This window comes from Mustela putorius, unplaced genomic scaffold (genome assembly GCF_011764305.1).
Source record: "Mustela putorius furo isolate JIRA1106 unplaced genomic scaffold, ASM1176430v1.1 tig00003896_pilon_pilon_pilon, whole genome shotgun sequence".
Classification (NCBI taxonomy): domain Eukaryota; kingdom Metazoa; phylum Chordata; class Mammalia; order Carnivora; family Mustelidae; genus Mustela; species Mustela putorius.
The window spans coordinates 13,662,185-13,783,163 of record NW_025422045.1 but is presented as its reverse complement, the minus strand read 5'-3'; the positions used below and the strand labels follow the sequence as shown (position 1 = coordinate 13,783,163).

Here is a 120,979-nt window from a genome sequence, read left to right as displayed (position 1 = left end):
CCACCAGGATCAGGACTTGAGTAGACTGCTTAGCTTTGAATCTGATCATCTCCATTTTCTAGCCGAGTAGCCTTGGGAGACTTATTTAGCCACCCCTGCACTACTCCATCATGAAATGTTGTAAGAAGCAAGTGAAATAAGAGTGTAAACATTCAGAAGAATTTCTAGCACTTAGCTGACAAATGATGCAGTAGAGAAAGCTCTGTAAGTTAGGGCACCAGACTCTAGATTTGGCTTGCCATTTCCCTTGGAAAGTGATCCACACATCCAGCTCATTTGTCCTTCAACTGCTTGGCTGTGGAATGAGTCATAGGTAGCTAGGTCATTAGTACATCTATTATATAAAACTACCTTTTTAATGAAGAATTTCCCCAGCAACCTAAGGGTCTATCTGAACTCAGCTTGTCATAAAATGCTTGCCTATCTTAAGCAAGTTATGGCATATTTAAAGGGTAGAATAGGGTTCTAATTGTAATAATTTATTATTATTATTATTAATTATTGTAATAATTCTAACTGTACAGAATCATTCAATCAGATCTATTTATTTAATATCAACATAAGCTAAATATTCTGGGGAATATTAGGATGTTTCCTTTTTTAATTTTTTATTTTTTATTAACATATAATGCATTATTAGCCCCAGGGATACAGGTCTATGAATCGCCAGGTTTACACTTCACAGCACTCATCATAGCACATACCCTCCCCAATGTCCATAACCAGCCACGCTCTCCCTACCCCCTTCACCCCTGTCCCCCGCAACCCTCAGTTTGTTTTGTGAGATTAAGTGTCTCTTATGGTTTGTCTCCCTCCTGATCCCATCTTGTTTCCTGTTTGTTTTTTCTTTTTAAGACTAATTTATTTATTTAGAGAAAGAAAGAGTGCATGCTTGGACAGGAGGAAGGGAAGAGAGAGAGGGAAAGAAGCAGACTCCCCGCTGAGTACAGAGCCAGAATTGGGGCTTGATCTCAAGACCCACAGATCATGACCCCTGAGATTATGACCTGAGCAGAAGACAGGAGTCAAGCACTTAACTGACTGAATCACCCAGATGTCCCTAAAATGAGTTTCTTATGCTCTTTCAGTCCATGGTAGCAATCCAACGCCCTTTCACAAACCTGGGCTCTATTAGATGACTTGCCAGAGACAGAATCAGGAATTCCTAGTAATTACTCATGAAATCAGAAATGAAGTCCAGTTTTGAACATGTCCACTACCAGTTATAAGAATCAAATCAATGATACTCTGAAACTTGACTTTAAAAATGCTTCAGTTATTAGAATACTGATCATCTTTAGTCATGCAAAGCATGAGAATTACCTTAAGGCCTTGGTTCTCAGCCCTGTTCTTTGAAGCACTCCAGAAAACAGTAACCTCTTTACTTACAGTGTCTCAACTGTGGGTCCCACATAAGTAGAAACATTTTGGTACCTTTGTCTAGGATAAAGAAATTCTGTCATCTTTCTCCCTAGGGATTCCATTCAGAGCCTCATCTTCCTCAGCTCCTACAGAAAGGGCTTCACTGTCAATAAAATTATTCAAGTCTTCTTCTGTATTGATTATATATTGGGTGCTAACTATACTTGATGATTCAGAAATAAAGGAGACATTGTCACTACTTCATGTAGCTCACTGCCTGATGAGAATAACATAGAAGGTAATATATGTCACAGACAGAATGACACCAGTAAGAATAGCCCCTAAGGGGGCATGTGGGAAAAGAACCAAACTGAGACTTAGAGAGACAGGAAGTGTTCGGGAGAAAGGTGATGCCTAAAATAAGTGCTAAAAATGACTGTGGATTTGATAGGAGAGAAAAGATGTTTTGTAATGGAAAAGAGTATCATGTGCACATAGTACATTTGGGCTGAAACACAGAACATAAGGTATGGAGTGGAGTAAGATAGAACTAGTCACCTCAAATGGGACTCTTTCTGGCTCTCTGTGAAAATATTTCCACCAAACTGAACCTAACTATATCTTAAGTGAGAGGAAGATACATCCCAACCTTAAATATGGAAGGACTCTTTCCTACCTACCCCTGAAGCTCTTTGATGTCTCTTCCATGAGGGTGAGGATCACCCTGTAAGAATTCTCTTTCCTTTCTTATGACTCAGTGGTCTGCTCCATCCTGATTCTTTTCATGCCTTATAGTGTGAGGCTAACAATAATAGGTTGGGGTTCCTAAGGAAGGCAAAGCACTTGGGAAAACAGGCAGCAACTGGATAATCTGCTTCTTCTCTTGCGCTTTTCTCTCGGGTATAAATCTTTAGATGCTGTTCTTCTGCCTTGTAAACAAAGGGGCTTTCTAAGAGGCAACTACATCCACATGGCCCCTTCTTATGGCCATGTGCATGTCAGCCATCAGGCCTACCTCTCCCTCCCTGTAGAAACAGTGTCTTCTGCAATGTGATCACTGCCTTAGGCTTGAAGAGGCACAATTCAAGTGAAGGACAATGATCTCACCATGCTCCAAGGGATGGAACTCTAAGAATCACATGGGGTTGGAATGCAAATGGTGAATATGGATGGGTTAAACCATTCATCCATGAAAAGACTTATTGCACTTACCTACAGTTCCGTTCATCTCTGACAGTTGAAAAATGTTCCATTTACAAAGCCACGTCTTCACTTTTTTGCTGATGAGTTTATGTCAAACTGTCGGGTTTCCTTCCTGAATCCTGGCATTTGCCTAAGGGCATAGAAGGAAAAGGCTGAAGAAATCATTGGTTTCTAATCAATCCCTCCATTGTAGGATAGGATCTTTCGTATATAACTTCAGTTTTCAATGGAGATTTCCCCAAATGAGGATTGATTAATCTAGACATCAGAAGCCTGGCTAGCCACAGTGCCTGCTAGAGAAGAGAGACCCAAGTATTGAGGTAAAACCAAGAGAGAGAAGGAGAAAACAGTTCCTCAGAGACCCAAGGGAGATTTGCAATTCAATGGAAATTTCCCAGACTCTATTCAAGATAAATCTCCATCCGAGATAAAAGGGTGACCTTTCATTCAACAAAGTGGCTGGGAATGTTTCTGCCTCCATCTGCCAATAACCCCAAGCCCAGCAGCCCCCAAAGTCTGGGGACAATACAGTGGGAATGAGATAAAAGATGGATTTTGACCAACTTCGGAAGGCCATAGGCATCATCCAACTTTCTTCTGCAGGGCACTCAGGGGAAATGTTTATTCCCCAAGTAACACAGACACTGTGTCTTTTCCCTGAGGACTTAAAATGATATTGGAAATCCCTATCCTAGCTTCCGGCAAGCAATAGGAGCTCCCAAGGTATGATAAGATAGGGAAAGATTCCCTGAGCCATCTCTAGCTTTTTCTGGTTCTTCCAGCCTTAAACCTTATCCTCTAGTAGGAGCATATACTGTACCATAAGCCCAAGTATTGTTTAGAATTCTGGACTGTTTTTCACATTTTTCCATTAGTGTCTGCTCTATGCCCCTGACTGACGACTGGATTAATTCGTATTCATACTGAATGTACTCTGGTGCATATCAGTTCTTCTGAGAATCTTCTCCTACCTACCCATCACTCTCCAACTTGAACTGTAGCACGTTTTGCTCACCTCAGTCTCAATACCTAACCCATTTTACTGTAACTCTGCTTTCTCATCTATGTCCCCTCCAGGTTCTGAACTCTTAGGATGAGAATTATGTTTTGATCTTTGTATTTCTGGCACCAAGCACAGTGCCTGGCACACATTAGGTGCTTAATAAATGGTATGTGAGCTAAACTGCTCTGAACCTCAGACTTGAGGAACAGCTGCTTTTGTGAGGTAAATACCAGTTAAATAATGGGAGGAAGAGTACACTCTTGGGACTAAGTGCGGCTGGATTCCATCCTTCTGGACATACTCCTTTTTAGAGAAAACAAAATACCTAAATGGAGGCATGATGAGGCATAAAAAGTGTCATAACTTCATATTTGGAGGAAAGAGTAGGAGTAGGGACTGGTAGAATTGGCTGAACTAAACCAAACAAAACTAAACTAGAAACTGAAGCTTTTATTTGTTGAGCAGTAGAAGGGAGAGGTCTCAGCAAAAAGAGAGACTCATGAAGTCTGAAAACCAGATAACCACACTTAAACTATATACATTTTAAATTCTGATTGGGGGTGCCTGGGTAGCTCAGTCAGTGAAGTGCCTGACTCTTGATTTCAGCTCAGGTCATGAGCTTGGGGCCTTGAGATCAAACCCGGTGTAGAGCTCCTCACTGGGCATGGAGCTTGCTTAGGATTCTCTCCCTCTTTCTGCCCATCCCCCACATCTTTCTCTCTCTCAAATAAATAAATAAATTCTGATTGAACTGTAACGCTTAAAAGTACAGCAGAAAGAGATGAGATCAAAGTCAGGTAATTTTTAAATATTACATAGCTATTGGTCCAACTGACAACAGTTTTGGTATTCAGAAAACTGTACTTTCAAATTGACTTGATCATAGGAATAGCCTAGTTTTTGCATGAGATAGAACATTTGAGAAGAAAATATTTATTTATTATTTATTTTTAAGACATAAAACATGCTTGTATGACTCAAAAATAAAAATATAAAAATATATGGATTAAAAAATTGTGGTCATCTGCCTCCCCATCCACCTTATATCCATTGCCTTATTAATTATTTTCATTATTTTCTTGTGCATCCTTTCAGTGTATTTGTGTATATAAGTGAATATCAGAATGCTTATTTACCTGTGACTTTCTTATGCTGTTCTATACCTTGTTTCTTGTTCTAAGATACCCTGGAGAACTTTTCCTGTCTGTACATAGAGAGACGAAAGAAGATACTTAAACTAAGGAAACTATTAGATTGACAAATGTGTTCAATGAATGGATTGCAACATTTCTGAATTACACTTCTGCTTTAATCATTGTTTGATATCTCTTGACCAATTTTCCTCATCAGTAAAAGTCCTACTGTGGTAGAAATTGTATCAAAAATTTAATTATCATTTTGTAAGAAAAAAATAAGTTATAGCAAACTTCCAGTTATAAAATAATTAGGACATGGGGGATGTGATGTCAGTAAGGCAACTATAATTAATAATACTGTATTGCATATTTGAAAGTTGCTAAAAGAATAGATCGTGAGGGCATTTGGGTGGCTCAGTCAGTTAAGCATCTGCTTTTGGCCCAAGTCATAATCCCAGGGTCCTGGGATAAAGTCCCATATAGGGTTCCCTACTCAGCATGGAGTCTGCTTGTCCCTCTTCCTCTGACCCTCCCCCTACTTGTGCTCTCTTTCAAATAAATACAATCTTTTAAACAAGTAGAATAGACCTTGAAAGTTTGCATCACAAGAAAAAAATTTTGTGACTATATATGGTGACAGATGTTAACTAGATTTATTGTAGTGATTTTTTAGCAATATATACAGATACCAAATCATTATGTTGTACACCCGATCTAATATAATGTTATATGTCAAAAATAATGTTATAGCAAAATAATATATGTGGGATTTTCTTCAAAATAGTGATTGGGGGTATAGGTAAAATTAACTTGACCATTCATTCTTTTTTTCTTATTGAAAATCAAGTGGCTATGTATATGTGGGTCTACTTCTGCACCCCCTATTCTTTTTTAAGATTTATTTATTTACTTTAAAGAGAGAGAGTGCACAAGAGAGCGGACACACAAGTGTGGGGAGAGACAGAGGGAGAGGGAGAGAATCTCAAGCAGACTCCTCGCTGAGCACTGACCATGGACCCTGGGGTGGATCTCGAAACCCAGAGATCATGACCTGAGCCAAGATCAAGAGTCAGATCCTTAACTGACTGAGCCAAACAGGTGCCCCTGCACCTTCTACTCTGTTTCATAGATATTTGTCTACCTTTATGTCACTTAACATTTCCCTCATCTTTGTTCTATGTTCTGGAAATTTGTCTTCAGCCAAATCCCTTTTATAATTGATATATGTTTATATTATGTGAATTTTGATAATTTCATTATTAATTAAAGAACTCTTTGCTTCTTAGAATCTATTTTCTATAACAACTTGTTCTTGATTTATGAAAATTTAAATTGTATTATTAATAGAAATTTGAAAAATTAAAGATTTTTTCTTTTCTACTTTAAGTACCTGTTTCCTCTAAGTTCACTTGTCCTGCTTTATCTTTCTTTTTTCCACTGTGGCTATTATTCAAAGCCAGGTGATATTTGGGTATCAGTTAAAATGTATCAGTTAAGAATTATGGGATAGATATCTTTCTGTTTGTAGTTTAAATTTCCATTGTATTTCTCTGTTCTTTTAAATTCAATTACCCAACTTTTTTTTTTTTTCCCTCCTGGAAGTTCTTTTTATATAAAGATTTGGTGATGGCACTCTGTCTTGTTTTTCTGTGTTGTCAGGCAGTTACTCTTTTAAAAAATGAAAAAGCAATAAAAGGAGGAAGAGAAAATATAATATTTATTTCCTTTTAAGAAATTTGTCATAGCAAAAAAGAAGATTTCTGTGCTCAGTGTATTATTTTAATCCAATGTTCCCATTCTGAACTATGATTCTGTGTGTATGTGTGGGTTTCTATATTGCCTCCTTTACTTTTTTTTTTTAATGTATCTTTTTTTTTTTTAAGATTTTATTTATTTATTTGACAGACCTAGATCACAAGTAGGCAGAGAGGCAGGCAGAGAGAGAGGAGGAAGCAGGCTCCTTGCTGAACGGAAAGCCCGATGTGGGGCTCGGTCCCAGGACCCTGGGATCATGACCTGAGCCGAAGGCAGAGGCCTTAACCCACTGAGCCATCCAGACGCCCCTGCCTCCTTTACTTTTGGATCAGAAAACAGGGTGTTGCTAAGAGAGGAGAGAGTTGAACTCCTCTTGGAGTTGGTAGTTTATTATAGTTCTACATTTTCTGTCTCTGAGTAGCCCACATGATATTTGACATTCCCCAGTGGTTAGTTGGCTAATTCCGTGGAATTAGAGTTGCTATGTTTAGGAAAGTATTTCTGACATTCATTAGTACTTACCTAATTTCTAAAAAGTTAGAATTTTCTTGAAATAGAGACTTGATTGTCATATTTCTGAGGCTTTTTTATTATAAAATATTTCAAACATACTAAAAATAGAATAATACAATGAGTCACAGTGTAACCACTGTGTAACCAGTACACAACATGGGGCTTGAATTCACAACGCTGAGATTGTAAGACCAAGAGTCACACACTCTACCAACTGATCCAGCCAGATGCTCCCAAAAAAAGACTTTTGAGTATCAAACAACACCATCAAGAAACTAATGCCCTTAAAATATGGTAAATTTTCATGGGTTATTTTGGTAATTTCTATGCCTCCACTTTTTCTCTCTCCCTTTTGTTGACTGAAAATATATCTTCCCTTATTGATCCTCAAATGTTCTTATCTTTTCTATCCTATTTTCTATTAGTAATCATTTGCTTTACTTATCCTTACATTATGGTACATATTAAAAATCAATCATATTTTTTAATTCATAAGAGCTCCTTTTTGTTCTGAGTGTATTTGTTTGGTTGGTTTTGCAATACCCCTTTTTGTCTTATGATTGCAACATAATATCATTGAGAACATTAATGACATTTTTAAAAAAATGAAATTATCTGGGTGCCTGGCTGGCTTAGTTGGTAGAACATGTGACTTTCGGTCTTGGGGTTGTAAGTTTGAGCCCCATATTGGGTGTAGAGATTACTTAAAAATAAAAACTTTAGGGGCTCAGTCATTGGGCGTTTGCCTTCAGCTTAGGTCATGATCCCGGGATCCTAGCTCTGCATCCCTCTACCTGCTCAGCAGGAAGTCTGCTTCTCCCTCTCCCACTCCTCCTGCTTGTGTTCTCTCTCTTGCTGTGTCTCTCTCTGCCAAATAGATAAAATCTTTAAAAAATTAAAAACTTTAAAAAATTTTTAAAGTAAAATTATCTTCTCCCAATAATGGTCACTGTTTCCTCCAAGTTACTTCCTCCTGCTTACTTGTTTCAGACAAATAAAATCATATTAGATGATTTTTTTTCAGTAATTGGCTGATCCTTAGTTAAATGTTTATATTTAAGAAAGGGAAACTAAGTAGCTGTTTGGAACCTCTGAGTGCATGTGATGTGGGGAACAAAGGCAAAATAAAAATTTAAATTTCCTTACTGCCTACAGCCCATTGACAAGTCCTTAAAACAGGTAAAGTGACCTTCTTTTGGGACCTCAGTTGCCTTAATGTTGACACTTTGCTAAGGCAAAAGGCAATCCTAGCCTGATCTCCAGGATCTTGCACGTCTTCTTTAAGTCATAAAAATTCCTTTGGAAACTTATTTCTACCCCCCAAGATGCATGTTGGCAATCATCCTCCTAGCATATGGCCCACTGATAGACATCTGAAGGGTCTTGTGACTGAGGGATAACTAGACAGTAATAAATGACCTTTTCCTAACATTAGTAGTCTCAAGGTACTGGAAACTTGTTTCCAAAATACCTGGGGGGCATATGCTGTATATAACCCCTTCCCAACTTGATAGTATGTAATCAGTCACCTCTCAAAACCCCAGGGCAGCTCTTGCTGCCCACAGGTCCTGTCCCCATGCTTTACTAAAACCACCTTTGGGGATGCCTGGGTGGCTCAGTCTACTTTCAGCTCAGGTCATGATCTCAGGGTCCTGGGATTCAGCCCCACATTGAGCCCCACATCAAGCCCCACATCGAGCCCCTCACTGAGCCCTACATAGGGCTCCCTGCTCCACAGGAAGCCTGTTTCTCCTTTTCTCACTCTCCCTGCTTGTGTTCCCTCTCTCGCTGTGTCTCTCTCTGACAAATAAATCAAATAAAAATCTTAAAAAAAAAAAAAAAACCCACACACCTTTTTATGCTGAAGACAAGAAAATTCTTTCTTGGCGATCGGCTCTGAACTGCAACCTTCAAGCATCATATGGATGCTACTTGATGATTCTGGGCCTCATTCTACAGTGATATGGCTGGCTTGTATTTTAAGAAGCACCAACGCTAGTATCTTCATATCTTTCCTTTTGTACTTGTCAGATAATGCAAAGAAAATTCTTCAGTTTCCTGTCTAGCTGCCAAATATGTGGCATCAAAATAGGCATCACAGTAACTAGTATGCATAATTTATTTAATCTCCTAGTTTCAAAGGTAAAAGACCCTATGCTTTACCTGTTCAGAGACAAATCAACTAGACTCTTGCTGAGAGTGGGAGAGGGACAACAATCAGCCTGGGTAATAAAGAAGGTATGGAGAATCAAACTGCTTCTTCAACATCTTTCAACCAATGCTTAATTTAGCCTTCCATTCTCTCTACTTCCAAAAATGTAGAGGGACTCTGGAACAAATTGAACTGATTCTTGTTTTTTCTCACTGCTTGACTAGAATTCATCTTCTTCAGCCAATTTTTCCACGTCATTTATTGCTAAATTATCTGCTTTTCATCTTCTGAAATTCGGTTGCTATTGTTTCCTTTTCATGCTATAGTTTTAGTGGGGCTTCAGGAGGGAGTGAATATACATGTATGTATTCAATCTATCAGATTTATGCCCATTAAATTTTTTTTACCAATTTCTTTGTTGACCTTTCCTTTTTGTATCTCAGTCTCACTTTCCAAGCTTATTTTCATTTTTAAGGTAAATATTTTGGCTGTTCCTTTAATAAAGTTCTGTTGATCACTAATGTTTTTAGTTTTTATTTATCAGAAAATGTCTATCTTATCCTTGTTCTTGATAGTTTTTCTGCATGCGTGATTTTATGTGGCTGTACCAGGTCCTCTTCTCAGATTCTCTCCTCTTCCTCCCACTTCCCAGGTAGTGGCATGCATATTAATTTTGCTATACTGATCTAGTCCTTCCTCTCCATCTCCCTCATCAGTTCTCACTTGGCTTATAGTTGTCTGTGCTTCCAGCCAGACCCCCAAACCCACTCTTTCATGCAGCTGAGAACTAGCAAAAATTTGCATTCAATAGGCTGATTGGATCAGGTCAGGTTCCAGTTCTTTTGTGTGTGTGTGTGTGTGTGTGAATTTTTTTATTTTTATTTTTAAATTTAAACTCAGTTCATTGATATACAGTGTATTATTAGTTTCAGAGGTGGAGTTCAGTGATTCATCAGTCTTATATAATACCCAGTGCTCATTACATCATGTGCTCACCTTAGTATCCATCATCCTCAGGTTCCAGTTCTAATTAAAGGCCCGACTGTAGTGCTCACTTCGGCAGCACATATACTAAAATGGGAATGATACAGAGAAGATTAGCATGGCCCCTGTGCAAGGATGATACGTAAATTTGTGAAGTGTTCCATATTTTTATATACAATGGAGTATTATGCCTTCATCAGAAAGGATATTTTACCCAACCTTTTTATCAACATGGATGGGACTGGAGGAAATTATGTCAGAGAGAGTCAATTATCATATGATTTCACTTACTTGTGGAGCATAAGGAATAAGCTCAAGGAGGACCTTGGGAGAAGAAGAGGAGAAGTGAGGTGGCAGAAATTGGAGCAGGAGATGAACTATGAGAGACTGTGGACTCTCAGAAACAAACTAAGGGTTTCAGAGGGGAGGGGAGTGGGGGTTTGGGTGAGACTGGTGGTGGGTGTTGTGGAGGGTATTTATTGCATGGAGCACTGGGTGTGGTGCCTAAACAATGAATCTTGGAACACTGAAAAAATAAAATTAAAATTTTAAAAAAGAAAATAAATAAATAAATAAAGCCCAACTGTAGGGTAGCTCCATTTGCAAAGGACAAGATTGTAGAAATTTCTTCCAGTGGGAATCAAACCAATTACCTAAGGATCCCTACATAGATCAAACTATAGTCCTCCACTCTACCAGCAAAGGCACATGCTGAGAGTGTTTGGAAAATTCTTTGTTCACCACAGGCAAGAGCCTTGTTTGGAAAGGCTGCCTGGAAAGATTGAAACACACCTTCTAGACTCTATGCTACAGTCATTGGTGCCCTTCCAGTCCCACCAGGCCACCTCTCTCAGTCCCTGGCTTAATGTTATGACCATCAGGTACTCAGAGAGGTGAGGAATGACTCTCTTAGAACAACTCTGGATTTGAAGAGTAGAAGTGGTGAAAAAGGTTTAGGGAGGCCAAAGTCTGTAAGCTCAAGGCTAAAGTCAACTTAACCTAAGATTGTGGCCCCTGGAAGAGTGTTTAATTGCAGTCACCCCTTCTCACCCACCAAGTGCTGCTTCCTTTCTTTCCAGCTAATTGCTCCGACTTGGTGAAAATGGTCAAGAAAAGAAGTCTCTGCTCTAAAGGAGCAGGGGAGCTGTTAGCCAAGGCCAGGCCCTTGTCAGAGCTCCACTGCAGTCCTGCCCCTCCCCTGCAGGCTCCTCAGTCACTCAGTTTCCTCCTGGAGGTGTCTGCTTCTTGCAGCAGATCAAGGTTTAATAGCATGATCGAGACAGCAATTTGGACTTCTAAAGGGAGATGATAATGGTGGCAGGATTTTTTATTTGGTCCAGAAGACTTTTTGCAAAATGTCCTGGGGTTTAACCCTGGATTTTAAAACATTCCAAGCAAGAAGCATAGACAGATCTGCATCCATCTGAAAAAACTGTTGTATTAATTATTTTTAAGAGCTTCTACTGACCCTGCCAGTCATGTCAGGAACCCATGGACCAACAGAAGTTTCCCTAGGACCTCCAGGACTGCCTTCTCCTGGAGGACAATGGTGGGTTCTCTTAGTCCCTCCAAACCTACAAGTCAAAGTCCTCCTAGCTCTGAGGTTCCTTATAAGGGTGTTTTCCAGAGTTGCCTTCTCTTTCTGTTTTCTTTCAGTCTTAAAACTATGCTGACCCAGGATTTGATTTGGGCCCTTTCATATCCAATGCCAGAATTACTAACCATACATAAACCCACAAGAACAGAAATAGGCCAGCTCCTCCTAGGCATCAGATCATCTGCCCATGGGCTTTGTACCTCACCCACCCTTTCTTCCACTTTTTGGTATTGCTTTCACTTTCACTATCATTTATACTTGAATCCACTTGGCTGGTCATTGAGGCCTCAGCTCCTTCTGAAGACCATATCTGACCCGTGTTCTCCACCAATCACAACTGACAGGAGCAAGAGTCCCCCATCTCTTACCAAAGCCTTCATGTCTAGAAGCAATGATGTTTGTGAATACTCCATTGAGAAAGAGTCATCTCTTTCATGAATGTGTGGACTCTCTCTTTGATCCCCAGAGTCCAACATGGTCTCTGTAGTCAAGGTTCAGCTTCCCTGGTTTCCCTCATAGGAACTTCAATTGAAAAGTGAAGACTCCTCTGTATATTTCTCAAGCCAGTACACAGGAATCCAGGTGAGTGTACCCAGCAGGGATTCTAGAGGAAGGTTTGATTGGATCAAGGCAGTCTACCTCAATAAGACCTACAAGGCTGCCACCTTATAGGTCTTGCATTACCAGGGGAAAGAGTAATCTCTGTGGCCTGCTGATTCCTAGTGCCATGTGGGGAGTCTTGCCTGGCAGGTCAGGGTTTCTTTCAGACCTATCTGTCTCTCTGTGCTCTAAATCTGGAGTTGCAATTGCTTACACATGTTGGGCAAGTATTCAAGTTGGGCTTTCGCTACCTAATTTTGTTCTGAAGCTCAATTTAGAATCTCTCCCAAATGGTGCTTGCAAAAGGCTGTATGCTCAGAAGTTAGTGATGGCATTGTAAATCAGGGCTCACAAATTCAAATCTCAAAGGGGCTTTGGGGGCTGAATTGTGCATTAACTGCCAGATAGTTTCTTAGCTCTCTCTGGCTGTATTTGATAGAAAGGAGTAAGCTCCTTCCTTACTGAAAAAGATTTTGCACTTCAGGATTTTGGCTAGAAAAAAATCATTTTGGTGTTTTCTCCTTGCTGTACTGATGTAAGTTGATTTGGGTGGACCACATTCTGGGCCACAGAACACATGTTAACAATTTTAAGAGAATAGAAACTATATAATCCTTTCAGATCACAATGGAATTAAACCAGAAATCAGTAACAGAAAGAAAGTTGGAAAATACCAAAATATTTGGAGATTAAACAATACACTACTAAGTAACTCATGGGTCAAGAAAGAAACATAAAATAGTATTTTTAAATATTTTGACCTAAAAATGAAAACACAGCTTATCAAAATGTGTTGGATGCAACAAAAGCAGGCACTAGGGGAAAATTTATTACATTGAATACATACATTAGGATAGAAGAAAGATCAAAATCAATAATCTAGCCTTTTACCTTAGGAAACTAGAAAAATAAGAGACAATTAGGTCCAAATAAACAAAAGAAAAGAAATAATAATAGAGCAAATATCAATGAAACTAGAAACAGGAAATTAATAGAGAAAATCAGTGAAAACAAAGGATGGTTCTTTGAAAAGATTAGTAACATTTATAAATCTCTAAATAGGCTAATCAAGAAAAAATAGAAAAGACACAAATTACTAATACCAGAAATGAAATAGAGGTATCATTACTGTTTTCATGGACATTAAAAGGATAATATAAACAACTTTATGCCTATAAGTTTGATAACTTAGGTGAAATGAGACAGATCCTTGAAAGACACGTTTTACCAAAACTCACACAAGGAAAAGTAGGTCATGTTAATATGCCTTTATATATTAAAAAAAATTGAATCATGAATTAATAATCTTCAAAAAAACATCACTGTGGCTTCTACTGAGCAGAGAACCTGATGCAGGGCTTGCTCCCAGGACCTTGGGATTATGACCTGAGCAGAAGGCAGAGGCTTTAACCCACTGAGCCACCCAAGTGCCCCTCTACCAGACTTTCAAGAAAGAAATATCAGGGATGCCTGGGTGGCTCAGTGGGTTAAAGCCCCTGCCTTTGGATCAGGTCATGATCTCAGGGTTCTGGGATTGAGCCAATCCAGCATCTGGCTCTCTGCTCAGCAGGGAGTCTGCTTCCCTTCCTCTCTCTCTGCCTGCCTCTCTGCTACTTGTGATCTCTGTCAAATAAATAAATAAAATCTTAAAAAAAAAAAGAAATATTAGTTCTCTACCAAAAATAGAAGCAGAAGGAATACTTCCTATCTCATTCCAGGAGGCCAAAATTACTTTAATATGAAAACCAGACAAAAACATTACAAGAAAGGAAAATTACAGACTAATATCTTTCATGAGCACAGATACAAAAATATTTAATATTCATATTTAATATTAGCAAATCAAATCCAACAATGTATTATATACATCATGACCAAGTAGGATTCATTGTAAATATGAAGTCTCAGTATTCAAAAACTAATTAATTTAATCCATTGTATCAGCAGGCTGAAGAGGAAAAGTCATATAATCATATCAACTGATACAGAAAAAGCATCCGACATATCAAATATTCATTCATGATAAAAACTCTCAGTAAACTATGAATAGAGGGGAATGTTCTTTTAAAAAAATATATATTTTGTTTATTTATTTGGGAGAGAGACAGTGAGAGACAGCATGTTAGAGGAGAAGGTCAGATGGAGAAGCAGACTCCCCATGGAGTTGGGAACCCGATGCAGGACTGGATCCCAGGACTCGGGCATCATGACCTGAGCTGACTGCAGTTGCTTAACCAACAGAGCCACCCAGGTGGCCCAAGGGAAACATTCTTAATTTGATAAAGAATATCTACAAAGCCTACAGCTAACATCATACTTAATTGTGAGGAACTAAATGGTTTTTCCCCTAACATTAGGAACAAAGACCAGGGAGAACCTCTTTTATCACTCCTCTTCAGCATCATACTGGAAGTCCTAACTAATGCAATCAGACAAGAAAAAAAGGTATACAGATAGAGGAGGAAGAAATAAAGCTATCTTTGTTCACAGATGATTGTTTATATAAAAATTCCTGAATGGACAAAAAAAATTTTTTTTCCTGTAACTAATAAGCAATTATAGCAAGGACACAGATTTAATATCTAAAAAGTCAATTGCTTTCCTATATGCCAACTTGTATACAGGAACAGGTGGAATTTGAAATTTAAAATACAGTATCATTTATACTAGCACAACAAAAAAGAGAAATCTTTAGGTACAATTCTAACAAAGTATGTATTAGATCTATATGAGGAAAACTACAAAATGCTGATGAAAGAAATCAAAGAAGAACCAAATAGATTGAGAGATATTCTGTGTACATGAGTAGGAAGACTCAATATTGTTAAGATGTCAGTTCTTCCTAACTTGAGCTATAGATTCAACACAATCCCAATAAAAATCCTAGCAAATTTTGAGATATCAACAAACTGAAATGTTTATATGGAAAGGTGGCAGACCCACAAGTTGGAAGACCAACACTATCCAATTTCAAGACTTACTATACAGCTACAGTAATCAACACACTAATGGTAATGACAAAAGAATAGACAAACAGATCAATGGAAGAAAAACTAGATCAATGGAATAGACTAGAAAACTCAGAAATATACCTACATAAATATAGTGGACTTTGAAAAAGTGGCAAGAACAATTCAATGGAAAAACAGTATAGTCTTTTCAGCAAATGGAGCTGAAGTAAGTAGACATCCACATGCCAAAGGGGGGGGGGGAATCTAGACACAGACCTCACACTTGCACAAAAATTCACTAAAAATAGATCACAAGTCTAAATGTAAAATACAAATAAAATTTCTAGAAGATAACATAGAAGAAGATCTAAATTACCTTGCATTTTGCACTGACTCTTGATGGAACACTGAAAGCAAAATCCATGAAAAAAATATTGCCACATTGGACTTCATTAAAATTGAAAGTTTCATCTCTGTGAAATACACTGTTAAAAGGATGAAAACAGGACACAGACTGGGAGAAAATATTTGCAAAACATGTATGTGGTAAATAACTTGTATTCAAAGTAAAGAACTTGTATCCAAAATATAAAATGAATTCTTAAAACTCAACAATAAAATAACAAGCAGCCTTGTTTAAAAAATGGGTAAAAGATGTGAAGACACATCTCACCAAAGAAGACGCACAGATGGCAAATAAGCATATGAAAAAGCATCATATATCATTAGGAACTGCAAATCAAAACAATGAGATACCACTAAATACTTGTTAGAATGGCTAAAATCCAAAACACTGACAACACCAAATGTTGACCATAATGTACAGTAACAGGAACTCTCATTCATTGCTGGTAGGAATGAAAAAAGGTACAGCCACTTTGGAAGACAGCTTGTCAGTTTCTTAGAAAGCCCAACATAAGACTTACCATATGATCCAGCAATCAGGCTCCTATGTATTTACCCAAATGACTTAAAAACCATGACTACACAAAAATCTGCAAATGAATATTTATGAAAGCTTTATTTATAACAGCCAAAACTTAGAATCAACCAAGACATCTTTCAGTAGGTGAAGGGATAAATAAACTTGTACTTCCAGACAATGAAATACTATTCAGAGCTAAAAAGAAATGAGCTAGAGTGCCTGACTGGCTCAGTTGGTGGACTGTGCAACTCTTGATCTTGGAATTGTGAGTTCAAGCCCCACCCTGCATGTAAAGATTAAAAATAAAATCTTGAAAAAAAAATAAAAGGAAATGAACTATCAAGCCATGAAAAGACATGGAGGGAAAGTTAAATGCTTATTGGTAGGTAAAGGAAGCTAGCCTGAAAAGGATACTGTGTGTTTCCAGCTAGCCTGAAAAGGACATTGTTGTGATTCCACTATATGAGAAAAGGCAAAACTATTGGGAAAATAAAAAGATCACTGGTTGGGTGCTTGGCTGGCTCAGTCAGTGGAACATGCAACTCTTGATCTCAGGCTTGTGAGTTTGAGCCCCGTAGTGTGTGTAGAGATGACCTAAAAATAAAATCTTAAAAAACAAAAAGATTGGAGGTGTGAGAGGGAAGAATGAATAGTGGAGCACAGGGTATTTGGGGGCAGTAAAACTATTCTATATGTCACTATAGCAAAAGATACATGAGATGATGCATTTCTCAAATCTATAAAACTATACCACATGGTGAGTAAACTCTAAACCATAGACTTAATGTATTAATGTAGCAGCATTGGTTCATTAATTATAACAAATGTATTACATGAATGCAACATTTCAATAATAACGGAAACCAGGAAGTAGGTAGACTCCTTGTAATTTCTATGCAATTTTTTTGTAAACCTGAAACTTCACTTTAAAAAAAGTAAGGTCTATTGAATTTTTAAGAGGTTCTTAAAGCTCCAATATCTAACAATGTAAATTAAAGGTGGAGACAAAACTAATTTTCCAGACTTTATTATTATGGTTAGATTTTAAAAGTGATACTTTTTAATTACAATATCATACTTGAATTACATATGAAAGATCAATGACTTCACATAACTTAAAATACTCTGCAATCATGCAATTCTTTCTGACTTTTGACTATCTAGAAACAGTAGCAGTTACGTGTTATTGGCTGTTTGAGCTATCAAAAGTTATAAAGTAGTTCTTTAATATGTGAAATCAGAACACCTTTGGCCCCGTGAGAGTTGAAAAATGTGATTCATCTGATTTAAAGTTTTTAAACAGAAGTAGTTTGAGAGTTTATTAAAGGTAGTGAAATAGTTTGTGTTTCTCTTAGGTAGAAGATGATAAAGAAAAGCCTTTTTGTATGAATATTTATCTATCTTTAAAAGTGATTAATTTTAATATCCTTTGCTTTAGATATTAAAAGTTATTTTCCTGAAGAAGCTCAATATTTCACATAAAAACTCAAAGAAGAATTTTAAGGCTTTAACAATGTTTTATTTAGGGGCACCTGGGTGGCTCAGTGGGTTAAGCCGCTACCTTCGGCTCAGGTCATGATCTCAGGGTCCTGGGATTGAGTCTTGCATCAGGCTCTCTGCTCAGCAGGGAGCCTGCTTCCTCCCCTCTCTCTCTCTCTCTGCCTGCCTCTCTGCCTACTTGTGATCTCTCTCTGTCAAATAAATAATAAATCTTTTAAAAAATGTTTTATTTAAACCTTTGGTACATATAAACATTATTTGCTAAGTTTTAGAAGAACCCATTTTTTTCTAGATGAAATAAAAGCTCATAAAAAATCATTTCAGAAATGACAATGCTTTAAAAACTGATGAAAGAAGAAGCCCTTAGGATAGTTATCATTTGTTTTTCTTATACATTTTTAGGCACTCTTCATATATTTGGGACGTAAATCCTTTGTTGGATATGCAAATACATTCTCTGTGGCAGGGACTTGCATTCAATGGGAATTTTCATTTAATTTTTTCAATGAAATTTTTAAAAAGAGAAGATCTTAACTTTTAATGTAGTACAATTTATCAGTTTTAGCTCTTTATATTTGTTTTCATATGACTAGTTTAAGAAATATTTGCCTCTCTCATTGTCATCAAGAAATTCTCTTACATTTTTAAAAATACCTTTACTGTCTTACATTTCACAGTTAGGTTTATCATTGATCATTTTACATGTGATATGTGCCTTGAATCAAGATTTATTTCCCCCATTGTGTTAGGTGAATGATCCATCACCATTTATTAAAGACAGTTTTCTTCCTTACTGCACTACAGTGTAAGATTTGTCATAAATCAGTAGCCAACCATTCATCTATTTTTAAAAATTTTTTAGGGAGAATGAGGCAAGTGGAGGAGCAGCAGGGGGAGAGGGAGAAAGATAATCTCAAGCAGGCTCCCTGCTCAGGGCAGAGCCCAACATGGGGCTGGCATGACCTGAGTGGAAATCAAGAGTTGGACACTTAACTGACTGAGCCATGCAGGTGCCCCAACTATTCATCTTTTTCTTTTCTCTTTACTGATTTATTTTTATTTATTTGACAGAGAGAGAGAGAGAGAGATCACAAGCAGGCAGAGAGAGATGGGAGGAAGCAGTCTCCCCGCTAAGCAGAGAGCCCGACGTGGGGCTCGATCCCACAACTCTGGGATCATGACCTGAGCCGAAGGCAGAAGCTTAACCCACTGAGCCACCCAGGTGCCCCTATTCAACTATTTCTAAACTGTACTGTTCCATTGGTATATTTGCCTATCCTTTATCACTACTACTCTGACTAAATTGTGTCTTCAAAGTAATACTGATCATTACCTGATACAGCAGGTCTTCTCTGTTCTTCTCCAAGAGTCTATTAACTAGTTTTAACCTGAGCATGCCTATATATACTTTAGAATTGTCAAGTTGCACTGCCCAATTGTGGATTTTTATTGGATTTTAAGATCATAGATTACTTTGAGAAATTTGGCATTTTTATAATATTGAGTTTTCCATTTATATAGCTTTTCTTTTATTCTTCAGTAATATTTTGCATTTCATACCTGGATATTTTTTGCACATTTTAAAAAGATGTGTTTCTATGTATTTCATTGTTTGATGCTATTATATCCACTGGCTCTGTTGTAGCTTGCCCTTTTTGATGCTATTATAAAGGTACTCTTTTAAAATTGTAATATTCTAACCAATTGATGATGTATAGAAGAATGTAAGTAATCTTTGAATATTGACTTTTAGTATTGCTAAGTTTATTAAAATTGCTTATAATTTCTAGTAACAAACCTGGAGGTTTCTTTTTTTCTTTTTTGCCTTTATGCAATGAAGATTTATTTTTTTACTCATATCACAGTCTTGTGGGCTGCAGCAGAAGCTTAGGGATCCAGGCTCCTCAATGTCAAGTCTGCACAGTCACCAAGGATGAAAGAAGAGCACAGGATTGGCACAGTGGACACTTACATCACTTGTGCTCACACATCTCTGGCCAGGACTGCTCACCTGATCAGCTTAACTGCAAGGTGGGAGTGGGAGGAAGATGTATGTGAGCCCTCATACCTCACAACCTCACCAGAGAGTCTAGCAGGAAGAGAGAAGAGAGGAGAAGGTGCTTGAGACTAATTATTGTCATTAAAAGCCATCCGATGCACAAGAGGGAGAAACACCTAGGAGGGAGTTCATTCATCAGTCCATGCATCTTAAATCCCACAACTCGTGTCAACAGTATTGTTAGTTTGTAGATTTCTTAAATTCTCTTTTTACACAATCATTTCTTCATTTTCATTTCTTCTAATGAAAACTTTCAGTATAATATTGAATAGGAGATTAGTGAACATCCTAATCTTGTTTCAGTCTCAGAAATTTAATGCAATTTCACCATTAAATATGTTGTTAGATACAAAATACAATGAGACTTTTTTTTGGTGGGTACACTTCATCAAGCTAAGTAAGTGTGTGTTCTATTCATAGTTTACTTATCATTTTTATCATGACACATATTGACTTTTATTAAACTAATTTTCTGCACCTATTAGAATAGTCATTATTTTTCTCCTTTGCTCTTTTAGTGTAGTGAAGTACATTGATTTTTCTGCTGTTAAATCAGTCTTACTTTTATCTAGTAACTCCAATTCTGTCAGATACAATTTTTATATATAGCTCTGTTTAGTTTGCAATTTTTTGTTTAGAATTTTATATCCATGTTTATGAATGAAATTGGCTCTTATGTTCTTGTCTGCTTTGGATATATAATTCACACTGGCTTCATAATATGAGCTATTTACTTAAATGTGGGAATTTTCTAGTTATTTTCACTCTGGATTTTTACCTCTCTCATATTTTGGCTGAGTAATGCTTCTCATCTTTGTTATTTCTCCAGAGCCATCAAGCAGATGTTTTCATTTGTTTTTTCAACTTTCAGATTTCCTCAGCAGTCGGGTTAATTAGAATAGCTTACTGTGTAATTCTCAGACATTTCCTCACTTGGTTTTCATCACAGAAAACCCTGGGCTCTTTACATGGGATATATGTCATCTCTGGTTGTTACCTTAGAAGAAAGAAACTGTGAGCTTTTTTTGTCTTTCAAGAAAGAAGATCTCTAGTTATTACTCCAAAATGTAATAATTCGCTCAGAACCCTAGTCTTTCTTGAGCTGATGTTAAAATGCCTTAGGCCAGTTAATAATTTCACATTCACTGGTGTCTGTCCTCTGCAAGGCACTGTGCAAGGTGCTGATGATACCAGAAAGAATTAATTGCTCCAGATTTCAAGGAGCTTGCTCCTAAAGAGGACGTGAAAGTATACTACCAGTATATTGTGATAAGTGGAAAGGCAAAAGTAATCTAGGAGGACCAAAGAGGCAAAGAGGAGGAGAACCAAACTGACACTTGGGGAGCTAGGAAAAGATTCTGGTAAAAGATGATCCTGAACTGAGTAAGAGAATAGGAAGGAATTTGATAAAAGACAGAAGGATGAAATCAGAGTGAGAACCTTATCACCACCTGGTGTTTTGTTTTGTTTTTTTTTTTTTTAAAGATTTTATTTATTTATTTGAGAGAGAGAGCACAAGTGGGGAGAGAGGAAGAAGGAGATGCAGACACCCCACTGAGCAAGGAGCCCAACTCAGGGCTTGACCCCAGGACCCTTAGATCACGATCAGAGCTGAAAGCAGATGCTTAACTAACTGAGCCACCCAGGTGTCCCTACCTCATGTTTATAAGCCAGGAAATATGGCATATTTTGACTGAGTCACAGAGTTTGGGTGCAGGTGGGAGTGGAGAGTATTGAATTGACCAAGTTAGTTACTTCAGGGGCACCTGGGTGGCTCAGGCAGTTAAGCGTCTGCCCTCGGCTGAGGTCAGGATCCCAGGGTCCTGGAATGGAGCCCTGAATCAGGCCCCTCCTTCAGGGGGATGCCTGCTTCTCCCTCTCCCTCTGCTCCTCTCCTCAGCTTCTTCACTCTATTTCTCTCTCTCTCTCTCAAGTAAATAAAATCTTTAAAAATAAAGTTAGTTACTTCAGATGTGGCCCTTTTGGGGCCTCCAATATTTTCAGTAAAATATTAAGATGAGAAGAAACACTCACTTGTAAGGTGTCGGCCCATCTTCTGAGGCAGTATCGGCCTGCCCCTCATGCTGCAGGACAGAGGGGCAGGAACTCAGTCCCCCCGACTCAGATTCTTGCCCTATTATCTGACATACTGAGGGAAACCATGAAGCTGCAGGGATGGGAAAAGCACTGGGAAACCAAGCCCTGCTTAGGAAGAAACTGCTTGTTTTTTAGGCTTTCATCTCAGGTGTGACTTCTCAGACAATGTTCTCTTCCGCCTGGTCAAAAAAGAGAGGGGAAAGTGCCTTCTGATCCTGAGTCACCATAATATCTTTCATGGCCACCACGCTCCAGGACCTCACTGCTCCCTATTTTAGAAAGTTTTGTTTATTGGAAAGTGCTCAGTGATTTTAGGTGGAGTAGGCTCTGATTTTATGTGATATCTAACTTTTTTTTTTTTTTTAATAGGCTCCTCGCCAAAGCTGGGGCTTGAACTCACAACCATGAGTTCAAGTCTGACACTCTAGGACATTCTACCAACTGAGCCACTCAGGTGCACCCATCTGATATCTGATACTTAAATAAGAGAACTGTGCCACTAAGTGCCCCAAGATATTTCAGTCTGTGTACAATATGGAACTTAGCAGGCAAAAGTGCACCCGAGAGGAAGATATCCCTCATCCTCCATCATGAACAGATAGAGGCTGACATTCTCCCACTCTCCCCTTAACCATTACTAATTGAAAATATATCCCACTCGAAGCTGGGTCTTGTGTTTTCTCATTTATGGATTTTACATGCCAGTAGCCACTCTTACCAGTCTTGGACTACAGCCTTTTAAAAAATTTTTATTTTTTTGTATGTTTATTTTTTTATTTGACAGGGAGATCACAAGTAGGCAGAGAGGCCCGCACAGAGAGAGAGGGAAGCAGGCTCCCCGCTGAGAAGAGAGCCCGATACGGTGCTCCATTCCAGGACCCTGAGATCACGACCTGAGCCGAAGGCAGAGGCTTTACCCACTGAGCCACCCATGGGCCCCCCCCCCCAAATATATTTTAATGTGTGCTTCATGCCCAATGTGGGGCTTGAACTCCTGACCCCAAGTTCAAGGGTCACCCACCCTATTAGCTGAGCCAGCCAGGCACCCTGGGCCATGTAGTTCTTGATTGCTGGTATTAGCACAACTGCAGAGACAGAAGCAGAGTAACAAAAGCTTTGGTTTCTAATTAATTCCATTATTGAAAGGTAAGCAGTTTTATTTATAACCTGTTTAGAGCCATTTAGCTGCCACTGGGGAGTGTCTGCATTAGAGGATTATATTGATCCAGGCATCAGGAACCCAGTTAGAGACAGTACTTGCTGAGAAAGGCTCCCCAGGGGGTAAAGAGATGGTGAGGTCTGAGGAGAAAAACAGTTTCAAGAGATCTGTGTTGCTCAGTCAGTTAAGCATCTAACTGTTGATCTTTGGGTCCTAAGTTCAAACCCTGTGTCCTACTTACCAAAATATATTATTTTTAAGCAATGTCTACACCCAAACCAACGGAGGCTTGAATTCACAATCCAGAGATCAAGAGCTAGGATCCCCTCTAGGGATCTTGAGTGGAAATTTCCCTGTTCCCTATTCTTGTCAAATCTAAACAGAAGCAAAGCCTTCATTTGACATAAGATTTTTCTCTCTTGGCATCTGCAATATTTCTGCCTTTATCCGTCAGCTGTCTCAAACCAGGCAGCGACAAAAAAAGCATGTGCAGAGAAAATGATAATGAGTGGAGGTGAATACTGAAGTGCATGGACATTATCCATTTTTCTGCTGGCTATTCTGGTAGAATAATATACAGATCAAGTGATAAAGTCATGGTACCTTCTTTATGAAGATTCAAAAGAGATGTTAAGAAATCTTCCCCTTGCTTCTGAGATGAGCAGCAATTAGAACCCTAGGGATATGATGAGAGTGGATAAAATTTCAGGCACAATTGTTGATATCTTCATTTCTTGCTAGTCCTGGGGTTATACATATGCTCTAGTGATATCATACATGGTAACACACAAAATCAACACCCTTCAAGTTTCTGTTTATTTTTCCTAAAACTGTTCTGCATCCACTGAACTCACTTGATCACAGATCTACTCTACTCTTCTAAAACTCAACCGAGTCCAGTACACTGGCACTACCAAGAGACATCCCATGTTTTCTACCCTGACCTCTACCTCAGCCTGAAAGATTGCATGGAATGTTCTATCTACCTCTATTGCAGTTTTCAAGATATTATATTGTAATTATCTGCTCCATCTATCTGATCCCTACAGACACTAAACTGTTTTAGAGCAATACCTTTATTTTAATCTCTATTTCCCTGGTACAGTTGCAGTACCTGAGGCAGATTAGGAGGTTATAAAAAAAAAACAACTGTGAATAAAACATACCTGAACACCAGTCCTAAGGAGTGACAGCTCTTTTGAATCAAATGACATGGATTCTTGAGCTAAGAGGATGCAGGACTTACTATTCCCTTATTGATGAATACCTGTCTCAGTTCATAATTCTCAGAGTACATTTCTTAGCAGACAAGAAAAATAATTCTAAATGTAATGGTGGAAGCATTAGCTCAGTTTAAAAGGGATAGAATTCTAGAATGTCAAAGAGAGGCCAAAGATTCCATCCTTGATTGCATGACTCTGATTTTTGTATATGGTGATATTCAAAACTCAGATCACTTTGTGGAGAAAAAGCTATAAAATCCTCATGTAGATCATCTGTGTGTGCCAAATGGTGTGAACAGAGGAGGACCACTGCTCTTACAACAAGAGCCACAAACCTCCAAGAGGCAAAAAATGCAGTACAAATAAAACCTGTACAAATAAAACCGAGAAGCAACAGTTGAGACATGAGACCAGCCACCTAAATAGGCCATGGACAGTTATAACAGCCCTCTGAAACTGCATGGACAAAACTGCATTTGCATCCTACAAATGTCAGCTAAAGTGAAGTAGAGAATTGGCAATTTGAAAGTTCTCCAACGGCAATTCTGTACAAATACTACACTAAGCAGGAAAATGAGCAGTTTCTGTCTCTCTAGGTTAAAGTATGTACACAGCATCAGAGTCAGGAACGAAAACACAGAGAGACAGAAAGAAGAGAACAGAATACCACTGGAGGAGAGACACGGAGTGGAAGAGTAAAGTCTTCAAGGATGCCATAGTTGACAGTGACCCCCTACGGTGGTCTATATGTTTGTGTGCCTCCAGGGCTTGCCCTGGGCAGCACCTGTTTGGCCACCTCTTTGGGCAAATGGGTGCTGATGGCAGAACACAGGGCACAAGTGGTGGGGGCATAAAACTGCAAAGTGCAGAGGGTGGTGAGGGAAGTGGCTGGTCAGGGCTGCTTCAAAAAGCAGAAGCAAGGTGGACTGCTTTGAGCTGCAGGGCACAGGTCTGGTAACTGCGGAGAGATGGTGCAGGTGTGTTCCCTGGGCGCTGCACACACACAGCTATAGGAGTTCCTCCCGGAAAGTGATTTCCTGGCTTCAGCCTGTGTTGCTCGGCCTCTGGCACTAGCGGGTGGAGACCTTCATGGGGACCGGCAAAAGCATCAGGCACCTCCTTCGAGCCGGAGTCGAACCAGCGACCTAAGGATGTCCACACACGTGTCTAGTCTACAGTCCTCCGCTCTACCAGCTGAGCTATCGAAGGGTGCGCGGGGTCAAGGCTGAGTCACTGCTCTTTCTGGAAATGACGGGACCAAGACACCCGCCCGCCCCCAGGTGCACTTTGCCCCGGATTGGTCGGAAGTTCCCTTTGAAGCGAGCTAAACACGCGCTGCGGCCTGCCGGTAGCCAGGCACCCCTTGGCGGCGATTTTCAAGACACGGTTTTCAAGGGCCCGGGCTCTCACCTGTTGCCTCCTTTCTCCTCTCCGAGTTCCTTTCCTCAGTGGGAAGGGTCGGGGGGAGAGTGGGCCGGGGGCCAGAAACCGGATTAGGGGGGAGGGGAAAGGGGTTGGCAAAAGGGTTGCGTGAGTTCGGGTGGGGCAGGGTTTGCGGAGCAAATGAAAGGCGAACCCACCCCGGTGGGCCCCGGGGACGTGGCCGCGAACCGCAAGACCTCAGGCTCGGGTGGAGGAACGCCCGCTCTCAGGGCCCTCGGCCTCCTCCTCCAACCCAGGGTTCTGACGTGCCCGCTCCATCCCCACCCCACCCACTCACCCATGCACCCGCCCAACACGCACCAAACCCGGCTGCCGCCCAGGATGTCGGCTCACTTTCGGCGCGGGGTCACCCACCGGGAAGTGATGGGAAAGGCTCTGGGGCTAGGCGGGGAGACCACGTCCACCGAGCCCGGGCGTCGCGGCCAGTGTGGCTCCCCTCCTCCCGCAGCTCCTGTCCTGGGCGCCCCTCCTCTGCGCACCGACCCGGATTCCTTTGGCAGGGCCGGCTGCTCGCTGAAGTAGCTCAGGGTTCTGTGGGCTTCCCGGAGGCGCCCGGAAGACAAGAGGGGCAGAGATGCTCGGTGTGATCCCGGGTGGACTCGTTTGCTCTGGGTTACGTCTTTCACAGACATTTCAGATCCCACCTGGTTTGAGCTCGCCTTCCCCTGAACACCTCACCCACCCAGCGAAGGTCCCCCAGAGGCCCGGCAAGCCATCTCCAGTGCCCTTGCCTGGAGCAAGTGTGTGATCACCTCCCGAGTGTGTATCTGCACCTGTGAGGAGTGGGAGAGGGGCAGCAATTTTTGTGAGGTACCATGCAGGAAGGGTCAGCCTGGAAGACAGGGGCTCACCCTCCAGTGTGCTGCTCACCAGAGGCCACTGACCCCCTGACCACACCCTCCGACTAGATATTTCCCCAAAGCTAGGTTCCCAAAGATTCAGCGCCTCCACATGGCATTCAAGGTGCATAACCAAGAAGGCCTACATTTCTACCTGTTCCCTCTCCACTCATCTCTGCAGATGGTGACATTCAATGCTGGTTGTTCTCCGTGGCTGCAGAACTATAGGCTCCTCCTGAAGTCACTTGTGGGGTCATGATGACACTGCCTCCTGGACCAGTACAGACTCTACCAACTCAGGCTCAATGGGAGTTAGCACTGAGACAGTTGAGATTGCAGAGGGGCGGAGAGACGGGGAGCAGCTTGCCAATAAAGGAAGATATGTGGGGATACACAGTCCACAGTTTATGAGTCAGAGACAGAATGGAAAAAGGTACTTGTGGGCTCAGGGGCCAGGGGAGGGCAGGGCTTCAGAGAGCCACATTCCAATCAGGGATCTGCTGCAAGTCCTCTCCGTGATGCACCTCAGCTGTCCATCAAGTCTCTGGACTGTCCTTCCACATGAGAGAAGAGTGCAAGGGCCACTGCCTTGTACTCTTCCCGGCACCCAAACTCCCCATCCCATCGTCCTAGCCTCAAACCCCTGTAACCTGGCTCTGGCCTTTGGCAAAGCCCTGATCTTTTCTATTTTGTGGAAGCTTAACCCATTTCCTCCTGGGTGCTTTCTGACTGTGGCACCTCATCTGCTTCTTGGGGGTGGATAAGGCAGGGGAAAATGCTGCCCATTTAGCCTTAAGTGGTCAGCACCCAATTTAGCAAACTGGTTAGAATCCACAAGTCAATGGCCTGTGTGAGGAGGTAAGTGGATGACCGCTGCTACCTATATTACCAGTCCCAACCCCCACTCCCTCTACACTTCTGCTCCCTGCCTTTGCTGCCTACGGCTTTCATTCTCAGGGCTCTGAGTTTCATCTGTGTCAGTCCTTTTGCTTTCAAACTCCCTTTCTTTCACCCTGTTTCTCTGTCTCTCTCTTTATCTCTATTTCTCTCTCTCTCACTCTCCATCAGAAGTTGCAGGGGAATCTGTGCAAGGTGTGTTTACCACCATGGTAGAGAGGGTGAGCAGTCATTGCTCTTTCAAAGGAACAAAAGCCCACCTGCAGCCAGAAGAACTGGTGTGAAGACATGTGAAATGAAGTTCACCAACGGCCACCGCCCTGTCTTCATACTGACAGCCAACCTGAATGGGCCCCTGAAGTTCTCGTGGTGACCATCAAGGCCCACTGAGAGCCCTGCTCTCTTTTGCTCTTGCCAGTGTCAGCCTCCCTCCGTACAGGAGGAAAGTTGGCATGGGCTTGGAAAAGCTCAGGGTAGAGTTCCCTCCCACAGCTGGGTAAAGCACAGTGGAAAGACAGTTTCCTGTCTCTGTAGGCCTCTGTATTTATAAGCCATTTGAGTGACCAGGAAGGAGACCTACAGTGGGAAAAAAAAACCCTGAAGTACCCGCACACAGACAGGCAGAGAGATAAGAGACAGAGTCCGAGGTTGGGCTAGACAGAAGTGAGACAGTAAGCATCCTAGGAGGAAGCTGAGAAGGGGACTGAGACAGAGATTGCCGTGGTTGTCCAGGACTCCAGTGATGGCCTGTGTGCTTCTCAATCTCCAGTGGCTTGTCCTGGGCAGCTCCTGTTTGCCCACTTCTTTGGCAGTCTGTTTAGCAAACCAGTAGTGGTGGATCATGGAGCTGGAGCACTGGGTGCATAAAGGGGGAAAGGGCATGGAAGGACCGGGCTGCCTGGCTAGGACTGCTTGATAAAGCATGAGTAACAAGCAGGCTGTTTTTGAGCTACAGGGAATGGGTCTGGTAACTGCGGAGAGATGGTGCAGGTGTGTTCCCTGGGCGCTGCACACACACAGCTGTAGGAGTTCCTCCCGGAAAGTGATTTCCTGGCTTCAGCCTGTGTTGCTCGGCCTCTGGCACTAGCGGGTGGAGACCTTCATGGGGACCGGCAAAAGCATCAGGCACCTCCTTCGAGCCGGAGTCGAACCAGCGACCTAAGGATGTCCACACACGTGTCTAGTCTACAGTCCTCCGCTCTACCAGCTGAGCTATCGAAGGGTGCGCGGGGTCAAGGCTGAGTCACTGCTCTTTCTGGAAATGACGGGACCAAGACACCCGCCCGCCCCCAGGTGCACTTTGCCCCGGATTGGTCGGAAGTTCCCTTTGAAGAGAACTAAACACGCGCTGCGACCTGCCGGTAGCCAGGCACCCCTTGGCGGCGATTTTCAAGACACGGTTTTCAAGGGCCCGGGCTCTCACCTGTTGCCTCCTTTCTCCTCTCCGAGTTCCTTTCCTCAGTGGGAAGGGTCGGGGGGAGAGTGGGCCGGGGGCCAGAAACCGGATTAGGGGGGAGGGGAAAGGAGTGTTGGCAAAAGGGTTGCGTGAGTTCGGGTGGGGCAGGGTTTGCGGAGCAAATGAAAGGCGAACCCACCCCGGTGGGCCCCGGGGAGGCGGCCGCGAACCGCAGGACCTCAGGCTCGGGTGGAGGAACGCCCGCTCTCAGGGCCCTCGGCCTCCTCCTCCAACCCAGGGTTCTGACGTGCCCGCTCCATCCCCACCCCACCCACCCATGCACCCGCCCTACACGCACCAAACCCGGCTGCCCCCCAGGATGTCGGCTCACTTTCGGCGCGGGGTCACCCACCGGGAAGTGATGGGAGAAGCTCTGGGGCTAGGCGGGGAGACCACGTCCACCGAGCCCGGGCGTCGCGGCCAGTGTGGCTCCCCTCCTCCCGCAGCTCCTGTCCTGGGCGCCCCTCCTCTGCGCACCGACCCGGATTCCTTTGGCAGGGCCGGCTGCTCGCTGAAGTAGCTCAGGGTTCTGTGGGCTTCCCGGAGGCGCCCGGAAGACAAGAGGGGCAGAGATGCTCGGTGTGATCCTGGATGGACTCGTTTGCTCTGGGTCACGTCTTTCACAGACATTTCAGATCCCACCTGGTGTGAGCTCGCCTTCCCCAGAACACCTCACCCAGCCAGCGAAGGTCCCCCAGAGTGTCGGCATGCCATCTCCAGTGCCCTTGCCTGGAGCGAGTGTGCGGTCGCCGCCTGAGTGGGCGACAGGTATATCTGCGCCTGTGAGGACAGGGATAGGGGCGGCTCCTTGGAGCCCGTGCTGCTCTCTCTGTGCGGTACCAGGCAGGTAGGGTCAGCCGAGCAGGATCTGTAGTTTTGCATGCTCTGGTCATCTCACGCTTTCCTGCAACCCTCTCTTACTTACCCTGTTGGGAACAAGCTTCACTTTTGAGCACAGGTATTTTGCCATAGTGAAATGTGACCATGGATTTTAATTATTAATGAACCGTCAAAATTGTCTCATTGATTGCAGCCAAATATACTGCAGCAGTGCACGTTGTCACTATAGGAGAAAAGAGTGGATGTAAGGCAGTTAGAATATATATGGGAACTTTCTCTATGTAGTCTGTGCTTAATTTAACATAAAACTCCCCAATATAAAGTGTTTTAATTGAAAAAATCAATAAATTCATTTGGTTTGTGGTTATTTATTTACATATATGCTGAACTATTCCCCAAAATATTAAGAATAACAAGGTATAGAATATAAAATGTCGATGTTAAAATAATGAGTGGTCAATCCTGAATGTCTAACCATAATCTTACAGGAGTTTTATTAGGGAAAACTCTGGTAAATGTAGTTAAAATAAAGGTAGTTAATCTGAATTATCGGGAACTAATTCATACAATGATATAGTCCAATCATAGATGAGCAGGATGCTCAACACTGACACATTCTGGATACATATCAGGACACTAAAAATAGAATACTAAATATTAATGGGTTCTAGAGAATGAGAATGTTTTTATCTATGTAAGTAGAAAATTATATTTCACATTAGATTTTTGTAAATACTAAGTATAAAAATGGTACCTTTTCAAAAGTCTAAGGGAATTTCATTTTTATCATCACTTTATCAATTTTCATGTAAAGTAAATGGTGACATACAATAATCATAATCATTATCCAAATTCGGCCATCTCCAGGGCTTTACTGATTTCTTTATTTGTCCCTTTTTCTTCTATTTTCTTTTTAAAAACAGACTCCATACCAGATGCGGGGCTTGAACTCCCGATCCCAAGATCAAGGGTCCCATGATCCCGAGATCAAGAGTCCCATGTTCTATCAACTGAGCCAGACAGGGTCCCCCTTTCTATTTTCTTTTATATGAAGTATGATGAAGCAAATCTAGGTGTCATTTATCATCACTATTACATTTCAGCATGATTCTCTAGTCATATGAACATTTATTGCATATCCACAAATTTATACCTAATAAAGTTAACATTCAGTCTTTTGTACTTTAATATATAGTGCATATTAAAATTTCCCGATTTTCTCAAAATGGCACTTAAATAGGTTTTTAACCTAATCAAGAGTGAAACAAACTTTACACATATATCTGATTGCATTGTCTTTAAGCCTCCTCTCTTTTAGATCAGTCTCTCTCTGTTTCTCTCTCCTTTTTCTTCTCTCTGCCAATGAGATATTAAAGAAATTGAATTAGTTCTTTCAGACAATGTTGTACATTCCTTTTTTGTCTAATGCTTTCTTTCATTATAATTTATTCTGCTCTTTCATTTCTTGAAAGTAGAACATTAACTGTTAATGCTTGATTAAGTTCAGGTCAGAATTTTTACAAAAGTACTTCAGAAGAAATTCAATGTACTTTTCATATTGAGTATCCCTTCCAGGGGCAAATAAACATTCAGTTTTAAATGTTAATGTTGGTCAGTGGGCTCGCATATAGAGAGCTTGACCCTTCCAATGTAAATTCCTTCATCAACTTACTGTTAAACATTAATATCTTCACAGCTAAATCATGATTTCCAATGTTATATTTCTTCCATATTCATTAGCTAGATTTCCTCTTCATAGAACTTTTATTCACCAAGTAGAGCTACTTAGTTATCTTACATAGAATTTACTTATAATAGGTAAAGACAATGCTTGATTCTTATCCAAGAATTGCCAAATTCCTGATCAAATAATTTTCTCCCTAGTTATTCCCACTGGTGATCAATGAGTTGTTTTTCTTACTGCATGTAAAAGAATATTATGTGTTGTTATTTTCAATGTATTGCGGTAAGTATTCCTTTGGTCATCAGTTTGTTCCATCTCTGGTCAACGGAAATTTGTTGGCTCCTGAGAACTTTTGATATGGTCCAGGAGTTTCAGAAATTCTTGCTTTCTTGCCAAGTCTTCATGTATGTCTCTTGTCCCAAATCTGAAATCAGCTACTCATCTAAGAAGCTGTAGTTCTCTTTAATCAGAATGGTTTTTAGAGATCACAATATTTCAGTTATTTCATAGAGCAGCAATTCTCTTTTCTCTGTAAACTATAGAAAAGGCATATATATATATAATTTTCTTTCCCAGTGGGAATCAGTAACATATGCCCAGCGGGATTGTGAGGATGTCCCTCATGAATCAGAATCAGACACCTGCTGTAGATCGCATTTTTTTGTACTGACTTTTTAGTATGTAAGGGAAATTTAAAGGATGGATTTTTTTATTTAAAAAAAAATCAAAGCATTGGCAGTGGTAGAATTTAAACTCACAAATCCAAGAGACTGTAATCTAAACCCTGGGCACTGGACCACTCTGCCACATTATCTCATACTTAACTTCTTCACTTACTTTCACATTTAATAAACTAGATGGAGATGGTGGAGTTGAGTATCACCATTTGTTTGAGAAAATAATTTTTTGCATTCTAGAAAGTGAAATCCCTGAGGACCAGCCTTGCCTCCGAGAGCCAAGCACAATCCTGGGCAAAAAAAAAAAAAAAAAAAAAAAAAAAAAAGGCACTCACTAATTTGTTCAAGAAGCATACATCTTGATCTACGTCACCTCCTAGGAGTGTTGGAGGGGAGGCAGTAGGGAGAAAGGAAATACCCATTCCCACAGGCCACCCATGCACCCATATTTCAGCTCTTTACACCACTCATTAGCATGATACTAAGAGACCTAGAAAGAGCCCTGTGGAGACTCAGAGTGACCGTGGGTATATAAGGTGAGCCTTGTATCTGATCCCCTAATTGGGGCCAGAATGTACTATTTTAATTTGATAATGGGATCATAATAACAGCAAACCAGTAGGCTGTTGGAAATGATCCTACAGAAGAGAGAGGAAACAACTGTTTGAAAGAATATTCTTGGGTAAGCAACTGAGGATGGCATCTAGAGCACAGAAGGCAGAGATGGCTTACCTAGGATCTCGCATAGGTCATCCACAGCAACAAGACGCAAAGAGACACTCAGAAGCAGGTTAATGGGGACCTTAGCGGTTTTCCTATGGCTGCTTCTGTTTTCTCAGTGAAATAGAAAGCAGAGGGTGAGAATGTATAAGGAGGTGGTGGCTGTTTTGAGGACACAGGAGAAGGGATGAAAGAACAGTCTTTAAGAATGTATACTAAATTAAAAAAAAAAAGAAAAAGAATGTATACTAAAAGGCTTATGAAAAACAGTAAGACTGGCATGCTAGAGACCACTGCAATGAATTTAAATTGAGGCCACTCCAGCATCACTGTTTCTCTCCATTTTAGTGCAGCTAGGTGAGTGTAGGGACTGAATACTTTCTTAAGTAAGGATTATGATTTTTTGTTAAGTGGGTATGCTTAAGCAAAAGGGGGACAACCACACTCAAAGTCCTAGATCGAGAAGCCTCCAGAAAACTTGAAGTTTCTCTTCATCATTCTTTTAAGGACTCGAGGCACCTCCATTTCTTCACTTCCTCCTTGAAATGAAGTTTCCCTTTCTGCCCAAAGGCTCTCTCTCCTTCACAGCCTCTCTAAAGAGACACAGAAAGGGGCAACTCTTCCATTGAAATTGGGTTACTGTGGACACCAAATCTCACCCATCCACTCTTCAGGGCTCCCAAACCACACGCACGGATCAGGAAGTTCGTACAGTTCAAGAGATGAAAATGTCTAATAGGAGTTTGGATTTGAGGTGGAAACCTTCTTCAGCTCTTTGAGAGCAAGCATGAGTGAACATTCCAAGTTAGTTGTCAGGGATTCTGGACTTAAATCTGCAAGAATTGAAATACCTCCCTCCTCCTGTGAGTATTGCCTCCTTGTTGACAGTTTCACTCAGACCCTCTCCTTTCTTCTCGCTTCCAGGCACAGAAAGGAGACCTGGAGGTAAGGGGAGACACTGCATCGAGAGACCAGAAATGGGGCTTTGCAGTGGGGAGGCAGAAAAGGGAGCAGGGAGGCTAGAGCTAACATGCCAGTGGGGACCTGGGGACAAAGGAGTCAGCTCTGAAGTTGCTGGTATGCGCCAGTGATAGTACACCCCCACAGGTCTGAGCTCTGCGCTCTGACCAAAAGAGATACTGTGTGATGTTTGCTCCTCAACTGGGTGCAAAGCTTCTTTGCGTTTCCATTTATGAGGGGGAAAATGTAAAACAAAAAAACACTCCCTGTCCCTTCCTAGCCCTTACATCAATCCTCCTATCAATGCATGTGTGACAGCTACTTCTGTGGACACACGCACCCCTGTGAAGTCTTAAATTTTTTTTTTTTCTGGTCTCCTAGCCTCCTGGTGAACTTGGTCTTTGAAAATTTATATAAAAGCTTTGCCAAATGGCAAGACTTTCCAGAGGCTACGTAGCTGCAAAACAGGGACCTTCTGCACTCCGACAGTCTGATCTGAAAGACAACCCTCCATGATCCTCGTGTACTCACCCACTCAACCCACACCCAATCCTGTGCTACCCTATCAAGTTATTGGAATATTTATTCCTCATCTTTTGACCTCAGTTCCTCAACTGGCAAAAATCCTGCTTGGCAGCGGTGGGATTCGAACCCACGCCTCCGAAGAGACTGGAGCCTTAATCCAGCGCCTTAGACCGCTCGGCCACGCTACCACTTGGGGATGGCTGGTCTGCCTTTTTTTTCTGATAGTAACTTTCTTTACATCTCAGCTCTATCACATAGATTTGTGTTCTAAAGTCCTAACCTTAAGAGCAAGTGGGGGGGGGGTGGCGTTGGGAGAACAGCAGGGCTCATCGCAAAAGCTTACTTCCCTTGTAGGCTCTGGATTGTTCATCTCCCACCCAGGGCTAACAAGAGGAATATTTTACTGAGAGAATTCAATTTGAAACACAGAAAACTGTGGGTCTGTTGCAGGTGCCGAGTATGTTTTATTTTTGTTGGCTTCCTCCCCCTCTTGCTGCAGATTTCTAAGGAAGATAAAGGAAGAGTCAAGCTAATTAAGGCCATAAAATCCTACCTTCCTGGGAGCGTGACTTATCAAATGGAGATTTAGGGTATTTGCAAATGCTTGAACACTAATTAGAGCTGGAGTCTGACCAATAAACTAAAGATGCCAGTGGAACGCTACAGTCCTTCCTTTTACCAGATGAGATATCAAACAGTTCACACTTGCGGCTCTGCTAAATTATTTCTTCTGAGAACACAAAGCCCGTATATGGTTTTATACTCTATTCCTAAAATACTGGGAGATGTCTCCTTTCTGTTCTCAGAGAGAAAGGGTAGATGCTCATTCCTTTAGAATTTGACTGTTTGGGGACTTTAGGGGTCTCCCAGATCACCACGTGGACATCTCAGCATTGCAGTACCGACCCTCTGAGACTGCTCCTGCTGCTCCAGAATTTGTGTGGGGAAACGCCCAGGTGAGCAGAGACAGCAGCACTTAAGTTCCCTGCGAACAAATTCTGTCAGTCTCAATGCACCCGTCACAGCCATGCCCGGGCCCCTGGAAGGAGCATCCTCTCCAGACCTTCCTCTAAGCCCAGTGACACCATGTGCTCATTTTCCCCTGAAAGACGTTTTAGTGAGAAGTGACAGGAAAAAGTCCCACAGCTGCACAGACGCCGGACTGGGGCTTCCAATCCCTGCAGCTACCCTCTCCTATCTGGCAGATTTCACAATCTCAGAATATTCTGCCCCTGTTTATAAGTCACCTTCATTTCATAGCTGATGCCTTTTTTCAAAAGCACTCAGGTTTGGTCCGGTTTTTGACCCTGCACATCACGTCCAAAAGGATTCCTATTGTCCCTGGAGCCATAGCTCTTAACTCGATTCATGAGAAGCACGTGTGGAATTCTTAAAATTTCTCACATGGAGGCCGTACTCTAGACCGATGACACCCTGATCTCTAGTGGTGGGATCCAAGCCTCGGTGTTTTATAGTTTCCCAAGTGCAGACAACAGAGAAAACCAGTGCCTGAGGAGATTTCAACAAGCCTTCGTATACCTTTTGAGGACAGCTCACTTGTCCTGCGGGTCTCGTCAGAGTGGCTGAAGACAGAGGCTATTTTCTCGGGACACCTGCTGTGACACAGCCAAGAAAGGTCCTGGGGGGGATCAATGCCTGGGTGGCAGTTGCCAAATGCTGCTTGGCTACCATTACCAGACCACAAGCCACACAGTACGTGGGTTGCAAAGGACCGCAGATTACAATAAGAAGCCACATATAGGAAGGACTCTTCCCGAGTCCTTCTGCTTGTCTTTCAGTCTGGTGTTTTTATGCATATCGAGTTGAACTAAATCGTCTCACTCCCTTATCTCCTCCTGCACACCTGAAAGGAGCTCTGGACTGAACGCCTTAGTTTTAAGAACAAATACATCCCTGAATGACAGCTGAGAATGGGGTTTCCAGTACACGGTAGTGTGGATCTTAAATGGTTCATTTAATCCTCGGACGCTGACTATCAGTATATTCTGAAGTATTGACTTTTCCGTGGCCTTTTACACAGTTTATAGAAGAGGTGGGACAGAGAAACCCCTCCCAAAGCTTCAGCCCAGGAATCTGGGAGACTGTCGGAGACCCAGAGCCTTGTGGGAGATTCTGGAGCCACTCTCAGAGCGATCTGCATCAACACTTTAGAGATTTTCCAGGTTAGGAGAGACTAATGGTTATTGTGCAGGATAAATCCGGGGTTGGGGGAGGGGGGCGTTGCAGCTGCGGCTGCCTCCAAACTCAGACGCGCAGGCTTCATCTTTGCAGATTCTGTTCCTGTCTCGTGGCGGGTGGGGCGGGCGGAGCCCCGGGCTTTGTTTCTGAGTGCAGCGGCCTGGGGGGGATGAGTTGTAATTACTTGAGCCTGGGGGCTAGTATCTGTTACTTCCTTCTGCCGGTTTTGTAGATTGTGGATCAACAAAATGACGGCCTCTCTTAGAATAATACAACAAGAAACTGTAACTCTGGAGTTAGCGAATCTGGCAGTGGCTAAAATGTGAAATCCAGTCCCCTCCCCACCTAGTTGAATAGCTTTAGCAAGTTGGATCCATAATATTTAAAATAACAATATATCTGAATCCAGTGGTATTTATCCCAGAAGAGTAAAGTAGGCTTAATACTCAAAATCAATGTGATTTATTATTTCAACAGACTAAAAAGAAATATCATATGATCTTACTAAAAAAAGCAGACAAAACATTTGACAATGTCCACTTTCATTCCTGACACAAACCCTCAGCAAATTAGGAAAAGAAGGAAACTTCCTCAACCTGATAAAGGGAAGCTATGAAGAACTTCACACTTAATGACACAAGACAGAATGTTTTCCCTGTAAGACTGGGCGCAAAATGTAGGCATCTGCTTTCATCACTTTTGTTCAACATTGTTCTGGGGATTCTTGCCCAATCAATAATGGAAAAAAATTGAAATAGAAGGAATCCGGGTTTAAACAAACAAGTATTTCTTATTCCAAGAAAATGTGAAAGGCTATGTGAAAATCTTACAGAACCTACAGAAAGCTGTAATAAGTGAATTTAGCAAAGTTGTTGGATACAAGGTAAATTTTAAAATTAATTGCATTGCTACTGTTTATACTATATCTACATATGTATAATTATACCTAGCAATGAACAATCAGAAATTGAAAATTTAGAAAGCAATTCAATTTACAACAGAATAATTAAATATGAGATACTTAGGGATAAAGTATGTCCAATAAATAAAGTATGTCCAATAAAGTATGTCTATACACACACACAAATGCTGAGATGGATGGAAGAAAACCTAAATACAAGGAAAATTTTTTCACATTTGTAAATGAGAAGACTCAATATTGTTAAGATATAAATTATTCCTAAATTGATTTACAGATTCAGTGTAACCCTGGGGGTATAGCTCAGTGGTAGAGCATTTGACTGCAGATTCAGTGTAACCCTAATCAAAATAACAGCAAGACTTGGTTTTTATTTATTTTTAAGACAAGTTTTTATTTTAAAGAACACTTATTTTAGTGATCTCTACACCCAGTGTGGGGCTTGAACCCACAACCCCATTATCTAGAGTCACTTGCCTTCCAACTGAGCCAGCCAGGCACCCCTGGTTTTGTTTTGTTTTTAGAAATTGACCAGCTGATTCCAAAAATTCCCATGGAAATTCAAAGATATAGCATGCCAAAAACAACTTTAAAAGAACAATAAAGTTGGAGCAAAGTCACTCTGCCTGGCATCAAGATTAAAAGCTACTATAATCAAGACTATAGTATTGGCATTAAAATATGAAAAGTAGATCTATGGAACAGGAGTACAGAGATAGAACCACAAATAATATTATCAATTAATGGTTGACAAAGTTTCAAAGGCAATTCAGTAGAGAAATGTGACCATTTCAAATTTATTTTTTTATTAAGTTTTTAAAATTTTAATTCCAGCATGGTTAACATACAGCATTATATTAGTTTCAGGTGTACAATATAGTGATTTAACAATTCTATACATTATTGAGTGCTCATGATAAATGTACTGTTTAAGAAGGTAAGCTTTTCAACAAATGTTAAAAAAACAGTTTTGATCCTTACTTCACATAAAAAATGAACTCAAAATGGATCATAAATCTAAACCACAAAATATTTAGAATGAGGGGCACCTGGGTGGCTCAGTGGGTTAAAGCCTCTGCCTTCGGCTCAGGTCATGATCCCAGAGTCATGGGATCGAGCCCCACGTTGGGCTCTCTGCTCAGGAGGGAGCCTGCTTCTCTCTGCCTGCCTCTCTGCCTACTTGTGATCTCTGTCTGTCAAATAAATAAAATTTAAAAAAATATATTTAGAATGAAATCTTTGTCACCTTGCATCAGGGAAAGATTTTTTTTTAGATGCAGCACCACAAGCATGATCCATAAAAGAAAAACATGATTAATTGTACTTCAACAAAATTAGAAAACTTTGCCCTTCAAAAGTCACTGTTGGGGTATTGAGAAGACCAGCCACACAGTGGGACATGACAGTTGTACCCTCAGTCTTTAAGGATGATTTTGCCTCCAATGTCCAAGGGGACATTGATAATGCCTGGAAACATTTTCAGTTTTCATAACTGGGACAATATTACTGATATCCTGTCATAACTGGGACAATACTACTGCTACTAAACATCCTACAATACACATGACCCCCAATCCCCGCAGTAAAGATTTATCCAGTCTAAAATGTCATCATTGTTGAGGTTGACTAGAGTAAGAAGCCAGATGGACAGTCTGAGCTCTTGCCTCCTTTAGGGCACAGGACAGTCAAGTTCCATCACCATTTACTAGAATGAGCCCATTACTCCTTCTTGAAGTCTTGAGGAGGGGACAGTGCCTGAACATAAATCTGTAAGCAGTATGTATTCAAATCTGTATATATGTATCCAAATCATGCCCAATTCATCCTCTGGGTACCAAAGGCTGTACACATACATGGGGCAGGAAAGGCATTGCCCTCAAAGGACAGAAAGTGAGAATGTTTCTTAAAGAGCTATAATTCTGACTTCAAACCCATCCTAGGACTCTTTTCCGGCTAGGTAGGAGTCCGGATGTTTTTCCTTGCCTGGCTAAGACTGGTTATTGAATCACTTCCCTGACCTGGTGAGCAACTGTCTCCTTCAATTATTATCTTCCTGCCTAACACACTTCTTTGCTGTCCTTATGGTGGGCTTGGAGGGAGAGGCAGAAAGCGGGTGGGAGGCAGGGAAAGGGGTGATGTAGTAGCTGTGTGGACACCAGAGGCAAGAGGAAAGGGAAATAAGAAGGAACACCCTATAGGTGACCCATTAAGGGTCTGGGAGGAAAGCACCAGGTACCACTTTGGGTGCTGGGTTTGACTGTCTGAATTTGTTACTTCAGCTCTGAGTAGGATTGCCGAATGTTTTCGAGTTAACTCTTAGGAGCAAACGGTGTGACAAAGGCTCACTTCACTCCCTGATGCCCTCTATGCCCCACCTTAACTTTTACTGCGCTTTCAAGGTTATGTCAAGATTCCAAAACTATCTCCACTCTCTAGAGTGCCCCAGGTTAAATGCCATCTCTTTGGCAAGCAACACCTATTCTCTCCCTTAAACAGAAAGGAGGTCGAGGATCCTGAGGAGTGTGTCTTCTAGAGATCCGCTTGACTTACGAGCTCCACGCCGGTAAACTGAGTCACTCGTTCACTAGAGCCAAGTGTTCAGAAAATTCAGATACTGCGTTTTGAGATTTGGCCAAATGCCGCAGGAATCTACACTTTTATTTGAAGGAAAGATGAAGGCTACGACTATTTAGAAACAAAACCCTGGCAGCGGTGGGATTCGAACCCACGCCCCCGAAGAGACTGGAGCCTAAATCCAGCGCCTTAGACCGCTCGGCCACGCTACCAAACCTACGGAGGAGTTTTGCCTGCACTTCCTAGCTATATCTCTCTGCTGGTTTTTTTCAGTGTTGTCTTCTGAACCCCCAACCTGAGACCGAGAGTGTAGATATTGCCAAAGGACCCTACGGAAGAAATTCTTCCCCTCCTCCTCCGCTCCATTGGACCCAACCTGGATCCGCCCAACCGGAACAGCTCTTCTCACTCCAGAAACTGAAGGGAAAATTCTTTAAAACCATCCGCTCCGGAAGCGAGGCCCTTGGGATCCAGAACGTAAGCGCACTCCGAAGTGAGGGGTCGCGCCAGCTTCCTCCTGGCGCCCAGAAAGCGCTCAACAAGTGTTTACGCCACGGAGGAATGAATTCCTTTTGTCTTCAGATAGCTTTGGGGTGGGGGTAAGGGGGGTAAAAGGTCGTGCTGGGCGAGTAAGGAAGACCAAAGCTGAATTCAGCGCTAAATTTTGAGTTTGATACTTTTCAGTTCCGAAGCCAGAAAAGAAGTCTTGGCCCTCCAGGAGGAAAGTACAGAACGCCAATATGCTGATGTGCCTCTTTTGCTAGCATGTGACAGTAACAGAAAATGTAATTCACAATTAGTACCTAGATTTCAGAGAAAAACAGGTGCCTTTTGAGATCCTGCAACTCTGCTCAGTATTCAGAGAAAACTACCAAATTATAAATACAGTTTTCTATTTCTCCTTAGTTCTGTCAACTTATGCTTCTTATATACCTTATTCTTAAAAAAAGAAAAGATTTTATTTATCTATTTGTCAGACACAGAGAGAGCGCACAAAGAGGGGGATCGGCAGGCAGAGGGAGAGGGCAAAGCAGTCTTCTCGCTGAGCAAGGAACCCTATGCACAGCTCCATTCCAGGACCCTGGGATCTTGACTCAAGCTTTCCCAGAGCCTAAGGCAGATACCTAGCAGACTGACCCACACAGGCATCCCTTATATATATCTTATTCTTACAGTGCTTCTTCTATTTGCTTTTTGTACTATGTTTTTATCTTATAAAACCTGTATCTTTTTATCTTTACATCTTATAACAAGCTGTGTTATTAGATACATAGAAATTCAGGAATATTGTGGGGTTTTAAAAGAGAATTTGTTAGGACAGTTTCAGATTCATAGCAAAATTGAGTAGAAAGTACAAAGAATTCCCATATACCTCCTGCTCCCACATATGCACAGCTTTCTCTGCTATTAACATCCCACACCAGAGTGGTATATTTGTTACAATCGATGAACCAACACTGACACATCATTCTCACCCAAAAGCGTAGTTTACATTAGGGACTTTGGTGGTTTCATGTGATTTTTAGGATTGTTTGTTTCTATCTCTGTAAAGAATGACATTGGAATTTTGATAGGGATTGCCTTGAACCTGTAGATCACTTTGGATTGTTTGGACCCAAAACTATGGGTCCAATAAAAACTGTTAAACAGCTTTAATTCTTCCAATTCATGGACACCAGATGTCTATTTATCTGCATCTTTAGTTTCTTTCATTAATGTTTTATAATTTTCAGTGTATAAATCTTTTACATCTTTACTTAAGTACATGTATACATATGTCTATAAATAACAATTTTCCTGTAACTTAAGAATTGATTCTCTTTTATCACAAAGAATACTTCTGTTTCATCTCTCCTCATGACAGCATATGAAGTATTAGAGCATGGTGATGATGTCCCTCGAGTTTTCTCTTTTGCATATCTAAGATCTTCAGTTCCATTAAACATTCTTCCTCTAATGTGCTAGCCAGCTAGCTAGCCTCTCAGCCCTCTGCATTCCTGGTGGTTCATCTGGGCATATGCCTGAGAACAGTACTTACAAAATCATCCTGATAAAACAGGTGGACAGTCGTGAGCTGTATAAGGAGGAAGAAATCAAAGTCAAAAGGACGATAGTGAAAGGTCTGAACAGAGGTAGCAGGAGAAAGCTTTTACAGACACCAAAGTAATCTTCAGGTGACATTTAAAGGGGCCATGGAAAGCAGAATAAGTCAGCAGGAATTCCTGGTCACCAGGCAAGAGTTTGTAGGGTAGAGCTTCACTTTTCAATTCTTAAAAGATTTCTTTCAGAAGACAAACAGTCAACTTTTGTAGAGCCAGCTGAAACCCTTCCCCAGCCTGTTCATGGAGCCAGTGGCTCAAGGACAGCTGTACAATAAGCACTATTGTCCTCCTCTTGCTGAACTATCTAGGGATCCCACATTTCCCTACTCTGTGTTTAGGATGCTGCAAGGTTTGAATCTCTTAATAGATGGGACAGAACAGTACTACAAGTTTGTTGGGTCCAAAATGGGGGTAAGGGGCACTGATGAAATGCAGAAATGATCTTGAGGAGTCACTATTGTTTTTCGTGTCACAAGGTTGGGTCTTACAAGTTTGAACCTTTGCCCTCCAGTGCCCAAAGTGAGAATCCTTTCATGAGCAGAAGGCCTGAACAGCACATCTTTTGAAGGACATGCATTTTCATTGCAACCCATCCCAGGCAGTTTCTGGGAAGTCTTGTGATGTTCTTTATTATACTTTTATTACTCTGATCCCCCTATTACCCAGTCTTAGTTTCCTCATACTCTGTTAAAAACGTGAAATCTCTTGCTCCAATCCTGCAGTTAAGCTCACCCTATTTGGGATTGAAGGGCATTCCATCTCGGCCTTAGAAAATCAGAGTTTTACAGAAGCTGTGAGTCCAAGAAACCTCCTTTTAGCATCCCAGTAGCCTATCCTACTTGCCAAGACCTGAGAGCATCCAGATGTGGCTCAGACCACACCCAGTGCTGCTCAGTTTAATGAAAAGCCGAAAGATGGGTGGCACTGGTCATCCACTTGGCAGGACAGAGACTTTTCTTCGTGGAAAGTGTGTTTCCATGGGAATCTGAAACCATTTGCTGGCTGGAGAAAGGAGGTTGGACATTTTCTGGAGGAAAACCAGCCCTACAGGGGCTGAATGCACATGACATGTCAAACTGATTCTACCTAGTGTTTATCTGAGGATTTTGCCTTAGAGATTCTCACTCTCAATAGATAACCACAGGTTTATGTTTAGGTAATTCCTCCCCTTTCTGTGGAGATACTCTGTGTACTGGTTTCTGGCACACCATTTAGTGACAACATACACAGGAGACCTGGCACCTGAATTCAGACTGGTTTCGTAGAGTTTACACTTAAACTGGATGAGACCTGGAAGGTCCTTAGAGATTTTCAGTTCTTGTTTACCAAGAACTTCAGGAACTGGAAACTAAAAGATTCTTGGTATTCCAGATTTCTGTGGGTTGAAATATCCTTTTATTCCCCCCTACTCTTGCCTTTGCATTTGTTTGCTCTCCATTTCTAATACTTATTAATGCCCTGATATGTGCTGATCACTTTGTTAGGTATTTGGAGACTAAGAAGTATGAATCATACAACCTTCCCCTCAAGTTGCTGAGGAATAAGCTGAGGACACAACACTAATGCATATGATTCTTTTTTTTTTTTTTTTTTTTTTTTTTTTTTTTTTTTTTTTTTTTTTAAAGATTTTATTTATTTCTTTGACAGAGAGAGATCACAAGTAGGCAGAGAGGCAGGCAGAGAGAGAGAGAGAGGAGGAAGCAGGCTCCCTGCCGAGCAGAGAGCCCGATGCGGGACTCGATCCCAGGACCCTGAGATCATGACCTGAGCCGAAGGCAGCGGCTTAACCCACTGAGCCACCCAGGCGCCCCTGATTCTTAAAACAAAATAAACTTAATAGTCTATAGCTAAGTGCACTAGAATCTCCTACCCTTTTTCTTTGCATTCTTATTTGTTCTTTCTCTGTGGCTTTTGTAGCATTTTCAAAAAGTTGGACATAGGTGGGGTGCCTGGCTGGCTAGGTTGGTGGAACATGTGACTCTTGATCTCAGGGTTGGGAGTTCAAGCCCCACACTATGTGTAGAGATTACTTAAAAATAAAATCTTAAAAAAAAAAAAAAGATGGGCATAGGAATAGATAGGAAACCACAATTTAGAAGTACAATTTCCTCTTCCTTGCAGATGTTTACCACCTTGTCTTCTATTTCTTTAAACACATTAATGATATTCATTTTAATATGTATAACTGATAATACCAATATTATTCTATCTATTGTTCTAGTTGATTCTTACTCATGTCACTGTGTTTCCTTATGTAATTAGTCCTCTAATTAATTGCACATTAGAAGCACAATTTAGAACTCTGGAAAATTAAAAAATAAAATTAAAATGTGTGCTATCTTTTGACACTCTTTTCATATAAGATGAAGAAATATGGGAAGGAGAACAGAACAATTTGACAATTTCATAAACAGTTGAATATATGTTGAAGGGGAATGTCAGTCTGGGTGCTTACGTCTAGGTATCATGGGTCACCTCCATTGTATCTGTCCTGTTCAGTATCTTAAGAGAGGGAGTGAAGAGGAAGGAATGGCAAGGATAAAAAAAAAATGTATCATGGATTTCAGAGGAAAGAAGAGATTAAATCTACTCCATAAACAGTAAAGGCATTGTGAATTATAAGAACATCGAGATGGTTTTCCAGGTAAGTAGTGTTTGACAAGTATGGTGAAATGAGAAATCATTCTAGTTGATGAAGCAAATGATAACAACTGAAAAAGGTGTGAGTTCTATTTGAGGAATTATAAGTGGATCAAGTTAACTAGAACAAAGATCTGTTGGAAGTATACGGCTGTCATTTGGGAAATGTTGATCTAAATATTAGAAGATAAAAGCATTAAGGTAGAGAGGCACATACTGAGAGTACATTAGTGTAGTTAAGAGTCTTTAAGTTGAAAACAATTTTTGCTAAAATAAAAAAGGGGGATTTCTGTGATAATCCAGGAAAATCTCATAGATTCCAAGAGTGGAAAACACTGAGAACTCTGGAATGGGCCATAGCTAGTAGGGACTTAGAAGGTGTCCAGGCTCCCTTTCTTGCTATCACCTCTCCTTGTACTTTGGCATGCTCTTTTCTATGGTGATGTTTTCTCGGCTTCTCAGTTCATCTGGTGGAGTATGCTTGATGTTACAGTCCTACAACTCCAATTTCCTTTCTAGTAATTATGGGCTAATTAATTTGGACCAAACTCCTTGAAGAAAAATGAAAAAATATTGGGTAAGATTTGACCATATCTCCTTAAAAGCATCAAAGTACTAAAATGGTAGCAAGCAACTACTAGGGCAGAATCCAAGCAAAAGATGGAATCTGATAGGTAAGGGAAGCACTGACTTTTGTAGCTCTGAAGACATTTGCTAATTACTGCAAAACTGAGCTATAGTTTTGGCAGACTCTGGATAGGAGAAATAAGAGGAACAGATGTCAAGACCCAGCACCTATCCAAAATGGAAAAGCAAGTAAGATGCTCTCCGCAAATATTAAGTTTAATATTAACATTAATATTAAAGAGCTATTCCCATAAGGCAAGGATGAACAAGAAGTAAACCTACCTCTATCATCCCACTTACAATAACTGTAATGGAGCTCAGCAGAAGTCAGCTAAGCTTAGCAAGGAAAACTGGAAAGAATGAGCTTTCAACTTCTCCTGAGAAGCTTGGGTTTAACTTCATCTTGAAGGCTCAGGAAATGTCCAGCCAATAACTATTTTTAGGATCCTTTTGGGCTGATAGTGCTCCACCTGCCTGGGAGAAACAAAAGGTTTTATATTTATATTTATTTTTATATTTATAATAATATATTATTTTTTCAGGAAGTCGCCTTCATCTTGGCCTCAAAAATTCATTGCATATAATTTTGCCAAGACATTGAGCAGTGCACAAAGAGGACTAATTACACAAGGAAACACAGTGACATGAGTAAGAATCGACTAGAACAATAGATAGAATAATATTGGGATTATCAGTTATACATATTAAAATGAATATCATTAATGTGTTTAAAGAAATAGAAGAAAAGGTGGTAAACATCTGCAAGGAAGAGGAAATTCAACAATTTGACTTACCTGCTGGTAGGATTGTAAATGAGTATAGTTGCTATAGCAAACGGTATGGAGGAGCCTCAAAACAAAAACAAAACAAACAACAGAACCAGAACCACCATATGATCCAGCAATTCCACTTCTTGGAATATAGCCAAAGGAAACAAAAACACTAACTTAAAAAACACACCTGCATCATGGCAGCATTATTTACAATAGCCAAGATATGAAAACAAACTAAGTGTCTACTGACGAATGAATGGATAAAGAAGTTGTGGTATATAACTCTGGAATATACATATATATACATGGAACATACATATATATATGTATATAAGATGGGATATATGTGTGTGTGTATGTATATATATATATATATATAATGGGATATTATTTAGCCATAAAAATGAGAAAATCTTGCCATTTGGGACAACATGGATGGAACTTGAGGACGTTATGCTAAGTGCAATAAGTCAGACAGAGAAAGACAAGTACTGTATGATCTCATGTATATGTGGAATCTAAAAACAAAAACCAAAACCAAAAAAACCTCCCAATTCATAGAAGAACAGATCAGATTTGTGGTTAACAGGCAGGGTTTGGGAAAGGGTTTAGGAGAGATTGTCAATAGGTACAAACTACTTGTTACAAGATAAATAAGAACTTAAGTACAAGGATGTAATGGACAGCATGATGATTACAGTTAATGCTGCTGCATGATATACATGAAAATTTTTCAAAGGTTAAATCCTAAGAGTTCTCATCACAAGGAAAAGCTTTTTTCCTTCTTTCTTTGCTTTCTTTTTTTATTATATCTATATGAAATAGTGGATGCTAACTATAGCAGCAATCATTTCACAATATATGGAAGTCAAACCATTAGGCAGAACACCTTATTTTTTAAAAATATTTTATTTATTCATTTAACAAAGAGAGAGTGAGAGGGTGCTAGCGCACAAGCAGGGGGAGCGGCAGGCAGAGGAAGAAGCAGGCTCCCCGCTGAGCAGGGAGCCTATGTGGGGCTGGATCTCAGGACCCTGGGATCAGGACCCGAGCAGAAGACAGATGCTTAACCAACTGAGCCACCCAGGTGCCCCTAGGCTGTACACCTTAAACTTATACAGTGATGTATGTCAATTATGTCTCAATAAAACTGGAAAAAATATTGGCTTCATAGTTTTGAAAAAGAACCAGAACTTCTAGAATTGAAAATTACAGTTTATAATTACGTTGACTCAGTAGGTGGATTTAACAGCTGATTAAACACAGCTGTAACAAGCATTAGTGGATTAAGAATATGTTATTCAGAATGCAACATGGAGAGAAAAAGAAAATATGGATGAGAAGGTAAAAGAAATGAAGGACAAGGTATGAAGATGTAATTCCAATTTCAGAAATGGAGAATGAAAAATAGAGCAAAACAACATTTGAAAAGCTGACCAAGGATTTTCCAGATCTGAAGAAAGGTAATGATCTACAGACTTAAGAAATCCCATATCTCACCACTGAAAAAATATGTGATTTCCCTATGGTATCATTCACTCCTGCTTTATACATTTAAATTGAAATCTTATCCTGGATGAATCTAACTGGTGGAACCTAGATCACATGCCCACTCCACATGCTGGGAAAGCAGTTTTTCTAGGGCAGACTTACTAATAATATGTGAAATTATCAGATGTAAGTAAAAGTTAAAAAAATACTGAACGTCCACTCATAGGACAAATGCCTGCAACAGATCTATTCAGCTCATGTTCAGGCCTCACCAGTTTTCTTTTTGTACTTTCTTCCTTCAAGAGCCCATAACTCTTAGAGCCTATAACTCAAAGGATACCTTATGTAATTTGATCTAAACATGACCTATTGATCTATGGACTTCTAGACATAAGAGTATTCTAGCAATTGTACAATTTCCCTAAACTCCCCCAATCTCACTTCAAATTCATCCTACCTAAATCCTTGCACACCATCCCCTGCCCTTTCTAGGTACCCTTCTCTTTAAACTTTTTTTTTCCTGCAACATCATCTTGCTTTATCAAGGTATAATATTTGAAAGTCCTGCCTCTTTCATCTTTATTATCTCTTAGTTTTTATTCATATCTAACTTCAGCTGAATCTGTCTTCCTTCTATCTCCCTCATTCTTTCCTTCTTTTCCAGTTCCATTACGGTCAATCTCTTTTGGTTTTATGTTTGAGCGTCTGCACCATGGCCAGTCTCTGATGGATCTCTGACTCTGGTTTTTCTTCCCTTCAATTCATTCTGCATACCCATGCCTTGTTAGTTTCCATTTTCCATATTTTTTTTTTAGTTCAAATTCAATTAGCCAACATATAGTACATTAGTTTCTGACATAGTGTTCAGTGTCCATTTTCGATTTTTAAAAGGGTGTAACTTCATTCCACAAATCTCTCAGTCTCCTACTAACCTGACTTCTTCCGTTTCCGTTACTTCCAGGAGGGCAGATATCTGCCCCAGGCAGTGTACGGCCTTGGTTCCTTAAAAGCCTCGGTTTTTCTTTCAGACTTTGCTCAGACATTTTCTTCTACCAGAGGCCACTCCTTGCCAAACTGCCTATTAACCTCTCAAGTGCAGCTCAAATCCCACTCCCACCTGAAGATTTGAAGAGTGATGGCTCACCCTGCAAATCTGCGAAGCTTGGCACTGTCCACCACCCGCTCACAGCTGGCACAGCTACTTTTCACTATTCTCTTTCATAAAAACTAAATTTCTCTTATTCCATAAGACTGTGACAGGGACTTCAAGTTAAAGACCGTATCTGATGCCTTGTTCCTAGTGCACAGCCCAGCACAGATTTGGGAGTTCCGTGTTTGTTGCATGAAGAAATGAATTAAATAACGAACCAACAAATGCTTGCTCTGGCGCAGAGGCTCGAGCTGTACGGAAGGTCCATACACAGAAAGAACTTGAAGAAGGAGGTTGAAAGTTGGTGGGAAGGCCGAGAGATCTGTGGTCGTCAACTTCCTCTACTTCGCGTTTCCTCTCCCTGGCGAGGGGAGGTCTGAGGTGGACTCCGGGTTGTAATGTGTAGGTTTAGGCAGATTTCTCCGATCTTTAAAATAGTGGTGTCTGTTATCACTGGCCCTCATATTGCGTTATCCCTAGCAAGGGCGTGCAGACCAAATTCCAAGAGTAAATAGATTGAAACAAAATCCAAATTTTGTCCACTTCCTACATTTAATTTCCCTAACAAAGGCCCAGCATTAAAAAACGTTCCTTTTCAAAGAAAGAAGCAAACGAATCGCTCACGAGGCCCTATAGCTCAGGGGTTAGAGCACTGGTCTTGTAAACCAGGGGTCGCGAGTTCAAATCTCGCTGGGGCCTTAACCCTTATTTCTTACTCTTTTAAATAAGACTTCCCGCCCTCCCCTCCGGTAATTTTAACCCTTGCGGAAATTCGGTTCGTGTGTCTTCTCGCCACGGTCCCACTACCTGAATAAACCAAGCTTAAGAGATCCGTTTCCTCTTACGCGCTACTGCGCAAGTGCGGGTCTGCCGCCTGGAATGCGGCGGAGTCCATTAGAAGCTGCAAGAAGCGCTCCCTGCGTCCGCGGACGCCGGGGCTGTGCTGACCCGCCGCGAGAGCCCTTCCGGAGGACGGCCGGAGCCCGAGAAGGGCTGAGGGCGGTGGGGGCGGTGGCACGGGGGTGGGGGTAGACCATGGGAGTCCGGCCCAGTGCCCCGCTCAGCACAGGCTTTGAACCCTGAACAAGCTCCCCTCCCGAAAGGGAGGAGGCGTTCGGGAGGAGTAGGCTGTTCCGCAAGGTTTCCTGTGACCGCGAGTTTTCCAACACTTGACTACCCCAGCGGGAAAACGAAGGCCGAGACTTGGGTCACTAAGTTTGTTATCGGCTCAGAGGAATTGCGGCTTCCTCTTTGAAACACCTTAAGATATTTTCTCCAGAAGTCCTTTCTCGCGGAAACACTGGGGTTACCCTTATGTGCTATGCTCCACATCCTCTTTCTCCCCGAGTCTGTGGACGTATTCACGGAAGAGTTGCGCCTCGCCTGTGCAGAAGCGGTTGGATTCCGAGGCGAGCACAGGAAGTGAGGAAAAGCGAAGAGGCGCGAGCCAGACCCGGGAGGCCCGCCCTCTCCGCCTGGCGCCGAGCTGCGCGGGCGGAGCTGCGTGTCCCACCGCCGCACTCCCTAGTTCTTCCCGGCCGTTGGCGGCTTCCACGCCGCACACATCACGGCGGGAGGTCTCGGGCTGCGCGCTCACGGCAGCCAACCGCCCCCGGGCGAGCAGATGCCCCCAGCCCTGGGCGGCCTCGTGATGTACCGGGTCTGGGGGTGCCTGCGAGGAGCCCACGGGTTGTCCTGCTTTGGAAGCCCCTCCGTGCGGTCGGGGAATCCGGCTCTAGAAGGGTTGTCCCCAGAAATGCGGGCGGGGCTTTCTCAGAGGCTGGCTTTGTGACCCTGCGATGTCCACGCCTCCGTAGATTGTTTCTCCCGCGCGCCTATTTGTAGGTGTCCTGAATAGGTGACTCTAGAGAGGAAAAACTCGTATCCCCTTCGATAGCTCAGCTGGTAGAGCGGAGGACTGTAGCGCGCTTTCTGTGTGGCCATCCTTAGGTCGCTGGTTCGATTCCGGCTCGAAGGAGGAGCTGCAGTTTTGGGGTTTGCAGTCGACTACCACTTGTTTCCTGTGGGGCATTTTGTCTTCTGGAATCGACTTCTCCAGACCTTATTCCTGTCCCCAAGAGAAAGTTTGAGCTCTCCAAGCATATATGAACAAATGGATCCCTTTGGGCAGTTTCTTAGTGAGGTGGCGAGTGTGAGCCAACTCTGTCAGCCAGCTGGGAGAATTTTGAGTTAACGTCCCCTCACATGATTCTTTTGGCTTCTAGTTGATCCACTCGTTGATACAGAACATTATATATAAACGCTGTGTGCGCTGTCTGCGTGGTGCGCCCGGAGCGACTCCACCTTGAGGAAGAAACCGCTTGGACTGGGACCCCCGACCCGAGAGTCTGCCCCCTTCCATACACACAGCCATTCAGGGGGAGGTCCTTACAAGGCAGCTTTAGTTTATCTTTTTATACATATCTGTAGTTCTACAAAAAAGATTTTGGGCCAGAACAGGAAGGGCCAACAGGATCTGACGCGAATTTGGCTGAGACGAAGAATTCCAGACCGAGGGGACAAGTGAAACAAAGGTGGGAGATGGAACCCTTGATTCTCCTTCAGGGCCGAACACACGCCAGACTGGCGCACCTCCCACCAACTCGGGCTCCTGGGATTTTGATGCCCACCATTTCCCGCCTAGGATGTTAGGCTCGTTCGACGTGGTAGCAGACTGACACGCTTCCCGCGCGTCCAGCCTGAGGCTCAGGACCCTCCAGGCTCGCAAGCGAGCTCCGCGCGGGTCCTCGGACTCCCGCCGCGCGCCCGCCGCGCTCGAGCTCGCGCCCAGAGCCGTCCGGCCGTGCTAGGTGGAGCTCACCCACGCGGCGCGAGGTCTGGAAACTGACCCTCCTCACCCCATCCGGCCCCTGGAGGGGTCCAGGATGTGGATCGGGGAGAATAAGCGAGGCTAGGGCCGAGCCAGACTTCAAAGGAGTGAGACTTCATGAAAATGAGAGACAACGAAGCAAGGCCAAATGTAAATGTCACAATGCAGGACGAAGCTCCGAAACAGCCTGGCGGCCAAACTGCACACTAGAAAGTACTGTTCAGAGGAAATAAAGCCACTTTTGTCGCATTGGCTCGTTGGTCTAGGGGTATGATTCTCGCTTTGGGTGCGAGAGGTCCCGGGTTCAAATCCCGGACGAGCCCTAGTTTTTTGTTTTTTTTTTTTTTTTTCTCCTCCTGCCCTCGAAACTATGCAAAAGTTCAGATCTCTACAAACTTCCTCGCTTTCCGACTGTTCTGCACAAGAGGTGCGCTGAACCAACGAATGCCAGAGAGGGCTGACGAGCTGTGCAGGGAGAAACCGCCTGGTCTCCTGGACTGACCGCCAGCTGACACCTCGGAGGGACCGCCTCGCTCCCAGGAGCAGGGATTGGTGTCCCCAGGCCCGTTGTCCCCGGAGGTGCGTGGGGCTCGGGTCTGCAGGCCCTCTCCTTTCCCAGGCAGGGCCCGCCCGCCGCGCCCACTGCAGAGGCGGGTCTAGGCGGGAGGGGCGTCCGGGGAGAAACAGGGCGCGGTCCCAACTGCACCGAGGTTCCCGCGTCGCCTTCCTCTCCCTGCTGCGTGCCCCGTCCGTTCGTGTACACACACATATGCCGACCCCACCCAGGATCCAAAGCAAGATTTAAAAGGAAGTCTTTGCGTCTTCTACCTGCTCCCTATCATCCTACAGGTAGGGGAAGAAGCCGTGAGAAAAACTTCTTTCCGCTGTCCTGCGCGTTTCTGCAGCCCCGTTCCAGGCCGAGGTGGGTTCACATCCTGCTCTCTTTCCTCCTCCTCAGTAGTTTTACCAAGAGCGTTTTGGCCCGAGGAGCCCCTTCTTAGCAGAGACAGTGTGGGACTCCTCGGGGAGACGTTTGCAGAACCGCGTTGGAGCCGCTCAGGAGTACGAAGGAAGGTCCAAAGTCTTGTTCTTTTATGAGTTAGCGACTCTACATTTCTACCCTGAGATTTACTTCCCGCAGCCGAGCAGAGACATTCTAGGCGCTAGACTTTCCCGAAGCAAAGACGGCTTCGGGAAAGTCTAGCGCCTAGAATGTAGGTTCAGAAGAGGGCGCAGAATTGGCGAACGGGGTGGAGGCCCAGGAAGGCCTGCACTTGCCCAAACCTAAGGATTCTTTACTTGGTACCCAGGTGGATCGCCAGATTTAGGCCTTGTCCAGTTTTTGCCAGCATAACTGCCTTGTGGAGCTTGCGTTTTTGTTTTCTGGTGACTCACTTCTCTCTCTCCACCCGCAGCCAATGTTGCAAAATTGCAGGATTCACTGCCAACAGGCTCTTCTTTAAGCTTTCTTACTAAAGTGTTGGGATCCTCAGTCTTTTTACTCTGAGACAGCGTGTCATATGGTAACACATGGGCAAAAGAGAACATCTTTATTCAAGAAGGACAGTAAAAACAATTTCAGCATCATTCTGGGGACTAGGGAAATCTCAAATGAGGCAAGACCCTCCCTTTGTGTCCCTAACCTTATAATCAAGTCATAAATATAATCACTAGAAACTCAAGTGGTATTATTATCTGAACAGCACTGGCCAACTTCCCAGAAGCAGTCTTAGGTATTCAAAGAACTACTAACAACACAGTTACTAACTGCAGAAGGATAATTTTGTTACACACACTTTATTTTAAGCAACTCTTTTTACAGATAAAATATTATTGAAATTCATGGAATATTCAGTAGGTTTTCCTCAAACAGCAGCTTTCGGTGGCATCTTTAAAATTAGCTTTATTTTTCTAGAAATTGCTAGTGTGGACTATGAAACCTCTGTGGTGCATTAGAAAGCTTCTAGTCCCTGGAACACCAGATGTTCCTGGTGCAGTACATGTTTTCTTTCTCTGTACCTCAGTATCCTCATCTGTTCTATGAGGCCTTGAGAGATAGTCCTCCAGGTCTCCCTCTTTCTTATTCTATGACTTCTTGGGGTGGCAGGGTGGTAGTAAGATGGTACTTATAGGAAAGAAGGTACTCTATTAATGTGGACAAGAGCTATGTAGTTTGGCAGAACAGATGGGGAAACCATTCCAGGAAAAGAAGAATGGCTCTGGCTATTGGTGCAAGAGCAGATGTCAGGTTACAATCAGGCAAAGGTAAGAGATTTGTCAAGTTATTGTTGGAAGCATTTGCCCATGTGATTCAGAAATTAAAGTAGATGGCTAAGAAAGTGGACCGAAGCAGGCCAATGAAACCCCTCATTAAAAGTTTTCATTTAGGGGTGCCTGGGTGGCTCAGTGGGTTAAACCTCTGCCTTTGGCTCAGGTCATGATCTCTGGGTCCTGGGATTGAGCCCCACATAGGGCTCCCTGCTCAGCTGGGAGTCTGCTTCCCCCACTCTCTCTGCCTGCCTCTCTGCCTACTTGTGATCTTTCTCTCTCTCTCTCTCTCTGTGTGTCGAATAAATAAAAAAATCTTTTAAAAAAAGTTTTCATTTAATCTGAATTTAAGTGAAGAGCAATTTCTGTTAACAGTTATTCTCAGCAGAACACCTTGATATCTGGGAAAGAGAATGGGCACAAAGCTCAGTTTGTTGAAAAGTGAATGTGTAACTTCTGTTTTTGTTTGAAAACACACAGGCATGTCAACAAGACTTTGGCCCATTCTCCCTTAGTCATAGTGTCTCCCACTCCTGGAGATGTTATCCTTCTTTTCATTGGATCTTCATCCTCTTTTAACCATTAGTTCTGTTAGTAAATTAATTTCATGCTTATAAACCTAAAAAAAATGTTAGAGTTCAAAAAAATGAAAAGATTAGTCACTTCTCTCCATCACCTAATTTTATAATTTGTCTTAAGGACAGAATTAAACATATGTACTCTGTATAAAGGGTAAAGGACGCCAGCACTTGAGTCCTTAGAAGAAGAACCCTGGGTTGCCTGTGTCTATGTGCAAGATGTGAAGAAGAGACACAGGAAAATTTTCAGGAAAAGGGTGATGACTTTTAAGTTGAAGCTGTCAAAACATTTAAAAAAAATATATGATTGGGCTTTTTTCAATTGACAATTGCTTTACACCTATTAAAATTACTGAAGATTATATATATATATATATATATATATATATATATATATATATATACTCCTTGTTTTAGGTAGTTTGCAATACAAATGAATAAGCACTTAGAGGCATTTTAATGAAATAGTCAAACTTTTTTTCTCCAAACCTTTATTTTCTGTTTCATCAAAACCTCATTGTGCCAAGATGAAAAAAAAAAAAAGAAAAAAAAAAAGAAAGAAAAACAATTAACCACTCACCATTCACCATTCACCTAACTGGTTTTTTGTTTTTTTGCATGGGGGAGGCTGTGAATTCTCCCCAAGTTTTCAAGTGAAATCCCAGAGGCCAGAAAGTGACCTGGCTGTGTTCAGACACTAGAGGCTGCTCCCCAGCACCACAGCATAAAGCTAACATCAGAAGGTGATCTGTTTGTGTGAGTTGGTGTTTGAATTGGTGTTTCAAGCCATGGGACTGTGTGTGTGTGTGTGAGTGTGTGTATGGGCGTGTGATGCTGGAATGGAGTACCTTATCTCTGCCTTCAGGTGATTTACCAGAGATTTACTCAAGCCTGTTGCTCAAGTCATCTTGATCCCCACAGACTTTGGGAGTGAGCAGCTTCTTCTGTAGTCTGGGATTGCTGAGGTCTTAAGGGTGTTGTATGGGCCTGGCAGTGTCTTCCCCACCAAACTACAGGCTTGTATCTCTTTAGAATTCAGTTCTTCAGCCTCTTTTAAAAAAGTGATACATGATTAATTTAAAATAGGTACCACTCAAATAGTTAGGGTTTGCCCACAAAAGGAAAGTCCGCATTCGGGTGCTCTGTTAGATACCAGTAGAGGCCCCACTCAGCGAGCCCCACGTCTTGTTGAATAATCTCTCTGTACCTAAAGGACTTTGAACTTTGGTGTTTGGCAGAACAATTGTATGGGCAGAGACACCTGTCCTTTCCTTTCCAGAGACTTCAGTAACTCTGAGGCACCAGGTACTGAGGGAGAGGTAGTTTGTGGCTGTGTGCTTGGTCCTTTTTTCACTTCCTCAGACTTTTTTCCTTTTAGCTCAGAATTTGGGTGGAGATGTAGGAAAAAGGGAAGAGGGCAGGGGAAAAAGGCGAAGCAAGGCAGAACTGTGCCTTACCACAGCTGAAAAGCCACTGAAGTTTGTCTTTTCCAGCTTTGCCATGCTGTCTACTTTTCCTCCTCCTCAAATCCTCAAGCCACTTCAGCTACCAAAATCTATTCATTTTTAAAGATTTTAATTATGTGAGAGAGAGAGTGAGAGTATGTCAGTAGGGAGCGGCAGAAGCGGACTTCCCACCAAGCAGGGAGCCTTATGTGGGGGTTGATCCCAGGACCCCTGGATCGTGACTTGAGCCAAGGCAGACCCTTAACCAACTGAGCTCCCAGGCACCCCCTCCAAAAACCATTCTTAGGACAGCCTCTACAGCTCATGCACAAGCATGTGTGAATCACAGCCTGTTTAAGGAGTTAATCCTCCTATAGATTTTTACATTAGAATAGGGACCAATACCTAAGAAATGAAGGTCAGGTTTTACCACTAATGCCAGAAGCAGAGTTTTCCTGGGAACCTTGGAAGCCTTCCAGTTCTACCTGGGAATTAGGCCTACCTTGTTTGCTAACTATTGCGAAACCCAATTGTGCCTGCAAGTCTTAACAGAAGCCAGGAGCATCTGTATGGTTGGGATCTCCAAAGTGAGACCAGATGGCACATTTATAGAAGCACTGAGGGCTAACAAGAAGAACTTGGGGCCTAGGAGTGAGCCACTCTTTGAGATACTAAGAATGCAGAAGTGAGTGACGTAATTATTCTTCTCTCTAAGGGTTCCATCTAGTGGAGATTCAAGAAGATTAATTAATCATCAAAAGATGATGGCTAATGGCCCGTTTGCCAACCTAAAGTAAAGCCAGATCCATCCCACCCATGCTGTAAGATCTCCAGATCAGCTCACATTCTTCTCTGAGCATTCCTGAAGTTCCCAGGGGGTGTAAACATATTTGCAAACTAGCCCCTTTAACCCAAACAGAGAGGCTGCCATTTACTTCTTTTTGCTCTACCTCCCTGGGTGAGGTCTGTCTCTGCACCTGGCCTGTGCTGCTAAAAATGTCTGAAGGTGCCAACACGCAGTGTCCTCTTCCTTTTTGATAGAGCAAATGGTCTGACCTGTTGTTCTAGCTCTTGTCCAGACGTGCCTCAATCTGCAAAGGGATCCTCACCGTGGGGAAGGTGCTTTACCTCCCGCCCCATTCCCATACCACCTCTGGTCAACCGTAGAGTGAGCTCCTTCACACTAACTTGCTGTATGCTTTCTGAACCGTATAGAGATTTAGTGAAACAACCTTGATTTTTATGAAAGCTGTTACTGCGTAGTGCCCTCCTTCCTCTAGGCCCCAGGAGGCGGGGCACACTGTAGTCCTTGCCTGACACTGCTCTATAGCCTTGGCATCATTCTCCCTCCTCTCATCATGTCCTTCTCTATGGATGAATCCTTTCCCGGGACATCACAGACTCTTACACAGATAGGCTTCACTCGGGCTGACTCACCAGCTTTTCACACACACACCAAGGCACGTTGGAAGTCTAGAAGCAATGCAGCATAAGCTGTCAGCTTGGGACTGTGGCTCCGTGCTTGCCTCAGCCTGGTGTGTACTGGGTACAGAGAATCCTCCAAGGAAGATGTGGCCCCCTTCTCCTGGGATGGGTTGGGATTGAGGAGAGCCTGTCAGACTCAGAGGCGGTGTTGCTCATGCCGAGTCTGGAAAGATGAGTAGATCCTCTCCCTGAAGACAAGGAGTTTGAAGTCCGACTGGACTATCCTTCTGTTGTTTGAACTGGCAGTTTCTTTCATGAGAAAAACTGACTTCCGTAACACCTACCTCACACAGTCCTGGTGATGGTTAAATATTATCAAGTGTGTGAGAGTTTCTTTAAATGAAAGGCAATGACTATTATTATGATTATAATTATTAGGATGATTTTAAGTCCAGTTATTTTATTGGCAGGATGCCAGTCTGGATTGATACCTCAGAGACAGGCAGACTGAAAACTTGAAGGTGGATGGATGGCTACTGAGGGTTGAGGATTTTTTAAAAAAAATAGCACTCTTGGAGATTCAGCAGCAGTGGAGGTGGTTACTGAGGGTCTGTGAAAGAGTTGGCATCCTGCACTGCCTGATATTTGAAACCGTAGGATCCTTATAAAGTGACCCCAGTAAACTTTGACCCAGTTGGCTTGTTTCTATTCGAGCGACAGATTCACTTAGTGAGTAGATGCAATACCAGGGTTGCACTGATGGTGGAGATAACCAATTTTACATCTGTGTTACAAGGAACAGAAGTTTGAGTGCTGAGGATTAATTTCTTGTGAACAGGTAAGGATGAAAGAAAGGAGAAGCCCTTGAAATAAGTCAAGGAAACTTCTGGGGGCTAGTGGCTGGAAGGTTGAGGGCAGGGGCAGGGTAGTAAGAGCTGTCACATAACCTTCTCTAGGAATGCTTTCCTGGTTCTGTGCAATCTATGGAAGAGTCTACTTAGCATCTTTTTGTGAAACCAAATTATGTGGGTAAAAAGAGAGGACAGTGGGACAGCATCCTACTGGGAGGCCACATCTTACTCTGCAGGCTTCCTCCAACACAGTTCTTAGAGATGGCCCATAAGATCAGAAACAATATCTTCTGGATCCAGATCACTGCATGTTCTTGTCATGGGTAGGAGTCGGAACCACAGACATCAGAAAAAAGCAACTGTGGGACAAAAGACCATGTTTATCAAAGTTGGCCTCCCAGAACAAATCTCTAATTTATGTGGGTTAATGTTCGACCCAGTCATGCCCAGGGAAAGGTGAATGACTCTGTTTGTTTGTCCAAGCGCAGTGTCCTTGGTTTTCATGTCTCTGCCAGCATCGGGGATCTTTAGACCTAGTCTTCCCTCCCCGTTTGTCTGATCACTATATAATCAGAACCTAGAGGGACCTCCAGGTCCATACAGCTGGAACCCATCTCCAGGAACCAATAGCTGGAACCCATCTTCAGTTGGAAGGAAAATTCTAGACTTCTGTAAGACTCTTCCTCCTGGGTAACCTATTTCTCTATTTGTTGATATATGTATACTATTTCTAGACATCCATCCATTTCAAAAAAACCATTTTTTCCCTTTTAAAAACTCTTGGCCCAAGTTCATGAATTAAGAAAGAAACAAATTAGATTCTAAAGTTTAAAATGCAAACAGATTTCTTCTGGAATAGCCTAAACGTGGATAAAGGGAAATTAGTAAGACTGGGAGCAAGTGGTGATTTGGGAGGGATTCCTAAATTGTGGTAAAGTCCCCAAAGATCTAGAAAAAGCATCTGCTGGAAGGTTATCTGGAGCTCCCTGCCCTGACATTTTATGTGACTTAGCAAGGAAAGAAACAGAGAATATACTTTTAGCTCTGTTTTCTTGTAAACCTTCCCACTAATTTCTTTCCTTAAAGTTTTGGTTGCTCTTTGAAAACACAATGGAACAACAAATGCCAAGGTTAAAAAAAAAAAAGGTATACTGTCAGTTTGAAGAGAAGAAAGAAGGAAGGAGATAGAGGAATATGCATTGGGTGGTAAGCTTTCAGTTTGGATAATATTGCCCTAGAACATATAAAAGCGTGAGGCTATGTTAATGGAAGTTGTATTCATAGTCATAATCATAAATTATCAAGTTAACTCCCTGGTGTATAAAGTTTGATAGATCTTTTGAATACAAAACTTTGTCTAAGGGGAGAGAAAGAGTATTTTACTTTTTGTGAAGACTAAGGGACTGGTTTGAGACAGAAGGTGAAGTTCGTCTAAAAAACAAGTTGTGGGACAAATTCCAGCGATGAAAATCTGACAGTTATGTGCTTAGGTCTAGAAAGGTATGTGTGAATGAATTTGGCCACCAGATGAGAGGCTCTGCACACTTGGCCTAGGCAGATTCACTTCTGCACCCCATATAATGTCTTACGTGTTTTCTCCCAATTCCGTTTCAGCTCCCATTTTTGGGAAATTTCGTATGGAATATATAAGTGAGGAAGTTATGGGTGGCAGAGCAGATGTTGTTACTGGTAACCCTAGTGTATACTTGCTGGGATTTGGTCTCTGAATGTCTTAGGAAATTAAGATTATAATAAGCCTGGACGAACCTTAGCTGAATTACTACAGAACGAATGTGCAAATTCTGCAAATCAGAAACAAAGATATTCTTTAACCTCTAAGACTGAGATGTGAGGACCTTCAACCTCCAATAAGCAAATGCATTTTTAGGATATGAAGAGCCTATGTAGTGTCGGTCCAGTGTCTTAACTAGAGGTGGTCTGTGGGCTTGGCTTACCTGCTGAGCCTTAAAGAATGATGCTCCTCAGTCAATCTATTAGCTATTTCTTCTGGCTGGTGCCTTTTGCCACCAAACTAAACTTACACAAGTAACTTACTTGTCTCTCAATTCAAGTGGAAGAAAAGGAAAGGAAAGGAAAAGGCTTCTATACTTAATGAGAACTACGGAATTTCAGGCCGTAACTGATAGCAACTCTCTTTTTACAGATGAACAAATTTAGGTCTGGAGGGGAAAATGAAGTCAGTCATTAAAAACATAATTATAGAGGACCTACCATGAGGCAGGCACTATGATTCAAAGTTGACTAATATGGGCTCTGTCCTCCTACTGATTACACACCAGTAGGAAACACCGACAAGTAAACAGGTCACTATTTGCCCAAGACCACATAGATAATTGTGGAAATGGCACCTATGAAAGCTGACAACAGGTAAATCTTTATTTGATTATATCCTTGTGGACAGATCAGCTTTGTGATTTTTGCTTTGACACTTATATTTAGTGAAGTGTCCTTCATCTTAATATCTAAAGCATAGAGTGTTTGGACAGAGACTCTAGGTAGACCTGTGGGCTCACACTCCCTTCTGTGAGCAGCAGTATCCCCACAACCTGAGTGGCACATCTACAAGGACCCAAGGTCTCTTCTGCAGCCTTGAATGGTTGGGAACATCCCTATCCACCACTGCCACCTAGGGACTCTCTGGGGGACTACCAGTTCTGGTTCTATTTCCTGATTTTTTTTTTTTAAACCCTGGGACTCTGACTCTGCAAGAGATGTGCGACTGTGTGAACTCTTTTAAGGTGCCTAGGATCTTGATATCCTGTAATTCTACAGTTACCTTTGACTTTAGAAGGCAATATTTGCTGTGAAGTGTGTAAGCCTGGCGATTCACCCCTGGGGCTAATAATACATTATATGTTTATTAAAAAAAAAAAAGGCAATATTTGTCAATTGCTCAGCAAGAAACTCAGTTGATTCCAAATCAATAAAACTTTGATGAGGTCTTCCAAAAAACTAAAAAAAGAGAACACACCCAGGAGACTGGAAAGCACAATATAAATGTAAAGAGCTTGGCAGCAGGGTAGCTGAGCAGCTGTGTTGGAGCAGCAGCCCTGTAGGAATACTTGTTAGTCTTTTAGGGGTGACTTTCCCCCCGTTGTATACCACTTTCTTGCTAAGTGCAATTTCACTTGATTCTGTTGCAAATGATACGCTAAGTGCTTAATGGAAAACTTTCCAGCTGCTACTTACATCAGTGTTGTGGAATAGTCAAAAGATTTTTTAGGAGTGTACCAAATTTGTTTATAGTTATTATGAAACAGACAAGGCAAATCAATGCCAAATGTTGATAAGAGAGTTCACTTTGTTTACTATTGTCACATGTCTTTCCATGTAACCAGCAAAATCCCAGACTCCCTTGTTTTTCTGGATGCACAGTCATACTCCCAGTACTGTTTAGCAACCCTACAGGTCTAGTGCTAGAACCTATGGCCTCTGTGAGAGCTATAAAATTATTTGATATGGGCACCTGGGTGGCTCAGTTGGTTGAGCGACAGCCTTCAGCTCAGGTCATAATCCTGGAGTCGGGGGATCCAGCCCCACAGCAGGCTCTCTGCTCAACAGGGGGTCTGCTTCTCCCTCTGACCTTCCTCCTCTCAATCTCTCTCTCTTTCAAATAAATTTAAAAAAAATCTTTAAAAAATTTTACTTAATATGAAAATTGTGGTTATGACTTTCACAAGAAAGCACAAAAGATTATTCTTTTTTAAAAAATATTTTATTTATTTATTTGAGAGAGAGATAGTATGAGAGGAGAGAGGTCTGTGGGAGAAGCGGACTCTCTGCTGAGCAGGGAGCCTGATGTGGGACTTGATGCCAGGACTTCAGGATGGTGACTTGAGCCAAAGGCAGTTGCTTAACCAACTGAGCCACCCAGGCGCCCAGGAAAGCACAAAATAAAGATTAATAATTTAATGTCCATGAAAATATACCATTTATTTTTAAATTTAGTTTTCATAGGAATTATATTACATTTAAGAATAATTTGAAGGTCAAATTTTTTTCCCTTGCAAGAATTTCTAAGTATGTGTGATGATTGCCAAAAAACACCCTACCCGGTCATAAATTAAATGAATTACTGACAATTTGAGAAACAAAATTATAAAAATCAATTCCCTCTTTTTTTTTTTTTTTTTTTTTTTTTGAGAGGAAGAGAGGTGGATAGGGGCAGAGTGGAGAGAGAATCTTAAGAAGACTCCACACTGAGCATGCAGCTGAGGCAACATGGGGACTCAGTCTTACAACCCTGCGATCATAACCTAAGCCAAAATCAAGAGTCTGACACTTAATTGACTGGGCCACCCAGGCACTCTATAAAATCGGTTTCAAATTTACAGTGAAAATAATTTTTATTGTTGAATGTGGGGGATATTCACATATATTTGATATAATGTATAGGAGTATGGTGATTTTTGTCATTCCAGTTTAAGTATATGGACTGCCAAAGCAAGCGTGGACTATGGTGGTTTTTAAAAGCTCTGAATATTCTTTAAAATTTTCTCCAGAGAACTAGAAGTATAATCAGAAACTACCTGCTGCAAACACCAAGTATCTTTCAATTCCCAAATCTTCAAATTTCATAAGAAATAAGACCTTAATAGTTCATAAAAAATTGTTCTCTGTTTTATTATAATCTGTATTTGCTTAATTCCATTTTTAATTATCCATCATTGAGCTAAAATCATGCTCCAGGAAGAAGTACCATGTTTACCCTGTGGGTGTGTTTGAGTATCTGGCACACCACCCCTGGGATGTGGGAGTTCTAGAGTTTGAGACTGACAGCTCTTTCCTGAGAGATATGGCAGCAATCCTCTTCTCTTTCTTCTTCTTTTGAGAAAGATTTGAGAAATCATTGCAGCAAGTTGTAAAGCCTTTGACTTGATGAAAAGATCTAAGGAGAGGGGCCAGGCTGGCTCAGTTGGTAGAGCATGTGACTTTTGATCTCAGGGTTGTGAGTTTGAGCTCCATGTGTGTCCTAGAGTTTACTTAGAAAAAATAAAAAAAGGTCTAAGGAGTTGTTTTGGGGTTTGTTTTTGTTTTTACCACATGGAGACGTCATTTAACTGTGGTGTACAGTCTATATACATGTGCAGGGAAAATTAGGTAATATTCTTTGAGAATAATCCAAGGTGTTTTCAATGTAAGAGGCACCTAGGAATAAGCTTTTATTCTTCTTTTTCCAGTCCTTTGTAAGAGTTCACCCCAGAACCACTTGTAAGCTTTACATGGGTTCTTCCATGTTTCTCCCTGATCTTTCTCAATGGTACATCATAATTGCACCTTTGGCCATGAAACGTCTACTTCTTGGGAAACTAGGGCTGCCTCCCTTCACCTGAGGATAAACTGCTCTCATATTCTCTCCTCACAGCCCGCCGACAAACTATCATGATTACCCAGAATCCTGTCTTCAACAGTCCTCTGATTGAACCTTCCCTGGGCTCAGGGTTGCCTAAAAGTCCCCCTTCTTCATAGCTCTCACCTCCTATCGTACTGTATCATCTCAGGAAATTGGAGCTCCCATCCCTTCTGCGTGGATGCTACATCCTCTTTTAGGGAGGCATTTGGTGTGTCTTGATGGTCTTTGTGTCCCAGGACCTAGCACAGTGGTCTGATACCTGCAAGGGCTTGTGTAAAATTTGTTACTATAGTAACTGATAAATGAGTGAAAGAGTGTGAGTGGGTTTTGTAATGCTACAATATGGTAAATCAATACTCACCAATTCTGAGGAATAGAAAAACATGGTTGGGACATGAAATTGTGTTCAGGAAAAAAAGATTTATTTATTTATTTATTTGTCAGAGAGAGAGAGAGAGAGCGCAAGCGAGCATGAGCAGGGGAGGGAGCGGCAGGCAGGGGAGGAGGGAGAAGCAGGTTCCCTGCTGAACAAGGAGCCCCTTGCAGGACCCTGGGATCATGACCTGAGCTGTAGGCAGACGCTTACTCCACTGAGCCACCCAGGCGCCTCTCAGGAAACTTTTTAAAATAGACTTTCCAAAGAAACAGATTGATGAAAAGTTTGAGATTAATGAGGAAGAGAAAAGAAAAGATGTAATTAGGTGACTGAAGATACTTGATTCATGTCAGAGAGCAAAGTCCCTGTACTTTTAGCCTGATCGGGCAATGCTCTTCTATACCCCTAGCACACCTCCTTTGGCCTTTGGCAGGACCCTTTACTGGAAGAGATGATGATGGGCCTGGGCTCCCTGTTGTTGGTCTACGTGCTGGGTCTGGGTCTGACCCCACCAGCCCTGGCTCAGGATGACCCTAGGTACAGAAGCTTCCTGACCAAGCACTATGATGCCAAACCATGGGGCCGGAATGACAAATACTGTGAAATCATGATGAAGAGAAGAGGCCTGACCACACCCTGCAAAGACACCAATACCTTTATTCATGACAACAAGAACAACATCAAAGCCATCTGTGGAAATATTGGAGAACCTTACTGAGAAGGTTTAAGACGAAGCAAGTCTCTTTTCCAGGTCACCACCTGCAGGCATAGGGGAGGGTCCCCTCGGCCTCCATGCCAGTATAGAGCTACCGCAGGGTTCAGACACATCATTGTTGGCTGTGAACATGGCTTACCTGTTCACTTTGATGAGTCCTTTTTCAGTCCGTAATCAGAGGCCACAGCTGGCTCTGCTCTCTTTTCCTTGCATTTCTCTCCACATCCCAGAATGGTGGTGGCAACATTCATGGTCAGGGGCCTAGAGAATGAGCTGCCTGGATCTCTTGTTTTCCAACATGATCTCTTTATTTTACAACATGTTCAATAAATAAAAATGTCTCTGAAATCAGTAAGGCTCAGAGCCTTGTCACTAATTATTGGCCTATTAATCTCATCCATTTTCTCCGTTCAACTGCTCCCAGAGAGGATTGGATAGAATAGAAATGCCCTTTTCATTATCAGTTCCTTATCAGTCAGTAAGGAGGTGGACTTTAGTCTTCTGTAAAGGTAAGGTGGTTAGATTCATTTTGCAGAGAGAACTAGGAAAACTCCAGGGCTTGTGGCAAATAACAGAAGGGGAAAATAGATAGGGGAAAATTATAAGCCAGTATTACTTTTACAAATGTTAAACCTTGAGAAGAACAGTTTAAGAGTAAATACCAATAGATTCATTCCACTTTCTTTCACACACGTGCTTGTACATGCACTCCTGCATGAATTCCAAAGCGCAGCTACCACTCATCTTAAGCAGGAGGTAATTTTTTGATGTTGATTTGAATGGAATGTTCCTAAGATATTTTCATGGCTATTTTATATAAGGATACAAAAGTGATTATTTTATTATTTACGTATTTATTCATTGTTACATTATTTTCTCCTTAATCTCCTACTTTATTGACCAATGTCTGGTAACTGTCCGAGATCATAGACTGCAAACATTATCCCTTATTCTTCCTCAACTAGACTTGATTTTCAAGTAAACATACGCTTAGGTTGATAATACTCTCTTTGTAAAATATACTAACCGATCCACAGATTAAGTGATTAACTTCCTGTTAACTTAATTTCTATCAACTGCTGCCTCAATATTTTATTTGGAAAGTAGTTAATAAATTACAGTTATAAGTCACAGTTTTGCTATTTTGTGAATATATAACTATTGTGGTTACCATATTCCCAATGGTGGCCTCTCCTGCTGCCCACATTGCCCTGAAGTAGGCCCAAAACCCTAGTTGCTCAATACTCAGGTTATAGACCAGTATCTAGATGCCACCCAGGAGAGCTAGGCCTTGCTGGAAATGTTCAGATTTTGGGAAGAAGTGATGGAGAAGTAGGTTACTGGTGTACCCTCAACCCATGAATCTGTCCACTTTGAGTTCTCTATTTCCAAACTGAAAACACTGTCTGTAGTTAGGAAGAAGAATTTTCCAAACCTCTCTTATTAGAAAAACTGTCTTACTATAAAATCTCAAAAACCCTTAAGGAATAAGTAAGGCTTAATTACTTAAAGTAAGTAAGTACGAGTTTTTGGTAGAATATTTGGATCCTTTCTCAGGTTCTCCAACCAGTACTATCTCCCTGATATGAAGCAAAGTGACTTCCATACAGATCATTGCCCCACTTAAGCTCATGATAGAGAAGGTCAAAGGCATGGACCCTTGTTACATTGATCACACCATATTTATGAAAACCGGTGTCTTCTCCAAACATCTGCTTACAGCATTGCCATTGCATGCTCTGCTCTAGTATTAGGACAAATGACTATTTCCTGGGAAATTGCATGGCAGTGGGGTAGAGGTGCTTCCTGACTTGTAGAGGAAGCTAGCAGCTATGGAGCGAATCCTAGTACTTTTTGCTCTGGGTCTCTTATTCTCTCATTTTCAAAAGCTCTTTAAAATGAAATATCAAGTTACAGGCAGGTCATTTTATCTGGAGTGAATCATTTGAGGAATTGAAGTGCTGGTCAGCTGTACTTTATTGACTTCGCAAGGAAAAGAGAAGAATAACCTCAAAAATGTCATGTCCTTCAAGGAATGGTGGCATTCTAGGAAGAAAATTCCATGCAGTTTAGAGAGGACAGATTTCTCTAGAGACGGAGCAGAAATTCTAGTAGTTCACCTTAAAAAGAGCCTTATAGGGGCACCTGAATGGCTCAGTGGGTTAAGCCTCTGTCTTCAGCTCAGGTCCTGAGATCAGGGTCCTGAGATCAGGGTCCTGGGATCCAACCGCATCAGGATCTCTGCTCAGCAGGGAGCCTGCTCCACCCCCTCCCTCACCCACTGCCTGCCTCTCTGCCTACTTGTGATCTCTGTCTGTCAAATAAATAAAATCTTAAAAAAAAAAAAAAGCCTCATAGTTTCCTGGGAATAGAAGTACTCTACAACATAAAGGGGAGGGGATCCAAAATATATGCAATTTGCTGTAGTCATTCATTATTTTTATCAGATTGAAGGAAGCAAAGGAAATCAAGAAGAATGGAAATTGTGAAAAGATTTTGCCAACATTTACTAAACACTTATTATGGGCTAGACATTGTGATAAGCACATTACCGCGATTTTATCATTTATTCTTTATAATATCTCTGAGAGGTAGGGATTATGATTATGCTCATTTTACTTATGAGAAAATATGCTGCGAGTTTAAGTAATTTCCCCAAGGTCACACAGTTAATGTGGCAGAGCTAGGTTTTTGGGATCATGGTATCTGAATTAGTTCTTTTTTTTTTTTTTAAAGATTTTATTTATTTATTTGAGAGAGAGACAGTGAGAGAGAACATGAGAGGCGAGAAGGTCAGAGGGAGAAGCCGACTCCCCATGGAACTGGGAGCTTGATGCGGGACTCGATCCGGGACTCGATCCTCCGGGACTCGATCCTCCGGGACTCGATCCTCCGGGACTCGATCCTCCGGGACTCGATCCGGGACTGTGACCTGAGCCGAAGGCAGTTGCTCAACCAACTGAGCCACCCAGGCGCCCTCCAAATTAGTTCTTATTGAGAGTCAATCTGGTGCAGCAGAAAAAGGCTTTGAGGCGTGTTCTGACCAAAAAGTATGTGTTGGGATGATTTGGCGGTCATTTGATTTTCTGTTGTTCCTAGAGCCTTGAGATGTACCCATTGACGTTTACATTGGACTTCTTCTTTTTTTTTTAATTTTTATTATTTTTTTAAAAATATATATATTTTTAAAGATTTTATTTATTTATTTGACAGAGAGAAATCACAAGTAGTTGGAGAGGCAGGCAGAGAGAGAGGAGGAAGCAGGCTCCCTGCTGAGCAGAGAGCCCGATGTGGGACTCGATCCCAGGACCTTGGAATCATGAAGGCAGCGGCTTAACCCACTGAGTCACCCAGGGGCCCCTACATTGGACTTCTGTTGGCTAATATTTTCCCCTATCTTGTTAAATCAGTCGGTCTGTGCGGCTGAGATTGGGGGTTTGCTCTGCATGAGTAGTTTACGTCTTCTCTGTAGCCAGTTATTTTGCTAAACCACGATCTCCATTACAAAGAATCAGGATGAGAGAAAGTAGACAGAACTGTGCAAGATGAGAGGTACAAGATTAAATTTGGGGAAAACAAAGCACACCATCGTGATGAAACCATTACCCAAGTGCTAAGTGCGCCTTCAGAAGTTATATCCTTTGGTGCAGGGGTGAGGAGTAAATTGAACATAATTTCTCCCTGCCCCCTTCTTCTCACAGCTCCTCGTCTTCCCTCTCTTCCTTACTCTATTTCCCATATCAGCTACAGGCCCAAGGAATGACCTAGAGCTTTATAACTTTCTGTGTAGAGGCAGAAGGCGGCTATGAACCTAGGAGGTGGCATGGAAAAGAGCGATGGTTCTCTTTCATCCTGGTCGTCACCACTAACCAAAGTGTAGGCTTAGGTGGGACCGATTGCAGGTCCCTCCTCAGCCGTTTCAGTCCTTTACGCTCATGACCCGGCACCAAGACGCGGCATCTCTGAAAGCGAAGGACAGTAGTACCCAGAGATATCAACCCAGGAGTTTAGCTGAGGCTGATTGTGGACTGCACGTGTAGAAACGGGTCTGTCTGACTCCAGGTTGAATTGGAGATGATTTTTCTTTGCCCTCGTGAGGCAGCCCTGCCCCCCAGCAAGAGTCAAGGAGTTCGAGGTTGGACTCCATGTCAATCCGAGATTGACCGCCAGAGGGCAGCATCTAGCTAGTGTTGGTGAGTGACCCGCACTTCCCCTCCCACCCTATTCCACCCCGGATTCAATTCTGTTGCTGGGGAGAAGCAACTCGGAGCGTAAACATCGTTGGTATCTTGAATATTTAGGAAGTGGGACGGGAGAGGCAGTCAGAGGATGGTGGAAAGAGTACGGATTTTAGAGCCAGAGAGAACTGGTTTCCTTTCTTTAATGAGTCCACCAAAGCAATTTCTCTAATCCATACCACAGTGCTTTCTTTGTTGTTGTTCCAGAGGTTTCTGTTTGTTAATTTCTAACTCTGTAAAACAAATGTTTATTTCCCACCATCAAGAGGGGACAACACAAAGAACCTGCAACCAGAGACTATGGATAATTACCAACAGCTAAGGACAAGACAGGCAGAGCATCAAGATAGATGCATGACAATAGATAGACTGTATCACCAGGGCCTAGTATTTTGGGTTGTACATTCACCCAGGGGGGAAATAAAAGACACAATCCATGTCCTTTTTTGTGGAGATTGTGCTGTTTAAATTTATTTTTTAAATGTTTCTTAGTTTAGTGATCAATTCCACAAGCCTGGAAAACACCTTCACTCTCTATATCCATTTCATTTCATTTGTTCACGAGCTCACTCATTACATTCATTTATTTAGCCAATATTCACTACCTTCAAAGCACAGTGGCTGGGTACTCTGCTTTTGTAGGGGCTCTTTATAGACGATGAACAGGATTTCCAAAAGGACCTGATTTTAATACCACAGGAAGAACAGTCATAGGAGAGGAAAGGTACCGCTGGTATTACTCTGGCCTCTTTTCTGCACCTTCCTCAGTTCTAGATGTAAGGAGTGAAAATTAGTTCTTAAACTTGCTCTGACGTATCATGAGTGTATCCAAACTTTCGGAAATCGGAGTCTCCAGAGTACCCAAAACTCCAAAGATCCTATGACCAGAAAATTACCTCAAGAGATGGTCCACTCCAGTTTTCCCTTAGATCTGCCGTTTCTTCCTGTTCCCTCTGTGACCACAGAGGCCAGACATACTGGAGAGCCACATGGTCAGTGTCTGTCCTGGGTCGCTGTACTTGATGAAGCCAGTTCTCTTCATAAAAGAGATCGGTTCTAGTTTTCAGAGAAAAACACGTTTTGCAAACTATTCGCTCTTGGGAAAGCAAGACGGGAAAAGTTGTGAACAGTGAAGAGTGGGGGAACTGGTACAAATAAGGAGGAAAGAGGAGACTAGAGTTGAGGCAATGTCAATCTGCCATTGCCCACACCTCTCCCCAGTGCCGCATCTCACCTTCCTTTCTCCTGCCCCTTGGGTTTCCATCTAGGCATCTCCAAGGTAGTGATGGCTCTCCAGAGGATCCGTTCACTGCTTCTGCTCTTGCTGCTGACCCTGCTGGGGCTGGGGCTGGTGCAGCCCTCCTACGGCCAGGATCGTATGTATCACCGATTCCTGCGGCAGCATGTGGACCCTGAGGAGACAGGTGGCAATGACACCTACTGCAACTTGATGATGCAAAGACGGAAGATGACCGCGCGTCAGTGCAAGCGTTTCAACACCTTTGTCCATGAAGACATCTGGAACATTCGTAGTATCTGCAGCACCACCAATATCCAATGCAAGAATGGCAAGATGAACTGCCATGAGGGTGTAGTGAGGGTCACAGACTGCAGGGAGACAGGAAGTTCCAGGTTCCCCAACTGCAGATACCGGGCATCGGCGAGCACTAGGCATGTGGTCATTGCCTGTGAGGGCGACCCGCAGTTGCCTGTGCACTTCGACAGATAGACACCAGCCTGTGTGGGTTACTGCCTGACCTGTTGGCCTTTAACTTACTCCTTGAATAGCAATGAATAATGCATTTGGGCTGCCCTTGGCTCTGTCTCCTCTGCTTCTGACTCTTTTTCTCTTTATAGCCCATTCTGTTAAGTACATTATATCAAAGAGAAATGGAGACATAAACTTATGATGAGTCCGGGCTTTCTGTAGTAAATGTTTTGGCTTTCTTTTATAATACTGGTTAGCTTAGCTCTCTCAGATCCTATCCTCTGGGATTTAGTCATTATATGGATTTATAAAGCATTACCAACATTTCAAAGGGCTTACATCGAAATCATCTCATTTTAATAACACAGCACTGGTATAATGCTGCTGATGTTATATGTAGGAACCCAAAGTTCAGGGATTTGCTGAAGACCGTGAAATTAGTGGGAATGCTGAGACAAAAATCCAGTTGAACTGGCTTCTAATCCAGGCCATTTTCCACTTCATCACAAGGAGAGTTTTGAAAGTAACTGCTTTGGTTATTCCCAGAAGTCAGCTGTTGGGAGAAGTATTTGAAATTTGGAAATGCATGTTGGCAAAATGAGAGCCCTATCTGGATAATCTGGTTCCCTTGTTGTGCTGGGCTCTAACAGCATCAAGAAATGATACAAGAGATTTACTTTCTCTCTTCCCAGACTTTTGAATCTCTTTAGTAAGTCGGAATATTAAAAATGTAGGAGCTCACTTAAGACTCATTCACTCTTCCCGACGGAAACATCTTTCATGTTTTCCTTATAATAAAGGACTTAAACTGCAGGTATGTGAGAAGGCTGTCCTAAGGTTCTTGTGTGGGGGGGCATTTTCCCCCCCGCCTACCCTCTTCAGCTTATAAGCATGCATACACTTTACTAGTCTCATACACTCTGGCCAAAGATTAATACCCACGAGATCCATAACCATGACACAGAACCCCTTGTCTCATTTACTCCAGAGAGAATGATCCTTCCAATTCCCATGCATCTTCCTTCTACCTTTGATTGTTTTAAACAAACTCTGGAACAGAGATATATGCAGATGTTGGGTGCTAAGGAAAGGAAGTATGTGTGTGTGTATGTGTGTGTGTTGTGTAAGGACTAAACTGAAATCTTTTGATTTACAGCAGATACAGAGAGAAATCTTTTTAAAAAGTTGATTTGGTAAACATATACATTATGAAATTCTCCCTACAATCAGGCTAATTAATAAATTTATCACCTCATATCAGGATTCCTTTGTGTGTGTGGTAAGAACACTTAGGATTCATCCTGTTAGCAAATTTCAAATGTATAGTAGTGTATTGCCACCCGTCAAAAAAATTTAACTGAGTAAATTTTTAAAAAATGTCTTTCTTTTTTAAAAAGTTTATTTGCTTTTAATAATCTTTACACCCACAACCCGGAGATCAAGAGTCACACTCCTCTGACTGAGCCAGCCAGGTACATGTTAACTGAGTAAATTTTTAAGAGCTTATTGGCTTTATTCAATGTCGTGGATCAGGCAGCATCCAATCTAGCAGAGAGAAAGGAGCTCCAAGGAGCTGTACAGAATGAGACATTTATAGGCAGGAGGAAGCAGGAACAGCGATGAACTACTAGGCAAAAGAGCAGATCCAGTTTTGCGAAGTTACTTTCCTTTAGGGAATGGCAGGGATCTATCAGGCAGATTATCTAACTAGTGCTGAACAAGCAGGTCCCAGTTTCTGGGAGAGTCAAACTGGAGTTAAGTCTCAGTTTGGTAATGTGGGGCTTAGCACAAGGAACTCCATTTTGAGTTTTAACATGACTACAGTCACTATGCTATACATCAGATCTCCAGAACTTATTCAGCTGCTAAACTGAAATTTGGCCAACATTTCCCCATTTCTCCTATCTTCCAAGCCCCAAGTAACCACTACTGTACTCTGCTTCTGTGAGTCTGACTATTGTAGATGCCACATATAAGCGAGATCAGACAGTATTTGTCTTTCAGTGTCTGACTTATTTCACTCAACATAATGTCCACCAGGTCCATCGATGTTGTCCAAAATCACAGGATTTCCTTCTCTTTTAAGGCTGAATAACATTCCATTGTGTGTTTATACCTTATTTTCTTTAGCCATTCACCATCACTAACCATCAGGGAAATGCAAATCAAAACTGCAATGAGATATCATCACATATCTGATAAAGGATGGCTATCATTAAAAAAAAAAGATAAGAAGTGGTGTAAGTGTACCATTAAGTGCCTGACAATAAGCTTTTGACTGCCAAGGCATCTTTTTCAAAGACATCCCTCAAATATACACATTGCTGGCTGTCCAGCTAGCTAAGAAGGGATGTCATCCCACCCATGATGCATCCTCTTTGGCTCTGGGTGACCTAGATAACTGAACATTTGTGTGACCCCCCCCCCCACTCTTATGCGTTCATTCCCACTCTTATGTTTTAAATTCACCAATAAAAAGTGAAACCTCAAAATCCTGGGGATCCCACCCTTGACTCCAATAAAGGCAGAGCCCCAAGTCTGTGCACTCTTTCACTACTCAAGACATCACTGCGTGGTTTTGGCTGTGCCATATACCTTCCCGAATATATGAGGCTTATTAGCCTCATTTTTTCAAAACTCCCTGAGGGGTTGCTGAGGTGTATCTTGCAATCAACCTAAGAGCCACAAGGGTCAGTCCAGCCACAAGATCAGCTCTGGATGGGAAAACGTCTGTGGGGCTGATCACAAATAGTGAGGGCAATGTACATGCCGTAGTTGATGGCATCACTCTCCAATACTTCAGGCTAACACAAGACATTGAGGATACTGAGAAAAGAGAACCCTGTTATGCTATTGGTGGGAACGTAAAAATGGTGTAGCCATTATGGAAACCAGTATGGAGAGTCCTCCAAAAATTAAACATAGAAGTACTGCGGCACCTGGGTGGCTCAGTCAGTTTAGTGTCTGTCTCTTGACTTTGGCTCAGGTCATGTTCTCAGGGTGGGGAAATCAAGGTCCATATTGGAAGATCAAGCCCCCTGCTCATTGGGGTATCTCCTTGGGATTCTTTCTCTCTCTCACTCTCTTGCTATGCCCTTTCCCCACCCCAAATAAATATATAAATCTTAAAAAAAAATATTGAACTACCATATATGATCCAGCAATCTTAATTCTAGGTGTTTATACAAAGGAATTGAAATAAAGATCTCATAGAGATATCCACGTCCCTATGTTCATTGAGGCATTGTTCACAGTAGCAAGATAAGGAAATAGCCAAGAAGACCACCAACAGAAAGAAATCTCTCTCTCTTTTTAAAGTTGTATTTATTTAGGTCACCATTACACCCAGGTGGGGCTTGAACTTGCGACCAACAGTCGCATACTCCTCCGACTGAGCCAGTGAGTTGCCCCCAGAAGTGAAGAAATTGTTAAATCTCAGTGGCAGGTTAGTGAAAATAAAGATGTTATTTTTTTCCCCTCCCTGTGAAAATTAATAAAAGGAAACCTGGTTTAGAATGGCAGTGGAGGCCAGCAGGGGGCGCCCTCATGCCCTATCACTCACCAATTACAGATCTAACAGGAAAAGACTACTTTGCAAGGCAAACTACTTTATTAGTCCAGCAGGAAGATAGGCTTCCCGACCCTGCTCTGAACTGTCCAGCCAATTTAGTCCGTCACAACCCAGCCAAAGCAAAGCGACCACACTTCCCACTCTCTATTTATTCCAATAAATATAACAGCCTTCCAAACTTTTTCCTTTCCTCTAGAAAAAAGTGTTCTCTTTGTTCAGGCACTTGCCTAAAGTTTTGCTATAGCTTGCTTGTGCCTGATTGCAGTTCTCTGCTATTCTGAATAAGCCCATTTTTTGCTGGTAAAATTACCTGAAGATTTATTTTTTTGAGGTTAATAACCCCATAGCAGTTCATGACCCTGTCAGTTCCTTCCATGGAGTCCTTGGAAGGCCATGGATTCCAGCTTCAGACACATTAAAACATTATTATAGTCTGCATGAGGACATCTATCTATTATGGTTTTGAGAAACAGTGTACCAAAACACTGAAAAAAATGGAATGATGGGAGGTGCCTGGGTGGATCAGTGGGTTAAACCTATGCCCTCGGCCCAGGTCATGATCTCAGGGTCCTAGGATTGAGCCCTGCCACCAACCTGCCTCTCTGCCTACTTGTAATCTCTCTCTCTCTGTGACAAATAAATAAATAATTGAATGATGGTTAACAAAAGGAAATATCAAGGAATTAATAGAAAGGAGTTAAAGTCAAGGAAAATGCTAAAGAAAGAATAGAAGTAACAAATGATTTTAAATTTAAATTTAAGGGATAATATCTCTTTAGGAACTCAAATTAGAAGCCACAACCCAAGCAGAGTCTGTTACAGAAGCTGGTAGACAGAACTCGAGGAAGGAGGTCAGCTCAACAGCTCTCAGAAACAAGGGTTAACTGACATACCTGGGCTACTTGGTAGTTGATTTCTGAAGAGATAAAGGGATATGTTCATACCAGTCAGTTTGGGGTGCTTCCTGATGACTTCATTTCAGAGAAGCCTTAGAGCTTATGGCTGAGCTCATAGTTGAATTGTTGGATGTCTGCTTAAGGTTTACAATGGTTTGTCTTCCACATCAAAAGTAGAATACCACATTTATTTCAGAAACACTGGGTTTACCAGCTAAAACTGGCAATTACTGGGGTAGATCAACCTTACGATGATATTATAAATAATATAGATCAACATTAACACTTTATTATTTACAAAATTACTTTCACATGCATTGCTTCCTTTGATTCTCAAAATTCCTGGCTGAATTCCTATAATACACTGTAAAATAAGATGCCTTGGACACCTGTGGATCTCTCTCTGAGCTCGCCCCTTCTCATGTCAGCCCTCCTAGCTTCTCTCTGCTGCCTTTCTCTGCACTCACTGGGTCACTGCCTGGTTTAGTTGTTCAGTGGATCCCATGAACTTGTTAGGAAGGGCTGTGGATATAGGGTCACGTGATGGCCATCTTAATTTTTCTCAGAGTCATCTTTCAAGTCCTCCAAACCCAGGTGCCCATAATTCCTGTCTTTATACTCTCCTTCTTTACCCCAAAATACCAGAGGGTATTTGGATTTATGAATTGTGATCTGAGACAACCTGTAGAGAGCAAGATGGAGTCTCTCATGTCAAGCAGTCTCTGTGTCAAGCAGTGGCCTGTGTCAAGCCATGACACAGTAGGTACTGTAGCTAGGAGATATTCCAGGGGACCAGTGTTGCTGACACCCCAGAACTAATAAGGAGCAGAACCAGAAAAGGTTTCCTAGGGCCTGAGACAGATTCAATCCCTTTAGAAAGAGGAGGATTTGGCAACACAATGTCAGACTCTTCAAACCTGAGCCCTTGATGTCTGACGACTTACAAAAGGCAACTGCCCCCGAAGATTCTGCCCATTGATCTCCAAACAGAACCAAGATCCTTCCCCGATGGATCATAGGAAGCAGTGTGGCCAGAGCTGACCAGGACACGACCAAGGCCTTATCTCAACTGTGCGCCCACAGACTAACTTTGAGTTTGGTTTGTTAACTCACTACAGCCTTCTGTTATCTGTTTTCTGCTGTGGTTTGTCTTGTGTCCTGCTCTGTGTGCTGTGTAAGAAGCCAAGTTGAATCACATGGTGAAATGTCATTGAGCTGGAAATCTTGAACCTGCTTTCTAATTGTGAGTTAACTTTACTTTATGGTTAACTAAAGCTTTCATTGTGGAAAGAAAAAACTAATGGGAGGACCTTCATAACGTGGTCATGACATAACCCCCATCCAGTCTATCAGCATATGAGTCCCTGTTATTCAAGGAATGCTTGACCTGAGATGGGTTTTTGTATAGAAACACCAGTGCTTTCAATAAATGCCAGTATTTCTCTATCTAATTTTGATGACATATTTCCCATCCAAGGAGAGAATCAGGAGACTATACACCAGTATGGCATTGTTACTAATATGCTTTGAAGGGAAGTTCTGGGCATAAACAGAACATTCTGACTAAAAAACAGAAAACAACAATTTCCCCCTGTCCACTATGAAAGGTGAAATAAAATAAAGTCATTTATGGGGATTTGGCTTTCTCAGTTGATAAAGCAGGTGACACTGATCCTAGGGTCATGAGTTTGAGCCCCACATTAGGGGTAGAGTTTACTCCAAAACAAAAATTAAGTCCTTATGTCAAGGGGGTTTAAAATGAAACAGGGAGGTCATTAAGGAGGTGGTCCTTATGCATATCTTCCCTGGGTGGAATCATGAATTTTGAACTGGGCCAAACCAAAAAAAGGCTCTAAGATCTCAGGGGGAACACTTACAACTTGCTACAATATCTATTGGACTTTTCATAGTGATTGTCTTAGCAACAAATTATGTTTAGCCAAGATGAGTTTTCTGGCACCAACTCAATCAAAATTCTTTGGAAACCATGTATAAGAGCATTTCCCCTTGGGGCTCCTGGGTGGCTCAGTCTGACAGTCTGTTATGGCTCAGGTCATGATCCCAGGGTCTTGGAATGAACAAATGTCAGGAAACAACAAATGTTGGCAAGGATGCATAGAAAAGGGAACCCTCTTACACTGTTGGTGGGAATGCAAACTGGTGCAGCCACTCTGAAAAACAGTATGGAGGTTCCTCAAGAAGTTAAAATAGAGCTACCTTATGACCCAGCAATTGCACTACTAGGTCTTTGCCCCAAAGACATAAATGTAGTGATTCGAAGGGGCACTTGCACCCCAATATATCTATCAGCAATGTCCATAATAGCTAATCTAGTGAAAGAGTCCAGATGTCCATCAACAGATGAATGGATAAAGAAGATGTGGTATATATACACAATGGAATATTACCCAGTCATCAGAAAAGTTGAAATATTGCCTTTTACCTCAACTTTGTTGGAACTGAAGGGTATCATGTTGAGCAAAATAAGTCAATTGGAGGAAGAAGATTATCATATATTTTCACTTATATGTGGAATATAATAAATAGTGTAGAAGATCATAGCGGAAGTGAGGGAAAACTGAATGGGAAGAAATCAGAAGGGGAGACAAACCATGAGAGACTCTTAATCATAGGAAACAAGGTTTCCTTGAAGGTTGCTGGAAGAAAGGTTGGTGGGGGCATGGGGTAACAGGGTGCTGGGCATTAAGGAGGGTGCGTGGTATGATGAGCACTGGGTGTTATTTGCAACTGATAAATTACCAAACTCTGCTTCTGAAACTAATGATGTCTTATATGTTGGCTAATTGAATTTAAAATTTAAAAATTATTTCTTATGATTTATAGAGTCATCTTTCTCTTTCTGGTACTAAAAGAGAGATATACTTACGATAAATGACCTTTTCCTAAAACAGCTAGTCTTCTGAAGGTCCTAGAAACTTTGCTCCCAAATTCCCTAGAGACTAACAGTATCTCTAACCTCCTCCCAACTAGAAAGTATAAAATGGGCCACTCCTCATGACTCCAGTGCAGTTCTTTCTGCCCATGGGTCCTGTCCTCATACTTTAATGCATGAAAGACGTCTCAAGAATTTGCATGAATTTGTCTTTTTTTTTTTCTCATGAAAAGTTGTCTCAAGAGTTCTTTCTTGGCTGTCATTTCCAAAACCCAACCAATTGCTACATCTCAAGGATTTTAAGAGAAAAAAATTTAGAGTGGATTCATGCCCATTGGGCCCTGGTCTCCAGCTCACTCAAGGATCCAGCTTTTTCCCAAGACTGATCCTTCTTTATTTTTTCATAATGTAGTTACTCAAAGATTCATTCAAAATATCCCTACCCCATTCCTACAGTGATTTAAAATATATTCCCCTTAGGGTAACTAAATAGTGGTAGCTCAATTTGTGGTGATTTGCAACCAAAAGAAATTTTTTTTAAAGATTTTTATTTTTTTGAGAGATAGTGGGGGAGACAGAGAGAACATGAGCAGGGGGAGGAGCAGAGGGAGAGGGAGAAGCAAACTGAGCAGGGAGCCCAATGCAGAACTTGATCCCAGGACATTGGGATCATGACTTGAGCTGAAGACAGATGCTTAACCCACTGAGTCACCCAGGCACTCTCCCATCAGATTCTTACCATCGATGTCCAAACAAGGGGTAGAGTGAAAAGGGCAAAGATGATAATTAATCATGCACAATGCTTAAGAGGTGTGTAAAATATGACTAAGCAGGGAACAAAACAGAATGTGAAGCTAAGTTCATAATACACCTAGTTTAAGTGTAGTGGTGCTTATGCTTTCAAAACAGGCCCAGGAACCAAGTGTCCTGCCTCATTATCAAAATTCAAAATTAGGGATGCCTGGGTAGCTCAGTCAGTTAGATGTCTGCCTTCAGCTCAGTTCAGGATCCCGGGGTCCTGGGATTGAGTCCTGCATCAGGCTCTTTGCTCAGTGTGGAGCCTGCTTCTCCCTCTGTCCCCTCCCCTTGTGCATGCATGCTCTCTCTGACAAATGAATAAATAGAATCTTTTAAAAAAAAAGTTGGACCTTTTGGGGAAAAAATCAAAATTAAACAACAAAAATTCAGCTGAGCAAATTTCAAGATCTAATTCATTTTATTCAATGATTCATGAATGGGGCAGCAGCCCACATAACAGGTAGAAAGGAGCTCAAAAGAGCTATAGGAAAGGGAAGGCTTTTATAGGCAGAGCTATGGGGCAAGGAAATTTTAGCAAAAGAAAAGAAAGGATTGTTTGAGGCAAGGTCAGCTTCCTTTAGGGGGAAGAATGGGGGGCTTCTCATGCCACTGAGCTCCTCTTCCTTTGGGGAATGGAAAGAGCCCATGTGACAGATTATCTCCTTGGTGTGGACCAGAAATTTCCTAACTGACCAGTTGAGATGACATTTCTGGGAAGGTTAAAACCACAGTTTGGTCAGTATGAAGCCCCACCCTGGTGATTTGTCCTAGCAAAAATGACTCTCTCTTGAGCTTGTGGTGCTCTTTGTCACATTCCTAAATTTCCATTCCAGACACAGGAGGACACGTTCTTATTTCCCCCAGTAGTCTTATTGTAGGAAAGTTGTAAGTCCAAGGATAGAAGTCAATTTGGTTACTGAAGGAATTGTAGCCCATTTAGAAGGAAGGAGGGAAAGCCACCGTGTGAATGTGTATTTAGTAAGAGCCATGCTGCCTCAAGGAGCTGCAGTAATGAGCAGAGCACGGGGACAGCAGATCTGAAGGTGTGTGTGTGTGTGTGTGTGTTTAAGATTTTATTTATTTATTTGACAGAGATCACAAGCAGGCCGAGAGGCAGGCAGAGAGAGAGGAGGAAGCAGGCTCCCTGCTGAGCAGAGACCCCCGATGCGGGGCTCGATCCCAGGACCCCGGGATCATGACCTGAGCCGAAGGCAGAGGCTTTAACCCACTGAGCCACCCAGGTGCCCCATGTGTTTGTTTGTTTTTTGAGATTTATTTATTTTTATTTTAGAGAGAGAGCAGAGCAAGAGGGGGAGAGGGAGAGGGAGAGAGAATTCCAAGCAGACTCCCCACTGAGCACTCGATCTCACAACCCTGAGACCGGGGACTTGGCTGAAAGGACGAATGTGTTTGTGGCTTCACCGACTGTGCCATCTAGGACCCTAGATCTGAAGTTTTCAAATTGAATTTACTCTTCAAGTACACTTTTGTATAATCATAATGTAACTTGATAATTGTAATAGAATGCAGTGGGTGCTGGACAAATGAAGGCTGAAACATAGTCCTGTGCCTTAAAGGGGAAAGCTCAGAGGAGAGGATATCTGAGCACAGCCTTGAAAGATGGTTAAGTAACCAAACAGATGAGGTTAGAAAGAGTATTCCAGGGCAAAGAAACAACACCTGTAAAACTGTGAAATTTAAGCTTTAATTTTTCTAAAAGTAAAACATGAGGCTATCATGAAAGATTAAATATAAACTCAGGTCATTGAATAAACTCATAAATAAACCCTACTTATTCAGCTAGTGAATTAATAATAAGGAAAACTGTAACATGGTAAAACAGTTCAAATGTGATCTTGGCTTATAGAAAATTATACTCTTTAAAAATTTTTAAAATTAACATACAATATATTATTTGCTTCAGGGACACAGGCCTGTGAATCATCAGGCTTACACATTTCACAGCACTCACTATAGCACATACCCTCTCCAGTGTCCATAACCCAGCCACCCTATCCTGCCCCCCGTCACCCCCAGAAACCCTGTTTGTTTCCTGAGATTAAGAGTTACACATCAACAGAAAATTATATTCTCTGCTGGACAAAATTCATGTGCAGTGTGGTGAACAGGAACTATCTGGGCACTTATCAGTTTGGACAATTTCATTTGTATCTTGCAAGTCAAGCCAAGGTATACACCTCTGTAGTGTCAGCTCATCCCCTGGAGAAATGCTGAACAACCCCTGACACCCCAGTGAAAGGACACAATATGATCTCTTTGGTCCACTTCCAAGTTGTGGATAGTTTTCTCCTCAGCAGATATGGGAAACTTACAACTTATAGAGTTCCTTATGATGGGCGTGAAAAGAAGGGAGTCATAAGATAGTCTGACCTAGCAACTGGACAAAAAGTAAAAGACATTACATGTCCGAATTGATGAATGGGCTAAGGGTTGGAGGCCATTTTGACAATCAGGTAGCTCTGCAGAAATAAAACTAAACCTCACAAAATAAAACTAAACCTCACAAACCTTACAAAACTAAACGTGGAGCTCATCAGGTAGCATCAGTCTCTGACTCACTGTTCTGACCCTTACCTTGTCAGGTGCCTGACACAGAAAGACCTCAGCAACCAGAGAAAAGGGAGTGTTCTAAGAGGTCTGAATATGGCTGATAATTTTGTTTGGGTAAAGATACTAATCTTCTGTTATTTCAGTGACAAGAATTTGACACTATTCTTTTTCCATTCAGCAAGCATATAAAAGTCTAGAGAAGGAACAGACCAAATAGCAGGCCTTTGACTAATCTCCTTCCAGCCAGGCAGCAGTGTGCAGAAGACACAGACGTATTTCATCAGAGACCCCACAATGAACACATCAAATGCCTTGAATTTGCTTTAGGATTGTAGGGCTGGAACAAGGACTAAGCCAACCACCAGGGTCCATTCCTATCACAGGGTGCTTCTGACAGAGTTCAGGACATGCTACTCCAGAACGTGGAAACTTGGCAAATTCAATCTTTTAAGCTGAAGAAATTTGTGAAAGGACAGAGGTACGAAGGACTTACTGACCTTTGCTGAAGCAGATCATAAAACCTTCCTGGAAGAGGGTTTAGCTCATACACTTTATTCTATCACATCTTTCCACCTTTCATCAAACCTAGCATACAGACACAGGTTTGACCACTTCATTGGGGGCTTCATTACCTTAGGAAGTATCCCCTGTTACTTAAACCTATGTGAAATAAATGTGCATGCTTTTCTCTTGTTAATTTGTTCTTTTGTTATGGGGGCCCAGCTGAGAACTTAGAAGGGTAGAAGGAATGGATATTTTTCCTCCCCTACACTTGTAAGTGTGGCGATAAAGAGAGATAGGGAGGAGAGGTAGACTCTCCCAGTTGTGTCCTCTGCAATCTGTCTTGCACTTTACTTGGGGTAGCAAGACAGTCATTCACCTGCCTGAATTAAGACAAGTAGAAGCTTTGTTTTAGGAATCAGGCAGAAGGCCAGTCTTGAGAACTTGAGCACTGGGTGAAAAATCAGTGTCAGCTAAGAAAAATGGTTCTCCACTAGGAATGGGTATGAGATTCACTGTGGAGCTCATCAAACACAGACATGCAAAGAGTCTGTTTCAGGAGACCTGGAATCTAGTCTTTCTTTTCTTTCTTTCTTTTTTTAAAGATTTTTAAATTTTTATTTCTTTGACACACAGAGAGAGATCACAAGTAGGCAGAGAGAGGGAAGCAGGCTCCCTGCTGAGCAGAGCTCCAGATTTGGGGCTCAATTCCAGGACCCCAGATCATGACTTGAGCTGAAGGCAGAGGCTTAACCTCCTGAGCCACCCAGGCGCCCTGAATTTAGGCTTTCTTAAAAGTCTTAGGCGCTTCTGATGAGGGGGTCAGGGTTGGGAACTCCTGACCAGGCACAGGGGTAATCTGATACTGTTTTCCTCTTCTAGTAGGCTCAGGGTGCTGTCAAGTTGTGGGACTGCAGAGGGAAGTGGGGTGTGTGTGGCTGTAGAAAAGGGTGGATGAGGGCTAGGCAAAGAGACAGTTTGTTTTGTTTTAATTAAGTACGCTTAATTCTTCAGAACGGTTTTAGGTTTGCAGAAAATTTGGGGAGAAAGCATAGAAAATTCTCATATGTTTCTCCTTTCCCCTCTCTCCTATCCACGCAGCCTACAGTTTTCCTGTTGATAACTTCTTGCTTTAGTGTGGTCCTTTTCCTATAATTGATGAGCCAATATTGATTATGATTAACTAAAGTCCGCAATTTAATTAGGATCAATTCTTTGCATTATATAGTTCTAGGGGTTTTGATAATGCATATCACTATAAGAGAGGAAACTGTTTTCCTCAGGTCTCTTATGGTTTCTGGCTGGGTCTGAAAATTGAACTGACAGAAATGAATAGGAGAAAAGCATACACATTTGATAAATTTTTACATGTTCATTCTCTTCACAAGAGAATGAAGACCTGAAGAAGTGCCAGAGTAGGAAGCATTTGTGCCTTTTAGACAAAGAACACGTACATTTGTGAAGAATTCACAAGATAAAGGGGTTTGGTCTATGGGTAGTAAATGGTGAAGAAGTAACTAGAAAGAAAAGAACTCATTTAACAAGGTTTGTTTGCAGATTCCTGTGGTACCACCTCTGACTGGTAAGAGTTTGTCTCCAGGAAAAAAAAAAAAATTATTTCCTGCCTTTAGGCAAAAAAGGGACAAACTTTTCTGCATTTACTGATTCTTAACTGTCTTCAGTGCAAAATAATTTTTATGTTGAAGAACCATAGTTTGGAATGACATAGTCTGCTTTCCTTCAGCATGGACAAGGACTAGTTCCTCATTTTTTTACATTTTCTTAAACTTCTTTACATTTTCTTAAACTTCCTTCATCAGAGTTTTGCAGTGTTCTCCATATTGATCTTATTCAAAGTTGCAGGTTGTCAGCCCATGCTCTGTCCTTAGCAAGCCTTCTACTCCCTCATCAGCTCCCTCTTTGAGATGCCCTTACCATTCTCTTCACCTAACTTCTAATTAATCCTCAAAACTCAGTTCAGTGTTGTGGCCTTATCTCTACCAGGTCCTCATAGCCCCTTAGCATCTCCTCCACCACAGCTGAAAGAGCTATTTATAGTTATTGTATACAATGTATTTGTCTATTTATCTGATAATATCTTTCATTGGATCATGAGCTTCTGAATCTGAGTAGCCCAGTATCTGGCCCAGTAAAATTGCATGTAAATTAATTCATTCAAATTTGTTGTTGGAACTCAAATCATTAACAGATAAATGGCAATCACCATATCAAATTTTCATGGTGTGTTTTCTCTTAAAGAACTGAAACCATAAAGCTTCAAAACACTAAAGCTTAGATCAGGAAGGAAGCTCTCCACCCATATCAGGAAGTCAGTACTTCCTCAAAACTTCTTTGAGGAAGTTATCACTTCTCCTTTGTTCCTTTAAGGAGGCTTGGTCTTCCTGCATCTGAAGGGATACTGGCTTTAAACAGTGAGTTGGAGGGTGTGGGTCTCATCCGCTCTGTGCACAAGAAGGGCATCTTCCAAGCCCTAGGTTTCCCTTTCCTCTTTCCTAGGGCTCAGAACCCTTCCACGCTTGCATACCTGGCAGAGGAATAGCAGACAAAAGTCTCTGGGCCTGGGAATAATCACGGCCTCTGTCCTCAGCCAGAGCCCCAACAAAGAGACCAGGTAAGAGAAGAAGCCTGGGGGCTGGGGAGAGTAGAGCCGTGACAATGGCCAGAAGGTCCAGGTCACATAGATGGAGGAGATATATTCCAGGAGGGAGGAGGGAATAAACAAGTTTCTCTTTGCATAAGCCCAGGACAAAGAGAAGAATGGGATTTGCCAGTCAGAGAAAAGGTCATCTTAACTCACATTCCTCCTCCCTGGGCTTCAGGTCCTTCTTAGAATTGTTAAGACTCACATCAGAAAGAAGATGGTTTAAACAACAAGAAAGGGACCAATGAAATCTTAAAAGGCATGGTTATAAATGATCATTTTGCTCTTATGACCTCTACTATTATCATTCTCTCACTTTTTTCCCTCTTCCTACACAGAAGAGATGATGCTGGATCTTCTGGGACCCTTTCCTCTCCTCCTGTTGCTGCTGGGATCATGGGGGCCAGTGCATCCACTTGGTGCTTGGGCTCAACCCCCAACCAGGGCTCAATGGTTTGCCATTCAGCATATAAGTACAGGTCCTGTCCAATGCAACATGGCAATGCGTCGTGTCAATAATTATAATCAGCGCTGTAAGCCTCAAAACACCTTTCTGCATGACACCTTCCAGAACGTGGCTGCTACCTGTCTTTTGCCCAACAGGACCTGCAAGAATGGCCAGAATAACTGCCACCAGAGTGCAAATCGTATTGGCATGACTTACTGCAGTCACACTGGAGGGACATATCCCAACTGCCGCTATAGTACTACTCCCCAGAACCAGTTCTACACTGTTGCCTGTAACCCCCCTCAGCTGGGCGACCCTCCCTATCCTCTAGTTCCTGTGCACTTAGATTAAGACTGAGATTTCCAGGGGTACTTGGGTGGCTCAGTCCTTAGGCATCTGCCTTTGGTTCAGGTCATGGTCCCATAAATAAATAAACATCTTAAAAAAAAATGCCAGGGTTTCCAAGGTTCCCATTACTTCCTCTCTCCCTTGGTACTTGTTCTTTTATGGTCTCTTCTGCTTTTCTTTTCCTTTGTTGATTTCCATGGTTCCCATAGAAGAAAGAAGAAGGGGACTGGGAGAATTAGAGGACCAAGATTCAAGACCAGAATTGAGACAAAAATAAACAGGATTCTTTTCCACTTTGGAGCTCTGTGTGTTTTGAAGGAAGGGAATAGGGAAGAGGGCCCCCTATTTTTAATCTTGGAACTTCTGCCAAGCTTTGTTGCATTGTGTTCTCAGCAATAAAATCACTTTCTGTTGCATTGTAATGACCTTGATGTGTGTGTTTGGGATCCCTTTCACAAATTGTCAGCCTGGGGCCATCATGATTGCATTTACCAGCATTCTCAGGAGAACTATTTGGGCCCAGGTGCCCTTTGAGGTTATTCAGCAACCCAAGGCTTCTGCCACTTCCCTCACCCCTGTGTCTTTTGGACTTTGGAGGAGGAAAGTTCATCATCCCTTCAAACTCTGTTCAAGGCTTTTACGTATTTCCCTAGAAGCCATGGTCTATGTTTGCTTGATAGTACTTCACACACAGGTTTTAACCCTGAGAACTGATGTATCATGCATCTCTACTATTGGTTTCCCTATTTCATCAGATAATGTTTTATTTTTTAAAAGATTTATTTATTTATTTATCTGATAGAGAGAGACACACACAGTGAGAGAGAGAACACAAGCAGGGGGAGTGGGAGTGGGAGAAGCAGGCTTCCTGCCAAGCAGGGAACCTGATGCGGGGCTTGATCCCAGAACCCTGGGATCATGACCCAAGCTGAAGGCAGAAGCTCAATGACTGAGCCACCTAGGTGCCCCCAGATAACGTTTTAAATATAAGTACTAGTAGGGATAATGATCCACTGTAGCCTTGGAGTCACTTCTCCCATGATCTATTGGAATGCATAGTGATAAAGCATAGATCAAGGAAAAAAAAAAGCATTGGGGAACTAAAAACATTCTTGTCTTACCTAAATACTGAAATATTACAGAAATAATGCTGTTTTGGAACAGTTAGTGGATTTAGACACTGAAGGACAGGGAATAAGTTTGGCTGAGGTGCATGTGACTGTCTCAGTGGGTTAAGCTGTTAAGCCTCTGCTCTTGGCTTGTGTCATTGCTGAGGGAGCAGAAGTCTAGTTAAGGACAAAGCACAAGCTGACACCCTGCAAACTCCCTACCTCCCCACTCCTGGTGGGATATGAGTGATATTCTTCCAGGAAGCACCCAATATCTCCTTAATGTTAATGCCTTGTTAGAGGGAAAAACTTTACTTGACAATATCAGGGCCTCTGGTATCCTTTGAGTCTTCTTTAACATTTCAAAATCCTTTTTGAAATCTCCCTTTTCCTTACCTCCCCCAACTCCCAAGTATATAATCAGCGATCCCTCACAACCCTGGTGCAGCAACTTTTTCTGTGCACAATTTCTGTCCCCATGCTTTAATAAAACCATCATTTTGCACCAAAGACATCTCAAGAATTCTTTCTTGGCCATTGGCTCTGGACTCACCCCACCAAACCTCACCTATATTCCAAAACCCCATCATCTGGCATCCAGACTTGGGGGTTTGAATCTGCTCATCTGGATCTGAGCTTGAGTGCAAACTTGGTGAAAACCTTCTCTTCCCTTCCTTTACTCTCCCTTCAGGGGCTCTCTGGCTTTACTGGAAAATTTTCATGTCAATTGCTCAGGCAGTAAACCTTTAGCCCCTGGCTACTCTATGGGGAGGAGAAAGCCTCTCTTTTGTCTGCAAGTTAGACCCGTGGCCGGGATGGTAATAAGACCTAGAAACTTGATGCCCTCTCTTTATTCCTGTCCTTAAACAAAGCTGTGTTGGGCATGGGACAGCCACCTAAGTCACCAGGGACGGCTGCCAATTTTAAGACTCCCATGTGAGGTTTCCTCCTGATTCATCTAATGTGATTCCTTCCACATCCCTGGTCACTTCTCGCTGGGGGAACTCCACAGGGAGCTGCCCCAAACCAGTATCCAATGGAATTAAAACCCAAATGGGGACCATTTCCTAGGGTAGTTGGCTATATGGATTACATGTGTTGGAATGTCACTTAGGCCACAGTGGATTTCTATCTTTCCTCTTTTCCATCAATGTCCTCTACTAAATACTCAAGTTACAAAATTGGGTAATTTCCCCTTGTAAAACTTTTCTAGTGTTCTCCATGAATTAAAAATGGCAGGGCAATAAAGCAGCTTTGAGGCATAGGATGGCACAGTATTTTGGTTTATTCACCAGGCAAGCATCTGTAGCCTGGGACATCATGGGGAAGGGAAGGGGGCCAGTATCTTTCCCCGGGGACTTTTAGGGCAGGAATGCCTTCCTTATAAGGCAGAATGTGATCAATAGCAATCTTTTGTTTGAGAGATGCCTCCAGTCTCTTTTGACACACAGAGCCTCTGACATATCCTGTTGTGGGATGCCACCCAGGAGTCGGGGGTGGAGGATGGGGGTAGGGGTGGGATTTTGGACCTTCTCTACTTTTTCAGGAGTGTGGACTCTGTGGGCTTCTTCTTCACTCCCCAAAGACTCTCCTTTCATGTCTTCTTAACCCACTGAAAACAATTTGGAATGCAAAATTTAGGAAAGGACTGATCTTCTGTACACTGCATGGCTACAGTGGGATCTATCAATTAGATCTCTTCTGCAGAAAACAAGGCAAATAGACAGAGGCACCCTAGGTCTATCCAGGCTTTCAGGCCTCTAAATCAGGACCCAGACCTAAAGGCTCTTGCAGAATGTATTTGGCTAGTAAAATCCTTCCTGAAAAATTGGATAATTTTCTAAACAGGCCTCCTCCAAGTAAATCTAGGTTGCTGGAGGAAACACAGTCTTTCCCAGAGAAAGGGAATTCTTGACTCTCTTTATCTCTCACTGTCCCTCCTAATAAATGTGGGGGCTTCTCCCTCATTCATTCATTTCCCAGGTTAATGGGAAGCCATTAACTGGAGCCAACTGTGGTTAGTCTACCTCCTGATGGGGATTTTAAGGAATATTATCAATCAGCTGCTGAAACTCTGTTTTGAGGAAATTCCTAGTCTTCTCTGGCCCAACATGGACTGCCTATTTCCCCCCTGGTGGGAAAACATGGCGTTTGCTCCAGCGTTGGAGCTGCTGAGCTCTAGAACTGGGAACCTTTTCTCTGCCTTCTGGCAGCACTTTGCCTCTCTGCCTCTCTGTCCCCCTCCTCCTGTTTCTGCAATATCTTGGGTACAGCCTGCATAGCTTGTTCCTATACTATCCTTGGTGCCTCCTGCACCATTGGCTCCCCCTTCCCCCCCTCACTATCAAGGGGTAAAGAAGAGCACACCCTGAACCTAACACCACCCACTACAGATTTCTCCACCAGTATCTCCACTAAAAATGGACAGTGGGGGGGCGCCTGGGTGGCTCAGTGGGTTAAGCCACTGCCTTCGGCTCAGGTCATGATCTCAGGGTCCTGGGATCGAGTCCCGCATTGGGTTCTCTGCTCGGCAGGGAGCCTGCTTCCCTCTCTCTCTCTCTCTGGCTGTCTCTCCATCTACTTGTGATTTCTCTCTGTCAAATAAATAAATAAAATCTTTAAAAAAAATTGACAGTGGGGAGCAAGTAGACTTTTAAAAGAGGATCCAGGTGGAAAATAATTCAGTATTAAAACTAATTTATTTAAGTTTTTTGGTAATTAAGATAGACATGTCTTTAAAGTTATCAACATTAAGTGTGAAACTTTTATTCTAGCAAGGTTTACTAAAGGTCAAATAAGCTCATGTTATCTCTGTTGTAATTTCTTATTAAAAAAATGACCTAAAATGATGGTTAATTTTGTCTGTCTCATGAAAGTTCTCATGGTAATCGTTAAGAAAGATTTCAAAGTCTTTGATAATCTGAAACTTTAAACTTTTGCTTGGATGGTAAATGGGATTAAATTCATTGGACATCTAGGTCTTTTCCAAATAGGATAAAGTGTTAAAGCATTAAGTACAGAATGTAGGTTTGTGCTTTTGACTACTTGTTTCAAAAAACCCCGACAAAACCAAACAAAAAACTAAGGATATTTGAGTCTATTGGTAAACATGCTTTGTGCTTAACTGATTCACAAATTTGCCATCTAAAAAGTTTTGGTGTAACAGTTCACAATTAGTTTACTTCTTAGTTTTCACTAGAGACAAAGGTGTCTAAGAGTGCAAAATTCTGCTAAATGTAATTAAGACTGATGGAAATAACATGAAACAACTCTGTATGTAGAAAAGCAGGAGACATGTAAGAAAGATATAAGGAATGGGAATGTATTTTTGTCAAAGGTAAAAGAAGGTGCTTCTGTCCTAAATAAGATGGTTGTTTGAAGAGAAATGGATTGAGACAAAATATGAATGCAAAAGAAAGTTGTGGAAGGCTTGTGAAGGAAAATCTTTGGAAAGGAATGTTAGGTGTGGTCATAATAAACTAAGATTAAAATAAAGGTATTTAAAAGTACAGTGGTATAAGATTGAAACTGTCTCTCTGTTCAAAAGATAAAGTTTTCTGCTTATTTATATCATAATGTTCAATTAGGCAATGTACAGTACATCATTAGTTTCAGATGTAATGTTCAACGATTCTTTAGTTGTGTATAACACCCAGTTCTCATCACAACACATGCCCTCCTTAATACCCATCACCCATTACCCATCTGCTTACTGCCTTCCTTTCTGTAACCCTCAGTTTGTTTCCCAGAGTCCAGACTCTCTTCATGGTTTGTCTCCCTCTCTGATTTCTTCCCATTCAATTTTCTCTCCCTTCCCCTATGGTCCTCTGCACTATTCCTTATGTTCCATATATGAGTGAAACCATGTGATAATTATCTTTCTCTGCTTGACTTATTTCACTTAACATAATCCCCTCCAGTTCCATCCATGTTGATGCAGATGATAAGTATTCATCCTTTCTGATGGCTGAGTACTATTCCATTGCATATATGAACCACATCTTCTTTATCTATTCATCCTTTGAAGGACATCTTAGATCTTTCCACAGTTTGGCTATTGTGGATATTGCTAATAGATAATTGGGGTGCACATGCCCCTTCTTTTCACTATATCTATATCATTGGGGTAAATACGTAGTAGTGCAATTGCTGGGTCATAGGTAGCTCTATTTTTAACATATCGAGGAACCTCCGTACTCTTTTCCAGAGTGGCTGTACCAGCTTGCACTCCCACCAACAGTGTAAGAGAGTTCCCCTTTCTTCACTTCCTTGCCAACATTTGTTGTTTCCTGTTTTGTTAACTTTTGCCATTCTAACTGGTGTAAGGTCATATCTCATTGTGGTTTTGATTTTTATTTCTCTGATGGTTAGTGATGTTGAACATTTTTTCATGTGTCCGTTAGCCATTTGTATGTCTTCTTTGGAGAATTGTCTGTTCATGTCTTCTGCCCATTTCTTTTCTTTCTTTCCTTTTTCTCTTTTTTAGATTTTATTTATTTATTTGACAGAGAGAGAGAGAGAGATACTGTGTGTGTGTGTGTGTGTGTGTGTGTGTGTGTACAAGCAGGGGGAGCTGCAGGCAGAGAGAGAAGCAGACTCCCCACTGAGGAGGGAGCCTGATGTGGGGCTCGATCCCAGGATCCTGGGATCACCACCTGAGCTGAAGGCAGCCACCTAACCAACAGTGCCACCCAGGTACCCCCTCTGCTTATTTCTTCACTGGATTACTTGTTTTTTGGGCGTTGAATTTCAGAAATTCCTTATAGATCTTGGATACCAGCCTTTTATCTGTAATGTAATTTGTAAATACCTTCTCCCATTCTGTGGGTTACCTCTTAGTTTTGTTGACTATTTCATCTTCTGTGCAAAAGCATTTTATCTTGGTAAAATCCCAAAAGTTCATTTTTGCTTTGGTTTCTCTTGCCCTTGGAGACATGTCTTGAAAGAAGAGTAGAGACCAGTGTTGAATTGTACTGCCTAGTTTCTCCTCTGGGATTTTGATAGGTTCCTGTTTCACATTTAGGTTTTTCATCCATTTTGAGTCTATTTCTGTGTATGGAGTAAGAGAATGATCCAGTTTCATTCTTCTGCATATGGCTGTCCAGTTTTCCCAGCACCATTTATTGAAGAGACTTTTTTCCATTAGCTAGTCTTTCCTGCTTTGTCAAAGATTATTTGATCATAGAATTGAGGGTCTATTTCTGGGGTCTCTATTCTGTTCCACTGATCTATATGTCTGTTTTTGTGCCAATACCATGTTGTCTTGATAAGCACAAGCTTTGTAACATAGCTTGAAGTGAGGCAATATAATGCCCCCAGCTTTGGTTTTCTTTTTAATATTCCCCTGGCGATTGGGGGTCTCTTCTGGTTCATAAAAATTTCAGGATTGTTTAATTCCAGCTCTGTGAAAAATGTCGATGGTACTTTGATAGGGATTGCATTGAAAGTGTAGATTGTTCTGGGCAGCAAAAACCTTTTCCTAATGTTTATTCTTTCAATCCATGAGCATGGAATGTTTTCCCATCTCTTTGTGTCTTCTTCAATTTCTTTCATAAGTGTTTTATAGGTTCTAGAGTATAGATTCTTTACTTTTTTAGTTAGGGTTATTCCTAGGTATCTGATGGTTTTTGTTGTTATTGTAAATGGATTTGATTCCTCAATTTCTTTTTCTTCAGTTGCATTCTTAGTGTATAGAAATGCAGCTGATTTTGTATCCCTGCATGTTGCTGAACTGCTATATGAGTTCTATTTGGGAGTGGAGTCTTTTGGGGTTTCCACATAAAGTATCATGTCATCTGCAAAGAGAGAGAGTTTGACTTCTTCTTTGCCAACTGGAATGCTTTTATTTCTTTTTGTTTTCTGATTGCTGAGTCTAGGACTTCTAGGACTATGTTGAACAAATGTGGTGAGAGTGGGCATCCCTGTCATGTTCCTGACTTTAGGGGAAAAGCTCTGTTTTTCCCCATTGAGAATGATATTTGCTATGGATTTTTCATAGATGTCTTTTCTGATATTGAGGTATATTCCCTCTATCCCTATACTTTGAAGAGCTTTAATCAGGGAGGGATGTTGTATTTTGTCAAATGCTTTTTCTGCATCAATTGAGAGAATTATAAGGTTCTTTTCTCTTGTTAATGTGATCTATCATGTTGACTGATTTGTGAATGTTGAATCACCCTTGCTTCCCAGGAATAAATCCCACCTGGTCATGGTGAATAATCCTTTTAATGTACTGTTGGATCCTATTGGCTGGGATCTTGTTGAGTATTTTGTTCATCAGGATTATTGGTCTGTAATTCTCCTTTATGATGAGGTCTTTGTCTGGTTTTGGGATCAGGGTAATACTGGCCTCTTATAACAAGTTTGGAAGTTTTCTTTCTATTTCTATCTTTTGAAACAACTTCAGTAGACTAGGTTTTATTCCTTCTTTAAATGTTTGGTAGAATTCCCCTGGGAAGCTGTCTGCCCCTGGACTCTTGATTTTTGGGAGGTTTTGATTATTGCTTCAATTTCTCTGCTGGTTATTGGTCTGTTCAGATTGTCTATTTTTTCCTGTTTCAGTCTTGGCAGTTTATAGGTTTTCAGGAAAGCATCCATTTCTTCCAGATTGCCTGGTTTGTTGGCATATAGCTGTCAGTAATAATGTCTAGCAGTTGTCTCTATTTCCTTGGTATAGTCATGATATCTCCTCATTCATGATTTTATTAATTTGAATTCTTTCTCTTTTCTTTTGGATAAGGCTGGCCAGAGATTTATCAATCTTATTAATTCTCTCAAAGAACTAGCTTCTAGTTTCGTTCATCTGTTCTCCTAGTCTTCTAGTTTCTATTTCATTGATTTGTGCTCTAATCTTCATTTTCTCCTGCTTGGCTTAGGCTTTATTTGATGATCTTTCTCCAAGTCCTTTAGAGTAAAATTAGCTTGTGCATTTGGGATTTTTCTAAAATTTTGAGAGAGGTTTGGATGGTTATGTACTTCCTTCTTAAGACAACCTTTGCAGTACCCCACAGGTTTTTGAACTGATGTGTTTTCATTTTCATTGGTTTGCATGATTGTTTAAGTTCTACTTTAATTTCCTGGTTGATCTATTAATTCTTTAGCAGGATGCTCTTTAACCTCCAAGTTTTTGAGTTCCTTCCAAATTTCTTGGGGTGAGTTCCCATTTTAAGCATTGTAGTCTGAAAATATCCAGGGAATAATCTCAGTCTTTTGGTGTTGGTTAAGACCTGATTTGTGACTCAGTATGTGGTCTATTCTGGAGAAAGTTTCATGTGCACTCAAGAAGAATGAGTATTACATTGTTTTAGGATTGAATGTTCTGTGTATATCTGTGAAGTCACATATTCTTTCAATTTCTGCTGGTCCCGGAAGTCCTTTATCTCACCATCTGTTCTGAATAATAGCTTTGCTGGATAAAGTATTTCTGGCTGCATGTTCTTTTCATTTAGTACACTGAATTTATCTTGCCAGCTCTTTCTGGCTTGCCAGGTTTCTGTGAATAGGTCTGATATTATTCTTATGTTCCTCCCTCTATATGTAAGGAAACTCCACTCCCTGGCTACTCTTAGGATGTTTCTATGTTTCTATTTTTATTGATTTTGGGAGGGGTTCTCTCTGCCTCTTGGATATGAATTCTTGTTTCCATCCCCAGATTAGGGAAGTTCTCAGCTATCACTTGCTGAAATATATCTTCTAGCCCTCTCTCTCGCTCTCTCCACCCCTCGGGGATTCCAGTAATTCTGACATTGGAATGTTTCATGGCATCATTAATCTCTCCAAGCCTTTTTTTCATGGACTACTAGTTATGTATCTTTGTTTTCCTCAGCTTCCTTTCCTTTCAATCAGCTTTTCTTTGAGATCACTAATTTGTTCTTCTACCTCATTTACCCTGGTTGTTAGAGTATTCAATTTAGACTGCATCTCATTCATAACATTTTAAAATTTGGCCTGATTGGATCTCATTTCTGCCCTTAAAGAATCTATATTATCACTAATGCTTTTTTCAAGCCTAGCTATTGAATTTATGATTGCTATCCTGAATTCTATCTCTGACATTTTACTTATATCCACATTGATTAGCTCTGTGGCAGAGAACACTATTTCACTTTTTATTGTATGTGAGTTCCTCCTTCTTGGCATTTTTTCCATAGAATGATGGGTGGGCAAATGAACAGAGTCCAAAATGTCAACTAGGACCCAGACAATGCACTCTGGCAAAATACAGAGTGGTAGGAAGCCACTACAGAAAAACAGAGCCAAATGAATTGTAAGAATAAAATTTAAAAATTAAGAAAAAGGGGAGAGGTGAAGAGGGACTGTAATCCCACAGTGTGGATAAGGCAGGTCATTCTACTTGTTCCTGGCAAATATTGGGACCTGCCATGCATACAAGGTGCCTATCCTACAGGAAACATCAACTTTCTTTAGCACAGCATATGTCACAATCTCCATAACCTGACTTCTGCCCACCTGTCTAGCCTTGTTTCCTATCACTCACATCACCTGTTCTCTTCATATCAATCATACCTAGCCACTGACAGTTCCAGGAACATACCATACACATTCCAACCACTGAAACTTCATTCTTGCTTGTTGTTGCTTGGTGAGAGTCTGTCCAGCCTTTACATCCCAGGGTCAGTTCAGACCATCAAGAAGCTTCTAGATTCCAGCTCCTGGTGATTCCTCCCTCCTAATCCCTTCATACCACACTTTTGGTACTTAGCATGCCCTACTTTATATGGTTACATTTTTTTCTCATTTTCATTCATTTGTTCAAGCATTCACTTATGTGAATAAGTACAAATACACAACATTTGTAGAATGTCTACTGTGTGTAAATGCTATGGTAAGCAATGATATAAGGATGAAAAAGCCAATATCCAAGCACTCAAAGGGATCAAGTTTTCTAGAATAGTTGCTTCTAACCTGAGGACTTCAAGAAGTTTGTGAACCCACTGAAATTGTTTGAATACATCTTGTTGTTTCCATTTTTAGACAGCAGGTCAATAGTTTTTTATCAAATTATCACAGAATTGTATGGCCTTTGGTTTAGTGGCTAAAATATAAACAGCACACATATGCACATAACTACCAAAAATACCATTAAAACTAGTTAGAACTCATTTACTAACTACAACTACTGGACTCAAAGTAATTGATATTAAAGTAGCAATAGACTGGCAAAATTTCATATTTTAGTGTCCACATTGTATAACCCATATCAGAGGAGTCAGCATTATCCAAAACAAAGATATTATTCAACTGTCTTATTCAAAGACAGACATTTCCAGAAGATACTAAAGAATCAAAATTATACCTACTCTATAAATACTCCTACATTGATTTCCAAGTAAACATAACACATTAGTTTATATCCATACTCCTAGTGGTGAGTGGGTGTGAAAGGATATAGGGAGAGAGAACTTGCTATGCTATCTTTGCTCTTTATTCCATATTGAGAAATTTTCTATGCTATCTGCTTCTGTGAACTTTCTGCACTTTATAATTATTTTAAGATTTTTTTAAAGCTCAGAACGCTGAGATCAAGACCTGAAGTGAGATCAAGAGTCAGATACTTAACTGACTGAGCCACCCAAATGCCCCTGCATTTTATAATTCTTGAATCCTTCCCCTCAATTCTTGAAGAATCCTGGTTTTACCAGCTAGTAGAATGTCCTGGCCAACCTTTGGACTGAACTCAAACTTGTCTGTGCCCCCATGTGCAGTAAGCCAATGTGTGGACACTGGTTTGAAAGCAAAGAAAGTTTTTCTTATTATCAGAAGGGTGGCTGAACAAGAAGGCAGGGTATCATTCCCAAAGTTCCTTTGCCCTGTTGAGATTAGGAACAGCTTGGGGAAGTTTGGGAAGGAGGTGAACACAAGAGAGGAAGGGGAGGGCTTTTTTGAAACCTTGAGGGAACTGAGGGGGAACTTGAAACAGTTTGGAGGTAGCATTCTGCTAGAAAATGAGGTGGCATTTGGGACTTGACGCATCAGGTAGTTTTAAGACAAAAGTTATCATCTGTTTCCCATCAGATTCTTAACATCAATGTACAAACAAGGGGTAGAGTCAAAAGGGCAAAGATAATGATTAATCATGCACAGGGTTTAAGAAGTGCATGAAATGTAATTTAAACAGGGATCAAAACAGAATGTGAAGGTAAGTCCATAATATGATGAGTTTAAGTATAGTGCTGCTTTATGTTTTCAAAACAAGTCCAGGAACCAAGTGCCTGGTCTTATCATCAAAATGCAAAATTAAACAATAAAAATTCAGCTGAGCAAATTTCCAGGTCTAATTTGCTTTATTCAGTGATTCATGAATGGGGCAGCATTCCACCTAACAGGCAGAAAGGAGCTCAGAGGAGATTTACAAAAAGGCAGGGCTGTGGGGCAAGGAAATTTTAGCAAAATAAAAGAAAGGATTATTTGAGATGAGGTCACTTTTCTTTAGGGGGAAGAACAGAGGGTGCTTATCAAGCCACTGAGCTCCTCTTCCTTTGGGGAATGGAAAGAGCCCATGTGGGAGATTATCTCCTTGGTGTGGATGAGAAATTTCCTGACTTACCACCAGTTGAGATGACATTTCTGGGGAGGTTGAAAGCATAGTTTGATCCGTATGAAGCCCCAGCCTGGTGACCTGTCCTAGCAAAAATGACTCTCTCTTGAGCTTGTGGTGCTCTTTGTCACATTCCTAAATTTCCATTCCAGACACAGGAGGACACATTCTTATTTCCCCCAGTAGTCTTATTGTAGGAAAGCTGTAGGTCTAAGGATAGAAGGAATTCTAGCCCATTTAGAAGGAAGGAGGGAAAGCCACTGTGTGAACGTGTATTTAGTAAGAGCCATGCTGCCTCAAGGAGCTGTAGTAAAGAGCAAAGCACGGGGACAGCAGACCTGAAGGTTCTTTTTTTTTTTTCTTAAAGATTTATTTATTTTTATTTTAGAGAGAGAGCAGAGCAAGAGGGGGAGAGGGAGAGGGAGAGAGAATTCCAAGCAGACTCCCCACTGAGCACTCGATCTCACAACCCTGAGACCGGGGACTTGGCTGAAAGGACGAATGTGTTTGTGGCTTCACCGACTGTGCCACCTAGGACCCTAGATCTGAAGTTTTCAAATTGAATTTACTCTTCAAGTACACTTTTGTATAATCATAATGTAACTTAATAATTGTAATAGAATGCAGTGGGTGCTGGACAAATGAAGGCTGAAACATAGTCCTGTGCCTTAAAGGGGAAAGCTCAGAGGAGAGGATATCTGAGCACAGCCTTGAAAGATGGTTAAGTAACCAAACAGATGAGGTTAGAAAGAGTATTCCAGGGCAAAGAAACAACACCTGTAAAACTGTGAAATTTAAGCTTTAATTTTTTCTAAAAGTAAAACATGAGGCTATCATGAAAGTTTAAAAATAAACCCATGTCAGGGTGCCTGGGTGGCTCAGTGGGTTAAGCCACTGCCTTCAGCTCAGGTCATGATCTCAGGGTCCTGGGATCGAGTCCCACATCGGGCTCTCTGCTCATCAGGGAGCCTGCTTCCTCCTCTCTCTCTTTCTGCCTGCCTCTCTGCCTACTTGTGATCTCTCTCTGTCAAATAAATAAATAAAATCTTAAAAAAAAAACCCATGTCATAAATAAATATATAAATAAACCTCTTTTATTTGGCTGGTTAATTAATAATGAGGAAAACTGTACATGGTAAAAACAGTTCAAATGTGATAATGGTTTATAGAAAATTACATTCTCTGCTGGACAAAATTCATTTGTGTTGTGGTGAACACAAATATCTGCGTTATTGCTTTAGACAATTTCACTTCCATCCTGCAAGTTGAGCTAAGGTATGCATATGTGTCTGTTAATTCCCCAGGGATCTGCTGAACAACCCCTGGCACTCCAATGAAAAGATGAGTATAACATGGAGTCTCTCCGGTTCTGTGTTTGGGATTCTCTCTCTCTCCTTCTGCCTCTCCCCTCCCACAATAAATACATAAATTGTGTAAAAAATATTAAGCTACCATATGATCCAGCAATCCCACTTCAGGGGATTTCAGGGGGTTTATACAAAGGAACTGAAATCAAGATCTCAAAGAGATATCCACACATCTATGACCATTGAGGCATTGTTCACAAAGACCACTGACAGAAAGAAATCTTTCTCTTTTTTTTAAAGTTGTATTTATTTAAGTCACCTCTACATCCTTACGCCGTATGCAAAGATAAACTTAAAATGGATAAAAGACCTCAACGTGAGACAGGAATTCATCAGAATCCTAGAGGAGAACATAGGCAGTAATCTCTTCGATATCAGCCACAGCAACTTCTTTCAAGATATGTCTCCAAAAGCGAAGATGAACTTTTGGGACTTCATCAAGATCAAAAGCCTCTGCTCAGCAAAGGAAACAGTCAAGAAAACAAAGAGTCAACCCACAGAATGGGAGAAGATATTTGCAAATGACAGTACAGACAAAATGTTGATATCTAGGATCTATAAAGAACTCCTCAAACTCAACACACACAAAACAGGCAATCATATAAAAAAATGGGCAGAAGATATGAACAGACACTTCTCCAATGAAGACATACAAATGGCTATCAGACACATGAAAAAATGTTCATCATCACTAGCCCTCAGGGAGATTCAAATTAAAACCACATTGAGATATCACCTTACACCAGTTAGAATGGCCAAAATTAGCAAGCCGGGAAACAACATGTGTTGGAGGGGATGTGGAGAAAGGGGAACCCTCTTCCACTGTTGGTGGGAATGCAAGTTGGTGCAGCCTCTTTGGAGAACAGTGTGGAGATTCCTCAATGTGGGGCTTGAACTTGCGACCAAGAGTTGTATACTCCGACTGAGCCAGCTAATTGCCTCCAGAAGTGAAGAAATTGTTAAATCTCAGTGGCAGGTCAGTGAAAATAAAGATGTTAATTTTTTCCCCTCCTGTGAAAATTAATAAAAGGAAACCTGTTTTAGAATGGCGGTGGGGACCAGCCCGAGGCGCTCTATTGTCCTATCACTCAGGCCAATTACAGATACATCAGGAAAAGACTACTTTGCAAGGCAAACTACTTTATTAGTTCAGCAGGAAGATAGGCTTCTCCACCCTGCTCCGGAACAGTCCAGCCAACTGATTCTGTCACAACCCAGCCAAAGCAAAACTACCACACTTCCAACTCCCTGTTACTCCAGGGACTTTCTATTTATAAAGCCTTCCAAACTTTTTCCTTTCCTCTAGAAAAAGTGTTCCTTTTCTTTGTTCAGGCACTTGCCTACACTTCTGCTGTAGCTTGCTTGTCCCTGATTGCAGTTCTCTGCTATTCCTGAATAAGCCCATTTTTGCTGGTAAAATAACTGGTAGTTTTATTTTTTGAGGTTAATACTTCATACCCGTTCATGACTCTATTAGTTCCTTCCCTGGGTCTTTGGAAGCCCATGGATTCCAGGTTCAGACACCCTAAGACATTATTATAGTCTGCATGAGGCCATTTATGTATTATTATGGTTTTGAGAAACATTTGGACCAAAACACTGAATAAGTTGAATGATTGTTAACAAAAGGAAATATCAAGGAATTAATAGAAAGGAGTTAAAGTCAAGGAAAATGTTCAAAGAAAGACTATAATTAACAAATGATTTTAAATTTATATTCAAGGGATAATATCTCTTTACAAACTTAAATTAGAATTAGAAAAAATTATAACTCAAACTAGAAGCCACAACCCAAGCAGAGTCTGTTATAGAAGCTGGTAGAACTCTGAGGAAGGAGACCCACTAAACAGCTCTCAGAAACCAGGGTTAATTGACTTGCCTGGGCTACTTCGGTAGTTGATTTCTGTAGATATAAATGGATATATTCTTACCAGTCAGTTTAGGGTACTTTCTAATGGCTTCATTTCAGAGAAGCCTTAGAGCTTATGGCTGAGCTCATAGTTGAATTGTTGGATGTCTGTTTTGGGTTCTCAATTTTTTGTCTTCCACATCAAAAGTAGAATATCACACTTATTTCAGAAACACTGGGTTAACCAGTCAAAACTGGCAATGACTGGGGTAGAGTAACCTTATGATGATATTATGAGTAATATAGATCAACATTAACACTTTATTCTTTACAAAACTACTTTCATATGCATTGCTTCCTTAGATTCTCAGAACTCCTGCCTGAAGTACTGTAATACACTGTGAAATAGGATGCCTTGGACACCTGTGGATCTCTCTCTGAGCTTGTTCCTTCACAGGTTAGCTCTCCTAGCTTCTCTCTGCTGCCTCTCTCTGCACTCACTGAGTCACTGCATGATTTAGGTCTTCAGTGGATCACATGAACTTGCCCAGAATTCCTGTCTTTTTACTCTCCTTTTTTTACCCGAAAATACCAAAGGGTAGTTGGATATATGGAGTGAGATCTGAGACAACCTGTAGAGAGCAAGATAGAGTCTCTCATGTCAGGTGGAAACCTATGTCAAGCAGGGGCCTGTGTCAAGTGATGACACAGTAGTTAAAGGTGCTGCAGCTAGGAGATATCCCCTGGGACCGGTGTCAGCTGACTTCCCAGAACTAATAAGGAACAGAACCAAAAAAAGGTCTGCAGGGTCCTGAAACCAATGCAATCCCTTTAGAAAGGGGAGGATTGACAGCAAACTGTCAGACTCTTCAGACCTTAGCCCTCTATGTCAGAGACCACTTGAAAAGACCACTGCTCCCAAAGGCTCTACCCTGTTAATCTGCAGACAGAACTGAGATCCTTCCCCGGGGGAACGTAGGAAGGAGTGAGTGCCCAGAGCTGCCAGGACCTGACCAAGACCTTATTTCAACTGTGCGCCCACAGACTGACTTCAAGTTTGGTTCATTAACTTACTACATCCTTCTGTTATCTGCTTTGTGCTGTGGTTTTTCTTCTGACCTGCTCTGTGTGCTGTGTAAGGAGCCAAGTTGAGTCATATGGTTAAATGTCATTAAGCTTGGAATCCTGAACCTGGTTTATAATTCTGATTTAACTTTGCTTTATGATTGATTAAAGCTGACATTGTGGAAGGACACAACTAATGTGAACGCCTTCCTAGTGTGCTCATGAAGCAACCCCCATCCCGTCCACCACCTTGAATACCATCTTCAGCTAAGGACAAAAGGAAGATGTTGGAATGAGGTTGGGGTGGGCCAGTGTTATGGAGCTTGCCAGGAAAAACCCAGCAAACACTGGTAATATTTGTGAGGTATATTTATGTCCATGGATAAGAGGTTTTCTTCCTTCCTTCCTTCCTTCCTTCCATCCTTCCTTCCTCTCTTTCTTTCTGTTGATAAGAGTTTCTTGTGATTTGTAGAGTCATGCTCCTCTTTCTGATACTAGGAGAGAGATAAACTTACAAAAGGAAATTTCCTTTATTAATGGAAATGTTCCTATAAAAAGGCTAACTTAGACTCTGGTTTCAGAGCTTCTCTTGTGTTGGTGGTTTCTTAAAAATCACCAGCTCAAAATTATCCTTATGCCCAAAGGTATCATTTGGAGTGGAAAACTCTGCTACCCTTCATGACTATCCGATAATAAGGTGGCCCTGTAAGAAACTCAACCAAGCTGGCTTAGGTGCACTGATAGGAAACAATTCAGGGACCCCAGTTTATCCACAAATTGCACCTTTGACTACATACTCTCCCCGCTTAATGGAGATTCCACAGTCCACAAAACCAGAGGAGTTTTATTGTTTTTGTTGTTTGGGGTTTCTTTTTTTGTTTTCCATTGAAGTTCTCATTGAACATAGCCTAGTCATCTGTGGGATTTTCCCCAGAAGATTTTAGGGAAGTGACTTTAGGAGCTAGATCTCTGATTGTTTCCTGATAAGTTCAGATTACCCGTCTCCAGTTTACCCCTCCCCAGAGCCTTGCCATTCCTCTGTACCCAGAAGGGAGGCTTTGATATTAGACACCTTTGCTCCAGGCTATTCTCAGAGGGAACTTAAGTGTTCTAGATGAGAAGACACAGAACAGGTTCACCTAGGAAGGCTGTCGCCCACCCATGACAGGCTACTAATCAGTTGGAATGCTGCACTTCTCACTACTATTCCTTTCTTCACAACTGCAGACTTCCTGGCTCTCTGCTCTTCAGAACCACATATTGATTTCCTCACCACTGACACCTGAGTGTTGGATCTGAACAGGGTGAGTTCAGTTGGGGCTGGTGCTAAACATGCATGAGGGAAAAGGCCCAGAAACACTGCAAAGTGTCTCACTGAACTTTTAGATGGTAGAGGTAAGGTTGGAAAGTGATCCAATTTTATAAGAAGCAAAGACCTGAAATCAACTCAGTATTAATCCCAGTGAAACAGTGTCTCTCTTCAAGCCATCTACCCCTATTCCCACTTCTTCTCCAATCTTCCCAAGCATAATACATTGAAGCACCTTGACTGCTGGTCTTCTAACCTGTGTAGGACCTTTGGGTCAGGTACAGGGTGGCCCAGATGTGAATGTGCCTCCTCTGTCTTCTATAGCACTTCACACGATAGAGGTTGAAAAACATTTCCTTGTATCATTCAAGATTCTTCCACCCAGTTTAGATTAAGTTGAACCAGACAGATTTAAAAGGAGGGGGAAAAAAAGTTTCATTATATGCACAGAGGCCCAATAATGAAATTGAGATCCCAAAGAAATGACGGAGGCAGGCTACTTTTAGACATTTTAAACAATGAGACATAGATTTCTGAGGAATTGACAAGACAGACAAAACAAATGTTGGGGAGTGCTAATTAGTAAGGAATTCCAAGCACATTCTGGGCTGAGGTAGAAGATTAGTAAAAAGCAAGGAATATACCTTTTATATACCTTTTTTGGCTTTAAAATCCATAAAACTGGTTGGGTGCCTGGCTGGCTCACTTAATGGAACATGCGATTCTTGATCTCAGGGTATGAGCTGAAGCCCCACATTGGGCATAGAGCTTACTTAAAAAATTATAATAAAAAAATAAGTAAAATCGCTATCTCTGGTGATAAGAATATCTTTTTATTTCTTAGTACAGGGAAAGTACCATTCACAGGAGAGATTCAATTTCTGCTTTGGGGGGACTGAAGAGGGTCTGAGTATCCTTGCCTTGTCTATTTTCCAAATATATTCAATTCAAAATGATGAATATGCCATTGGGACACCTCTTGGCATGGGCTGTCCTGGGTCCCTATACCATTCTCAGAAATGCTCTTACTGACAAATCTCATTAGATACTCACAGGTCTTTGAAGCAGCTATTCTTAACCTCATTTGTGAACATAGGACTTAAGAACCAGGTTAGAGATTCCACAGAATCAGCTGCATGCCTCATCATAAACAACCTATTGTTTACAAATAACACTGTACCTTCATTTTGACCTGAGTAGCTCTTATGAGGGCAGTCTCAAACTTGGAACTTGATTGAACAAAATGATATTTCAAAACTTGAGGTCCTATATTATTGCATTCTGAAACCAAATCAAGAAGATTTATAATTATGATAATGTGATAAATGGCCACTGAATAGTACGTGGTAGTCAGAAGTGATAAGAGATTTCACCCAGGCTTTGGGGAAGTACCCTAAGGAAATCAGGATCAGATAAACACCATTCTGCTGAATCAATGTAACTGTAGCCTGGGGTTTGAGGGAACCAGAGCCTTGTTGCTTGGAAAATCACCCAAGTCTTCACCTAACTTCCTCATTCGCTTAAGTGGTGACAACCCTTTCCACTTCACAGCCACAAAGCTTAAATTGCCATTTTCTTTTACAGCCACACTCTTTAGACTTTTGATCTGGACTGTTGGACAGAGTTAGCTAGAGGGTGATGAGTTCCTCTGTTTGGGTAGAAGATAGGCCAGACAGCAGGTGTTTGAAATTCTCAAAATTAACTTTGTCTATTTTGGACCATTTTCGTGTTTGTCTCAGTCAGGTTCTAGCATCTGTTTAGTTCTCATAAATTTAACTACTTAATGAGATTTATCCTCTTCAAGCCTGGGAACAAAATGGTAAAGTTGGGTGCCAGTGTCTACACTGCCAAGAAAGGAATTTTAAGGTGCAGGTCAACTCTTACAGCAGTGTTGAGATAATGCTTTCCTCTATCTTCCCTGCAGACCCACAGGTGGCTCTGGTGACTGAGATGGCATCCTTTCTAAAGGCCCTAGGCCCTCTCTTGGCCCTGCTATTTCCCCTAGGTGGTCTGCTTGTACACAGCCAGAACCTTTCCTGGAAGGAATTCATGAAACAGCACTACCTGAGCACAAGCTGGAAATTCAGCGACTACAAATGCAATGATCTCATGAGGGAAAGAGAAGCTCCACAAGACAGGAACTATCACATCTTCATCTATACCTTTTGGCACAAAATTGAGCATATTTGCTTCAGGAAGTGGAGAGACCGTTACAGAAATGTATACATATGGGCCCAGCATCCCTTCAAAATACTCCAGTGCTACCAGGAGGGCAACCAAAAGAGCTATAGAGAGCATGGCGGCTACAGCTACATTGAATTCCACTGTGGCATGAACGGGTATGTGGATGGCATAGAGGACATCCAGTTGTTAGACATCAAAAAATAGAAAGTCTACCCATACCCAGAGGTTTGAGTAGAGTATCCAATACTTCCCAAGAGGGAGCCCGTGCCTCGGTCAGCAGCCCTTGCTATGCCATCCTTTGCATTTGAGGTGCCAACATTTTCCAACTACTTAGAGTTATGCATCATCGCATGCTCGTTTCCTATCAAAACCACTTACAGTTTCTCTGCCTGGAATATTCCTGTGCCCTCATGTATCTGATCTGCTCCTACAGTATTTTAAGATTAGGCTCTATATGGCTTTTCTGTTTTACTGAACCAGGCATGTTCTTGAAAATGACTCTCATTACACTGACCAAAACTGAATGGTCTTCCTTCCCTAAATAAATTATGTCACTCCAATGTGTGTGACATTCACATATGTTATATGTTGTGTGATTGGTGGAGGTGTCCCAGGGTGTTTGATACACATTGTGCTTGGATGTGATGGGCGCATAGTGTAGGCTGAAGATGTGTGTCATTGGACTCATTCCTTAAACATGTCTCTAAGGAAACGCATGCATTTTAGATAGGTTAAGTCATTATGTTTCCTGAGGCATAAAAAACTAAGTAGAAGATAATGGCAGAAATAATACAAGAAACAGAAAATAAAGAAGATAATGGCAAAAATGGGGTTTCTTATAATAATCATTTTCACTAGGCAGAGGTATAGAGTAGATATGGGATGTTAAAAGGTAACCTTCAAGAATGGGTCTTAAGACTTAAGTTTTGTTGGAGGAAAGAAGAAGTAAATTGCAGAAGGAAATGTTGAGGACACAAGTAAGTAATGTCCATGAGAATTCTGTTTGCTAAATGGGGAAGAGTGATACAGAGAAGGATAAACCTTCACATAAAATTTTGCCTCCAGCAGATATGGGAAGGTGAAATGTGGAACATTAAAGTACCCTGTGTCCTTTAGCCTCCTGCATTGTTAAATGACTCCAGTCTTGAAACACTTGGAGAAAAGGCCAAGATCATAACACGTTCAGTTAGGTGGCTGCATTCCTAGTCCTAGACATCTAGCCCCATAAGTAGCCAAGGAATCTAGGTTAGTCATTATTTTTCAAGAAGAGCTCCTCAGCTTTGCAGTTTTTCAGTGCACCTGGGGATGAGCAGACACTGGGAAGATGATGACCTATAGTAATCAAACTCACAAGAGATTAGTGTTAAACCAGCAGTTCTGGGGCACCTGGTGGGCTCAGTCAGTTATGCCTCTGCCTTTGTACCAGGTCATGATCTCTGGGTCCTGGGATCGAGCCCCACATCGGGCTCTCTGCTTGGTGGGGAGTCTACTTCCCCTCCTCTCTCTCTCTGCCTGCCTTTCTGCCTACTTGTGATCTCTCTCTCTCTGTGTCAAGTAAATAAATAAAATCTTTAAAAAAAAAAAGAGAAACCAGCAGTTCTGTATCAATAATGAGTATAAAGATGAAGATTACTAATCGTTTTTCTCAGTTGATAAAAACTGTCTTGGGGTGCCTGGGTAGCTCAGTGGGCTAAAGCCTCTGCCTTCGGCTCAGGTCATGATTTCAGGGTCCTGGGACTGAGCCCCACATCGGGCTCTCTGCTCTCAGGGAACCTGCTTCCTCCTCTCTCTCTCTATCTGCTTCTCTGCCTACTTGTGATTTCTGTCTGTCAAATAAATAAATAACATCTTAAAAAAAAAAACCCAACTGTCTCAAAATGTATGGTGTGGGGCCCTGGATGGTTCAGTCTGTTAAGTATTGGCTCTGAATCTCAGCTCAGGTCATGATCTCAGGGTCATGAGATCGAGCCCCGCATCCAGCTCTGTCATGAACGTGGAGCTTGCTTGGGATTCTCTCTCCCTCTTTCTCTGTCACCTGAGCCATACTCTCACAAACTATCTCTCTCTAAAAAAATGTGTTGTTGCTTGGGTTTTCCCACATCCACTTCCTCCACCCCATTTGGATAGGTGCATATTCATTTCTTTTCTCAAACTATTTTTCCCCTGCTTCTGTGCAGTGTTGCTGGGGTCATCCCAAGGTTTCAAATCCCCTCTACTGAGTGAAGTGATGGTCATGAGATTCAAGTTAGGCCAACCAGACTCTTTCCTATAGGAGACCAGAATGTAACAGCCCAAAAGATGGCTCTTTGGCATGGAGATGATTTTGAGCTGATTATTTTAAGAAACAGCAGAGAAAGGAGAGGCTCTGAAAGTAGCCTATAAATCCCCCACTTACAAATAAGAGAAATTTATCATCATAGAGGAAATCTCTATCCCTAAGGGTTTTCCCTATGTCTGACAAGATAAACATGCCTCTAAGTCACAAGAGACTCTTACCAATCAAGAAGGCACAGACTTAACTCTGCTTACCAAACCTTACCTTTGTTTACTATACTTTCCCTGGTTACCTTCCTGGAGTCTGCCTTCCCCACACTCTTCTTCCTTTGTTTTAACTGCAGATGGTCTGTTAGCCCAAGGTCTCATCACCACTTTGAATGTGGTGATGTGAAGAACAAAGGCAAAGGAAATGTAGAAAGAAAATTAAATTTCCTTACAACATGGCCCATTGACAAGTACTTGAGACAGGCAGAGAGACCTTCTTGAAAGAGCTCAGTTACCTCAATGCTAATATTTTGCTAGAGAAAAAAGGTAACCTTAGACTGACATGAGCCCAACTCCCAGGGGTAAGGGCCTACTTAGCCAGAGTGACTGCATCTCTGTTAAACAGCAATTTTTGTTGTTTGTGCAGTAAACTTAAATTGTCCCTGCCCCTCAGAGAAACTTCCTTAAAAGCAAGTCCAGGAAACCAGTAAAATGTGGTTGAGTAATTCCTGATAACAGAGCCCAGAATACAAGGACAAGTTAGACCAGATGGAGACATCTAATCAGTACAAAGCACATATGTAACTTCCCTAACCACCAAAGAATGTAAACCCTAGCTTTTGGCCGCCACACATTGGGTGCCAATTCTGACCAGAGTGATAGGGTAGTTCAAACAGCTAATGTAGGGTCAATTGTAATTCAATTAGCCACCTGTGTGTGGCCTAACATGACTAAGCCTTCTGGAAAGTACTGTTTGTTAACAGTTCCTGGTATGGGGTAATCTTAAGTAACAAGTCACCAGACCAGATGGTACTAGCCAATCAGCAAGAGACACACAAACCCAGTGGGTTAAAATAACAAAATATGGGTTGTGGTTTTACCCAATAAAAGGTAGCCTGTAAGATTGAGAGGGGTCGCTCTCTGTAGAGGCAGCCTTGACTGGTCAGTCAATTCTTGATGCTTGGCACGAATAAAGATTTACTTGACCTTTGCTTTATATCAGCCTCGTTCCTTTGATAATGGACCTCAACTTCGGGATCCTGTAAGTCCCCATTAACATGTAAAAGTCCCAGGACACCTGGGTGGCTTAGTTGATGAAGTGTCTGCCTTCTGCTCAGGTCATGAATCCAGGGTCTTAGGGTTGAATCCCCCTGATGGGCTCTCTGCTCAGTGGGAGCCTGCTTCTCCTTCTCTCTGAGGCTGCCCTAGCTTGTACTTTCTCTTTCTGTCAAATAAATAAATAAAATCTTTAAAAAAAATTTATGTAAATCCCTTTGGAGACTTCCTTTAATTCTACTCCATCCAAGTTACATGTCAGCAATCATCCTCCAAGCTTATGGCCCCACTGATAGACATCTGAAGGGTCTCATGACTCATGCTGTACTAGATGCTAGTAAATGACCTCATCTTAACAGCAGCTAGCCCTGCAAGGCCATAAAACCCTTGCTTCCAAATACCTTCAGGACTTTGTCTATCCCTAACCCCACCTAAACTTAAAAGTATAGAATCAGTCACCTGTCACAACCTTAGTGCAGTTCTTTCTGCCCTTGGGTCCTGTCCACATGCTTTCATAAAACCACCTTTTAGCACAAAAGATATCTCAAGAGTTCTTTCTTGGCTGTTGGCTTCAAACCCTAACATCTTTCTAACACAATCTCTACTGGGAGGGTGATCATGCACCCCAACTCCATGAAGAAAGAAGCTCCTTCACTATGACCCTCCCACCTTACCCTAGGTATCTTTTTATCTGGCTCTTCATCTGTCTCCTTTACCATATTTTTAAAGAAACTGATAAACCATGTGTTGGAGAGGATGTGGAGAAAGGGGAACCCTCTTACACTGTTGGTGGGAATGCAAGTTGGTGTAGCCTCTTTGGAGAACAGTGTGGAGATTCCTCAAGAAATTAAAAATAGAGCTTCCCTATGACCCTGCCATTGCACTCCTGGGTATTTACCCCAAAGATACAGATGTCGTGAAAAGAAGGGCCATCTGTACCCCAATGTTTATAACAGCAATGACCACGGTCACCAAACTGTGGAAAGAACTGAGATGCCCTTCAACGGACGAATGGATAAGGAAGATGTGGTCCATATACACTATGGAGTATTATGCCTCCATCAGAAAGGATGAATACCCAACTTTTGTATCAACATGGACGGGACTGGAAGAGATTATGCTGAGTGAAATAAGTCAAGCAGAGAGAGTCAATTATCATATGGTTTCACTTATTTGTGGAGCATAACAAATAAAACATGGAGGACATGGGGAGTTAGAGAGGAGAAGGGAGTTGGGGTAAATTGGAAGGGGAGGTGAACCATGAGAGACTATGGACTCTGAAAAACAATCTGAGGGGTTTGGAAGGGAGGGGGGTGGGAGGTCGGGGTACCAGGTGGTGGGTATTATAGAGGGCACAGATTGCATGGAGCACTGGGTGTGGTGCAAAAATAATGAATACTGTTATGCTGAAAATAAAAAAAAAAAAAAAAAAAAAACTGATAAACCATGAGTGTTTCCTTGAATTCTGTGTGCCACTCTAGCAAAGTAATGGAATAAACAGGGAGTTGGGGAAGCTCAGATTTATAGCCAGGCAATCAGAAACACAGGAAACGAGTGCCACTTGCAATTGGCAACTGGACTGGGGGAGTCTTGTGTGTTTGTCATTTGTATTCTCCTAAAGAAGTGAAATCATGGAGCTCAAAATGATAAAGCTTCAGGGATGGAGGCACTCAACGGACATCAGGATTTCGTAATTTCCTCACACTTCTTTGAGGAAGTTATCACTTCTCCTTTGTTCCTTTAAGGAGGCTTGGTCTTCCTGCATCAGCAGGGATACTGGCTTTAAACAGTGAGTTGGAGGGTGTGGGTCTCATCCACACTGTGCACAAGAAGGGCATCTTCCAAGCCCCAGGTTTCCCTTTCCTCTTTCCTAGGGCTCAGAACCCTTCCACGCTGGCAGAGGAACAGCAGACAAAAGCTTCTGAGCCTGGGACTAACCACTGTCTCTATCCTCAGCAGGAGCCCCAATAAGGAGACCTGGTAAGAGGAGATGCCTGGGGTCTGGGGACAGCAGAGTCATGACAATGGCCAGAAGGTCCAGGTCACATAGATATTTGAGAAATATCCCAGGAGGGAGGTGGGAGGAGCCAAGTTTCTGGACCAGAAGGTATAGGACAAAAAGAAGAATGGGATCTGCTATTTAAAGGAAAAGTCATCTTACCTCCCATTCCTCCTTACTGGGCTTCAGGTCCTTCCTAGAATTTTAAGACTCATGTCAGAAAGAAGACAGTTTAAAGAACAAGAAAAGGACTATGAAATCTGAAAAGTTACAAACACATCTAAATGGTTGTGAATAATAATTTTGGTCTTATGGCTTCTACTACAATCATTTTCTCCTTTTCTTCTCTCTTCCTACACAGAAGAGATGATGCTGGATCTTCTGGGACCCTTTCCTCTCCTCCTGTTGCTGTTGGGATCATGGGGGCCAGGGCTTCCCCCTGGTGCTATGGCTCAACTCGCTAGGTTTCAAATATTTGAAATTCAGCATATAAGAGCAGGTCCCGTACAATGCAACAATGTAATGCGTGCTGTTAATAGTCTTACTCAGCACTGTAAACCTCAAAACACCTTTCTGCATGACACCTTCCAGAACGTGGCTGCTACCTGTCTTTTGCCCAACAGGACCTGCAGGAATGGCCAGAATAATTGCCACCAGAGTGCAAATCGTATTGGCATGACTTACTGCAGTCGCACTGGAGGGACATATCCCAACTGCCGCTACAGTACTACTCCCCAGAACCAGTTCTACACTGTTGCCTGTAACCCCCCTCAGCAGGGCGACCCTCCCTATCCTCTAGTTCCTGTGCACTTAGATTAAGACTAAGGTTTTCTTTACATTCCCTCTCACCTGGTGCAGTTTCTCTTATAATCTCTTCTGCCTTTCTTTCCCTTTGTTGATTTTCATGGTTCCCACAGAAGAAAGAAGAAGGGGAGCGGACAGAGTTGTGGACAAGAGTGATCAGATACTTTTCTGCTTTGGAGCTCTGTGTGTTTTGAAAGAAGGCAACAGGGAAGAGGGCAAAGAAATACCCAGGCCCCCTAGTTTCAATCTTGAAACTTCTGTCAAGCTTTGTTGCATTGTGTTCACAGCAATAAAATCACTTTCTGTTGCACTGTAATGACCTTAAATGTGTGTGCCTGGGATCCCTTTCACAAGCCTGGGGCCATCTTGATTGCAGTTGCTCACATTCTCAGGAGAACTAATTGGGCCCTAGGTAACTTTTGAGGTTATACCATAACCCAAGGCTTCTGCCACTCCCCTTCCTCCCCCATGTCTTTTGAATTTTGGAGGAGGAAAGTTCATCATCCCTTCAAACTCTGCTCAAGGCTTTTACATATTTCCCTTGAAACCATGCTCTATGTTTATTTGGAGGTGGAATGGATACCTTACAGAGTGTGCATAGTCCTTCACACACAGGTTCTAGCCTTGGCAACTGATGCATCATACATATTTACTATTGGTTTTCCTATTTCATCAGATGATGTTTTAAATATAAGTAGTAGTAGGGATAATAATCCACTGTAGCTTTAGAGTCACTTGTCCCATGATTTATTGGAATGCATGAAAGAAAGCATAGATTGGGGGGCAGGGAATAAGCTCTGGGGGATGAAAAACATTCTTTCCTTATCTAAATACTGAAATATCACAGAAGTAATGGTGTTTTGGAATGGATATTGGAATTAGACATTGAAGGACAGGAGTTTAATATTTGGCTGGGGTGCATCTGGGTGGCTTAGTGGGTTAAGCTGTTATACCTCTGCCTTGGGCTCAGGTCATAATCTCCAGGTTCAAGCCCCTTCCAGCTCCCTGCTCAAAAGGGAGCTTGCTTTTCCCTCTCCTCTTCCCTCCTTTCCCCTTAAGCTCATTCTCTCTCTCTGTCTCTCTCAAATAAATAAAATCATGGGAAAAAAAAAAGAATATGGCTGGAATTAAGAATTTAGGTTCTAGGTGTAGGAGGGAAAATAATTTTCCCTTCACCATTCTAGGTTCTTGGATGAAACCCCCCTCCCATTATAAAAAGACTGATTAATAAGACAAAAAGTATTTTAATTATGTAAAGACATTTGGTAGCCCCATAGAAAATGAGACTAAAAGACAGCTAGACATGAGGCTTACAAATCTCTAGTCTGCTTTCAGAATTTCTCCTGGTCTGCAATTTCTCAAAATAAACAGCTTAATGTAATTCTTGTGCTGAAAAGTCGACCCGTATTTTGGGTCAACATTTTCTGTTACTCTTTATCAGTCAATCAATGACTACAACCCTGTGAGAAAGTAGAAAATATGTACTGATTTCTGCTTCTGATTTTTGGCACAGAGCTCCTGAAACCTTTGTAAATTCCTAAGTGATAAGAATACCGGGAATATCTTTGTTTTTGGCAGACGCCTGGGTACGGCCCCTGGATGCGGGCTGATTACCAGAAAGATCCAGCCATGATTAAAAGCATGGCAATTTAGGGGCGCCGGCGTGGCTCCATGGGTTAAGCCTCTGTCTTCGACTCAGGTCATGACCTAAGGTCCTGGGATTGAGCCCTGCATCATACTCCCTGCTCAGAGGGGAGCCTGCTCCCCACCTCCACACCGTCCCCTGCTGCCTGCCTCTCTTCCTACTTGTCATCTCTGTCAAATAAATAAAATCTTAAAAATTAAAAAAGCATGGCAATTTCTGCCTCAACCCCATCCTCTACAGAGGAGAGAGGGGATGGAAATGAAGGTAATAATGATCTTGCCCATGTGTTGTAGCCTCTATAAAAATCACAAAGTATGGGGTTCAGGGAACTTCCAAGTTGACAAATTCATCTATGCTGTGGGAAACAAAGGTGAAAGAAAAAATTAAATTTCCTTACTGCCTACAGCCTACTGACAGGGCCTTGACACGAGTAGAGTGAAATCCTTTAGGAACTCAACTGCCTCAATGTTAATACATTACTGAGGACAAAAGGCAATCTTAGCCTGATCTGCAAGATCCTATAAAAATTCCTATGGAAATTTTCTGTATCTCTACCCTATCCCCAACTACCCCCCCAAGATATCTCATGGCAATCATCCCTCAATCGTATGGGCCTCCAGTATACATCTTAAAGGTCTCATGACTAAGGTTTTACTAGACAGTAATAAATGACCTTTTCCTAACAATAGCTAGTCCCCTCAGGGTCCTGGAAACCTTGATTCCAAATTCTTTAGAGACTTACCCTATGCCTAACACCCTCCCAACTGGAAAGTGTGTAATCGTCCACTTGTCATGACCCCAATGTAGCTCTTTCTGCCTAGGGATTCTTCTTGGTGCTTTAATAAAATCAACTCTTGGCACCAAAGATGTCTCAAGAATGCTTTCTTGACCAGAGGCTTGAAACCCCAACCAATTCCTACATCACAGGGTTTTAATAAGAAAAAACGTTAAAGTGGTTTCATGACCTTTAGACCCTATTTCCAAAGACTGATCCTTCTCTATTTTTTCATAATGTGATTTCTCCCAGATTCTTCCAAAAAATCTCTAACCCATTTCTACTACCAAAATTATACTAACTCTATAAATATTCTTACACATATTTCCAACCCACCACAGAACTTGATTTATATCCATACTCCTGGTAATGAGTGGGTATGAGGGAGGTACAGAGAGAGAGCTTGGAACATGATCTTTGCTATTCTTTCTGTATGGAGAAATTTAATACCCCATCTGCTTTTGTAAACTTTCCTCATTACATAATTCTTAGATTTTTAAAAAAGATTTTGTTTATTAATTTGTCAGATTGAGAGAGAGAGCATGCGCATAAGCAGGAAGAGAGGTAAGCAGAGGGAGAAGAAGGCTCCCAGCTGAGCAAGAGCCAGATATAGGAGTTGATCCAAAGACCCTGGGATCATGACCTTAGGTGAAGGCAGATGATTGATTTAGCTACCATGGCATACCTCTTCATTTTGTTTTCTTTTGTTTGTTTGCTTGTTTGTTTGCTTTTAAGTGGGGCTCAACCTCAAGACCATGAGATCAAGACCTGCGATAAGTTCAGGAGTCAGATGCTTAACTGACTATGCCACCCAGGCTCTCCTATATTTTATAATTCTTTAATCCTTCTACTCAAGTCTTGAAGAATCCTGGTTTTACCAGCTAGTAGAATGTCCTAAGTCAACTACTGGTACTGAACTCAAACTTGTCTGTGCCCTCATGTGCAGTAAGCCAACATGTGAGACATTAGTTTGAAGGCAAAGAAAGCTTGTTTATCATCAGAAGGGTGGCCCAACAAGAAGGCAGGGGATATTCCCAAAGTTGCTTTGCCCTGTTGAGACTAGGAACAGCTTACGTATGTTTGGGGAAGAAAGTGAACATTTGAGAGGAGTGTAAGGACTTTCTTGGAAGCTTAGTGATGATGGAAGCATCCTGAAACAATCTGGAAATATGCATTCTGCCAGAAAATGAGGTGTCCCTGGGACATGAGACATCAGGTAATTTTAAGACAAATGTTATCATATGTTTCCCATCAGATTCTTATCATCAATGTGTAAACAAATACCCTAAATTGGCCCTTCTCTTTCATGCCTATGGGTCTCTTTGTTACCAAACACCAACCTGTTCATGTACCCAATGGGATTAAGAATTTAGATTCTAGGTGTAGGAGGGAAAATAATTTTCCCTCCACCATTCTAGGTTCTTGGATGAAACACCCCTATTTTTGTGCAGTAGGTCAAATTCTGACACACTGGATTTTCTTTTAATATTTTATTTATTTATTTGATTGAGAGAGAGATCACAAGTAGGCAGAGAGGCAGGCAGAGAGAGAGGGAAGAAGCAGGCTCCCTGCCAAGCAGAGAGCCCGATGTGGGGCTTGATCCCAGGACCCTGAGAACATGACCTGAGGCGAAGGCAGAGGCTTTAACCCACTGAGCCACCCAGGTGTCAGGTGCCCCTGAGACACTGGATTTAAAGCAAGGAAAGCTTTAGAGTCAGGAGGGAAGCCCAAGGAGAAATCATGGGATCAGTCCTAAAGCTGCCTTGCCTTGTTGAACTTAAGGACAACTTACATACATGAAAGGAAGGTGACAGGTTTCCTGGACCTTGTTGGGAGGTCCTTGAAACACCTGGATGTAAACATCCTTGTGGACAATGAGGCATTATTTGGGACCTGGGATCAACTGCATCAAGACAGATGTTACTGTCTGGTTCCCGTTACGTTTCTACAATAGCTCGGTAGACTCAGTGTAGGGGTAAAAAGACAAAGTTAACAATTGATTGTGCATGGGGTTTAGTGGGAAGTAAATCAGAAGCACCTGGGTAGTTCAGTTAGTTGAGCTTCAGACTCTTGCTTTCATTTCAGTTATGGTGTCATGGGTGTTGGGATGAAGCCCTAATCCAGCTACATGTTTGGTGGAGAGTCTACCTGGGAATCTCTCCCTATGCCCCCTCCACCCACACTCTTATTTTTCTCTCTCATTCTCTCTTCAAATAAATAGATAAATAAATAAATCTTTCAAAGAAAAAAGAGGTACAAAAAGCCAGAATTAACTAGGGAACAAAACAACATAGACCTAAATTAATAGTAGTTTTTCTTATTCTTTCAAAACAGGCCCAGGAAGCATATGTTCAGCCTCGCTTTCACACACAGTTCCCTCTTTGGGATGACCTTACCATCCTCTTCACCTAACTTCTAGTTAATTGTCACAATCAGCTCTGGTGTTGTGGCCTCCTCTCTACTGGCTCCTCATCTTCCCCTGGCCTCTTCTCCACCACAGCTGGAGAGCTATTTACTGCTATTAGCATACAGTGTATTTGTTTACTTATCTGATTGTCAGATAAATAGTGGGAAAGCTGAGACAAAAATCCAGTTGTACTGGCTCCAAATCCAGGTTTTTTCCCCCCACTTCATCACAAAGAGAGTTTTGAAAGTAACTGCTTTTAGTTTTTCCCAAAAGTCAGTTGTTAGGAGAAACATTAGAAATTTGGAAATGCATGCTGGCAAAATGAGAGCTCGATCCGAATAATCTGGCTCCCTTGTTGTGCTGACAGCACCATGAAATGATATGAGATTTACTTTCTCTCTTCCCAGACTTTTGAATCACTCTAGTAAGTCAGAATATTAAAAATGTACCAGGTCATGTAGGACTCATTCACTCTTCCTCATGAAAATTTCTTTCATGTTTTCCTTTTAATAAGGGACTTAAAATGCAGGTATCTGAAGAGGCTGTGCTAAGGTTCTTGTGGTGGTATTTTTTTCCTCTTCCTCTTTTAATTCTTCAATTTTTTCCCTCTTCCTCTTTTAACACCTTACTATTCTCATATACTCTGGTCAAAGACCAATACCCACCACATCCATGACCACAGCACAAAATCCCTTATCTCATTTACTCCAGACAGAATGATCTTTCTCAATTCCCATGCCCTTTCCTTCTACCTTTGACTATTTTATTTATTTCTGTTTTTTTTTCTTTTCTTTTTTAAAAATATTAACATATAATGTATTATTTGTTTCAGGGGTACATGTCATTCATCAGTCTTACACAAGACACAGCACTCCCCACAACACATACCCGTCCCAATGTCTATCACCAGCCACCCCATCCCTGTCATCCCCTCCACTCCAATAACCCTGAGTTTGTTTCCTGAGTTTCAGAGTCTCTTATAGTTTGTCTTCCTATCTGGTTTCATATTGTTTCATTTTTTCTTCTTTCCCCCTATGATCCACTGTCTTGTTTCTCAAATTCGACATATCAATGAGATCCTATAATTGTCTTTCTCTGATTAACTTATTTTGCTTAGCATAATACCTCTAGTTCTAGCTACATTATTCTAATTGGCAAGATTTCAGTTTTTGGTGGCTGCATAATATTACACACACACACACACACACACACACATCTATGTTTATATATATATCACTTCTTTATCCATTCATCTGTTGATGAACATCTGGGCTCTTTCCATAGTTTGGCTATTGTGGACATTGCTGTTATAAACCCTGGGGTGCATGTGCCCCTTCAGATCACTCCATTTGTATCTTTGCAGTAAATACCCAGTAGTGCAATTGCTGGGTCATAGGGTAGCTCTATTTTCAATGTTTTGAGGAATCTCCATACTGTTTTCCTGAGTGGCTGCACCAGCTTGCATTCCCACCAACAGTGTAAGAGGATTCCCCTTTCTCCACATTCTTGCCAACATCTGTTGTTTCCTGACTTGTCAATTTTATCCAATCTGATTGGTGAGGTGGTATCTCATTGTGGTTTTGATTTTCCTGATGCCAGCTGATGTTGAGTGCTTTTCCATGTGTCTGTTGGCCATTTGGATGTCTTCTTTGCAGAAATGTCTGTTCATGTCTTCTGTCCATTTATTGACTGGATTATTGGTTCCTTGGGTGTTGAGTTTGATAAGTTCCTTATAGACCATGGATACCAGCCCTTTATCTATAAATTTCACTTGCAAATATCTTTTCCCATTCCATGTGTTGCCACTTAGTTTTTTTGACTGTTTCCATTGCTGTGCAAAAGCTTTTTATCCTGATGAAGTCCCAAATGTTCATTTTTGCTTTTGTTTCTCTTGCCTTTAGAGACATGTCTTAAAAGCGGTTGTTGGGCCAGTGTTGAAGAAGTTACTGCCTATGTTGTCCTCCAGGATTTTGATGGATTCCTGTCTTGCATGTAGGTCTTTCATCCATTTTGAGTTTATTATTATATATGGTATAAGAGAATTGTCCAGGTTCATTCTTCTGCATGTGGGTGTCCAATTTCCCATCACCATTTATTGAAGAGACTCTCTTTTTTTCTGTTGGATAGTCTCTTCTGGTTTGCTGAAGATTAGTTGACCACAGAGTGGAGGGTCCATTTCTGGGGTCTCTATTCTGTTCCACTTACCTATGTGTCTATTTTTGTGACAATACCATGTTGTCTTGATGATAACAGCTTTGTAATACAGCTTGAAGTCAGGCATTGAAGTGATGCCCCCAACTTTGGTTTTCTTTTTCAACAATCCCCTGGTGATTCAGGATCTCTTGTTGTTCCATTCAAATTTTGAGATTGTTTGTTCCAGCTCTGTCAAAAATGTCAGTGGTATTATGATAGGGATTGCATTGAAAGTGTAAATTGCTCTGGGAAGCATAGACATTTTCACAATGTTTGCTCTTCCAGTCTATGAGCCTGGAATATTTTTCCATCTCTTTCTGTCTTCCTCAATTCCTTTCATAAGTGTTCGATAGTTTCTAGAGTATAGATCCTTTATCTCTTTGGTTAGGTTTGTTCCTAGGTATCTTATGGTCTTTGGTGCTCTTATAAATGGAAGTCATCCCTTTATTTCTCTTTCTTCAATCATATTGCTCGTATATAGAAATTCAACTGATTTCTGTGCATTGATTTTGTATCCTGCCATGTTTCTGAACTGCTATATGAGTTCTAATAATAATTTGGGGTGGAGTCTTTTGGGTTTTCCAAATAAAGTTTCAGGTCATCTGCGAGGAGAGAGAGTTTTACTTCTTCTTTGCCAGTTGGAATGCCTTCTATTTCTTTTTGTTGTCTGATTGCTACTCTCTTTCTGAGGCTAGGACTTCTAGTACTGTGTTGAACAAAAGTGGTGAGAGTGGGCATCCCTGTCATGTTCCTGACCTTAGGGGAAAAGCTCTCAGTTTTTCCTCAAGAGAATGACATTTGCTGTGGGATTTTTTTAGATGTATTTTATGATATTGAGGTATGTTCCCTCTCCCTTTGAGTATTTTAAACAAATTAGGGAACAGAGATGTATGCAGACACTAATTGCAAAGGAAATGAAGTGTGTGTGTGTGTGTGTGTGTGTGTGTGTATTAAACTGAAATCATTTGAATTACAGCAGATACTGAAATAAATTAAAAATTCATTTGGTATACATATACATTGTGAAGTTCTCCCTATAATCAGGCTGATTAATAAATCTATCACTTCAACTTGCATTCCCACCAACAGTGTAAGAGGGTTCCCCTTTCTCCACATCCTCTCCAACACATGTTGTTTCCTGTTTTGTTAATTTTGGCCATTCTAACTGGTGTAAAGTGATATCTCAATGTAGTTTTAATTTGAATCTCCCTGAGGGCTAGTGATGATGAACATTTTTTCATGTGTCTGATAGCCATTTGTATGTCTTCATTGGAGAAGTATCTGTTCATATCTTCTGCCCATTTTTTGATATGTTTGCCTGTTTCATGTGTGTTGAGTTTGAGGAGTTCATTATAGATCCTGGATATCAACCTTTTGTCTGTACTGTCATTTGCAAATATCTTCTCCCATTCCGTGGGTTGCCTTTTTGTTTTTTTGACTGTTTCCTTTGCTGTGCAGAAGCTTTTGATTTTGATGAAGTCCCAAAAGTTTATTTTCACTTTTGTTTCCTTTGCTTTTGGAGATATATCTTGAAAGAAGTTGCTGTGGCTGATATCGAAGAGATTACTGCCTATGTTCTCCTCTAGGAGTCTGATGGATTCCTGTCTCATGTTGAGGTCTTTTATCCATTTTGAGTTGATCTTTGTGTACGGTGTAAGAGAATGGTTGAGTTTCATTCTTCTACATATAGCTGTCCAGTTTTCCCAGCACCATTTATTGAAGAGACTGTCTTGTTTCCACTGTATATTTTTTCCTGTTTTGTGGAAGATTAATTGACCATAGAGTTGAGGGTCCATATCTGGGCTTTCTACTCTGTTCCACTGGTCTATGTGTCTGTTTTTATTTCAGTACCATGCTGTCTTGGTGATCACAGCTTTGTAATAAAGCTTGAAATCAGGTAACATGATGCCCCCAGCATTATTTTTGTTTTTCAACATTCCCTTAGCAATTCGGGGTCTCTTCTGATTCCATACAAATTTTTGGATTATTTGCTCCAGCTCTTTGAAAAATACCGGTGGAATTTTGATCAGAATGGCATTAAAAGTATAGATTGCTCTAGGCAGTATAGACATTTTAACAATGTTTATTCTTCTGATCCAAGAACATGGAATGGTCTTCCATATTTTTGTGTCTTCTTCAATTTCCCTCATGAGTGTTCTGTAGTTCCTCGAGTACAGATCCTTTACCTCTTTGGTTAGGTTTATTCTCAGGTATCTTATGGTTCTTGGTGCTATAGTAAATGGAATCGATTCTCTAATTTCCCTTTCTGTTGGTGGGAATGCAAGTTGGTGCAGCCTCTTTGGAGAACAGTGTGGAGATTCCTCAAGAAATTAAAAATAGAACTTCCCTATGACCCTGCCATTGCACTCCTGGGTATTTACCCCAAAGATACAGATGTCGTGAAAAGAAGGGCCATCTGTACTCCAGTGTTTATAAAAGCAATGGTCACGGTCGCCAAACTATGGAAAGAGCCAAGATGCCCTTCAACGGACGAATGGATAAGGAAGATGTGGTCCATATACACTATGGAGTATTATGCCTCCATCAGAAAGGACGAATACCCAACTTTTGTAGCAACATGGACGGGACTGGAAGAGATTATGCTGAGTGAAATAAGTCAAGCAGAGAGAGTCAATTATCATATGGTTTCACTTATTTGTGGTGCATAACAAATATCATGGAGGACAAGGGGTGTTAGAGAGGAGAAGGGAGTTGGGGTAAATTGGAAGGGGAGGTGAATCATGAGAGACTATGGACTCTGAAAAACAATCTGAGGGGTTTGAAGTGGCGGGGGGGGTTGGGGTACCAGGTGGTGGGTATTATAGAGGGCACGGATTGCATGGAGCACTGGGTGTGGTGAAAAAATAATGAATACTGTTTTTCTGAAAATAAATAGATTAATTTAAAAAATAAATCTATCTGGGGGCGCCTGGGTGGCTCAGTGGGT

General features: G+C 41.7%; 5 protein-coding genes and 8 non-coding genes across 24 annotated transcripts; 9 read left to right on the top strand and 4 right to left on the bottom strand.

The window, feature by feature from the left end:
- The first annotated feature begins 10,171 nt into the window (after positions 1–10,171).
- Positions 10,172–10,278, top strand: LOC123388246. The gene has a single exon (XR_006602801.1). It is a non-coding gene; the product is annotated as a U6 spliceosomal RNA (small nuclear RNA).
- Positions 10,279–25,336: 15,058 nt separating this feature from the next.
- On the bottom strand, positions 25,337–25,428 carry TRNAY-GUA. The gene is given in 2 exon segments: positions 25,337–25,372; positions 25,392–25,428. It is a non-coding gene; the product is annotated as a tRNA-Tyr (tRNA).
- A 3,100-nt stretch (positions 25,429–28,528) lies between these two features.
- Positions 28,529–28,620, bottom strand: TRNAY-GUA. Its single transcript is given in 2 exon segments — positions 28,529–28,564; positions 28,584–28,620. It is a non-coding gene; the product is annotated as a tRNA-Tyr (tRNA).
- A 5,746-nt stretch (positions 28,621–34,366) lies between these two features.
- On the bottom strand, positions 34,367–34,448 carry TRNAL-AAG. Its single transcript has one exon. It is a non-coding gene; the product is annotated as a tRNA-Leu (tRNA).
- A 5,634-nt stretch (positions 34,449–40,082) lies between these two features.
- TRNAL-UAG lies at positions 40,083–40,164 on the bottom strand. The gene has a single exon. It is a non-coding gene; the product is annotated as a tRNA-Leu (tRNA).
- Positions 40,165–49,361: 9,197 nt separating this feature from the next.
- On the top strand, positions 49,362–49,434 carry TRNAT-UGU. Its single transcript has one exon. It is a non-coding gene; the product is annotated as a tRNA-Thr (tRNA).
- Positions 49,435–50,622: 1,188 nt separating this feature from the next.
- Positions 50,623–50,713, top strand: TRNAY-GUA. Its single transcript is given in 2 exon segments — positions 50,623–50,659; positions 50,678–50,713. It is a non-coding gene; the product is annotated as a tRNA-Tyr (tRNA).
- A 1,103-nt stretch (positions 50,714–51,816) lies between these two features.
- Positions 51,817–51,888, top strand: TRNAP-UGG. Its single transcript has one exon. It is a non-coding gene; the product is annotated as a tRNA-Pro (tRNA).
- A 316-nt stretch (positions 51,889–52,204) lies between these two features.
- On the top strand, positions 52,205–71,356 carry RNASE4 (ribonuclease A family member 4). Of its 4 annotated transcripts, none has more exons than XM_004781445.3 (2): positions 52,205–52,414; positions 70,104–71,356. In XM_004781445.3, exon 2 carries the CDS (start codon positions 70,121–70,123, stop codon positions 70,562–70,564), a length of 444 nt encoding a protein of 147 aa, XP_004781502.1. In that variant the 5' UTR covers positions 52,205–52,414; positions 70,104–70,120; the 3' UTR covers positions 70,565–71,356. The 4 variants fall into 4 exon arrangements, with proteins under 4 accessions (XP_004781502.1, XP_012905923.1, XP_004781504.1 ...); XM_013050469.2 differs by having other exon boundaries at positions 52,271–52,487; XM_004781447.3 differs by lacking the exon at positions 52,205–52,414 and adding an exon at positions 58,698–58,803.
- Positions 52,355–85,653, top strand: LOC106003381 (ribonuclease K3). Of its 2 annotated transcripts, none has more exons than XM_013050468.2 (3): positions 52,355–52,487; positions 84,291–84,405; positions 84,774–85,653. In XM_013050468.2, exon 3 carries the CDS (start codon positions 84,779–84,781, stop codon positions 85,232–85,234), a length of 456 nt encoding a protein of 151 aa, XP_012905922.1. In that variant the 5' UTR covers positions 52,355–52,487; positions 84,291–84,405; positions 84,774–84,778; the 3' UTR covers positions 85,235–85,653. The 2 variants fall into 2 exon arrangements, with proteins under 2 accessions (XP_012905922.1, XP_012905921.1); XM_013050467.2 differs by lacking the exon at positions 52,355–52,487 and adding an exon at positions 84,056–84,205.
- Positions 64,128–66,803, top strand: ANG (angiogenin). The gene is given in 1 exon segment (XM_004828410.3): positions 64,128–66,803. A coding segment is annotated over 1 exon segment (438 nt). The 5' UTR covers positions 64,128–64,333; the 3' UTR covers positions 64,772–66,803.
- Positions 85,654–99,098: 13,445 nt separating the features above from the next.
- LOC101688388 (epididymal secretory protein E3-beta-like) lies at positions 99,099–117,826 on the top strand. 8 transcript variants are annotated; one of them, XM_013050465.2, is made up of 6 exons: positions 99,099–99,241; positions 100,478–100,571; positions 102,407–102,483; positions 104,413–104,827; positions 110,084–110,189; positions 111,126–111,328. In XM_013050465.2, exons 4-5 carry the CDS (start codon positions 104,439–104,441, stop codon positions 110,178–110,180), a joined length of 486 nt encoding a protein of 161 aa, XP_012905919.1. In that variant the 5' UTR covers positions 99,099–99,241; positions 100,478–100,571; positions 102,407–102,483; positions 104,413–104,438; the 3' UTR covers positions 110,181–110,189; positions 111,126–111,328. The 8 variants fall into 8 exon arrangements, 1 of the variants encoding a protein (XP_012905919.1); XR_006602763.1 differs by lacking the exon at positions 100,478–100,571 and adding an exon at positions 110,570–110,672 and having other exon boundaries at positions 99,107–99,241; XR_006602762.1 differs by lacking the exon at positions 99,099–99,241 and adding an exon at positions 110,570–110,672.
- On the top strand, positions 110,478–111,328 carry LOC123386911 (ribonuclease K3-like). Its single transcript, XM_045067426.1, is given in 2 exon segments — positions 110,478–110,573; positions 110,575–111,328. Coding segments are annotated over 2 exon segments (534 nt in total). The 5' UTR covers positions 110,478–110,492; the 3' UTR covers positions 111,028–111,328.
- Positions 117,827–120,979: the final 3,153 nt, after the last annotated feature.

Bases quoted from the DNA above. Each gene is read 5' to 3' on its own strand.
- RNASE4 (XM_004781445.3), top strand. From the start codon at position 70,121: ATGGCTCTCCAGAGGATCCGTTCACTGCTTCTGCTCTTGCTGCTGACC.
- LOC106003381 (XM_013050468.2), top strand. From the start codon at position 84,779: ATGATGCTGGATCTTCTGGGACCCTTTCCTCTCCTCCTGTTGCTGCTG.
- LOC101688388 (XM_013050465.2), top strand. From the start codon at position 104,439: ATGGCATCCTTTCTAAAGGCCCTAGGCCCTCTCTTGGCCCTGCTATTT. The intron at 104,828-110,083 runs GTATGTGGATGG...CCTCTTTCCTAG, and splicing joins TTCCACTGTGGCATGAACGG to GGCTCAGAACCCTTCCACGC.